Here is a 144,179-nt window from a genome sequence, read left to right as displayed (position 1 = left end):
AAATATTATATTATTTCTAGGTCTATTGTTATACAAGCTCCCATGCTTCTTACGCAAAAAAGATGAAGAGAAGTATTTATGATCATAAAGCCCCAAATACACCACATCACAGCATAAAACATCTCTTACTAGTAACAGGAATGGCGAAATTAAGGTTGGCTGTTTATTTCCAAATCTGGAACCGATTTTAGCCAGATTTAATACTCTTACTTTTAGGATAAAATCTTTTAAATATCGACTACAATTCCTTGAGAACAATCTTAGTCAATTGTTGTCATTCACTCTGCCAAGTGCGTATAAACATTTGTAAACACTTCATACTTGCACATCCCTCTTTCACCTAACTATCAGACTAATGTATTGCTTCTATAGAATGCCAAAAACATTTATTCTCATATTGAAAATCTAACCACATTTATGATACTTTTAAAGTGTAAAATGTAACCTCCATAACAATCCTTGTCCAATTTAATTGGGCAGTATAAACAAAGCAGCCAATAGAGTATCCATAACCATCTCAAAACAAACAATAGAAACACTGTTAATTAATATTAATACTTACAGGTAAAGTTTGAAGAACAGCTAGTCCATGTGCAAGAAAAATAGCATCCAAGCTTGATGGCCTGGATAAAGCAAATAAAGCATATGAATACGTCACCTGGGGGTGGAAGTTAATAAATTCTCTAAAATTGAAAAACAAACCAAAGTTTTTTCGAAAATGCTCTAACAAAAGACATGCTTACAACTTCGTGTACAACTCAACCAGAGGAAATCACCTGTTTTCAAGTAAGTAATTCTGTTCGCCTAAGTAAGTTGACAAGGCATCATATGCGGAGTTTGCTCTCTCGTAAATCTGTCCATCACTAATAACTAAGCATAGATGCCAAATTAAAGAGAAAATCACGCAAAAACAATAAAACTGCTTACTAACACACACACAAACGATGGGAAACCCTATACATTGGGTCAGACATGATCAAGATCCTTATACTGTCATATTGATGAATTACTTCCTCAAACTTAAAAAAAAAAAAAAATACATATGGATTTAGTCCCTCTTACATTTAAAATGTATTCTTGTCGAGGAGAGACCAAATCAACATTTTTTAAAGTTTAAGGACCAAATTCATTGATATGAAACAATAGGAACCTTGATCATGTTTGGTCGGAAGTATAGAGACCTCAAACACATGTTTCCCAAAATATGAAATCAACGAACATATAAACTGACCTCTTCTTTCTTTACTTCAGCGTTCTCAATAGTAATCCCATGTTTCAGCTTTACCCAATGAGCTTTCTTCCAATAGAGAATCTTCCCCAATGGCCACGGAAGATCAGAGTAATAGATGGTGTAAGCAGATGAACCTTCACCCCCTAACCAGAGCTCATAGGCAAGTGCATCAGCAAGCCAAGTCGTGAGAATTGCTTTCGTTGAAATCCACTCAGGGACCGTAGAAAACCCACTGTCCAAATCAGCAACACCAACATCTTTCTTCAAGCACTCAATGATACCCTCTTTCTCGTTGTTATAAGCCACGCAGTCACCAAACTCAAAGTAAGGAATTTGATCTAAACAAAACAAAAAATGCATACCCATAGGCAAACAAAGTAAAAAATAAAAAATTTATGAGATGGAAATGTGAACCCATAAGCCTGAAAGAAATTAAAAAGGGGGTTTACCGCTATGAGGGTTATTGAGGTGGAAATCCAAGTCGAAGGGAATTTGAGCGAATTTGAGATAGATGTATGCAGAGAGACATTCAGGGCAACCAGTTGGGAGACCAAAACATGGCTTACGCACCACCAGGGTGTTAATTTCCGCCATACATCAAAATCAAAGATTCCTCCGGGTTTAGCTTAGGGTTCATGTCCCTGTTTTTGTGTCTGATTTCTTGCTTTCTTTTCATTTTCTTTTACATGGGCCTGTTTGGGCAAAGATGGGGCCTGTTTTTAAAAATGGAATTTGATTTTGTTTTTGAAAAGTTGTAAAAATAAGAGACTTTACTTAAAGTTAAATTTAAAGATAATAAGAGTTTTTTTTATGTATGGTTCACATAAAAAGTAATATTAGTCCGCTTAAAAAAATAATAGCAATCACTTATAAAATATTTAAAATTAAAAAAAATCGTCATTCAATTCAATGTGTAATTAGATGATACTGTATTGGTAATGCATTTTTTTTCTAACATTCATGTCAAGTTATAATTAAATGATAATGTATTTTTCTTACACACTTTGAGTGAATACATTTTTTTTCCAAATATCTACTAAAATTGTTTAAATATGTTTTTTAATCTACCTGGTTTGACATATTTTATCTCAAATATTTGTCTAAAATGTTATTTAACATGAAAAAAAAAACATGGAGTTAAGAAAACAAGATGACCATATTCATTCATTAATAAAATTTAAAGACAAATTGAAACAAATTTTAATATGACATCAAAATTGATGAACTACAAACATATCTATCCGACTTAAGAGTCGGATAAATGTCGGTAAGAACAATATCTAATCCAAATTTAAAATTAAAATTATTTTATATTTTTTAATGAATTAACCAGTATTTTTAACCGTTTTTAAGAAGAAAAACATAAAATATTTTATGAAATAAATAAAATTTAATAACTCATTTAAATACAGAGGGGAGAACCCCAAATCATATCTACTTCTATTTCAGAAAGCCTTCACTTCTCTTCAACCCTCTTTCTCTCAAAAAATCCCCTCAGATTCACTACCACTAGAGATTCATCACCACCAGAGTAATCTACATGAAGAGTTCTACCAAAACCCCCATTCAATTTATCATAAGGGTGAGTTTAAAAATCTATTTTCTCTACATGTAACAATCTGTTTTCTCTTACATGCAAGTTCCTTTCAGCTTTGCATGTTGCTTCCATTTGTTCTTTATAAGATCTCCTTTGGTTGAGATCCTAATGATGTGTCTTGATCATCTTCTAGGCTTTTTTTCGTGTAGATAAAGTGATTTAATGTGTGAAGCTGTTTAGGAGAAAAAGAGTAAGTATTACAAGGTAAGAGAAGTTAATTTATATATAACAAATTGTTTTCTTTTACATGCAAACTCCTTTATGCTTTGCATGTTGCCTCCATTCATCTTCATGAAATTTCCTTTGGTTGAGGTTTATGTGTCTTGACATCATTTGGGCCTTTTCCGTGTAGATGAAGTGATTTAATGTGTGAAGCTGTTTAAAGAAAAAAAAAACATTGCTTGGTCAATAGGTAAGAGAAATTAATTTATTTTGAAATTTTGGGATCTAATTCTTGAATTTAAAAATAAAAATATGTGGTATGATTATTGTAGTTATTTGCTTTTTGTAATTTGAGAGTAGTTTTAAGAGAATGATGATTTTGATGAATGTTGTTGCTTGCAATAATAATTTGGGTACTGATATAATTAATTAATTTTGAGAAGAGTTATTTGCTTTGAACTATGAAAGTTTGATAAATGTTATGAGGATTATTTTGGTTGGTCATATTATTCAAAATGAGTGTGGTTTGAGATGGTATGGTGGATCTACTGGATTGGGAAAGTAAATGTGGTGGATAATGTATTAATATGAATTCTCTAAGTATGTATGGAAGAATTAGCCTATATGATTGGAAAGTAATGGGTGTGACATTGATGTTACAGTGCTAAAACTATCGTTTGAAGAGAAATATGGTTTGATGTTGTATGATAATTCTTTTTATAAGTCCCAAAGTACTCAGATACCTTGGTTTAAAGAGATTAAAATATGTGAACTTGGAAGGTGGATACAATAGAATGAATATGTTTGACTAGATGTTTGTATTACAATAATGTAGTGTTGAATGTATGATATTTGTATTTCTAGATTGTGGTATGCCTATATGATTGTTATATGTTAATTAGAAGAGGAGATTTTATGATGTTGAGAAAATACTCAAACTGTATAAAACATATTTGTTTGCTGCATTACTGGTGGGCAATAATGACTTCCATTGTATGCTATCTTTTACAATTACTTTTGTTTTCAAAAAACAATTAACCATGTATGAGTAAGTGTAAATGTTTTAGTCTTATGATAGTCAAATTAGTTATTTCTAGGATAAGTTTGACATGAAATGTTGTTTGATATAAACAAAATATATCGAGTTAAGATAACAAGAGGATCATATTCATTTATTTATAAAATTTAAAGACAGATAAAGACAAATTTTAATTTGTCATCAAAATTGATGAACTACAAACATATCTAATCTAAATTTAAAATTAAAATTATTTTATATTTTTTAAAGAATTAATCAATATTTTTAACTGTTCTTACGAAAAAAATATAAAATATTTTATGAAATAAATAAAATTTAATAACTCATTTAAATACAAATGGTAGGAATCCCATATCATATCTACTTCTATTTCAAAAAGCCTTCTCTTCTCTTCAACCCTATTGCTCTAAAAAAATTATCTCTTTTAAAGAATTACCATCACTAGAGTGATCTACATGAAGAGCTCTACCAAAACCTCCATTCAATTTATCTTAAGCGTGAGTTTAAAAATCTATTTTCTCTACATGTAACAATCTATTTTCTCTTACATGCAAGTTCCTTTTTTCTTTGCATGTTGCTTCCATTTATTCTTGATGAGATCTCCTTTGGTTTAGATCCTATTGATGTGTCTTGATTATTTTCTGGGATTTTTTTCGTGTAGATAAAGTGATTTAATGTGTGAAGCTGTTTAAAGGAAAAAGAGAACTCATAGGTAAGTACTACAAGATAAGAGAAGTTGATTTATTTTGAAATTTTGGGATCTAATTCTTGAATTTTAAAATGAAAATATGTTGTTTGATTGTTGTAGTTATTTGTTTTTTGTAATTTGAGAGTAGTTTTAAGAGAATGATGATTTTGATGAATGTTGTTGCTTGCAATAATAATCTGGTTACTAATATAATAAATTAATTTTGAGAAGATTTATTTGCTTTGAAATATGAAATTTTGATAAATGTTATGAGTATTGATTGTGGTTGGTACTATTATTCAAAATGAGTGTGGTTTGAGATGGTATGGTGGAACTACTGGATTGGGAAAGTAAATGTGGTGGATAATGTATTAATATGAAATCTCTAAGTATGTATGGAAGAATTAGCCTATATGATGGGAAAGTAATGAGTGTGACATTGATGTTATAGTGTTAAAACTATCGTTTGAAGAGAAATGTGGTTTGATGTTTGATGTTGTATGATAATTCTCTTTACAAGTCCCAAAGTACTCAAATACCTTAGTTAAAGAGATTAAAATATGTGAACTTGGAAGGTGGGTGCAAAAGAATGAATATGTTTAATTAGATGTTTGTATTACAATAATGTAATGTTAAATGTATGATATTTGTATTTCTAAATTGTGGTATGTCTATATGATTATTATATGTGAATTAGAATATGAGACTTTATGATGTTGAGAAAATACTCAAACTGTATAAAACATATTTGTTTGCTGCATTATTGGTGGGCAGTAATGACTTCCATTGTATGTTATCTTTTACAATTACGATTATTTTCAAACAAAATTTAACCATGTATGAGTAAGTGTAAATGTTTTGGTGTTGGGAAAGTCAAATTAGTTATTTCTAAGGGAAAATCCTAATCTAGGATAAGTTTGACATGAAATGTTGTTTAACATGAAAAAAAAAACATCGATTTAAGAGAACATGAGGACCATATTCATTCATTTATAAAATTTAAAGACAATAAAGACACATTTTAATTTGTCATCAATATGATGAACTACGAACATATCTAATCCAAATTTAAAATAAAAATTATTTTATATTTTTTAATGAATTAATCAGTATTTTTAACTGTTTTTACGAAGAAAAAAATAAAATATTTTACGAAATAATTCTTTTTATAATTCATTTAAATATAGACGGTAGGAACCACAAATCATATCTACTTCTATTTCAGAAAGCCTTCACTTCTCTTCAACCCTATTTCTCTACAAAAAAATACTCTCTTTTGAAGATTCACCACCACTAGAGTGATCTACACGAAGAGACCAAAACCCCCATTCAATTTATCTTAAGAGTGAGTTTAAAAATCTATTTTCTCTACATGTAACAATCTGTTTTCTCTTACATGCAAGTTCCTTTATGCTTTGCATGATGCTTCCATTTGTTCTTGATGAGATCTCCTTTGGTTGAGATCCTAATGATGTGTCTTGATCATCTTCTAGTCTTTTCTTTGTGTAGATAAAGTGATTTAATGTGTGAAGCTGTTTAGGGAAGAATAACACTACTAGTTAAGTACCACAAGGTAAGATAAGTTAATTTATACATAACAAATTGTTTTCTTTTACATGCAAACTCCTTTTTGCTTTGCATGTTGCCTCCATTCATCCTTCGTGAAATTTCCTTTGGTCGAGATACTAATGATGTGTCTTGACATCATTTGCACCTTTTTCCTGTAGATGAAGTGATTTAATGTGTGAAGCTGTTTAGGAAAAAAGCATTGCTAGATCAATACTATAAGGTAAGATAAGTTAATTTATTTTGAAATTTTGGGATCTAATTCTTGAATTTTAAAATAAAAATATGTGGTATGATTATTATAGTTATTTGTTTTTTGTAATTTGAGAGTAGTTTTAAGAGAATGATGATTTTGATGAATGTTGTTGCTTGCAATAATAATTTGGGTACTGATATAAGTAATTAATTTTGGGAAGTGTTATTTGCTTTGAACTATGAAATTTTGATAAATGTTATGTGGATTGATTGTGGTTGGCACTATTATTCAAAATGAGTGTGGTTTAAGATGGTATGGTGGAACTACTGGATTGGGAAAGTAAATGTGGTGGATAATGTATTAATACGAAATCTCTAAGTATGTATGGAAGAATTAGCCTATATGATGGGAAAGTAATGGGTGTGACATTGATGTTACAGTGCTAAAATTATCATTTGAAGAGAAATGTGGTTTGATGTTGTATGATAATTCTTTTTACAAGATGTTTGTATTACAATAATGTAGTGTTGAATGTATGATATTTGTATTTCTAGATTGTGGTATGCCTATATGGTTGTTATATGTGAATTAGAAGAGGAGACTTTATGATGTCGAGAAAATACTCAAACTGTATAAAACATATTTGTTTGCTGCATTATTGGTGGGCAGTAATGACTTCCATTGTATGTTATCTTTTACAATTACGATTGTTTTCAAAAAAAAAAAAAACCATTTATGAGTAAGTGTAAATGTTTTAGTCTTAGGATAGTCAAATTAGTTATTTCTAAGGGAAAATCTTAATCTAGGATAAGTTTAACATGAAATGTTGTTTAACATGAAAAAAATTTTATAAAGATAAAGACAAATTTTATTTTGTCATCAAAATTGATGAACTACGAACGTATCTAATCCAAATTTAAAATTAAAATTATTTTATATTTTTTTAATGAATTAATCAGTATTTTTAACTATTTTTACGAAGAAAAACATAAAATATTTCATGAAATAAATAAAATTTAATAACTCATTTAAATACAGACGGTAGGAACTCCATATCATATCTACTTCTATTTCAAAAACTCTTCTCTTCTCTTCAACCCTATTTCTCTCAAAAAATCCTCTCTTTTGAAGATTCACCACTACTAGAGTGATCTACACGAAGAGCTCTACCAAAATCCCCCATTCAATTTATCTTAAGGTTGAGTTTAAAAATCCATTTTCTCTACATGTAACAATCTGTTTTCTCTTACATGTAAGTTTCTTTCTGCTTTGCATGTTGCTTCCATTTGTTCTTGATGAGATCTCTTTTGGTTGAGATCCTAATGATGTGTCTTGATCAATTTTTTCGTGTAGATAAAGTGATTTAATGTGTGAAGTTGTTAAGAAAAAAAAAAAAACTGGCATAGGTAACTACTACATATAACAAATTGTTTTCTTTTACATGCAAACTCCTTTCTACTTTGTATGTTGTCTCCATTCATCCTTCACAAACTTTTCTTTGGTTGAGATCCTAATGATGTGTCTTGACATCATTTGGGCCTTTTCCCTGTAGATGAAGTGATTTAATGTGTGGAGCTATTTAGGGTGGAAAACATTGCTAGGTCAATACTATAAGGTAAGAGAAGTTAATTTATTTTGAAATTTTGGGATCTAATTCTTGAATTTTAAAATAAAAGTGATTTAATGTGTGGAGCTATTTAGGGGAAAAAAACATTGTTAGGTGAATACTATAAGGTAAGACAAGTTAATTTATTTTGAAATTTTGGGATCTAATTCTTGAATTTTAAAATAAAAATATGTGGTATGATTATTATAGTTATTTGCTTTTTGTAGTTTGAGAGTAGTTTTAAGAGAATGATGATTTTGACGAATGTTGTTTCATGCAATAATAATTTGGATACTGATATAATTAATTAATTTTGGGAAGAGTTATTTGCTTTGAACTATGAAATTTTGATAAATGTTACGAGCATTGATTGTGGTTGGTACTATTATTCAAAATGAGTGTAGTTTGAGATGGTATGGTGGAACTACTGGATTGGGATAGTAAATATGGTGGATAATGTATTAATATGAAATCTCTAAGTATGTATGGAAAAATTAGCCTATATGATAGGAAAGTAATGGGTGTGACATTGATGTTACAGTGCTAAAACTATAGTTTGAAGAGAGATGTGGTTTGATGTTTGATGTTGTATGATAATTCTTTTTACAAGCCCCAAAGTACTCAAATATCTTGGTTTAAAGAGATTAAAATATGTGAACTTGGAAGGTGGGTGCAAAAGAATGAATATGTTTGACTAGATGTTTGTATTACAATAATATAGTGTTGAATGTATGATATTTGTATTTCTAGATTGTGGTATGCCTATATGATCGTTATATGTGAATTAGAAGAGGAGACTTTATGATGTTGAGAAAATACTCAAACGGTATAAAATATATTTGTTTGCTGCATTACTGGTGGGTAGTAATGACTTCCATTGTATGTTATCTTTTACAATTACGATTGTTTTCAAAAAAAAAAATTAACCATGTATGAGTAAGTGTAAATGTTTTAGTCTTTAAATAATCAAATTAGTTATTTCTAAGGGAAAATCCTATTCTAGGATAAATTTAAGTGTACTAAATTTGATTTGTGACGTGAGACCATCATAACTCTAATGGCATCTGATTCATATAAGGATGATAACTAGGTAGTGAAATTAACCTGTTAGTACTGAATGACTAATATGATTGTTTCACCCGCAATTTTGTTGAGAAGGAGAAGAGGAACCATATGACAAGTGATAGTCTTTCGGAGTCCATTCATACACTAGTATTTTGAAAAAAAGAGTTGATGTGTTATGATAGTTTTATTATTGATCATTGATTTCTTCTTTGATATTTTATACATTTGAAATATATAATTATACAACTTTTGTAAAAGGATATAATATATAATATATTTATATTGAGATTTTATCCTTGTAAAAATTAGTTTACCATTATCTTTGTGTGTTGTCTTGTTTTCTTTTAGTTTGTGAGTATATATATATATATATATATATATATATATATATATATATATATATATATATATATATATATATATATATATATATATATATGAGTAGATGTAAATGTAATTTTTTTTAAAATACCTTTTTAATACTATGTAAAAATTTTGTGATGTTAAAACAATCACAACAAACATTCATAAAAATAAAATAAAAATGAAGGGAGCAATATAAATTAAAATTGCCTTGCATATAGACTCCCATTTAACTTTTTCTTTAATTTCTATGCAAGTATGTTTAAAACACTTAAATAAAAACAAAATTATACAAAAAATAAAATATATTTCTCTATAAGTTAAAGTTGTTTTTACGTAAGTTATATATATATATATATATATATATATATATATATATATATATATATATATATTGTTTCATATTAAATTTATTTTAAATATAACTCTTCATTATATGCATAAACTAATTATGATGAAGAAATTTATTTTATTTTCACATAAGTGTTCATGAAAAGTTTGTTAAACCGGTATTCGAGTAATAAAATTATATGAATGTTTAAATAGTAGTACAAACAATTATTCTCATTTTTTAAAAGTTAACTAAACTCATCAAGATTTGATCGGTGGATAATCAGGTTCAGATCATTTTCAAGTCGAGAATAAAGTTGAACAAGTATTTATTTTGATATAACTTAAAACTATAAAAAAAATATTTAAATGCATAAATTATATTGTAATTTATAATAAATAATTTAAATTACATTATGATATGATTTTAAATTACTTTTAGCTAAAAAATATATAAAATTTAATTCAAAAATAAGCAAATGAAGATGAAAAAAGTGTTAAAAGAAATAAATAACTTAAAAGATAAAATAAAAATAAGAAGATGATAGTTTAGAAGAAGGTTGAAAGATAAAACATTTTTGTCATATGTGAAATGTATATTAAGAAAAAAAGAAATTAAACCAGAATTCTGTTGGTTGTTTCTTTGTTTGTCCCACTCTGACGGGTCATAAAAAATCCCAAACTGAAAGGCGACAGCACAGTGAGAATAGCAAAACAGAGAGTGCAAGTAAACTTCTCTCTTCATGTACATACAAGGTACGAAACGCACTTTTAAAATCTTCGTCCCTTTCTCCACTGCACTGCATTCAACTTACTTGACCCATAACAGTACTCACTATCAATAATCAATAAATAAATAATAAACAAAAACATATCAATTCAGTCACACTCATCCTCATCCCTCTCTTTCCAATTTCCGCTTCGATAAGGAATCTAGGGTTTCATACGCACTCATTCTTCACCTCCTAGAGGGAAACTCCCAAACCAGCAACCTAAGGTTCCTTTTTCTTCATTCTCCAACTACTTATTCCTTTTTCTTCTCGTCTTTTATCTTATGCATTCTTTTTTCACTCTTTTACTCATATCTTTTCAATTTCACCGTTGTTTTTTTTCTTCTTATTCTTCATGTTATTATGAATTGGTAATTTATACGTGGTGATTGTACTTGATTGTTGTTGTGCTTGCTGGTGAGACTTGTTTTATGATCGTGGCTAACGTAGGTCTCTTCTTGTTTGGATACTGACAAAGTTGAAGAAGAAGACGTTCCGCTTGAAATAAACTTTTGAACAGTAAGCTTGCTATGACTTTAAGGAACACTACAATAGCATAATTTAACTCTCTGTATTTTGTATCGTAACTTGACTCTGAATTTGCATGAGTTTTTTTCGTTACACCTGTCCACTTTCACGTGAAGTAGTATATCGTGAGTTTTTTCGTCAGCTGTTCACTGTGATATTTCGCCCGTGTTCTTGTCTCTTGTTCTTTGCTTTCGTGCATTTCTAGTGTAAAGAATTTATTTTCTCGTTGGAAGTTTACGCTGACGCAACACTTTTTGGGTGCAATTCAGGAGGCAACGTGACATTTCTGGTTTCCATTACGAAAGATGGGATAAAGTAATCTTCCAGTAATATGGCAACTGAGAGTCCAATCAGGATCTCTGAAGCTGGGGGGAAATGGCCGACTCTTAAGGAAGCTGCAACGTTTGGTTCACCATCCCATCATATGGCAACAGAGGATCTGGGTATATTTTTGAATGGTCATAGGTTCCACGGCAGTGGAAAAGATGTGGTACCCAATCGTAGTGGCAGTGCACCTCCAAGCATGGAAGGCTCATTTCATGCCATAGAGAACTTATTATCCCAAAACACCACTAGAAATGCAAGCTTGGGATCTCTCAACAGAGCTGTGCAAAAATGTGAGTTTGATGACCAGTTACTAGCTGATTTTACTTATTTGACTGTTCCATTGTCAACTTAAACACTGGATTTCCTCACCCATTTATAGTATTAGTATGGAAAATGGAACCATATTTGTAATTTTTGGCTTTTAACAGCAATTTGTGATTGTCTTCTTCAGATGATAGCGGTAAAGGGTCCTTTCATTTGTCACGAGAAACTCTTGCAACACACAAGGAGGAAGCTGAGGATGATTCAACCCAACAACTGTATGATAATGAGTTAGATAAGGCTAGTGGAAAATGGCATCGGCAGGATGTGGCTTCAACATCATCTAAGCACAAAAAAATTGTACTGGTGATTATTGTGATATCAACTTCTTTCTTTTACTATTTTTTGTAAGTTTTTGAGTCTCAAGATTTGTCTGTAGCCAATTACTTGACCTTTTTCGTTTTTCGCCTCCATAATTTTTTGTATGAATGCATGATCTTTTATTTTCTCTATTAAAATTCAAACTTTCAGGAAGATCTTCCGCATGCCATGTCACCTGTACATAATAAGTCTCTTGGAGTGGTGGATGAACTAATTGATGTAGATACTGGTTCAAATTCTTCTTATGACCCTTCTATCTCTACAGTGGATGCTATAAAACCTACCATAGGTGGAGATGATACAAGGGTATCATCATTTGTTGATTACTCTGCCCCTGTCACAAGCTCATCATCTCTCAATTCCACTGGAAGCATGGGTTTTAATGATTTAGATGTTACAGTTGTAGAATCTCAATTGAGGGCTCTCACTGTATCTAATCTACCAAATTCAGAAAGTCAGAGTTATGAAGATAAATGGAAGAACAGCTTACAGAATAGTTTGACGCAGCAACGCCACCAACAAAGCTATCCATGTGAAACTCCTAGCAATTCTCAAAGTGAAAAATGTGCATATATTGGTATGGAGCAGCCTCTTCAGAGTTCAAGCAAGTTCTCATCTGATGTCCAGCCTGTATTATCTGTGCTGCAATCATCGGGGTATACACCTCCACTATATGCTACAGCAGCAGCTTATATGACCTCAACAAATCCTTTTTACACTAATTTTCAGGCTTCAGGTATATATTCTCCATCATATGTAGGTGCATATCCTTTTAGTCCCACAGCTGTTCCTCCATATATCGCTGCATACCCTCCTCATGGTTCTGTACCACTTGTTGATGGGGCTACTGGTTCTAGTTTTACTCCCCAAGCAGCAGGGGTTTCTTCCATTGTAGGAAGCATTTCACATAGTGCTGAAATGATACATGCAAACAAGGTTTTTGGACAATTTGGATTTCCTCCGCAGCCTTCTTTTGGTGAGCCTTTTTACATGCAATATCATCAACAACCTTTTATGGAAGGATACAATATACCTGGTCATCTGCTGGCACCTAGAGCCAGTGTTGGTGGCCAAATTGGTCCTTTTGATTCCCAAAAGAGGCCCAATAGTGGTTCTTACTTGGATGAGAAAAAATTACATAATCAGAGAAGTGGTGCTAATTTGAATTCTAATAGAGGTGGGATAATGCATCCTGGTTACTTTGGACACCATTCAAACATGGCTTTCGCAACTCAGTATCCAAGTTCTCCACTTTCTAGACCCGTCTTGTCTGGATACCCTGAAAGTAGTTCTGGCCTTCCAGGTGGAAGGAATGAAAGGAGACCCTCTCCAGCTTCTGGCAGAAACGGAGGTTTATTATCTGGATGGCAAAGTCAAAGAGCCTTAGACAGTGGTCACAACCCAAAAATTGCAATTTTTCTTGAAGAGTTAAAATCTGGCAAAGGTCGCAGATTTGAGCTATCTGACATTATTGGACACATAGTTGAATTTAGGCAAGTAATATTTTCGGTGATCGTTTTACCTATCACTTTATCAATTCTTTGGCTTTGGAAACTAAGTTCATTGTGGTTTTTAACTCCAGCACTGATCAACATGGGAGTCGTTTTATACAGCAGAAGTTGGAAAACTGTGGCGTTGAAGAGAAGGAGTTAGTGTTCAAAGAGGTTCTTCCACATACTTCTAAATTAATGACTGATGTATTTGGCAATTACGTAATTCAAAAGGTGTGTTTTAAAGTGATGTACATTGTTATTAACTACTTTATGGTTGTCAGCAATCTGTTATGCTCTAATTTGTCTGTTTCTCCTGTGCATAGTTTTTTGAGTACGGAAGCCCTGAGCAGAGGAAGGAACTTGCAAATTGTCTTCTTGGTCAGATACTGCCTTTAAGTCTTCAGATGTATGGCTGTCGTGTAATCCAAAAGGTGTGTAATTTGTATTGATTCTCATATAACAGTAAGACATTGATCTATATTTATATCAGTTGTTTTTCTTGAAAGCTATTGCATTCTGGTTACAAGATATACTCATGGATTTTGTTCAGCGTGACTTTATTTCTACTACCATTTTGGGGCTTAGGATCTCTTATTGAGATTTATTAATGATCTAAATAAATGAAGATCCTACTTAAGAATTTGCAAGAAGTCTGGCTTTTTGCAAATTACAATCTGAAAATGGGGCTGCTTATCTCTTTTATCTTTTCTTCTTGTAGCCAAGGTGTAGTTCCTGGTATAACTTACAAAATCAATTTGTTTGCAATAGACAAAGATTAAAACATACAGTCTGTTATTTGTTTTCCATGTCAAATACAATTTACATAATTTCCTATGGTTAGAAACTCTGGTTTTTGAAGGGCAATTTTTTCACTTCAGCAAAATTCTATTTGATGATCAATAATAATATCTGCTGGGGGGTCGGTGAATCAGTGTCAACATGAGTTTATCATGTGTATACAATGGATTGTAAAAGGAAGTAAGAAGTTTTAGAAGAAAAATACCATGATATGAGCATGTTCTTTGTGCTCCCTTTCTAGCACAGATATCCCTTGGAGAAGAGGAAAACTGAATATTTATTTATTTATTTTTTTCATTACAAGCTCTCCCCGTTCCCTAAGTTCAAAGGATTTTAGTTAGGTATAGTAAAAGTTTTAGTCGGGAATCATAACCTAATTCTGTTAATAACAGATAAACTAGATAAACTTCTTGCATTAGTAATAAAAGGGGATAGGGAGAGTTAGTTGGGAATTAGTTTAGAGTTTTGAGAAGAATTTGTTAGGGAGAGAACCAGGTCACTCAAGTTTAAACACCTGGGAGATAGAGAGGAGAGTTTCCACTGTGTCATTCTAATTCTCTAGTTTTCTATCACTCACACTAATACTGAGTGGAGTGGTTTAACCTGTAAAATTCATTTGTTCTTATTTCTTTCTAATATAATTTTCCAACAATCTTTAAACTCTGTCTTTTATCCTTTTTCTCTATTATTACATGAGTCTTAGATTGCTTGTACTTTGTGCTCAGTTAATGCTTCTTCTAATTTCTGAAGTTTTATTTGTGTTACGGAAGAATGTTGAAAATAGATAAAAGTTATAGATACAGATTAATACTTGAGTTGAGAACTTATACTAATAGGGATGTGGTCCAATTGGTTGACCATGTTAAGGAGCCTAGGATTTTACTGATTTACAGTAGAAGAAAGCATGGATCACATGGAGAAGAAAGTAGGGAGAAGAGTGGGGAAGGAGAAGTCCAGATGTGGAATCTGGTCATTGTGACTTAGGCTCTTAGTTCTTGGAGTAGTGAGATTTGTTTCTTTTCATTCATTTTCCCTGTATTTGGAAATACAAGTTTTTCCAATTTGTTCTGTGTGTCGTATTGAATTATTATTTCATATTTATCTCAATTTTGTGCCTGTGCAGGCACTTGAGGTTATCAATCTTGAACAGAAAGTTCAGCTTGTTCATGAACTAGATGGAAATGTCATGAGATGTGTCCGTGACCAAAATGGTAATCATGTAATACAGAAGTGCATTGAATCTATTCCAACTAAAAGCATTGACTTTATAATATCTGCGTTTCGTGGTCAAGTTGCTATTCTATCAATGCATCCTTATGGTTGCCGAGTCATACAGGTAAGGTTATTGCAGTTACCTTTCCCAAAAAGGAATTGATGCTTCTTTGATAGTCCATTTAGTCCCATGATATTATTTCTTGTAGAGAGTTTTAGAGCATTGTTCAGACGAGGTTCAATGTCAGTTCATTGTGGATGAAATCTTGCAGTCAGTTTTTACTCTTGCTCAGGACCAGTATGGTAATTATGTTGCTCAGGTTAGTTACTATCTGTCTCAAGCATTTAATTGTAATATTGTTTTTTAGCAGTGGGTGGTGTTTGCATGGTAGAAACTGAATAAAATTGGAGGTATAGACATTGCCTTTCTATCATTTATACAATTATAAATAGCAACATGTTTTTTCTATCTGAATTTTTTTTTTCTGTTGATTTCATATATTTCTATAATTTCTAGTTCATCCTATTTGTATTTCACCTCATTTAAGCAGTTATCCTATTTGGCTAATTCTATTTCGATATTTCTGTTAAATATGAATTGGGTTCTAAATGACAAACTCAAATGGTATTTTACAGGGTGGCCTTTGTTTTGTTATTCCAAAATATTGTCTTTCAAAATATTATTACAAAGTGGACTTAAACTTGCACAAGAAGTGGTAATGACTTGGGTCTTTTAACGAAGTGGTTTTTGGTACACTGGTGATGTCGCTTTAGGTATTAAATTAAACGGTTCTGCAATTTTTTATGTGTAAAAAAATATACTTACGCATGCTCACCATGTACAATGTACACCTGAGCTCTTAGATAAACATGTATGGGCCCACTCTGGCTCAAACTCCTTTTCCAGGATAGTTCATATTGTTTTCTTACATGATGGGCATGTGCAACTACTGTAGTATCAGTTTTGTAAATTTACAGACAAATAATTTTATATTGTTCAAACTGCAGAGGACATTACATTTATTAAGAAAAAAAATTGACTCATTTTTATGTGTGCTGGACATTATCAATTGGCAGTGATTGTCTATTATGAACTCACTACATTGTATGTTAGATAGGGAAGTACTGATGACTTGTTAGTAAAATTGTACGAAGGCTTTTTGGAGGTTTCGTGAGGGAACGACCCGAATTATTCGTTCTTCAAATTAAATTGTACAGATTTGCTCTGTGCACTTAAATTCTTGTGTTTTAGGCATGTTCTAGGTACTCTTCTGCTTTCTTTGGCCTTTAAATACTTGTTTTTTTGTAGTTGTGTTAATTAATAATGCCTTTTCAAATAGCTTTATCTATAAGCTTTTAATGATATGGATAAATTATGGGGTTTACTTACCTATTTGCATTTTGCACATGTTGTATCTTTATGATGCTATACTTATACCTTTACAGCATGTGTTGGAGAGAGGAAGGCCTCAGGAAAGGAGCCAAATTATTAGCAAGCTTTCAGGACATATTGTTCAATTAAGCCAACATAAATTTGCATCAAATGTTGTTGAGAAATGCTTGGAATATGGTGATTCCACTGAACGACAGCTGTTAATAACTGAGATTATTGGACATGACAAACAACATGATAATTTGTTGGTGAGCATTAAACTTTCAAGCTAGCATATTATTACGCATCTGATTATTAAATTTGTTGGACATGATACCTTTTTCATCTAGCTTGTTAAAATAGCATACACTTGTGCATATAACATTCTTAAATGACAAGAGTCACCTGCAGAATCAATGAAATGAGTGTTAATTGCTTGAAATGAGTGTTAATGGCTTGAAGTTAGTTTGAAATTTGGTGCTGGGGACTTGTTAACTGATGCTGATGGCAAGTTACAACTTACCAGGAATTGAAATAAACAAATGCAAAGAAACAGGGAAGGAAAAGAGACATTATTCTATTGTTTAACTGAATCTTACATCTGAGGTTTCAGTAATTTTTCTTTAGAGAATCATGTTATCAATTTATTATTCCTTGTGACTGCCACTGTTTTTCAGAAACAAAAATAACATTTAACATTGTGTTTGATATATAACATGCACCTCGATGTTCACGCCAAACTTTTGCTCACATGCTGTTATAAAGTTGAAATACTAAAATATAGTGACCAGGAACTAGGATTCCTCTACTTTTTGTTGGCTACTAGACTGTCTGACTGTTTATTATAATGTTTAGCTCATATATAATCAATGGGATCCTGATACCTACCCCAAACAAATATGCTTAAACTCTGTCTTCTGGTTAGTAATAGTTATGGTAAAAAGAGGGACTTATATTCCCATCACCAGTTTTTTAATGTTGTACCTATAACTGATACAATAACCATACCAGAGGTTTTAGGGCTGTTGTATTTTGCTGTTCTATTTGACTAATCTAGAATCTTTCAAGTTGCATTTTTAGTTGATTTCAAGCACTAAAACTACACGAAGATCCTTCCATATATGATTATTATGCTGGCATTTAGTATTCTTGAGCACTACATGTGATGTGAATTATGCTATAATTTTTTGGGGTTTGTACTCTTGCTTACTATCCCATGCTTGATTTAATTGTAGACAATGATGAAAGATCAATTTGCAAATTATGTGATCCAGAGGGTTCTTGAGATCTGTTCTGAAAGTCAAAGAGCAGTGTTACTTTCTCGCATAAGGCTTCATGCTCATGCTTTGAAGAAATACACTTATGGAAAACACATTGTGGCTCGGTGTGAACAGCTACTTGAGGAAGGTGTGTACACCTAGTACTTTGGTTTAGCTTGGTTGACAATACACGGATTGTGGTTAGTTTACACAAATTATTGTTACATTCTTTAGTATTATAAACAAATCCTGGTTTGTTTACACGAGACATGATTGCATTCTTCAAGTAATATGTAATGAGGTAGGTAGTACCTGAGAAAATGTGCTTGAGCTTTGCTAGGTGGTGCTGATTCATTTTTCGAATGTTGGACTAAATAGTGTAATAAAAAAATAATGTTTAATCTTTCTGGTTAGGGATAATATAATCCAGTAGAATTGATGAACTTTTGGATTGAACGCATTTAATAGTAATGGACTGCATCTCTTCAGAGCGTTTAGGATTATCTTCGGGGATGTTATTGTCTTGAACATTAGCATTTCTTCTTAACATGGAAATGTTATCTTCAACTGATGATGGTGACAGTATTTAACAAAACGTATTGCTACTTTAACATGCCAAAATTCTAATTAATATTCTAAAGAACCACAGGCACTTCTTGGTAGAAGTTGTGTGTCAGATATGTATCCTTGTCAGACACTACATGAATTCTTCAAATATTTAGTTGCACTTTTATAATTCTTTGACTTTTAGAACTTTTATACCAACGTTGATTGGAATACATAATTATTGGAATACATAATTATTGGAATACGAACGTCGAATAACGTTCAAGCTATATATATTGACTAACTTCTACTCCGATGTGATAAGTTGACGTGTCTTATCCCTTGAACTTGCGTGTACTTAGAAAGTTAATAAGTTGAATGCTTTATTTTTGTTCCATTCCATAAAATTATGATATTATATTTTAAATATTATTTAATAATTATTATTTATTTATTCCGATTTAACAAGAGTTTAGCAATTAAATCTTGAATGAGTACTTTAACTAGTTTGATAACAAATTTAGTTTTAAAAACATTAGGTTATATCACATAGGGAGGGAAGAAGGGTGGGACTCGCCTTACTCAACCAAAGGAGAGAAAATGCTTTTTTTTATTGCCTATTTTTGTTCTCTCTTCTTTCCTATGTACCAATCAATGTGTAATAGTACATCTTTTATGCTTTCTTATCCCTATACTTTACGTGCAGAGAACCAAAGTCCTGGACCTTGATGACAAGCGAGGGACTTGTACAATGTGTCTGTGGCCTGCAAACATAACAACTAACATGTATTTCTCTATCACAGGAGATAGATGAGATATTGATCGTTGGGCTTCCTATTGAATAAACGAATGCTACTGTGCCTTCGTATATGCTGCGCCTGGATAGTTCCGATATTCATGGCTTCCTTAAATGTTAGTGTATGCATATATGTTGTGCACTTAATATAATTACATCATTTAAGTGATTGCTTTGTATTATTGCTCGAGTATAATCAGTTGGAAGGAGAAATCCTTCGTGATGTAAATTTACTGGATCTTCTCTGCTTTACAGTTATTTTCTATAGGAAAGAACTGGGCTCAACCAAGGGTTTTTCTCCTTAATATCCGCTCCCTCTTCCTTAGGGTTTGAGTATTGATTTAATTGAGCACGGTTAAGCTAATGTGTGGCTGTTTTCATGCTACATTTGTCTGAACGAGGATGCTTGATATCAGGGTGTTGTTTTAAAGAAATGGCGTTATACCCAAAATTATTATTTATGCTTGAACACACTTCAAATAAAATCAAAAGTCAATGCTGGAATGATTTCATTTTCATCTAAAGATTTTGATTATCTTCTATAACCATTTTGCTCAGGTGAATATTGTTCAGGACTTAACCTGTGAATTTAATAGAGCTCGACATGAACTGTGAGCTTACATGAATTGCAAGCTTGACGTGTACTAAGCTTTCAGTTTTACTATTAAAACTTAGTTAAATTTGATCAAAATTTATTTATAGCAAATTGTTAAATGATCTAATCATGCAATAAAGTAACTGAAGTTCATGCGTGTCTACACATTTTACTCGTATGTATATGTAATGGGTGAATCAAAGACGTGAAAACTTTTCAAATTAAGCACGACATGAATACAAAATTCAAATTAAGCACGACATGAACACAAAATTCAAATTTTACTCGTCTTATTGATATTTCGGATTTTAGCTTTCAAATACTGTTTGCTGATGATATAATCAAAATATGAATGGTGCTTCTCATAATGTGATAAATATAATGAACCCATAAATATTAGTCAGACTCTATAAGTCAACTAAGAAAAAATAGATACAACTATAATTGATCCTCACTTGAAAAGATAATTGTCTGCGGAATCACAACTAAATTCGTTTGCCAAATAATACATACAAAATCATAACCCTAAATTGGTCAAGAACCCAAAAAAAATAAAACAAAATTGATATTGGGACATTCTTCATAAATATCCTTAAGGCTCCATCGAAAAGATTTGGTGACGACGGAGGCAAATGCAGGACAAGATCAAAATCGGTCCTTCCTTTTCCGACCTGTGTACTTGCTATCCTGAGGGACGGCATTTCCTCTTCTTCTCATCTGCTCCTTCTTCCTTAGTATCCATTCCTTTCCCTTCCCACTCTTATTGTTCTTTTTCTGTTTCTTCCGCGGCCTATGCCTATCTGAGATGCATACCTGATGTTTTGTTTTTTTATTAATAAGTAATAAACCACTCATGAGGTTATACTCAAGCAATAATAAATGTGGTAAGACTCACTGTCTGATTTTCTTCATCCTCACTGTCCTCTTCAGAGCAACTCTCCCCATCTTCATTTTTACCTTTGGACACGGATGAATTTACTGAACGTTGCCCACACGTGAGAACAAGGAACTCCTTTCTCCTCTTAGAACTATCATAAGTCAATTGTTCTCCAATTAGTAAAACACCATGCTCAAGAAGGCTAGGTAATGATTCTTTTTTAAAAAAAAAAACATAGCCAGAAAACAAATCAAACAAGACATTAGACCTCACAATTAAACATGACCGTTTTTCTCTAGGAGTGCGTATAATTGATAATAAATCTATAACTATATAAAGCAAGGAGAGAATCAACTATGCACTAATGTGTGTTCAGATATATTACTCATTTCTGTTCATCCTTCTCCCAACTTTATCTATAGCATATGATAGAGGCCAGAGTGGAGCTACATTATCCCTAGGGGAAACAATTTTTTTAATAAGCTTTTGCGAGTAGCTAAGATGAATGTGATTGACTAAAGAAATTTTAATTGATAGAATCTTCAGAAACATCTTATATTTGTCTACCATTTTGTTTTTTCTTTTTATTTACTTATTTCGTGAATGTGGAAACATTGACCAACTTAACCTTCCTCTTAGTATTTATTATTTTGGAGACTTGCATTGATCTTATAATTTGGCCACCTCAATAAATATTCCATGGCTCCAACCCCAATTAGGAATCGGATATATTTTAAAGTATACAACTTGAGATGGTTCATTTTAAATATATATAATAAATTCCAGCTGATTCTCACAAAATAATACTAAACCCTAAACACTAAAACAAGAAACAATAGAACAGGGGAAAGGAATATAAGTTGAGCTTCTACTTTTTCTCACTATGAGGTCAAATTTAGTACATGAATATTTTTCAACAGATTCGAGCGTAACATGACTACAATGACCAGAAACAATAATTACAGCACTTACCAAACACAAGAAAACAAGTTAAAAATTGTGCTGACTTGTAAAACACTATAATATATAGAATAATTTTCCAACACATTTTTTTTATGAAACAAATGAACACAGCAATATAATAAGATTCATTTCTTCGTACCTGTGTGGAAAATCGACCACTATACCACCAGCAAATCCAGCATGCATTGCAGCATTTAAAATCAATTCACGCTGGTCTATATTTTCAGGATATACTTGAAACACTGCTCTAGCTCCATTGGATAAGCATTTATATAAAGATGTAAAAAACGCCCTGCACAACAAAATGAGATTATATATTATTAGACCAGGGGAAAGGAGATAGGTTCCAGAATAATTGAATCTCTATGTAGTGTAATGAGATGAAAAAAAGGTGGAACTGCAATTCCCTATATTCTTAGCTTAAGAAGCCCAAAATATTAAAGATTAGAATAATGAAGAGCAACACAATGAACAGGTAAAGGTACATACTTCAATCTTAATCGAGGGTTGTGAGAGGACTTATCAGCATTGCATAACCACTGCATTATCATATCAAAGTTTGCCTTGTCAAATAAATATCCACAGCATTAAGAATGAAATAAAATGCTCCCCGCAATTCAACTTGTTAGAGAAGTAGCACCAATTCAAATAAAAGTACCCCTCACCCCCAAAAGATAAAAATGGAAGTGCATGATCCACCCATTCAAAATATGTAACTTTACACTTCATATATCATAAGTTATAACTGAGTATGATCTCCTTCACCCAGGAAAAGCTCGGTCCAATCTCAAAAGGTCTTGAATTTCCACAAGTAATTTCAGTTTGGATTATTATTCTTTTTTATTGAAAGCACACCTGAACAGCAGATATACTGATGGCCCCATCAATGACTCCAGGACGAACCCCTAAACCCTGAAACCAAATTCAACGCGAAGGAAAACATGTAAATTAAGAAGCATACATGCATCCTATTGCAACAAACAAACATCATGAAGGAACAAACACTGAGAAAATCTAAAAAGAAATAAAGAAAACAAGTAATTAGCATACCTGACCCATGTCACCAAGTAAAAGGTCACCTTCAACCTCTCGCTCCAACGCAACATCTACCAGTATAACAAAATTAATAAAATTAGCAAAAAGAAAATGCAAAATACATAGGACTAAAAGATAATATTTAGAGAAAAATTAAAGGAAGAACAAACATAACATACTAAGCATTGATGCTGAAATGTCAAGACCTATCCAATGGTGTCCATTCTCCGTGAGTGTCTCGCCGCTGAGTCCCGAACCACACCCTAGGTCAATCATTCACAAATCATAAAACTTTGAGGAAAACTCCAGAGAATAATTAAATTGAATTAAATTAAATAAGATTAAATTACCTATATCAAGGAGTAATTTTGGAATGTCATCCTCAGGTAAAGCAAGTAATTCGAGGGCTCTCTCTGACAACGTTGCCTTTTTGACACAGAGAAATTAACAAATAAATCTCATAAAAAGAGAAAATCAACTACAACTGAGAATGCGAAGAAGGAGAAGAAAGAAAAAAAACCTGAATTTGAACAATTCGGGAAGAAGAGGTATACTTTCGAGCTTCAGAATCATCATAGAAAATCTCAGGCGGCGCAATCACCTCTGGTCTTGACGCCATTCTTTCACAAGTTCAAAAACCCTAAAACCCACACACCACCACTACTCCATTATTATGATTTCACTTTCACACATATATATTGTATCACCATCTGCACTTTATTATTTATTTACTTCCCCGAACTAAAAGACATGCGTTTATGATGATAAAAAATATTTTTTATATTTTTATTATAAATATATGTAATTTTTATTAGTTTTATTATAAAATTTTTATTTATTTTATCAATAATTTTATAATTAGAAAATGATTAAATTTAAAAAATTAAAAAACAATTAAATTTTAAAAAATATATTTAATTAAAAAATAAAATTAAAAATGACAATTTTAATTTAAAAAAATTAAAAAGTAAAATTAGAAAATAAATACAAACATGAAAGGAAGAAATATGTATAGGTACAGATTAGATGAAAAATAAAAAATTAGGGTGATCCACGTTTTTTTATTAATTAAAATTTCAAATATTGTATTTTATTTTTTTATAATAGTCTTGATTTCAGAATTTTAAACTATATTTTAATTAATAATAACATATATGTAAAATGAATATGTTAACCGTGCTTCCTTATGCACACAATATACCACACTTTTTCCTTTTTTTATTATGTGAACTTTATTATTAAGTATTTCTACTTTTTTAAATCGATACATATAGAGCAGTAATATTAAAAAATTATCAAGCTATGAATTAAAGTATATAAGATTTTATTCATTCTTTTGAATTTGGTTGCCATTTGTAAATATTTTATCTTATTTCAATTTTCATCCTATCAAATTAAGTCATACTTAATTGTAAATATATGCATATTTATTTTTTAAGTTTTAAAGAGAATTAAAAATTTAAATGTATTACATCCTTGTTATGTAACTTTTATATTATATAATTAAAAGATAATTATATGAGTGGATTATATTTACAGTACACTTATAGTAATAATTTATGTGTAAAAGATTAAAAAAAAATGTACACGATTCTTATTCACAACTGAATCATTACTACCAGGCCACTAATTATCTAAGGCCTTGACTATTTATATTGTTTATTATTAATTCAAGCTATCAAATCATAATTTTGGTTATGATAAGATTATTAACATTTTGATTAAAAATACAAAATCTTAAAATATGTAATTTTATTGATGAAATTACTTTTACATTTATCTTGAATCCCATCTCTCACCTACAAAAATATGTTATTGAAATTAGTAATAAATCTTAATATATATATATATATATATATATATATATATATATATATATATATATATATATATTAAAGAAGATATTTTCGCGTATAATAATGATAAAAATATAGTACATTAAAATAAAATAAAAAATCGTTTATAAGTTCTGAAATTTATAATGTTTCCAAGATGATTTGTATGAAAAACATGCTACAAACAAATATGTAGTTATATATAATATATGAAATCATGCTTAATTTTTTATTTGAAGTTTAAAAAATAAATTATTTTAGATAAAGATAAATTGGAAAATGTGCTATTTTTTAAAATAAAGATACTCAAAAAATATATGTACAAGAAATTCATACCCTATTGAAAAATTACATTATATCAAAAATCATTTATAAAAAAAAAATGTTGTATGATTCCTAGATTACTATTCACAATGCATATAATATAACAGTTGTTATGGGAAGTACTTTTTAAAATAAAAAATATTTAATCTAATCTAAAATTATATATATCCAATAGTTGATGGAATGAATCTTTTATTTTCTATACTGAGAACAAAGGTCTAAATTCTTAACTGTACAATTTTGATAAATAATTTTATCATTTACAAAAATATATAAAATAAGATTTTTTTTTCTTCTAATCTCACTCTTTATATTTATTTTTCTTCTAATGTTATAATATTTAAATATTTTTTAGCAGTGAATATATATATATATATATATATATATATATATATATATATATATAAAGTAAATTTATAATAAATAAAATAACTGTTAATAAAATATTTAAAAAATATTAGAATAGTTTTATAAAAATTATGTAAAAAAAAATTAAAATTTAAATAATTATACTGTAAACGATAAATTAAAAATAAATGATTATAAACATAAAATAGAAAACACCAAACATTTCTTGTGTGCATTTGAACGCGTTTTTGTAAGCAGTATGTTTTGTTATCTCATGGCTTATACATATTAACATTGTATCATATTTAAATTGTCTTTCGTATTTTCTCCTTTCTTGTTAATTTTCTGCCATGACAAATACTATGTTATCCTATGATTCTCCCATAAATCTCATGCATCCTAACCCATGTTTTGATCATCTCACAAACCACACACATCCCATGTTTCTTCACCTTGGTGAGAATCCTGCTCTTGTCTTGGTGTTGCTTCTCCTTTCCGATAACAACTATTCGCAATGGCCAGTGACGAATCTTCACCAAAAAATTTGAAGGGATCAAAATAATGTATTCAAAATTTATATATTTAATTATTGTTATTAATTTCACAAATATATATCTATAATTGAGTATTGAATTTCTACTTAGAAAAATTACAGTTTTTAAGTCATATTTGATGTATAATCCATTTTAAATAAATTTTTCTAATTTCATCTATTTCACTTTTTTATTTATTGGATACTCTCATATTTTAGAAAAAAAAACATATATTATATAATTTTTCCTTCTATATTCATAAAAATATAAATATACAAAAAATTGATGAGGTTAAAAAAATATTGACTTTTAAACTAATATTTCAGTATCAAGAGATAAGAGAGAATTACATTTGTATCTTAAGAAATGCAAGAGAACACATGAAAAAAATGAGAATAGAAAGAATAAATTTGTGTATAACTTCTATTTAAAAAAAATAAGAAAACATACAAATGTGAAAGATGAGTAAAATATGGAAAAGACTTAAAAGACAACAAGAGAAAATATAAAAAATATGGAAAAGACTTATATTTTATTATTTATTAACATTAAATATTATACTTTATAAAATAATAAAATTATATCTAATTTAATTTTCATATTAATATAATATATATCATATATTTTTTTAGAATTTAAAATTATATATTTTTAAGAAAATTACAAAATTTTTTGGATATATTTTTTAAAAAATTTAAAAATTTTGGGGGGCCATGGCCCCCCTAACCATACACTATAATCTGCCAATAGCAATGGCGACATGATATTCTTGTTGCATTGGAAACCAAAAACAATCTTAAAACTTATCCTTGAGAATAAAACAGGCATCGATACTTAGATCAATACTATTGCGGTGTTGCTTCCACTTCATGCTTTACTTTTTCCATACCTTATCCAATGCATTCATTTGTTTTTTATGATAGTTGTTCTTCTGACCATACTGTTTTTTGTCATAATATTTATGCCCAAGTTGAACCTTTCTCCTTCAAAGAAATTGCTCAACATGACTGCTGAAAACAAACTATGATGCTGAGTTACATGCTCTTGACAGAAACCAGACTTGGACTTTAGTTCCTCCTCCTTCTAGCATCAAGTCAATTGGTTGTCACTAGGTTTACAAACTAAAACATAAACCAGATGGAACATTTGCTAGGTTTAAAACACTGTTGGTGGCTAAGGGTTTTACTTAAATCGAGGGACTTGATTATTTTAAAACTTTCTCTCCTGTTGTCAAACTTACTACTGTCCGCATCCTTTTAGCCTTGGCCACTGCTAGTGGTTGGTTTATTTATCAGTTGGATGTTGACAATGATTTCCTCCATGGAGACTTACATGAAGAGATCTATATAAAGCCTCCACCTGGTCTTTCTCCTCCCTAGTCAAATCTTGTTTGTAAGTTTAACAAGCCTCTATATAGTTTAAAATAAGTTAGTCGTAATTGGAATCAAAAATTAACTTCAGAGTTACTTCTTCTTGGTTACACACAAAGCTCTATTGACCACTCTCCCACTCTCTCTTTGTGAAGAAATCTACCTATGTTATTACTGTTTTATTGGTTTATGTTGATGAATGTGGTTCTCACTGGCAACAACATTGTTGAAATTAATGTTGTAAAAGCTCATCTTCATTCTAGATTTCATATTAAAGATCTTGGCCCTATCTAATATTTTTTGGGCCTTGAAGCTTCTCGTTCTTTACATGGATTAGTTTTGAATCAAAGGAAATATTGTTTGGACCTCATTTCAGAGGCAGTGATGCTTGGATGTAAACCTACACCAACTCCATCTGATCCTTCTATCAAACTTCATGCCGAGGGAGCTTTTCTACCAGATTCTTCTTCCTTCTTCCTTTCCTTTCGACGTTTGATTGCACGATTACTTTACTTGACTAACACCAAGCCTGATATTAGTTTTGTTGTCTAACAACTCAACCAATTTGTTTCTTCTCCGTGTGAACCACATATACAGCAGGCTGTAAGGATAATTCGATACTTAAAACATGCTCCTAGATATGACCTTTTGTATAAATCTAACACCTCTTAAAATTTTGGTGTTTTCTAATTCTGATTGGGCGACATGTGTTAGTACCTGACTCTCTGTTTCTGGATATTGTGTTTTCTTAGGCACCTCTTTAGTTGCTTGGAAGTCTAAGAAACAAACCACTATTTCACGGTCTTCTTTTGAGGCTGAGTATCGCGCCTTGACATCCCTAGCATGTGAACTACAATGGATTCAATACCTTCTTCAGGATTTGTATTTTTCTGTTCCCACTCCTTGCACTACCTTTTGTGACAACAATTCTACTATTCACATTGTCAAGAATCTCACTTTTCATGAGAGAACAAGCATATAAAACTTGATTGTCACATTATTCGACAAAAGCTTGTTGATGGCCTTATCCACCTTCTCCATGTTCCTTCTACAAGTTAACTTGTTGATATGTTTACTAAGTCATTACATCATTCTACTTTTTGGGTTGCTACTTCCAAGTTGGACCTTTACAATCTTCATGCTCACCTTGAGAGAGAGTGATAAAAATATTATATATCTTGTGTTTTTATTTATATTGATAGAGATATCATATATTTGATTCTCTTTCATTCTTATGAAATATATTGTATTCTATATATTGAACAATGTTTTAATAAGTTAGTAAGCAAGCTCTCTTTGAGTGATTTTTCACCAAACACTTCTTGTGTGTATTTGAACACGATTTTGTACGCATGCTTCCTTCTCTCATAACTTATACATAGTAACAGTTATCAAAGGACTTTTCCATCCTTTGTGTGTTGCATTCTTTGGAAAGAGTGATTCTTTCCTTCCACCTTTCATATTCACCTCTTGTTCTTTCTTCCTCACCCAAATTTCAGGAAAAAAAAACTCAATTCTATCCACATTTATCTCATGGCCATAACTCTCGTCCTACTTGCCCCAATTAAGCGTAAATTATAGTTCAAAAAGTGAACTTTCATCTTGTTTTGGAGTTACGTCAATTTTAAAGTTCTACTAATTAAGATATTGACGTTTCTATAATACTATTGTGCATACTAGAATTTCTACCTTTTCACTAATTTTTCAAGTTTCTCACAAGATTTTAATCCTAAAGATCCTAAGTCAGTCCTTGTGTAACTATAGTTCACATAAGTTGTTTTTATATTGTAGTGTTTGTTTGTTGATATTTTTATACGGTAGTGTTTGTTTGTTCATACTTGATGTTTTACATTAACATGTTCTATCTATGATTTATTAGTTCATATATGTTTATTATGGACAATATTTAGGTATACAAAACATTTTTGTTTTAGTTTTATCCTTTTATAAAGATTTTGTGAATACGACTTTAGGTTTTAGAATGAGTTAAGTTAGGAGTTTGTAGTGTTTGTAAGTATTATACTAGTGCAAAAAAAATCAATCGCATTTAACTATGCCTAATATGTTATGATTTCACAGAAAACAAAACCTTTAAAAACATTGTGCCATATTTAAAATCATTGACAAAGTATAGCACCAGTTGTCTAGCACCAGTTGTCGATTCAAAATGTTCATAAATATATAACAAAATTATAAGTAATATAACAAAATTAGTATAAACTAGTTCTAACTTTTAGTTCTTAATAACTCTAGATAGAAAATACTTCTTCCATTGGACTTGGTCATTGAATTTTTACAAAAATATAGGAGAAATTAATAGTACTAGTACATAAAAATTAAAAAATTAAAATTAGAACATGTAAATGTTAATAAATTATCTTATCTCAACCACTTTCATGTCTTGCACAATTATTATCATTCATTACATGAGGCAATAGTCATAGTCAAAACTCTCAGTTTATTACGCTAAATTCATAGTAAAATTATTTAGATATAAATGACTTTTAACCAAACAAGATTCTGGATAGTATGCTCAACTCTTTGATATAAATGAAAAGAGGTATGTTAACATGATATATACCGAAACAAAAACATTTATCAGCCTCGTAATGCATAATTTGTACTTTCAATATTTGGACCTTGTCTATCTAGTATTTGTTAAATGCAAGTTTATCCTGCAAAACAGAACATCTTTGTCGAATCAAAGAGAAACAAATGTTCTTTACAAATATAGAAATTTTGTTTCACTCGATACATGCCACAAACTAGTAACCAACCATCTCAATCAAGATGAAGCTTTCTGCTTAGAAAAGAGAGTGTATATTCAATTTGATCCAAATTAATGTTACAGATTGTTCCTTTGAACTCAAAGTGACAATATACGCCTATTTAAACTCAATGTTGCCTAGTTGCATTCGGAGGGAACAAATATATAATTTAATTTATATATATATATATATATATATATATATATATATATATATATATATATATATATATATATATATATATATATATATATATATAAATATAATATCTCTTTAGTGTTTTTTTTATTCTTTCAATTTTACCTTTTAAATAATTTTTTTTAAAATTTAAATAATTATTTATAATAAAAAATTTATTTTTGAGTTTTATTATTTTAGTAATTACTCTTTAAAATTTTAATAATGAATCATAATATTTTTTTTTTACATAATACTATTTCTGAGATTTTTTATTTCAGTAACTAAAATTTATTTTATTTTAAAAAAATATTTCCCCATTGTAACTAAAATTTATTTTATCTTTAATTATATCTATAATTATATATGTATGACTATATTTAAAATTATACAAACATCTTAACGCCTACTTTTCTGTTAGTATATATAAAGGAAATTTTCATTGTGGTTATCTTTTAACTGTTTTTTTTTATTTAATTTTTTTTTATAAAGCATACCCAATTTTGTTATTTACATTTCAATTATCAATTTTATCCTTTAATAAACAATTTTTTTTTAAAATCAAAACAATTATTTTACCTTTTAAGTAATAATTTTGTTACATTTAACTGTTTCATTCATTTAATTTTTCTTTTAAATATATCTTTAATAAAAAAAATTATCTACAAAATAAATAAATAAATATTTATAATAAAATTTATAAATTTATTTATATTTAATTTTAAAATTAAAAAGAGTGAACATATCCACACATGTATTTTCACTAGTATATATAAAGGATATTTCTATTCTAAATTTTATCCTTTAACAAATAATGATCTTTTTAAAGTTAAAACAACTAATATAAAGTAATCACTTTACTAGATTTAATTGTTTCTTTTATTTCATTTTTCAGTGTATAAAGACCATTTTGGTATATTTACACTTTTATTTTCAATCTTACACTTAATAAATAACATTTTTTAAGTTAAAATAATTATTTTATCAATTTTACCTTTTCAGTAATTCCTTTGTTGTCTTCAAATGTTTCTTTCATTTAATTTTTTTTTAAATAACTACTTTTAAACTAAAATTAATATCTTTAATAAAAAATTATCTACAAAATATATATAAAAAATATTTATAGTCAAATTTAAAAAATTATTTATATTTATTTTTAAAACTATAAAATCTCATGTTTATCTATATATATAATTCATTTTGTGGTATATTTTTTTAAGGTACAAACCGAATACGGGGTCTTGCAGTTTGACTTTGCAAAACAACTAAGTCGTTACTCTCCTATTCCTCTTAATTCAAGAGGTTAATTGTCTTTGTTATTTATTCATGTATTATCATACATAGTGACCGTTATCTATCAATTTCTTAGATTTCTTTACTCTCTCCATCTCCTTTTCGTTAATTTGCACAATATATATATATATATATATATATATATATATATATATATATATATATATATTTAATATTTAAATGTTGACAGTGATGATTTATCATCTTCCTTTTGGAAAGCAGTGTTCTCTTCGTGATATTTCAAAAGGATGATTTATCATCATCCTTCAAAATCATTGTTGACCTGTATATTTGATGATAAAAGCAAGCATCTAACTAACGAAATATCAACCAGAAAATTAAATACATTTTTTCTGATTGCTTTCGTTTTACAGGGGTGAGTATGACCAGATTGACTAGTATGGATATAGTTCACTTGTTTCAATGAAATTGATCTCTTAAAAAAATATCATGTGATCTATTTTCTGTTTTATGGTTATATTTGGTGATGATAAAAATATATTTAACCTTTGTTTAATTTCAAAACAAAATTAATTAGAATGTACAGAGGCGGTTAAAGCTATCTCTATACTCTACACTTAACTCAAGTTAAAATTATATATTTTAGCAATGTAAGAAAAAGAAAGAAATATAAGATGAAAATTTTTAAATTTGATTGATGTGATGGCGTACATTTGATTGTACATTCATATTTTAGAAAATTTAGCAAATAATTAAAAATAATAATTTAATATAAAAAATTTAAAAAATCTAAATTAAAGTTAAGATAAAATTAAAATTAAAATACAAAATGTCATACTTTATTGTCATATTTAGGCTAAGACTAGGACATGTATGCATAATGGTAATAAAGTGGTATGTCATAAAAATCGACTCAAATCTTAATCATTATGAAATGTAGTGATTAGTTAATTTATAATAAAAATCTTTAATTATCAATTATCATAACATATTGTTGTAAGAGAAAGCATTTCATTTATAATTAGTAATTAGGTTATACCAAAAACAGAACTTCAAAATAGATTTTAGTTTATGTAAGGAATATTATATACGTTTGCATTTGAGATTCTTACACGAATTCCATTACTTCTATGGTTTTCCACTATTGATTCCATGCCATTTTTCAGGTGCTGGTGATTGATGCACATGCATGTTACGACTAGATGGCTTCAATACTCATCGAGCCGAGTGCCCTGGTGAGGACAGGGTCCATATCATGGCCCTTAAAATCGTCAGTGGTTAATCATATATATATATATATATATATTATAATAACTTTTTGGAAATCTTTAAAAGCTGCGATGCTTATAAAGTAATGCAAAGAGGCAATGTGAGTAATTAAATATCCATCTGTATGGAGATATTTAGAGCTACAGCCTTGTGAATGTGGCCCACCTTTTCTATTTGGACCCTTAAAATGGCTTACAAAGTAATTAACCCCTGCAAATATAGTAATTATAAATTGATTTTAAAATTGATGAAGTTACCTTCTCAGTCTTTTTCTATACTGTAATCAAATGACAATAAATGGGGACGGTGTATGTGACTATCATGAATCAAATTTTAGCCAAGCCCTATCAAATTTCAACCTATGACCGTAAAACACTTCAAATGAACATCTGATTCACTATCGAAAACCTTTTATCTTGTCTGAGAGAAGTCAAAAATGTCGGTAACCGTGAAAGAAAGCTGCACTGTGAGGCCAATGGAGCCAACGTGGTGCGGACGCGTAGCTTTATCTGAATTTGATCAAACAGGCAAAGTAACCCACGTGCCCTTAATCTACTTCTACCGTCTTCCACAAAACGCCATTTTTCAATATAACACCATTGCTTCCACCTTGAAGGACTCATTAAGCCGAGTCCTGGTGCCGTTTTATCCACTTGCCGGTCGTTTGCATTGGACAAACAATGGACGTTTAGAACTTGATTGCAACGCCACCGGCATTCGATTCATTGAAGCTGAATCCTCATCAACTTTACAACATCTCACTGATTTTTCATCTTCTAATGAACACCACTACCTAGTCCCTGCTGTGGACTACTACTCCCTCCCAATTCATGAGTTGCCGTTGGTTGTGGTTCAGCTAACGAAGTTCAAGTGCGGTGGCATTTGTATTGGCATAACACTTTCGCACGCAGTTGTGGATGGACCAAGTGCGCTGCACTTCGTATCCGAGTGGGCAAGGCTTTCACGGGGCGAGCCTCTGCATACGGTGCCATTCCTTGATCGGAAAATTTTACGTGCTGGGGAGCCTCCTTTGGTGCCACTAACAAAATGTCACCTTCACAAGGAGTTCAATGATCCTCCTTTCTTGCTGGGCCGAACCGATAACAGGGAGGAAAGGGAGAAGGAAACCGCAATGGCTTTCGTTAAAATAAGCAAAACCGAAATTGAAACATTGAAAAAGAGAGCAAATGAGAGTTCGCCTAGGCCTAGAAATGATCGTGGTTATTCCCGTTATGAGAGTGTGACTGGTCACATATGGAGATGTGCAAGCAAGGCAAGGGAGCACAAAGAGAACCAACCAACCGTTCTTACTATTATCGTTGATTCGAGGGGTCGCTTGAAACCTCCTTTGCCAAATGGGTACTTCGGGAATGCAAATTTGGATAGTGTTGCATGTAGTCTTGCGGGTGATTTGGTGTCAGAGCCTTTGGGGTATACGGCGAGCAGAATAAGGGAGGCAATTGAGAGGGTGAGCGATGAGTACGTGAGGTCTGGGATTGAGTTCTTGAAGAATCAGAAGAATTTAAGAAGGTTTCATCAAGATCTTCACGAAGAAGGGAGAGAGAAGGAGCCTTTCTTTGGGAACCCTAATTTGTCTGTGGTGAGTTGGTTGAGGTTGCCTATCTATGGCATTGATTTTGGGTGGGGGAAGGAGGTTCGTATGAGTCCAGCAACACATGACTTCGATGGCGATTTCGTGCTTCTTCCTGATCCTAATGAGGATGGATCTGTGCTGGTTTGTATAGGTCTGCAGGTGGTGCATATTGATGCATTTAAGAAGCATTTTTACCAGGACCTTGCATAACAATCATGGAGTGCATGAAGCTACCACAACTTCTGAACTTAGTATAACCTATAAAGAACCACCATGTCACTTTCCCCTCTTCTTTTCTTTTCCTTTCTTTCTGATTATATATTCCTTGTCATGCTTCTCATTTTTCATTTTCTTAGTTTAATCTTGTGTTTCCTTTACTATCATTAATTACACTTTCTGATTACAAATGACTAAATATTGATTTGGTGAAGTTTAAGAGGGAGGGTATCGGAAATTTGTGAATTCAACTACTCCAATTATCAAAAATTAATAACTAATATTGCCGATAAAAAAAAAAAAAACTATCAAATGACTAAATATGGTAACAAAAATTATTGAGGTATTGCATTGACAACATGACTAATATTTGGGAAATATTTTTGACACTTTTCTAGAAGTAAAGTACCAGCAAAAATATATGTTTTACTCATTAAATGTTTTAAACGACTAAAGCAGTGACCTATGTATGTTTTTGGAGGACTAAATTGTGGGAAAAAGACACGTGATTATTTAGAAGTTTAAAATATATAAACAGTTTAATCACCATTTTAATTCTTAAAATTACAATAGCTATTCAATTGGTATCGGAACCACTACAATGACTTTTGGTGGCAATCAGTTAATTTAGTGATTTTGATACAATCCTCAGAGTTATTCAAAGTAAAAACAAAACTCTGGAAGGTCCTCAACGGAAAATTGACCTAATGGGAGTTGATAATAAATCTATATAATTTTTTTACTGGACAACAATATAAATTAGTCATCAAAATTTGTAATCAAAGAATACATTGCTATATACCAGCAAATAATTGTTGCTGTTTTTTTTCTGTTTATTGAACTAAAAACATTATAATTATTAATGATCAGTTATTTAGTCTTAAAATTGAAATAATAGGTCATGTTGATCTTTGAACCTTTAAATTATCCATACATCAATTTAGTTAATTCGTTATTAGTAAGTTAAAAAGGTTGGATTTATATATTAAGCGTTTGGTTGGCCTGCTTGGTTATCAGCTTCTCACGTACCTAAAAGGCATAGAATATTTTTATTCGTGTAAAAGGATATACACTTTAATTACTGACTTTGCCTCTATTATGAAATCCAAAGTCAGGTAATTTTGTTATTTGATAATATTATGTATGTATATTTTGTTGGTAGTGTTCTTTACATTGGTGCATTTTATTCAAAGAAAGTTATTATATAATAGAATCTCATGCAAATAATTTTAAAATTCATGTTATCTAAGTTGTGAAATATATCATAGGTCATGAAGAGAGTTGGAGAAGCCTGAAAATAAAACTAAAGGAAAAGATGTGTTCATTGAAGAACCTTCTGTTGATGAAGTTTTGGTTGTTTAAGATATTAGAAACTCATCTTCAACGTCACTTCCTATATATAATATGGTGAGTTATTTTTATTTGCCTTTAAAGTAGGACAAAGGGGCTGGATCTTCAAGCCTTAGTGTAATGGAATGATTAATTCCTATTCCTAAATATTTCTATTGCCTCCTAATGTAATGATTGAAAGGTATTAAATAGGAGCTATTATAGGTTGACAAAGGTTTTTTAACAAAGTTTTGACAAACTTTCTTATTTAGGTAAAAATATTATTTTATTACTTTATTTTAATTAAAAGATAAAAATTTAATGTACTTTAATTTTATTTTAGAAACTTTGTTAAGTTTGTTAAAAAAAATTGTCAAAAGATAATTTTTCATTAAATAACTCTTGATATATGATCATAGAAAGGTTGGTTCTATAATTGGTTCTATAATAGATTACTACAAGAGATCTTTCATACTCTACTATTATTCTATTTTATAAAAATCGTAAACGGTGTAACTCCCTATATAACGTGGAAGAATATGATAGTGTTTGTCCGCTAATTTTTTATGTTCTTCGAATGCATTTTACATTTACTACTAAAATAATTAATATTTCATACCTATTATTTTGTTTTGAAATTTTTTTTTAGAAAATACTTACAAATTTTGTTGTGAAAAAAAAATTACAAGAAATTGCTATCAATTTTTTTGTAAAATATTTTGTATAAAACACTTTTCACAACAAATTTTGTAGGAAATACTTGCAAATTTTATAATTTTGTAAAAAATAATTACTTACGAAGGAATTACCTGTCAATTAAAATTCTTAGAAAAAATGGCAGAAAAAAAGTTTTTAATTTCAATAGGAGTAAAGGTAGGAGTTTAAAATGTTTGTAAGTTTATATTATAGTTTGTATTTCAAAAGCTTATTCTATATAAGTTAATTTTATTTTACTACAAAATAGATTTTTAATATATTCCCTGTAAAGGCAAAAAAAATCCTAAATCCTAATCTCTAAATTCATTGTTCAGAAAACCACTTAAAGAACTTGGAGAACATATGACAAGGATTAGAGCAAGAAAAGCAAAGGAAGTTTTTCAATAAGTGTTGTCCATATTATTTGAATACAAACCCAATTTTCAAAGGAGAAAAGACCAAGGTTGTGAATTGCATCATGTCCTAAATAGAGAAGGACTAATATGCGCCACTTTGTTGTGTGTGTGTGTGTGTGTGTGTTTTTTTTTTTTTTTAAGATATTAGTTTGTTTAAATAATGGCCCAATCCTTTGTAAAATTGGTTGACCAAATTATGTTTGGGTTAATCAATTAATGGACTCTAGTTTGGTTTTATTTCAAGTTGTAATAAGGACCCAATTGATAACTTAGTTCATCAACCTTTGGGGGAGACCAAGAGGATGCATAATTTTTGGGTAACTTTTGAGTTGTCACAATTTCAGTTACAATCAACCATTAAGAAATGATATTATTATTAACTTAAGTGGGATGTAATTGCAATTCATTATTTCTTAATAAGATTTAAATTTAAAACTAGTTTTCCTTACTTGTGTAGGAGCAAGACCAAGGTCCTTCAATTTTAAGCACCCCTAAACACTAAGATGGACATAATCTATACAAGGAATATAGATTCTGATCACGTCCTACTGATCCTAATTAGACAAAGGTTTTTAGAACCTTATACCCCCACATCCAAAAGCAATTCATCCTACATGAACACAAAACCCCAAATTAACTCTAAAATTGATAAAAGGAAAACTCACTGTGTTCAACAATTGGATCAGATAAAATTGTAGCTCTTGCCGACAAACAATGCTTCTCGATCTCCAAATAAATGAGTAGGGTGTGAGAGAGAAGGTAGAGAACTCTAAAAAATTGGTATTTAGAGAAGTAATATATTTTAAAATAATGAAACTTATTTATAACAAAACTATTTATACTAAAATATTTTATTATTAAAATAATTAAATATCACTATTTTAAAATCATTACGGTCCTAAAATACCATTTTATAAAGGTTCTCACAAATATACTAGGAAATTTACTTTATTATCCATATTTCTTTTATTAACAAGTGTCTCAATATTATTTTTTTTGTCATTTGACACTGTTAATTTATTTTTATTTTTATTTATTTTGCTAGATGTGCATAGATGTAATTTTACAATTTTATTTTATTTTTAAACTTATTTTTCCTAAAAAAGGACTTATATTTTTATACTATTTTTTCATTTTTAATTTTATCTTTTTATAATTTTTAATTATTTGGTCATTTCATAAATTATTAAAGAATAACTTATATTTAAAGTATTAATTCTTTTATATACTATTTTTTTTCTTTTAATTTTCACTTTATGATTTCTGAATACATGTTCATTTAATAAAATTAAATTTAGAAAAACATATTTGTATTTTATTTCTTAAGATAATTATATATATATATATATATATATATAAATTTATTATAATATATTATCTTTTATAATATAGGAATAAAATATACTAAGAAATTTACTTCTTATCCATTTTTTTTTACATGTGTTGAAAAAGTTACTTTTTTAGTCATTTGACATTGTTAATGTATTTTTTATTTATATTTATTTTGTCACATATGCATAGTAATAGGAATGATAGTGAAACATCATAGGACGAGAACAAGTTTCATTATTCCATACATAACTTTAAAGAAAAGATTTATTATTATCTCCATATTCATATTCAACGGGTATAACACTTTTATTTCATCATCATTCCCACCGGATAATGGTACATACATGTACTCATGTTCATACATGCTTTCTTACTATTTTAATATCAATTATTTAGTTTTAAAAAAACAAATCATGACAAAAAAAAATATTATCAAATATTAACACCAAAAAGACATATTCTTGGTTTTTTAATATCAAATGTTTAGAAATAAACTATAATTATATACAATTCAAATTAGAGTACCAAATAAAATTTCATAAAAATAAAAACATTTATTAATTTTTTAAATGTTAATGAAACAAAGTTGATAAATTTTAAAAAAATATTTTAAATGTATATTTACTTCCTTTTTCTAAATTTTAATGAAATTTTTTTAATGCACTAATGAAAATTACAATACACTCTTTGAACAACATCCCACAATGAATAAATATTAATCTAATAACAATTGAAATCTAGTAAATAAAATATATTTATACAATTACAGTGATAAAATTACACTTATGATAATGACTTAGAAAATAAAAATAATTATATAAAAGAGAATAAAAAATAACATTCTAGATAATAAGAATAAACAACAATTACAAATAATAAAAATAATTAAAAATGATCAAATTTGTGTCTTATAAATAATTTTATACACCATTAAACAAAATCGTATAAAGAAAAATAAATGTATAATTAAGGGTGTGATATGATGAAATCTAGAAGATCTAAGGAAAAATCTCTTTTTATACCAAACTCATAGAAATGTGAAGAGATAATGAAAATTGTTTTAAATAAATCAAAAATTTTCAAATGAAACAAAAATTAAGATCAAAGAGAAAAAAAATTAAAACTTTTGTATATTACCTATTAAATGAATGATTTATTCCTTTAAACACTTAAAATTAAGAGTCAAATGTTTTTTTTTAAACAAGAAATACAGATATTAAAAGGAGTAGAATATTAAAATAGAAAACATAAAAACTATTTAATTAATTAATAATACACAATTTTAATATGACTTAAATAATGATTTGGTCATATTATTCGTTCGAATCTTTTAATTACTTTTTTTTTTAATTTGGTCATAATATTCATCAATTTTATTCAATTTTGTCATTTTTGCTAATATTGTTAAAATAGTTAACGGAGTATGAACAATAACTACCACATGTCATTTTGTCATTTATTTTATTTATTTTAATTTTTAAAAAATTATTTTTTTTATTTAAAACAATGTCCATATGTCAAGCTGATATCATGTCAGTGTTATTTTGTGGTTTTTTTAAATTTATTTTTTTATTTAAAAAATTCCACTTGTCAAGCCAATATCATGCCATGTTTTGTGGTCAATTTTTTATATTCAATTTGGTCATAATATTCATTATTTTTTTTTTCAATTTAGTCCTATTTTTTTTAATTTGGCATTTTTTTCCTCTCCAACTTGAGACAAAAATTAATTTGTATATAAATGTTATATGGATATTCTTATTAAAATGCATATTTTTATTAAATATTTTTAATTTAGAGTTAGAGTTGGTTTAAAATTAAAATGAAAATTTTCAAAATAGACAATAACACCATTAATTTAAATTTTTAAGAGGTTAAAATACTTAATATTATATTAAATTTGATTACTTTATATTATTTTAAACCTCTTAAAATTTAAAATTAATGGTGTTATTCCCTATATTAAGTATTTTTAACCTCTTAAGATTTTAAATTAATGATGTTATTCCTTATTTTTATTTTTTTTGTTTTAATTTTAAATCAATTCTAACTCTAAATTAAAAATATTTAATAAAAATATGAATTTTAATAAGAATATCAGTCTAACATTTATATAAAAATTAAATTTTGTTTCAAATTGAAGAGGGATAAAATTGCTCAATTTAAAAAAAAAATAGGACCAAATTGAACAAAAATAACAAATATTATGACCAAATTGAATATAAAACTGATTGACATGTGGTATGATATTGACTTGACATGTGAATATTTTTTAAAATAAAAAAATTAAGAAATCACAAAATGACATGTGACATGATATCAACTTGACATGTGACATTTCTTTTGAATAAAAAATTATTTTTTAAAAAAATAAAAAAATAAAAAAAATCACTACAAATCACAAAAATCACAAAATGACATGTGACCATTAGTGTTCACAATCCGTAAACTATTTTAACGGGTGTTAGTGAAAAGGATCAAATTGAATAAAATTAATGAATTTTAGAACCAAATTAAAAAAAAATATGACGAAATTGAAAAAATCAAACGAATACTAGGACTGAATCATTATTTAAACCTTTTAATATAACCTTAGGATAAGAGGAAAAGTAACTTAAAAGGACGTGAGTACAAAACAAGTAAAACAATTAAAAGAGATAAAACAAAATATGTAACAAAAAAAATGTGAAATTCAAAACTAAGAGAATAATATATATATATATATATATATATATATATATATATATATATATATATATGAAAAAAAATTTTGACTGTATATATGTTCTTTTTAGGTTTACTCTTTTAACAGTTATTTTTTTAATTTAAATAATTATTTATAATAAAAACTTAGTTTTCAATTTTATGTGACTAGTCTTTTAAATTTAAATACTTATTCATAATAAAAATATTTACACATTAATATTTATATTTTATATTTTATACTTTAATAATTAAAATTTATTTTATAGTTTATAAAAAAATTGTTTTCCATATTATTGTATACTCAACGGTGTAATTGAAAATACTTTAAAAAAAATGTAATTCAAAATGACTAAATTACTATGAAAAAGAAACGTACAGATAGGGGTATAAATGTCACTTACATATTAAAGACTATTAACGTACTGTATACTTAAATGTATAATGTGACTTTCTTCATGAAATAATAAGAGAAGAAAAAAAAAACTTTAACACAAATGTCAATTTTATATATATATATATATATATATATATATATATATATATATATATATTAAAGACTATTAATGTAAAGTATACTTAAACGTATAGTCTGACTTTCATCATGAATTATTAATTCTCAAATTTATTAATAAATAAACATGAATAGGACTCAAATATTGTATTTAGTAATTATAACATATTTAAATTGGATTAATAAAGAAAAAATTATAAAAAGGTAATATATATTAGAGCATGTACGAGAACAAGGTAGGTGACCAGTATATGCACACAGACAAATTTTCAATAAATATTATAGGGATGTCAAAATTTTTACAAAAATAAATTAAACATTTTGAAATATCAAATATAAATAATATATTAAAATTTTTAAGAAAAACTAGGGGCCAAAACTTTTTCAGTGAAAGTTTGTTCTTGTGTACATATTCACTACCATTCTCATGTTCAATTACAAAAATTGAATATTATTCGTACTTGTATTTATATTTAGTCAATACAAAAATATTTTATTAAAATAAAATAAGTTTGTACGGTAATCATAAATACATATTTATTTGTCATATATATATATATATATAAAAGTTATTTTACTTATTTATTTATTTATTTTAGTTTTAAATTATTTGTCCTAAAATCTATTATATAATATGCGAAAAGAAGATATTATCAAATATACTTTTTTTTATCCATGTTTATTTTATTCATACTCTCAAAATGTAGTATTTTAGTCATTTAATATTGGTGATTTATATTTTGTTTACATTTATTTTGTCAAATGTGCTTAGAAGTTATTTTTATCTATTTTTTTATTATTTTAAAACTTATTTTTCCTAAAAATGGAATTATATTTTTATACTATTTTTTTATTTTTAATTTTATCCTTTTATAATTTTCAATTACTTGATAATTTCGTAAATTATTATTGAATAACTAATATTTAAAGTATAAATTATATTTTTAAACTATTTTTTCGTTTTTTTATTCTATCACTTTATGATTTGTAAATACTTGTTTATTTAATAAAATAAAAAATAAAAAATATTTTTATTTCTTAAAATATTATTATTATTTTTAAAATATATTATTAATTTTGTAAACATTAATAAAAAAAGTTGATAAAATTTAAAATATAGTTTTGAAAAATTATAAAAAAAAGTACGTAGGTTTAAAATTATTTTAAATGTATATTTACTATCCTTTTTCTAAATTTTAGTAAACTTTATTTTATACAATATTAAAAATTACAATACACTTTGAACACAAAATTTCATAAAGAACAAAGATTAAATTAATAATAATTGAAATTTTGCATAGACCTTTCATCTTTTAAACTTCAATTTATGTAAGATGGTGATAAACAAAAGTATGATAATGATATTAAATTATTATATTATAGTAAGTAAAATGTCTTTATGTAATTATGGTGATAATATTAAAATTATGATAATGAGTTAGAAAACAAAAATAATTATATAAAAAATAATCAAAAACAATATTTTACATAATAAAAATAAATAACAAATAAAATTTTAGAAATAATTAAAAATTATCAATTGTGTGTCTTGCAAACAATTTGATACACTACTAAATGAAATCACTTAAAGAAAAATAAATATATAACTAAGAGTGTGGTAAGATAAAAAATACATTGAAATTCAAGAAAAACTCTTCATATACCAAACTCATTGAAATGTAAATCGATAATAAAAATTGTTTTAGCCAAAGTTCTTTAAATGAAATAAAAATTAAGGATGAAGGAAAAAATATATTTTTGTATATTACTTACTAAATGAAGAGTTTATGCGATTCAACACTTGAAATTAAGAGTGAACTATTTTTATTTTAGAGAAATAATAAATAAAAATATTGAAAAGAAGCAAAATATTCAAATAAAAAACATAGAAAATATTTAAATAAGTATAATGGGTTAACTATGTTTTTGGTCCCTAAAATATTATGCGATTTTGATTTTGGTTCCTCGTTTAAAGTTTACTCTATTTAACTCCTCATCTTTTTAAAATTTATTGAATTAGTCCTCAAAAATTAATACCGATAGCATTTCTTTAGACGTGGCAAATAGAATACCACGTCAACTGCTCACTTATAACACGTAACAAAATATTAAATTTAAAAAATTAAATTAAATTTTCACTTCATCATCTTTCTTCTTCTTTGTTTGTGAACTTCCTCATTTTCTAACTTCATGATCTTCTTTTTTATTAATGAACATCTTCATTATCCAAACAGAGAGCCACTACAACAATTAAAACCCCGTTTCCATTTCCACCTTTAACATTTATTCTCCATTATCAACCTCACAACTTTCTCGATCTAACCATTCAATTAGGTTCCACTCAACTTTAACTTCATCTTCCAAGTATAAAAATTCATAAAATCACAAATTACGGGATTTCAAACATCACATTCACAGAAAACATAAAATCACTTTAATTACTTTGTTTTTAACGTTTTGAACTCTTTTTAAGGGTTGGTGAAAAATGACATCGGGGAAAAGGATAAAAAACCCAATCATTCTATTATTTTTCGCTCAACTTTAACTTCATTTTTCAACTATCAAAAATCCCAACCTAAAATTTATTTGCAACTTAGAAATGTGAATATATATATATATATATATATATATATATATATATATTAGAGAAAAGTTATTTTTATTATAAATAATATCAACAATATTTCAATACACTATTGGCAAAATAAATATCTTTCAATCACAAATACTTTAAACATGAAAGGATTTTAAAAATATTACTAAATTTAAATATTTATTTAATCAAAGTTGACAATCTTTACTTTTATTTAAATATTTCTATTACAATAACCATAAACTATAAATATCATTAATCACATTATTATCAAATTTATAAAAATATAATATCATATTTTTATGAGATAATTTTATATCATATTTAAATAAATAAAAAATTGTACTATACTTGATACTAAAAAAATGTACATTTCTAATTAATTTTCTTTTGTAAATTTTTACTTTTACAATTTTTTCTACAAATAATAAATATAATATCAATTATATTATCTTAAAAAACACAAAAAAAAAAAACTCGTGCGTGTATGCACGGGTTACACACACTAATTTGTTATTAAATGGTCTAACTAAATTAAATAAATCAATACCCCATTAGGTACGCTGTCATGCCGACAGTATCTATGCAACATTTAATATTTTTATTAATAGCAAAAAAGTTTAGCGTTCATGAATAGAATAATGACAAGAAAAAGAGTTGAAATTGTGTACCTAAATTAAATAAATCAACTACCCCATTAACTGCCATTAATTAAATCACCTGCATTGTTATCGTGCCAACGGGCATATCTATTCAACGTTTAATATTTCTGGTGTATATATTAACAGCAAAAAAGTTTCGCAAGAATGATGAGAAAAAAGGTGAAATTGGTTATGAAATTGTTTAACTAAATTAAATATAGTTGATTGCCTCTGTTCTATTAATTGGTAGAACGTTACTTGAAAATTAAAATTTAGTGTCCCATGTTGATAAGCATTTGTAGTTTTAGACAGGAGATTAAGTGCATACCCCTTTCTACCCTATTTATGATGAAGTGCAGCGTTAAAAAAAAAAATGAGTTAAGTTTGTCAGAACTTAAATAAATTATTTTCTTTTTATTTATGAAAGATAACATAAAATTATTAAAAGTTATTTTCTTTTCATTTATAAAAGACAACATGAGATTATTAAGTTATTTTCTCTTTATTTGTGAAAGACAATATAAAATTATTAAAAGTTATTTTCTCTTCATTTATGAAAGAAAATATAAAATTATTAATTTGTTCCAGAGACTCAATTATTGGACAAAGTATTACTCCCTCAAAAAATCTTCAAAATATCATATTCACCACAAATTGAGAATATACAAATTGAAGATACATAAATTCAACCAATGATAATAGAGACGATTCGGTGTTTTCAATCAAATAATCTTTTAATATTTTAAAAATGTAGTTGACTATGGGATGAGATTTGCCATTTTTTTTTTATAATTTACTCGAGCGGTTTATTCCATTTTTTTAAAACTGAATATTTTTTTATGTTGTATGCTACATATTAAGCCTTATGGTAAAATAGGTATGTACCAAATTTGTAATAGAAACATATAAACAATTTTTTCAATTTTATTTTCAATTTTTTTATTGAAATTATTATTATTATTATTATTAAATACGTACTTATTATTTTAAATTTTATAAATTAATTACATTATCATTAACCATCTTTATATTTGAATTTATATTTTTTTATTAAATTTAAATGAAAATGAAAATAATGATTACAATTTATTGTATTAGTTAATTACTTTTTTTCCTTGGGAAATTTTCATTTACATTATAGTTTCATCCCAAAGTCAAATAATTAAAATCTATAACGGTAAATTACTAATTTACACTAACTATGTAGTATTAAATGAGTTACTAAACATTTTTATTTTATTGCTTAATTAATTCCTTTTGGTTGTAAATATTAACTGTATTTATTATTTTTTATTTTATTTTCTCATTAAAATATTAATTATTAATTAAAATTATTGTTATTAGTATAATTTATATTTAGTAATATATAAGTTAGTTTGAATCTATAACAACAAATTAGTTTTAATCCCGTTTTATTTTAATGAAATTATTACTAAAAAAATATATATTATTTACAATTTTATTATATTTTTTCTAAAATTAAATTAAAACTTTTATTACAATTTATTTTATTACTTAATTACTTTCTTTTGGTTGGAAATATTAACTACATTTACAATTTTTATTTTCACTTCCTGCTTAACTATTGATTGGGAACATGAGTGAAGGTCATGGGCAATTGTTTTCTTAAACTATTAATTGAAAATGCATTATATAATGTCATGTGTTGGTGTCAATTTATGTTTTTTTGTGTTTCCTCTTTTATAACATTTATAAATATAGATGAGTTGAGAGTTGCATATTTTACCTATATTTTATCGATATATACTCTTTTATAATATATGGAAATATTTTCTTAAGAATCAGAATGAATAATAAGAATAACATATATTAATATTATTGATTATATTAGTGCATATTGGTATTAGACCAACTTAGTTTTTTTAAGATGTTACATTTATAGATTTTGAAGTTTTTTTCTTGTATATATACTCTAGTTCTATAGTTTATAAATGATAGGTATTTATGTACAATTTTTCAACGTTTTGCAGAAAATGTTTTTATAGATATGTTTCAGGTTTTGCAATTAAATAGAAAAGGTTTAATTACTCGTATGGTACTAATTTTGGTAGAGATGTGTTAATCTGGTATCCGCTTTTAAAATATGCCAATTGTATTTCAACTTTTGAAAAAGTGTTTCAATTAGGTCCATTTTCAGACGGAGTTGACTAACGCTGTTAATGACGTGTTATGTGTCAGTTTGTGGTTTTTTTAATTTTTTTAATTATTTTTTAATTTTTTGAAAATAAAAATAAAAATGCCACGTGTCAGGTCCCTGTGTGACACATGACATTATTAGTGCCACGTGACATTGTAATGCCACATGTCAGTGTCATTATCATATGTCATTGGGTTGATTTTGATTTAGTCTCCATATATGTCTCAATGATTCAATTTAGTCCCTACTTATGTGTCTCTGATTCAATTTTGACCCAATTTTTTTAATAATTATAAAATTCATTTTTTATAAAATTAAAAGTAATTAAGTATAAAATTTTTACAAAAATTAAGTATTTGATATTTATATTAAAATTTAGTTGTAAAAGTCATTTTATTAAGGGTTAAATCATTCCAGAGGTCCCATTTTTGTAGCGAAATCTCAAGTAGGTCCTCCCATTTTTATTTGACTCAATTGAGTCCCTATTTTTTAAGATTGGTTGCAATCAGTTCCTTTCCGTTAGTTGTCCAGGTGCTAATTATGTGCCACGTGTCAACACGTGGTTTTTTTGACTTTTTTTTTTATTTTTTTTAATTTAAAAAAAATTGTCACGTGTCAATCTAACATTGTGCCATGTGGTAGAGACAGTGTGATGTGGCAGTGACAGTGTCACGTGTCACTATTGGATGTCAAAAGTCTCAATGTAGTCCCTGTTATTTTGTCTCAATTTGGTCCCTATTTTTTTAAAACTAAATCAATTTCATCCCAATATCAAATTTAATTTTTATATAAATTTACAATGGTATTTTTATTATAATTGATATTTGTAACAAAATTAAGTTTATTTAAATGTATATTTTGCATTGAACTTTATTTAAATATTGTTTCAAATATTTATATATCAATAATTTTTATACTTCTAATACTGACAAATGTTAGAATTGTTATATATTTTTTAAAAAATTTTATATTTGAATTTATAAAGTTTTTATTTTTAAAACAACTCTAACATTTATCTATAAATTATGGATATATAAATATTTAAATTAAAATTTAAATTAATATCAGTGCAAAATATACATTTAAATAAATTTAATTTTGTTAAAAATATCAACTATAATAAAAATACCATTGTAAAATTTATATAAAATTTAAATTTGATACAGGATGAAATTGATTCAGTTTTAACAAAATTGGGACCAAATTGAGACAAAATAACAAATATAGGGACTACATCGAGACTTTTCACATCCAATAGTGACATGTGGCACTGTCACTGCCACATCACACTTTCTATGCCATGTGGCACAATGTCAGATTGATACGTGGCGATTTTATTTTTATTTTTTAAAAATTAAAAAAATTAAAAAAAGTTAAAAAAACCACGTGCTGACACATGACCCATAATTAGCACCGTTACTGGACAACTAACGGAAAGGAACTGATTGCAACGAAATTTTCAAAAATAGGGACTCAATTGAATCAAATAAAAATGGGGGGACCTACGTGAGATTTTGCTACAAAAATGGGGACCTCTGAAATGATTTAACCTTTTATTAAGTCATTTTTAATAAAAAAAATTAGTATAACATTCATACAAATAAAAATTTTGGTTTAAAATTAGTAAGAGACAATATTGTTCTATTTTAGAAAAAAAATTAATAATTAACAAAACATGAGTACTTAATAAAAAGGTAATTAATAAAGTAATATGTTAAAAGGTCATTTTTAATAAAAAATATTAGTATAACATTTATACAAGTAATAAATTTGGTCTGAAATTCAGAGAAACAATATAAATACTAGTACTTAATTTTGTAAAAATATTTATACTTAATTAGTTTTAATCTTATAAAAAATGGATTACATAAATATTTTAATTATTAAAAAAAATTGGGATAAAATTGAATCAGATACACAGTAAGTACTAAATTGAATCAAAAGGACATATATGGAGACTAAATCGAAATCAACACAATGACATCTGTTAATGACACTGACACATGACATTACAATGTCACGTGACACTGATAATGCCACGTGTCACACACAAGGACCTGACACGTGGCATTTTTTTTATTTTTTTTCAACAAATTAAAAAAAATTAAAAAAAATCAAAAAAATCACATACTGACACGTGACACGTCGTTAACAGCATTAGTTAACTCCGCCTCAAATGGACCTAATTGAAGCACTTTTTTAAAAGTTGCATTCTTTTTTAAAAGCGGGGTACCTTGACACACCTCTACCAAAGTAGGTACCATACGAGTAATTAAACCAATAGAAAAACATAACATTAAAAGCTAAGATTAAGACGAATAACAACTTCCTAATATAATGCATCACAAAATTATGTACAAACTCCCACATCTTTTCATACATTCTTCTAAAATACTCTATTAATAATTATATTTTTGTTATGAAGTAATGGTCATCCATTGATTTGATACAGTTAATTGTATGATGATTGATATTGATATGGTTCATTACTCTTTATCTAAATATTTGTATTATCATTTGATTTGCATCCTTTATGGATTACAATGTTCTATTTATAAATAGAACTCTTTCTATTAATAATAAAACAACCATAAAAGTTGTTCTCTATTATCTCATTCTATATTCTTCCTTCTATTCTTCTATCTGTTATTAGCTTTATTTGATAATAATTTTAAAACTTAAATGATTATTTATAGTAAAATCTTTTATTGTGTTGCTGTTAAACTCTGATTGTCAAATGGTGTGATGTCATGTTATCTCTCATCTCTTGATTAATATTATTTTAAACTTTAAAAATAACAATTAAATAAAAAAAATAGGAAGCTTCAAAGATTTGTATCGTGATAACTAATTGAAATTGTTTGGATATAATTTTATAATTTTACAATTTGATTATTTTATGATTTTTAATTTTTTAAATTCATAATTTTATAACTTTATATTAGTCAATAATTTTATTTATTTCAAAATTGTATTAATTTTTAGCTTAAGTATGTTTTAAGTCTTTTAAAAATTTTAAATTATTATCTTCAAGTTACATTATTTTGTCACTCAAGAAACTATAGTAATTATAAAGGCTTAAATACCTTTTTGGTCCTCATTTTCATAGTGTTTGTTGCGGATAGTCCTCATTTTGACAGAATGTTTAAAATGGTCCTCATTTTTATCGAATGTTTAAAATGGTCCTCATTTTCGCAATTCATGTTTGATTTGATCCTTTTCTGTAACGCCGTTAAATCATTAACGGAGCATTGTACAGGTGGCACAGTTTGTATTAGGGTGTGTTACGTGTACTGTACAGGTGGCTAATTAACGTTAATTTTTCAATTTAGGGAAATTTTTGCAATTAGAGAAATTTCTTCATCTTCGTCTTTCTTGAGCTCGGATTTGCAGAGGAAGCAGCTAATACTTGCCATTTCATCATTGGATTGCAGTTGCACTCTTCATCTCAATTTTCCAATTAATCATCATCAACGAGGTAAGTGGGTTTAGGGTTTTCTGAGTTGTGTTTGCTCGTGGGTTAGGGTTTTCGTACTTCTATTTTGGGGTTTATTTGTCTTTCGATTCCAGATGCCCAAACTGCTGAGAATGCACCAACTGCTGAAACTGCTGAGAATGCACCAACGACTAAAACTCAAACAACTCAACCACCAAAGAATGAAGTGGAGAGTCAAGCAACACCACTACCAACACCAGAAAAATCATCTCAGTAGTTTAGGATGAAATTACAGATTAGGAGGAGGTCATGATAACAGCTACAAACGTCTTAGTTATTTTTTGGAATTTCTTATGTACAATTCATTATTGATGTACTGCATTTTGACTTTCTTTAAACTTCGTTCAATCTCACTTTTGCCAAACATTGATGTAGTGCATTTTGATCAGGATGAATTAACGTTATGAATTTAACTTCTTCCAGACTTAGATCAATTTAATTTTTCCCAAACTTAGATCAATATCACTTACATCAATGCTCAGATTAAGATGTCATTTTGAACATGTTGGGACTAATATCAACATAATCAAACTAATTCATTTCTTCATTTAACAATAGTACAAAATAGATTGTACCCAAAATTTTCTACCAATATTCTTTGGAGTTCTTGTCATCCTCAAAGTTGTCATCTCTCCGCAGCTACAACTTGGAGTTAATCCATTTCTCGTTGAACCACCAACAGTGCACGAAGATTGGGACCGTAACATACCTATATAATGGGATTGCAGGAAGAAGAAGATTGCAGCAACACCAATTGGGAATGGAGGAACAAGATTGCCAAAACTCACCAACTGCCCAAAATTTCTTACCAAAACCCTACCTCACTTATTTATCCCCAAATATCTAATTACCACACTTTTACAATACACGTAACACACCCTAATACAAACCGTGCCACATGTACAATGTTCCGTTAATGATTTAAACGACGTTACAGAAAAGGACCAAATAAAACACGAATTGCAAAAATGAGGACCATTTTAAACATTCTGTCAAAATGAGGACCATCCGCAACAAACACTACGAAAATGAGGACCAAAAAGGTATTTAAGCCTAATTATAAATTATAAAATTTTACATTACCTTCTCAACATTGTTTCAATGTGTAATCAAATGTCTATAAATGGGCATGGTGTATGTGAGCATCGTGCATTAAATCCCAGCCAAGCCCCATCCTCTCTTCTCCATTCTTGGTGTGCCGGTTTGAGATATAGAGAGAAAAAATACTTAGGGCTATGTGGATGCACTAATATATCAACATGCACTGTCAGAAATTCATTTTAACCTATGACTGTAAACCACATCAAATCAACCTATTCAATCGTTGATTCACTCTCAAAAACCTTCTATCTTGTTATCTTGTCCGAGAGAAGCCAAAAATGTCGGTAACCGTGAAAGCAAGCTGCACTGTGAGGCCAATGGAGGCAACATGGTGCGGACGCTTAGCTTTATCTGAATTGAATCAAACAGGCACTGTAGGTCACCAGGCCTTAGTCTACTTCTACAGTCTTCCACAAAACTGCCTCTCTCAATACAACACCATTGCTTCCACCTTGAAGGACTCATTGAGCAGAGTCCTGGTGCCGTTTTATCCACTTGTCGGTCGTTTGCATTGGACAAACAATGGACGTTTAGAACTTGATTGCAATGCCACCGGCGTTCCATTCATTGAAGCAGAGTCCTCATCAACTGTACAACATCTCTCTCATTTTTCATCTTCTTCGGAATACCACTACCTTGCCCCCACTGTGGACTACTACTCCCTCCCAATTCACGAGTTGCCGTTGCTTGTGGTTCAGCTGACCAAGTTCAAGTGCGGTGGCATTTCTGTTGGCATAACATTTTCGCACGCAGTTGTGGATGGATCAAGTGCATTCCACTTCATACGTGAGTGGGCAAGGTTTGCACGGGGCGAGTCTCTGCATACGGTTCCATTCCTTGACCGGAAAGTTTTACGTGCTGGAGAGCCTCCTTTGATGCCACTAACAAAATGTCACGTTCTTGAGAAACTCAATGATCCTCCCTTGTTGCTGGGCCGAACTGATAACAGGGAGGAAAAGGAGAAGAAAACCACAATGGTTTTCCTTAAAATAAGCAAAACTCAAATTGAAACATTGCAAAAGAGAGCAAATGAGAGTTCGCCTAAGCCTAGAAATGATGGTGGTTATTCCCGTTATGAGAGTGTGACTGGTCACATATGGAGATGTGCAAGCAAGGCAAGGAAGCACAAAGAAAACCAACCAACTGAGCTTAATGTTACCGTTGACTTGAGGGGTCGCATGAAACCTCCTTTGCCAAAAGCGTACTTCGGAAATGCCATTTTGGATAGTGTTACATGTTGTCTTGCGGGTGATTTGGTGTCAGAGCCTTTAGGGTATACGGCGAGTAGAATAAGGGAGGCGATTGAGAGGGTTAGCGATGAGTACGTGAGGTCGGAGATTGAGTTCTTGAAGAATCAGAAGAATTTGAGAAGGTTTCATCGAGATTTTCATGAAGAAGGAAGAGAGAGGGAGCCTTTCTATGGGAATCCCAATTTGTCTGTGGTGAGTTGGTTGAGGTTGCCTATCTATGGCATTGATTTTGGGTGGGGGAAGGAGGTTCGTATGAGCCGAGCTACACATGACTTCGATGGCGATTTCGTTCTTCTTCCTGATCCTGATGAGGATGGATCTGTGCTGGTTTGTATGGGTCTGCAAGTGCTGCATATTGACGCTTTTAAAAAGCATTTTTACCAGGACATTCAAGGTTATAAATCCAATTTATAACAAAGCAAACGGAAATAATGAATCTATTTTCTGGTATGTATCAAGTAATCAAGAGAAAATATTTTTAGAAAAAACATTTTAATTAGGGTTGATGGTACTAAAAATTATTTCTTTCAAATATGTGATGGTCTTGTATTTACATCAATAGTGAGATTTGTTATTTTTGAGTTAGTGAAGAAATTTATTATTTGTTGGACTTATTATATCACCGTTATCATGTTCCTTGTTGTTATATTTAAAATAAAATCTCTCAAGTTCACTTCTCTAGTTAGATTTCTCTTTTAAATCATATTTTAAAAAATATTTATTTTGTTAATAAATTTTATAAATTCTCAAATTTTATATTAATTATATTTTTTGCTTTAGAAAAAAAAATATTCAACTTAAAGAAAATATAATGATTATATAAAATTAAACTCTTTAATTTAATTAATAATATTTTTTCGTCTAACAAAGATTAAAACACTAACTAGTGTTTGGTAGGTTTATTATTAAAATTTATAATAAATTAACTCATTAATTTATTAATCATGGTTGACGTTTAACAACACTCCTTAGCGGCATAATATAATAATGCATCTCTTTCTTTAGAACCACTAGAAGCTTAATATTATTTTTTTCCATCTTTACAGCTCTATGTTAACTACATGATCTATAGTTGTCAAATTCTAATAAGTTAACACATGATGAAAAATTATAAACAATTTCTTCCTTCTTTCATTCATAATACCCTGAGTAAGATCTTGATTTATATAAAGCTCAAGCTTGTTGCTAAAAATTGATGAATTCTTTCTTGATTAATCATTAATTTAACAATAATTTAATGATATCCAATAATCATTCAAGTAACAAAACTTAAGATGTAAGATAATTTTAAGTATAAGGAAATTCTATATTTCTTCAAAAAAAAAAAAAAGAAATCTAATAACAATTCAAAGGTAATATTAACTATTAGTTCAATGGTCATATCTCTGTGTGTATCATTTATATGTGTAATTTAAAAATTAAGATATTTTATTCTGTATCTGATAAAGAATACTATACACACATATTGATATATTCATATCAATGATGTTTTATCCAAAATGATCCTATGATTAATAACAATTAAAGTAAAATTATATAAGACTTATTTCTCATCATTATAATATCTAATACACGGTCCAGCCAAGGATCACGACCGATATTAGACGGGTCGGGCCCATGATTGAGACCGGTCGGACCGAACTCACGACTGAGACGGTCGACACGAGCCCACGACTGAGATAGTACGGCGAGGGCCCACGATTGAGATGGTCCAACTTGGTCGGGCCGATGACCGGATGATCCAGTCCCACGGTCAACACAGTCTAACCTAGGCTTACGGTCAAGATGGGTCAGCCCAGACTCACGAACAAGACAGTCCGCTCTATACCCATGATCGAGATAGGCCGACATGACTGACGATCGAGACAGATCAATCCGAGCTCACGAATGAGACAGACCAACCTAACGCCATGTTGTTTTACTATTTTAACTTATATATATATATATATATATATATATATATATATATATATATATATATATATATATTCATAAGTATTTGATTAAATATCAAGAATAGAAGTGGGGACGGGATATTAGATAAATGAATTAGCTCGTTTTGACAAAGTATTTAATTAGAACATAATGATTTTAAAAAGTATAAATAAAAGATTTTTTATGCTTCCTAGGTTGTTGTCTTTGCTATAAAAAAATCCCACATGAGTTTCTGGTCAATCTGCATCATCTTTCAATACTGTTTTTTCTTTTTTTAAATAATAAGTGCTAAAGGCAAAGATTATTAATGAACTTTATAAGTAGTAGCAAGAGCCTTTATTGCATGGTACTCATAATATTGAATGAGTTTATTCCTATTTTTAGAGAATATATTTTTAGTACAAATACTATTTATTCCTAATAGTTGGTGTTTCCTTGAAGTGTTCCTGTTCCTAGATCATTGTCCAAATACTAATTTTAGCTTGTTGTTCTTCTAGCGTCCATATGTGATATTGTGCTGGTGGTGTGGTGTCAGAGGGAGTTGGTGATGATAGCTTGAGGCAATTGATGTTGACGGTATGTGTGTTATATTTGAAGATGCTTCAAGTCCTGTTCAATAACTCGATACCTATTTCGTGTTTATGCAAAATTAAGTAGTCATTTGAAGCATATAGTAGTTCAGTTCCCGTTGATTCCATCCGTTATTGTTACTAATGCGTGACTTTTTCTTAGCTCAGTTTTTTGCTATAAGAATTAGGCTGCTAGATCAATGGTTAATATTCATTGTCTGGCCTACACTAAATAAAATCAAGTTGCTTTATCATATCCATTATGTTTAAAATTATCATTCTAGTGATAGTTGCAACCCTATACAGTGTATATATTGTAAGTATTTTGTGTTGTGGAAGCAATTGCCATTATTTAATTCTAATCTTCTTACCAGACGACTTGAAAAACCTAAAACAAATTAAAAAATAAGCTTTTTATTTAAAATTTATTATTTTGAGTTTTTTTATACAAAAGTTATTTATTAAATATTATAATTAATTTCATCTAATATTTCTCGAGACATTATTGACATTAACATTATTCTATAAATTCTACAAGTTATATATTCATTACATTTGGAAAGGAATATAAATTGTTTATATAATTAAGAATGTGATTTATCATTTTTCAAACATATAATTTCTCTTACGATATTTAATTATGAAAATAAATCAAATTTATTACTATTCAACAAATTATCATATTTTAAAAAAATTTCAAGGTTTAAGTATTTTTTTTTCAAAAATACACAATCTAGTGATTTTAATTTTTTAACACTGCATAAAAAACAAAAAATATTTTCATATATTTTAAATTATTCAAATCTACTGTGAAGTGTGGTAATTTTTTTATCTACAATATACGAAAAGTAATTAATTTTGAAGAGATTTTATAATTTCGTTCTCAATGTTTTAATCAAATTGTTTTCTTTTGCGTCTAATACGTTTTTCACAAAAACTTAAGTTCTTCTCAATCGATAGTAAACCTTTTTTTTCCTAAACTTGAATTATCTTTTTACAGGAAATCCAATTCATTTATGCACCAAAAGACCAACCCCTAATCTAATTAATAGTTGTAGAAAAATTTCAGTTCCTCGTCAAAATATACACAAAAAATTCCTGAAACTTGTAAATCGAAAAGTACCAAAAAATAAAATTAGGCAAAAGAAACACATTTTTAATTTTAGTATAAATCCAAAATAGAATGAAAAGTACAACAACACAACTAGAGAGAAAGAAAAAAAAAAATATACTAACCATAAATGAGAATGAAAATTGGTACACACAAACAATATGAGATTAAAGAAATGTAGTATGTCAAGACCCTAAAAAAATGACTCTTGGAAGTGAAGAAAGTAAGGAAAGACAAGAGAAGTCACAAAGAGATAAAAAGATAAAAAAAGAAAATAGAATTATAAGAGAATAAAATAATTAATCATTCTCTTCGTAAACAAAATTATAATTGACTAAATAAAGGTTTTAACTCATTAATTATCATTTTTAATATCAATAAAAATTAACATACACAAATAATAATTTAATTAAATTTTATTCTCAAATATAAACTTATAATTAATGTAATAGAACTATATTAGTAATAAAATATTCTTTTGAGGTCTTTTTTATCTTAAACATAATTTTATAGATGTATATTAGTATAAAAATATTTTTTTGAGGCTTTTTTTTCTTAAAAATAATTTTATAATTAATTAATTAATAGGAAAATATTAATATAAAAATATTGTGTTTGAAGCCTTCCTGTAGACCGACTTTATTCATTTGACCCTTGAACCGGCACGGGGCACGGCCCTACTTTTTAATAAAAACTCTTCAATGCATTATGGTTTAAGAAAGCAAGACATCATTTAAGCTAATTTCAACATTTAGATTATAGCCTCTTATTGATTTGTGAATATTTATAACTTACTATCTTGTTGTTCTGCGACAAATAGTTTAATGATGACTTTTTGGTCTAGGTACAGGGGCATTATTACAAGGTATTCTTCATAAGATATTCTTCATAAGACCGAGGAGCGTGCAACTGGGTGGTATAGTTTGACCAGGGAAATTCTCAAGTTAGTAGATGCATCATCACAAGAAAGTTCTAAAGATAAATCTCAGAAGATGAAACGTACTCAGCTTCTTATAAAACTTGTAATGAGAAGGTTCAAAAACTCATTTGTGTATTGTTGATGCATGTTGATGTTCAAAAACAGATAGCTACAAAGGTTCTTGAATGTTAAATTGAATTGTCAAGAGATATAAAACCAATATTTGGTCTTCATAAAACCACTTAAGCTTTTTGGACAGTTGATTATTGACAATCATAATATTTTTGCTCAGTTTTATACGGTATTATCTTCATGTTGTTCCCCTTGTTTTTTTTTGTTGTTCCTTTTGTTATCCATGCTTTTCAGATGGTATTTTTAGATTTGTATTGATTATTTTATGGAGTTTTTGAAACCCATGCTATTCTTCGGAGATTTTGAAACTTGTGGTCTTTTATGAAAGTTTTAAAACCCACCCATAGTTAACAGAGAGTTTAAATCGACATAACTTAATAGAGGTTTTAAAACCTATGCTAAATACAAGAGGATAAAAAATTCCAGCTATTGATTGATGTTTCTTGGGATTCGGGCAAACATATTCCCCAATGATGGTTTAGCAAAAGAAATTGAAACTTCAAATAAATAACTTAGTGGAGGTTTTAACCCTGAGTAATATAAAAACAAACCTTCGTTAAAACCATTTTTTCTTGTAGTGTGTAGGGACAAATTTACTCCTATTTTCAATAACCCTATGATCAAGAACAATTTAATTAAAATTATTCGAGACTTAATTCTCATCATTATAACCTCTATTATAATAATAAGTCTTTAATTTTAACAAGGGACCTTATAATATGTAGAGGTGTCAATTTGGCCAATAAGCCCATGAGCCAGCCCTAACCCACTCCTTGTTAACCCCCCTTTGAGGGGGGAGCCCAAATAAGGGGGTCAAAAAAAAGCTTCAGACCCCCAAAGCCCCCTCTCAAATGGATTAGGGTTAGGGTTAACGTGGATTTGACCCACTAAAATTCTTTAACTAATTCTTAAAATAATATTTTGAGTCTGAGTCAAAGATGGAGTAAACCATCTTGGGCCAAACCAGACCAAAGGTCGAGACAGGACAACCGAGTCAAGTCATACCACTCGACCAAAGGCTGAAACAACCCATCTTGGGCCAATGGCCAAGACGAACTGGAACAGTTTGGACACACAACCGAGAAAGGCTCAATAAGGGTGATGAAAGAGACGGGCTAGCGCAGATCGATAAACAAAACAGTCCAGCCTAAGACCACAACGGGTCAGCCTGGGATGATGATCAAGACAAGATAGCTCGGGTCCATCAGTCAAGACAGACAAGCTCAGACCCACGATCGAGAAGGGCAGGCCTAGGCCCATGACCGACGACCGAACCGATCGGTCCAGGCCAATAGTCGAAACAAGTCAGTTCGAGCCCACGACTGACATGGGCCCATGGCCGAGACGAGTAGACCTGGGCTAACGACCGAGACAGGCCAACTCGAGCCCATGTTTGTGACAGGTCACCTGGAGCCACGCCTGAGACTAGGTAGCGTAAGCCAACATTGATCGACACGCCCCAAAACAAGCCCATGGTCAAGATAGGCTGACCTAGGTCAACCCGGGCCAACGATCGAGACGGGCTGGCCTGAGCCCACGATCGTGACAGGTTACCCCGACCCCACAACTGAGAAGAGCCAGCCTGAGCCGACAATCGAAACTGGCCGACGATCGATATTTATCAGGTCATAAAGATTAGCGAGATGGATGGTCCAATGTCGATTGTCAAGACTAGAGCCGTCAATTTGACCTAGTCCATAGGGCTTGACCTTGACCCACATGGGTTACAACCAAAAATACCCACAAGGCTAAAAAGTCTCCAACTAAAGAAGTGCACAAAGCCCAAAAGCCCCCAATTAAAAAGGCCCACATGACCAAAAAGCCCTATAGGTTAGGACCAGTCCATGAGCTTCCTTTTCACACATGAAAAATATATTATTTTTTAAAAATATATCATTAAACTTTCGATTTAGATCGACCTGTCTCAACAATCAATCTTAAACGATTTTTCTTGTCAATTGATTTGATAATAAATATGAAAATAAAATAAATAATAATAAATACAACTTTATTATTTCTAACATGATAGATTTTGTAGAACATACCTCAAATCTAATAGATCTTGCATAAGACACGACCATGTGACTTTCTCCTCCATCTCCCATTGCATTTTTTCTATATTTAGCTCTTTTTGCATTTATTTTCTTTTCCTTTCTTTCTGATACATATTCCATGCTTCTCATTTTTTCATTTTTTTTTACTTTAATCTTGTGTTTCCTTTCCTTACCGTTAATTATTGATTTCCACGTTAATTTTTATACAAATTTTGATCTGAAAATAGTTCATTAATGCTTTGCATCATCAACATATTAGCAAATCTTCTAAATATTTTATTTATTAAATTATTATTTTTCAAATGTATCAAATTATAATTACTTGTCTCAAAGGGGTTTCACTCGGGAGAACAAACACCAATGAGACCTGAGTCTAACTAGGTAAGGCACTTTCAACCCAAAACCTTAAGATAATGGGTCTTTATCCTTATATAATCAAATTTTGATCTCAAAATAGTTCATTAATGCTTTGCATCATCAACATATTAGCAAATATTCTAAATATTTTATTTATTAAATTATTATTTTTCAAATGTATCAAATTATAATTACCTGTCTCAAAGGGGGTTCACTGGGGAGAACAAACATCAATGAAACCTGAGTCTAACTAGGTAAGGCATTGACACCACTCTAAACCCAAAACTTTAAGATAATGGGTCTTTATTATTATATAATATTCTACTTTCTCATTTCTAACCAAGGTGGGACTTAGACTCACATTTGAATTTCTAACATAAATATTTAAACTAAGTTTAACCTCGATTTCTAACTGATATGAAACTTATTAAATGTATCGAAACAAGACTCCTAGTCAAGGACAAGAGAAATTAAAGAAGAATTGTCGGTCCCCGTAATGATAACATCAATATTTCGATTCCGAATCAAAACACAGAACAATGTTGCCACAACTTTTCATTTCATCAGTTTTTTTCTTAATTTATATTTGAACAAATTTCAATCGATTATTAAAAGAGATGCTAGAAGGAGTGTCGGCATTTGTCTTTTCAACAGAGAATGTAAGAAATAAAATTATTTCCATCAAAATCTAATTAATTAACAGTGGAAAGCACGTACAACTAATCCTTGTTCCGAAAAGAGGGGACAGGACAAAGCATTTAAGAAGAGTACAAATGAAACTAAACTTTTGAAAGGGGCCCTCAATGTGCATATAGATGGGATTCAGATCCACCGCAATTAATTTTTAAATTCCATGCAACTTCAATTTTTAATTATTAACTAATTTTATTAAATAAACAAATATTATCCGTAGACCATAGTTACAAATTTGAGATGAGTACGAGGTTGAATTTGTATGTATTTTTTTTAATAAATTTAAAAAATAAAATAAATGAATTTGAAGATAAATTTTATAAAAATTAGTGGATAATTTAAATGATACGATAAATTAAAAAAATATATTTTAATAAATAGAATTTAAACATTATCAAAATATTCTTGATGATAAAAATAAAATAAATTATTATGAGATAAGTTAAAAATATTAAGATTTAACAATATTTTAATTATTATACATATTTATATATTTTTTAATTATTATCAATTATTATATATATTATTAATAATAATTATTTTATATACATTATTAATCATTATATTTTAACCATACTTTAATTATCATACATAATTTTATATATATATATATATATATATATATATATATATATATATTAATTATTATATATAAAATATTAATAAAAATTATTAATATATATTATTATATATAATAAGTTTATAAAAGTCAAATTGTCAAGAATTCTTTAAAATCTCAGCTTATACAAAGAGATAAGATTTAGATGATTATATGCATATCTATCTTTAAAAATATGCAAATCCTCTAAAAGGAAGATAATTTCTTTTAACAAATCCTAGTGTGTTTGACGTGTAGTGTGTTTACGTCCGATTTACGTGTAATTGTATTATCAACACATGTTTTGTTTGATTTTAAAATTGATTTTAAATTAAAAAATTTACATTCGAACAGAAACTAATATCAGCGTCCAATAATTGATTCTTCCAAATCAATTTCAACTCTGGTATTCTTAATACATCATCGGCTTACGAAATTTAGTGTGGCTAAATAAGCTTAACCAGAATTATGAATTTAAGAAATTTTAAAGTTTTAATAAGGACATCTTAATTTTAAGTGTAAATTCAGCTGAAAAGAATAATGAAAGGGACATGGTCTCTAGTTGTTAGTTTTTAATTGGTAGCTTCTGGCTTTGGCTATTTCTTGTGAAGAGGATAGATGCAAGCAATTTCCAAATAGTCACACTCACTCAATCCCCTTCCTCTATGCGCCAATTCCTCTTTTATAACAACGATGGGATTTCTATTGATGGCTCTTGACGCTTTTAAAAAGCATTTTTACCAGGACATTCAAGGTTATAAATCCAATTTATAACAAAGCAAGCGGAAATAATGAATCTATTTTTGGTATGTATCAAGTAATTAAGAGAAAATATTTTTAGAAAAAACTTTTTAATTAGTGGTGATGGTACTTAAAAATTATTTCTTTCAAATATTTGAAGGTTTTGTATTGAGATCACTATCAAGTGAGATTTGTTGTTTGTTAGACTTATTATATCACCTACTGTCATTGTCATGTTCGTTGTTATATTTAAAATAATATCTACAGAAAACACAATTGTGCCTCCCACTAATTCTTCACCAGTGGTTTCCTTATGTCGTTCTCAACGATTTTATGGTCCTTCTACAACTTTACGAGATTATATTTGTAATTAGGTAGTGTCTCCTGGTCCATTGTCATCCTCCTTATCTTTTCCAAATAAAGATACATGATATCCTCTCTGCAATTTTATCTCTTATGATCGTTATACACCTTAACATCGGTTCTTTATTGCTACTATTACTAATGATATTGAACCTACATGTATGAACAAGTTGTTTCTCACACTCATTGACAAGAGGCAATGCAATCTGAATCGGCTGCTTTGGAGGCCAATAATACTTGGTCTATTACAACTCTTCCTCTTGAAAAGAAGGCTATTGGTTGTCGTTGGGTGTATAAAATCAAGCACAAATTCGATTGTTCTCTTGAACGGTATAAGGCACGTCTTGTTGTAAAAGGATATATACAACTAGACATGACACTTCTTCACCTATTGCTAAAATGATCGTAGTCCGTTGTTTATTAGCTTTGGCTGCTCAACGTTGGTCTTTTCATCAGCTTGATGTCCATAACCCTTTTTCTTAATTAGTTTTTCTTACATTTTTTTTTATTTTTTAAAAAATTGTGATATATTTTTAATTAAGTGATTTTATCCAACAAGCATTAATGAAATGTATTTATTTTTAAATGATTTTTTTTAAAATTAAACTATTATTTCACATAATAAAATAATTATTAACTCTTGAAATATGTTTTTTAATAAATTAAACTATATAAAAAATAAATACACCATACCACTAGGACAGGAAGGGTCTATCAACCGCCTCATTTGCAAGGCTAAGAAGAGCAAGAATCTATTATGCCTTTAATTCAATAAATTTTAAATTTATTAAAGTAATTAAATGTGTTTTTGATATTGAAATAAAGAAAAACAAAAATGAAATTTTTTTTTAACAATTTCTTAAATTAAACTACTATTTTATTAAGTTCTTTTATAGTAACTTTTTGGATATGTAGTTTTCAAATATTTATTAATTATTGAAATTAAATTAAATTTTTAATAAATTAAAATGTACGAGAATTAAACATAATGTAATAAATATTAAAAATATTATGGTAAATAATTGTGTTTTAAAATTTAAATAAACATTAAAAAATAAAATAAAACTGTAAAAAAATATATGAAAATACAAAACAGTAATAAAAAAAACTTATAATTAAAATATTAATGGGTAATAAATTAATTTATAAAATATATTTTACAACATGTATTTAAAAATGATATAAAGATAAAAACATATTTAATCTATTATATAGTTATTGATGAAATATATAATTCGAAACTTGGTGTATAATTATATTTTTTTTTTTGTGAAAAAAAATGCTCATAAGTATAACTTTTATGAACATAATATTTTGCTATTTTATTTTTTTTATAATGTTTTGGTATGTAATTTTCACATAATAAAAGTTATTAATTATTAAAATTAATTTTTTTTATATAATTTAGGAAATAAGAGAGTTTTTAATTTAGAAAATAAAAGAGTGTTTGTGTTACGTAAAGAAAATAATTATTTGAAAGAAAAATAAAATAAAATAATCATAATAAGATTAATAAAATTTTATTTTTTTATTTAAAAAAATAAATAATATAAAAAAATCAAACAATTATAATTTTGTATATATATCAATAAACAAATAATATAATAATTTTGCTAATATATTTTTTTAATGTAATAATTTTGCTAATATCTTTATTATATGATATACAATAGATGTTGAGTTTTGCCATAAATAGAAAAAACAAAACATTAAAAGCTAATATTAAGACGAATAACAACTCCCTAATATAAACTTTGAGGTGTGAACTTAGAAGACTGCAAAGAATATAAAGTAACGGAGCTATACATTTCAATTGTGTGGGAAAAATTCTTCTATGCATGTGCAATCAGATGGTACCATGGTATTGGAACTTTGATGGTGTTCCTGCTGAACTCTGATTGTCATGTTATCTTTCATCTCTTAATTAATATTATTTTTAACTTTAAAAATAATAATTAAATAAAAAAATGAAGCTTATAAAATTTTGTATCCTGATAACTAATTGAAAATCTTCGGATATCAAGTTTATTCTTTACCCTTAAATCAACTTACAATCGATTATAATCTTGAAAAACGTTATAAGGAAATTTGAAATTATGTAAGATATTAATCAACCTAAGGATTAGGTCTCTGAAAAAGAAAATTTCAATTTATTTGTAGTACTAATATTTTTTATTAAATTAATTATAACATTACGATTAAGAAAAAAAAACTTAAAATTTGTTTCTAGTATTAATATATCTCTATTAAATTAATTATAGAATTATGTGATAAAAATGTCTAAAAAATTTTTTTGTTATTATTATATTTTTATTAAATTAATTCTAAGTTTATGTTTGAAAATAAAATTTATTAAATTATTATAAGTGTATGTTAATTTTTATTGGTAATTAAGATGATATTTAATGAGTTAAAATATTTTTTAATAAATTATAATTTTGTTTATGGAAAAGAATAATTAGTTCTATTTATTCTATTATAATAAATTTTGATTATATTTTCTTCTTTATATATATATATATATATATATATATATATATATATATATATTTTTTTTTTCTATTTTTTTTATCTCTAGGTGAGTTTAATATTGATTTTATTTTTTTCTTCTATTGACATGTCATTTCTCATATATTGATTTCAGTTTACTTCTATTTCGAAGTTTTTTTTTTATGATTTTGACATATTTCATTTCTTGAATATCATAGTATCTTTGTATCAATCTTTTTATTCTCATTTTCTTTAGCCTGGTATTATTTAGGGTGCTAGCTAAAAAATATAATATTTTCTTAATTTTTTTTATTAATGATTAATTTCAAAATAAACATTATAGGTTATGAAAAAGTTGAGACTTGAGTAAAACAAAGAGACTTGAGACTTCAATATGCTACAAGTAGGGATGGCAACGGGGCGGGGCGGGTACGGGTTTCGCTATCCCATACTCATTCCCGTAAAAAAAATTCATCAACATCCCCATACCCAGACCCAACGGGTATGAAACTTTTGTCCCATCCCCATCCCTACCGGGTAACGGGTATAATCTTGTACCCATACCCATACCCATTTTCTTACTACTTCAATATTAATTTTTATAAAATAATAAAAAATTATGGTAAAGGAATCATAGTATTATCAAATATTCAATATTAGAAGGATGGTTATTTCTTCGATATCAAATACTTTGAAATAAATTATAATTGTTTACATTTTAGATTATAATACCAAATAAAATTTCATGAGAACCAAAACAATTATTATATTTGCAAATATTAATAAAACATAGTTGATAAAATTTAAAAAAAAATTTAAAACATATAAAAGGAAAACAATATTCAAATTAAAATATATTTTAAATGTTTGTTTACTTTAGTCTTTTAAATTCTAATGAATCTACTTTTTATATACTAATAAAAGTTATAAACATCATTTGATCAAAATGATACAAAGAACAGATAATAATCATAATAAAAGTTAAAAATAAATTATAATTGTTTACATTTTAGATTATAATACGAAATAAAATTTCATGAAAACTAACACATTTATTAAATTTGCAAACATTAATGAAACTAGTTTATAAAATTTAAAAATAGTTTTTTAAAAATATAAAAGGAAAACAAATATTCAAATTAAAATATAATTTAAATGTTTGTTTAATTCAATCTTTTAAATTATAATGAATCTCTTTTTTATACACTAATAAAGGTTATAATACATTATTTAATCAAAATGATACAAAGAACAAATAATAATCATAATAATAAAATTTTAACATATATCTTGTATCTTTTGAACTTCAATTGTGTTGGATGGTGATAAAAAAATATTAATAAAAATTACATTAAATATTTATATTGCAGTAAATAAAAGTTACTTATACAATTATGTTGAAAAAATTACAGTATGATTGATAATGAGTTAGAAAATAAAAAATAATTAGATAAAATATATCGAAATAGTATTGTACATAATTAAAATAAACAACAAATAAAAATATTTAAAAAATTAACAAATGTTTACAAACAATTTGAAAGACTATTAAAAAAAAATTGTACAAAGGAAAATAAATGTATAATTAAGGGTATGATAATTTGAAAAATATCTTAGAGATTTAAGAAAACTTTTCAAATATCAACATATATACTCAATGCTTGATAAATAACAAAAACTGTTTTAGGGAAACAAAAAAAGAGTTCTTCAAATGAAACAAAAACTAATAATAATAAGTAAAGTTTTTTTTTATATTACCTAGTAAACGAAAGGTTTATGCTATTAAATACTTAAATTTAGAGTATTAAACATTCTCATGAGAAAGGAAAATATATAATAAATAAAATATTAAAAAATAATAGAAATATTCAAATGTGAGATATAAAAAAATTTAATTGACATGCATCTTTTAAACATAATTACATAAAAGTTATGATAAGATGAAAAATTTGATTGAGATACGAATGAGTTTCATGACAAACCAAATTATTAGAAGAAACAAAAAAATAATATATATATATATATATATATATATAATTACTTAATTAATTGTGAAAATTTTAATAATTTAAACGGGGACGAGTATTATGGCGGGGATATATATATCCCTTACCCAATTAAAAAAGTTTGGGATTTTCAATACGGGGATTTCCCGTCAAAACGGGGACGAGTTCTGACAATACCCACGAGGACAAGTTTATTTGCCATCTCTAGCTACAAGTGTACGATTGATTTTACTTTCTTGACAACCAGAATTATATTTTATTTTATTAACTCATACTTTATATTTATTTTCAGTAGTATTTTGTATATTATAACTTTTATTATTTTATATAAAATATATAGATATTTTAGCTAGAAATTTGAATCAGACTATTAAAAAAATCCAGAAAAAGGGAAAAGTTTAAGATTTAATTGTATAACAAAAAGGAGTTATGAATAAATTTATAAAAAACATGTAAGAAAAATAAATTAAAAAATACAAATATTTTTTGAATGAACAAGATAATAACAATAAGTGAAAACAATAATAGATAAAGATAAATAGTTAGTGATGTTAGTGATAATGATATATAAAAAGAATAAATGAATTAACCTTATTATATATTAGAAAATAAATATTAAATAAAATTAATTTCAATAATTTAATAAACAAGTTTGCATAAAAAAATTCGAAAAATAAATTAAAAAAAAAAAACTTTCATTCTTAAATTTTCTTTAAATCTCTCAAACCCTTAAATCGCCCCTGATCCACCTTAATTAAATATATGAGATTAAACTTTTTGTTGGAAATATGGATATAGATATCAAAAAAAATAAAATGACATTGATTACTTTTAAAAAATTTCATATTTTAACATATAAATTGTTCAATCTACAATCTTATTATATATAATTAGAAAGAGTATATAATTTGGAGTGACCTAACTTCGAGTTAGAATAATTGCAGCCGCGGGTGTAGTCTCTAGATATTGGTTTTGACTTGGTCAAAGTGGCTAATTTTAATATTTTTGTTTAAAGCTTGATGTTGAGAATGTATAGCTCTTGCACACTGAGAGTTCAATTTTGAGTGTACAGACGGTTTATCAGGTAGTTGGGCATTTATCCAATCTCTATTTTTTAAATAAGAATGTTGTTAAGATGTTGTTTGAAGACTTCTTGTTATGGTATCACAGCATGCAGAAGCACAGGATCGTGACAATTGGAAATTAAAGAGAAGCAAATAAAAGAGTAAGAGAAATAACACACAAGGATTAACGTGGAAAACCTCTTTTGAATGTAAGAGGAAAAACCAAGGGACGATAATGAACAAAGTTCCACTATGAAAAGAAGAGTACAAAGCTTTTAAATGGAAACAAGAATCCTCACCAAAAACACTCAAGTGTCTATTACAAAGTGTGTCTCTGTAAATGTTTTTCTGTATTTTTTTCAAGTCATGGAGATGTTATTTATAGATTTCAAAGTTGAACCACTCAATAAGCCATATGAAGAGTCTTCAGAAACTGCACTAGTAAATAGGTCATATGAAGAGTCTTCAAAACTACACCAGTAAATAGGCCATATGAAGGGTCTTCAAAACTTAAGCAGAGTAATGATTAAAAATTAGTGCTTAAGTAACGTGTGGTATTAGGAATTGAATGAGAACCACATATTCTAACAATCTCCACCTTGGTTCGAATTCTACAAGTGTTCATCGTCCGATAAAGCCCCAAAGGGCATTCAAATGCTGTATAGACCAACCAAGTCCAAACAATGTTCAAACTTGGTAATTGGAAGCGGCTTGGTAAGCATGTCTGCTGGATTCTCAGAAGTGTGAATCTTTTCAACCATAATTTCTCCAATAACAACAACATCTCTAATAAAGTGATGTTTTATATTGATGTGTTTGGTCTTGTCGTGATAACGATTATTCTTGGTTAAATGAATAGCACTTTGGCTATCACAAAACACAGTAAGAACTTTCTGTGTTAGACCAAGTTCATTTACCAAACCTCGGAGCCAAATAGTCTCCTTCACTCCCTCTGTGGCTGAAATATACTCTGCTTCGGTTGTAGATAATGCAACAATAGATTGAAGTGTTGCTTTCCAACTGATAGCACTATTACAGAGGGTAAAGATGTAACCTGAGAGAGATCTTCTTCGATCAAGATCACCAGCATAATTTGAGTCAACATATCCTACAACATTATCAGTTGTAGCCATTTTTTTGTCAAATACCAAGCCAACATGAGAAGTACCTTTTAGATACCGAAAAATCCATTTTACAGCATTCCAGTGTTTCTTGCCGGGATTATGCATATACTGACTTACCATGCTAACAGCATATGCAAGGTCTGGCATGGTGCATATCATGGCATACATAAGACTGCCAATAGCATTAGCATAAGGAACATGTGACATGTATTCCATATCTTCCTTTGTATCTGGGCAAAGATCTGAGGATAACTTGAAATGTGCAGCAAGTGGAGTAGAAACAGGTTTACAATCATTCATATTAAACCTATCAAGTACTTTCTCAATATACCTTTGTTGAGATAAAAATAATTTACCAGCTTGACGGTCCCTGCGAATCTCCATACCAAGAATTTTCTTTGTTGCACCTAATTCTTTCATTTCAAACTCATTGCTTAGTTGAGTTTTTAATTTCCTGATAGAAAACTTGTCACGTGATGCAATTAACATATCATCAACATATAGTAACAAGTATATGAAAGATCCATCTTGGAATGTTTGAAAATAAATACAGTCATCAAATTGACTCCTGCAGTAACATTGCCCAATCATGAAAGAATCAAACCTCTTATACCATTGCCTAGGTGCTTGCTTGAGGCCATATAAGGATTTCTTCAAACGACAAACAAAATGCTCCTTTCCAGGAACAATAAATCCCTCTGGTTGTTCCATGTAAATTTCTTCTTCCAGCTCTCCATGTAAAAAAGCTGTCTTTACATCTAGTTGCTCTAACTCCAAATCAAACAAAGCAACAAAAGCAAGTAAAACACGAATAGAAGTATGACGAACAACAGGTGAGAATATCTCATTAAAGTCAATACCTTCCTTTTGATTAAAGCCTTTAACGACTAGTCGTGCTTTACATCTTGCATTTTCAACCCTGGGAATGCCATCTTTTTTCTTATAGATCCATTTACACTTTAATGGTCGTTTGTCTTTAGGAAGTTCTGTCAGAGTCCAAGTATTGTTTTTATAAAGACTCTGAATTTCTTCATTCATAGCCCCTAGCCATTGAGAATACTCAACACAAGAAACAGCTTCAGTGTAGCTGACAGGCTCAACACCATCATTTACCTCTTGTGCAATTGACAATGCATAGGCAGTTAAATAATCATTAGTGTATCTAGCTGGCTTTCTGATTTGTCTTCTTGGTCTGTCCCGAGCAATAGAATAATCATCTCCTTGTTGTTGAATAGGAGAAGTGGTTTTATCATCACATTCATCACCATCATCATGATCATTATTGGATTCATTTGTAGAGGAAGATGGGACATCAATACCAGGAACTTCAGATTTGAATTCAAACTCCACCTTCTCATTAGTACCCTGTATAGTACCTGTATTGGTAGAAGAAGGCACAAAAGACTGTTTTCCAGAAGATAATAATGCATCCTCATTAAAAATTACATCTCTGCTAAGAATTAGCTTTTGAGACTTTGACTCAGAGCACCATAAACGATACCCCTTTGATTCGGATGCATAACCTAGAAATATGCACTCAATAGCTCTTGGAGCTAATTTGCCATTATTAATATGTGCATATGCAGGACATCCGAAAATTCTTAAATTAGAATAATCAACAGGATTACCTGACCAGATCTCTTCTGGAACTTTGAAGTCAAGTGTTGAATGTGGAGAACGATTGACCAAGTAGCATGCAGTAGAAACTGCCTCGGTCCAAAGATCATGTCGATCCCATATCCCAGCATTTGAGAGCATACAACGAGCTCTCTCAAGTAGAGTCCTGTTCATTCGTTCTGCAACACCATTTTGTTGGGGATTCCTTGGAATGGTTTTGTGTCTAGCAATACCATGATTTGTGCAGAACTCATTAAAGTCACCATTACAAAACTCTAATCCATTATCTGTTCTTAGCTTCTTTACTTTATTCCCATTCTGGGTTTCAACAAGAGTTTTCCACTTCTTGAATGTGGGGAAAGTCTCATTTTTATGTCGCAAAAAATAAACCCAAACCTTACGGGAAAAATCATCAATGATAGTCATCATATAACGACGTCCTCCATGGGAAGGAACTTTAGAAGGCCCCCAAAGATCAGAGTGAATATAATCAAGAATACCTTTTGTATTGTGAGTTGCTGTAGAGAAACTAACCTTTTTTTGTTTTCCAAAAGCACAATGTTTGCAAAACTCAAACTTACCAATGACATGCTTACCAAGATATCCTTGCTTGCTTAGAAGATGCATGCCTTTTTCACTCATATGGCCTAGGCGCATGTGCCATAATTTAGTGACATCATTTTCAGCCATAGAAGATGATACAGCTGCTGAACCTGTCACAACAGTCCCTTGCAGGACATATAAGCTTCCAATTCGGTTAGCTTTCAAGAGAACAAGAGAACCTTTTGATACCTTTAGAACTCCACCTTCAGCTGAGTACTTGCACCCGAGAGATTCAAGAGTGCCAAGTGAAATTAAGTTTCGCTTTAATTCGGGTATATAGCGAACATCAGACAAAGTCCTGACGACACCATCATTAGTTTTGATCTGAATTGTACCTATTCCTGCAATCTTGCATTGGGCATCATTACCCATCAAGACAACACCACAATCAACAGATTCAAAAGTAGTGAATAAGTCCTTATAGGGACACATATGAAAAGTACATCCAGAATTAAGGATCCACTTTGTTTTACTCCTCTTATTAGAAGAGACAACAAACAAAGTAATGTCACCGTCAGAGTCAGCTTCAATATTGGCAGCTTCAGGGGATTGTGTGGCTTTTCCTTTTTCTTGTTTTTCTTGGTTTTTCTTCAAGATAAAACAATCAGAAATCTCGTGTCCAGGTTTCTTACAATAGCGACAAAATTTATTGGATTTGTGTCCCCTAGACTTGGATCTGAACTTTTTGTCACTTGTACTCCTTCTTTCTTGAGTTCTACCTCTGACACTTAAACCCTCACCCTTGTCCACAAAATGAACTTCAAGATCAAATTTTTCTTTGGACAATAAATTAGACTTAACATCTTCAAAGGATAAGGTATCATTATTTCCATACAACATAATTTCTTTGAAGTGTTTATAGGTAGAAGGTAGAGAGACAACCAACAAAACAGCTTTATCTTCATCATCAATTTTAATATCAATATTTTCCAGATCCAAGAGGATAGAATTAAACTCATTAAGATGAGATTGAATAGGGGTACCTTCAACCATTCGAATGGTATACAAGCGTTCTTTGAGACGAAGCTTGTTTGCAAGGCTCTTGGTCATGTATAAAGACTCTAACTTTAGCCATAATGCAGCAGTGGTTGTTTCATTTGCTACTTCACGGAGAACCTCCTTTGATAAAGAGTGTTGGATTGATGATAGCGCCTTTTCATCCAACTCCTCCCACTGCTCATCAGTCATGGAAGCTGGCTTATTTTCTATTCCATCTAAAGCCTTCTTTAATCCACTCTGGGTTAGAACAGCCCTCATTTGGACTCGCCAAATAGAAAAACTAATCTTGCCATCAAACTTCTCAATGTCAAATTTTGCAGACATTTTGGAATTTCCAACTAAGAGCTCTGATACCACTTGTTATGGTATCACAGCATGCGGAAGCACAGGATTGTGACAATTGGAAATTAAAGAGAAGCAAATAAAAGAGCAAGAGAAATAACACACAAGGATTAACGTGGAAAACCTCTTTTGAATGTAAGAGGAAAAACCAAGGGACGATAATGAACAAAGTTCCACTATGAAAAGAAGAGTACAAAGCTCTTAAATGGAAACAAAAATCCTCACCAAAAACACTCAAGTGTCTATTACAAAGTGTGTCTCTGTAAATGTTTTTCTGTATTTTTTTCAAGTCATGGAGATGTTATTTATAGGCTTCAAAGTTGAACCACTCAATAAGCCATATGAAGAGTCTTCAGAAACTGCACTAGTAAATAGGCCATATGAAGAGTCTTCAAAACTGCATCAGTAAATAGGCCATATGAAGGGTCTTCAAAACTTAAGCAGAGTAATGATTAAAAATTAGTGCTTAAGTAATGTGTGGTATTAGGAATTGAATGAGAACCACATATTCTAACACTTCTTATATATTTTTTTTTGTGTGTCCAATGTTTAAGAAAGTCTCAACTTTTGTACGTCAAATTTATATTGTTGTTTTTGACCGTTTTTGGAGATGTATTACATCTCTTTCTCATCTTTTTATAAATAAGTTAAATTATCTTTCACGTGCTCTATTATTAATTTAAATTAATTCTTTATCAATAAAAAAAATTTCAAACTCTCACTCTAACTATTTTTGTTTTTATTTAACACTATTTTAAACCAAGACAAAAATTAAATTAAATTTACATGGAATTATTTATTATTTAGATTGATGAAATGAACACGATAAATTAATTTATTTTTGCATAACTATATAATCGTTTAGAAAACAGTTACCGTATCTATTCATAAGAATTAAAAAGTGTTAGTAGAACTATGCAAAAAATCTTTGTACAATTATGTTTTATTTCCAAACACGAAAAGTATCTTTTCTTTGATTTCTTTTTTACCAAATGTAACATACAATTTCGTCCAGATAATAATAAAGAAAATGATAAAATAGGGATTAGTTGAAAAAAAAAATACAAAATAAATAAATAAAACATTTTTTTTAAATCACTTTTGGTACACTTTAATTCGATTTATTTAGAATCTCTTTTTTATTCATAATTTTGTTCTTACAAGATATTATTAAAATTAAAAAACCTTTTTTATCCACAAATATCATTTATAAAGTTTTCTACCGACAAATGTTTTTTCAAAGAATTATGTGATCTCTGATTTTTCATTCCGAATGGAGATACGTAGTATCAAGATCAATTCTTGTCGGATTCACTTCTCAATAATCCAAAATATTGTAAAATCATTTTTCAAACAATTTTTCCCTATAAGTATGTGGTTCCTGATATTTTTTATTGTGAATGAGAATATACGACCAATGTTAATCTTTGTTCGGTCAAAAAAATTAAAATATGTATTTTGTTTCTTTTATACATTTTTATTTTTATTTTTTGGGAAAAATAAATATTTATAAAAATCACATTTATTTTACATATTTAATTAAAGATACCGTTTTAGAACGGATGTTGTAAAATAATAATACATTCCCTACATATAATCGATTCTTAAACCCAAAATATGATATTCCTTGACCAACACTTGTTTTTTGATTTTTTTTTTTTTAACTTTTCAAAATAAACTATAATCACGACTTCAAATCGTGTTTCTCAACTATTTATCCTTTTATTGCAATTTCGTTATGAAACGACACCTAGGTAAATAGGAAAATACAAGATTATTAACTCTTATTTTGTGGTAAAATATATTTTTTGTAGCAATTCGGGGATCATGCCACAACACAACTAGGTAACTCTTACTTTGTGGTAAAAGAGATGTTTTTTTAGCAATTCAGGGATCATGCCACAACACAAATAGGTAACATCACTGTGTTTCTTCGGTACAGGAAAAGACTTTAGCATTAAAATGGATAGAAGAAAGTTGAGAAAAGGAATTGATTTTTTTTATGAAATTGTTTAACTAAATAAAATAAATCAACTACTCCATCAACTGCGCTGTCAAGCCGTCAGGCACATGTACAAATTAACAGCCAAAATGTTTAGCATTAATGGATAGAATAATGATTAGAAAGAAAAAAGTTGAAATTGGTTATGAAATTGTCTAACCAAATTAAATAAAGGTTTTAATTACGTTTTATATTCTCTGATAATAACTTTTGATTAAGTTTTTATTAGATTTGTGTAGTATATTTAGTCTTCAAAATTTTAAATTTTAAAACTTTTCATATGTCGTTAAATTTTTTTGTTATTTATATAACATGATAATTATCTTATATCATCATGCCGTTTATATATTGTCACATATCTACATTATCATAATGATGAGATTTTTCAAGAATATATGATATTGTATTTAACTAAAATTATTCTTAGATATAATAAAAATTATAAATTTATAAAATTAGCAAATATAAATAAAAAAATATAACTTTACGATTTTAAAAGTATATAATTTTATAAATTTATAATTTAACGATTTTATAATTTTATAATTTTACAGTTTAATAGTTTTTAATTTTTAAAATTTCGTAATTTATAATTATATCATTTTGTAATTTTATAATTTTTATTTATATAATTTTATAATAAAAATTATATTTTTGTAAAATTACATTTTTATAAAATTATATAGTTTTTATAAAATTATTAAATCGTAATTTTATAATTTTAAAACTATAATTATAAAATTATAAGTTATATTTTATAATTTTATGTAAAATATATAAAATTTATAAATTTATAAAATAATATAAATTTAAATCATGAAATTACATAATTATAAAATAAAAATTATAAAATTATAAAATCATTGAATTATAAATTGTTAAAATTATATATTTTATAAATTTGAAGACTTAATCATGTTGGTTTTCCTAGTTACTTAACTTTATCATTTTTATTTGGTTCATACTTGAATTCTCAATGATCATTTTCTCAAGTTTGAGTCCCTTCACGTGACACTTTTTTTTTTAAGTAATTATCAAGTACCCATCCTTTATAAAATTTAATCGAATAAAAATAACATATTGTTTTCAAAATATCCAAAAAAATAAGTGATAGTTAAAAAGGATAAAAATAAATTGTCTTAAAAAATATAATAATAAAATGGATTAAAACATATTTCTTTAATTTATGTTTTTAAAAGTTATAATAAAATAAGAATTTTGTATTTTAGATTAAAAATTAATTATTAAATATTTTTCGTTTTTTATTAATTTAATTCAAAAATTAAAAAAAATTGAAAAATAAATAAAGAACAGTTTTAAAAATTAGAGGAAGATTTCTCCTGGTTTCAACTTCCTCCAACCGCTCACGACATCTTCTCATTAACATTGGATATCAAATTTGCGAGATCACGGATTCATTCTCAGAGAAAGAGTCCACAACATTCAGAGAGCATATTCATCGCTCACATCTACAGAAAATTTTAAATTTTTTTTGGGATCCAGAGTTACATAATACACTAAGATTACAACACATCTCGAATCAAAAGGGCATACAAAGGAGATATTTACAAAGGAGATATTTGAACCAGAAGAGCAAAATAATAGGAGCACATTGAAATATAATCACGTTCATTATCATCAAGTTTGATATGTTGTTCTGTTCTTAGTGTGTTAATGTTAATTGTAATATGAAATCCATGTGAATAGAGCAAATTTCCTCATCTGTTATCACACGAGATTAATTAATCAACCAACTAAAATTAAAAATAACAGTAAAACAAATATGGGTCCAGAAGAAGGAGATTGAATTTGAGGAGAATTAGAGGGTATCGCCGTCGAACAAAATAGTGGTGGCGGCACTCATTCGAACTCTAGCGCAGTTGTGGTGGTGACTTTTAATCTCAGCGAAATAGGAGTGTCTCGCGCGAGAAACGTTGGAGGAGACCATTTGTGCGGGAAGGAAGAAGAAGAAGGTCGTCGCCGGCAGCCTTGCGGTGAACGAACGGTGGTGGCCCAAAAAAAACGCGAGCAACAGAGGCAGTGTTGCGGTGTTTCGCACGACTGTGAGTGGCGAGCAACGCCTGTGCCGGCATCGGCATGCTGCTGAGAGTGGCCACCGTCGCCGCTGGTGGCCTTACCGCAAACATAGGTCGCATTTTGGTTGGTGACCGCGCATGGTAATGGTTTGTCATGAGGTTGAAGATGAGCATGGAGAAGAAGTTGGCCTTTTAATTGATTTTGGATTTTGAGAGAGATTCAATATTTTCTTAGTGCACCTCATAGTCAATTCTTACACCACCATATTAATTGAGTTAATTTCAAATAGTTTAGTCTGCACACCCATAATTAATTCTTACGCCACCATTACTAATTCCAATAATTTGGCATGAACTCTCGCACCACTATATTAATTGGGTTACTGATTCTACTACTTTCTGCACTCCCGTGATTCATTTTTGCACCCTAATTCTGTTCTGGACTTTTCATTTTTGTTTCATCATAATCCCCTGCATTTGATTTTTATTTTACTCTCTATACATCTGCCGTCACTAAGCACACTCCCCACTGTTTCATTGTTATATTTTATTTATAATTTATGTTGCTTATACTTCCTGCACCGCGTGATCTATTATATACATTGTTACTTTATTTGCTAGTTTTTTCTTTTTTTTCATTGTACTCACATACTCATTTATGGATTTCCTTCCAATTTTATTGTTTTTTAATTATATCTTACATTTCAATCACATCACTTCCTAAAAAATAAAAATATTTTAAATTGAAATAAAAATTAAAATAGTTTTTAAAAATGATAAAAATAAGAATAAATGAAAAATTATTTTTTTTTTATTTTTCTTTTAGTGTCTAATTGACTGTTCGAGTCGTACAACACTTCTTTTTTAAAATACAAAAATTATAAAAATAGTTTTGGTGTCTAATCGATTTCTCGCATCGCACGACATTTTTTTTTCAAGATATAAAAAACATAGAAATGTTTTGGTGTCTAATCGATCTTTGACGTCGCACGACACTACTTTTCAAAAATACAAAATATAAAAAATGTTTTTGGTCCGGTCGCACGTCGCATGACACTCATTTTCAAAAATGTCAAAAGACAACTTTCAAAAATTAAATAAATTAATCAAAACTTTTTTTTATAAAGAACTACATAGTTTTGATTTCTTAATTTGAATGAGGATACGTATGACCAATGTTAATATTTGTCGGGTCCTTTTTACTCGAAAAAATAATTTTGTTCAATATTTTCTTATTTATAGAAAAAATAAGTATATAAAATAAACATATCTCTTCTGCAAATTTAATTAAAGGCACTACCTTTAGACGGATGTTATAGAGGTTAATACCTTACACCTAACTCGACTCTCAAATCCTAAATTTGATTTTCGCATACTTTATGTTATTTTCATGATTTTTAGTAGTTATTTAGAATAAATTATGGTAACAACTTTAAATCTCAATTTCAAATGAGTTTTTTTTTTTTTCGTCGTCCCATCATAATTTAATTGCGATAATTAATCAATCATTACTATCAATAAAATCATGTGCCAATAAGATCATGTGCATTGGTGTCATGTCCACCTGTATGTCCATGCAACATTTAATATTCATGTACATATTTACAGCAAAAAGTTTAGCATTAATGTAAATTAAACTTGGTTATGAAATTGTTTTAACTAAATTAAACATGATTGATTGCCTGTATTCCATTAACTGCCAGTGTGGAAGCTGACAATCACATATTGTTCCTTCATTATTGTCAGTTGTTTTGTTAATGATTTAGTGCGGTATATTCACCTAGTTTTAGGAATTAAATCAATTAGGTTATTTCCCACGATTTTAAAGATATGTCACATTGCGGTTTTTAATTTTTTTTCTATTTTTTTTCATGTGTTAGGTTCATGACATGTCATGAAACATTATCAACACCACGTGATAATAATAATGTTATACGGAAATGATAATGGCATGTGTCAATATCAATGTGAAGTATCACTTTTTTAATATTCAATTTAGGTTTTATATACATTTTCTTGATTCAATTTAGTTCTAATTTATTTTTAAAGGGAATAATATTATCGCTCTCCAAATTATCTAAATTGCGACCAACTTTACTGTTTGTATAAATATTATATTGATATTTTTATTAAAATTGACTTTTTAACATATGAAATTAAAATAATTAAAGTAATTACATATTAAATTACTTTATTTTTATAATAATAATAATAATAATTAAACTTTAATTTGTAGATATTAATTGTTTAAATCATTGTATTTATTTTTTAAAATTCTATAATAAAAATTGATTTTTTAAAATTTAAAATTTTAATGTTTTTAAGTGAGCCAAATATTTATTTTATATTTTATTTTATTTTATTTTAAATCACACAATACTTTGTTATTTATCATATAAATATTATTATATTTATTAAATAAATTTAAGTTTTATTTATAAAAAGAGTAAGTATTTAAAATTACTAAATTATTAATCCATATTATTTTATAAGATTAAGAATAATTAATTTAAATGGAATCCAATAGTCGTTAGAGTTATTTTAAAAATAATTTCAGAAATATTTATTAAAAAAAATTAATATAAATATCAGTATAATAACTATACAAACAATAAATTTGGTCTCAATTTGAAGATGAAGAACATCGTTTCACCCTTTTAAAATATGAGACTGAATTGATTACAAGACACTCACATGCTTCACCAACATTAACACATTAACACCTAACACTACCTTACCATGTGGCACTGCTTTGTCATGTGGCACTAACAGTGTCACGTGACACACCACGGGACCTAACACGTGGATAACAAAAGTTTGCAAAAAAAAATTAAAAATAAATAAAGAAAAATCAAGAAAAGTACGAAGCAAAGACCATAATTGGGTTAACTTACGAAAAAAGGTTAATTTCTTTTTGATATTACCGATGTGAGTTTGTTTTTCAAAAAAATTACGGTTAGGGTTAAGTTGTGTTTCATATGCACGATTTCATTATATTGAAGTTGCCAATACTAAATACGAATTTGTGTTTTTAAAAATGAAGTCTCATGTGGTATTGGCGACTTCAATATGAAGTCGTATATTCCATATACGACTTCTTCAAAATATTTCAAATGAAGTCGTACTTCGTGTACACGACTTAACACTATTCGTGTTTTCTTAAAAGCGAACCTAGTTATAAAAAAGAAATTAACTCATTCTCATAAATTAACCACTAATTGAGTCAATTCTTACAAAATTACAATTTGATTGATAAAATATGAATATGAATTTAACTTCTATTCATATTACTTTGTATTGAGATTGAATTAAATTTAATTCTAATTAGTTAGACTTAGATGTGATTTTTAAAAATCAAGATCATGCATCTTTATTAAATACTAAATGATAAAATTTTAGAGGATATTATTTCATTATTAACCTACATTTAAAATGAAATTAATAATCTATTTATATCATAATGACTTAATATTTGATAAATTTATCTTTAGAATTGAAATAAGTACTAAATCAATTAATTTGAAATTGTTTCTACCACGTCCAATAGTTTCATATCGCTTAACAATTAAGGTCTAAGGCAGTTTAAATATTCTTTCCTTTTTTTACCTTCTGAGATGCCTTTTAACAACAAAATCGTGACAAAACTTTATGCTCTAAAGTAGACAATATCTCTTATGCATGGTGATTGACCCTAACAATGACATTTGATGGACTTGAAATCAGAATATTGGCACCCACCATGGGGTCAATAACGAGGTTTTTAGACCAACCATGAGGGGTCCTCAAGTCCTTCATTGGAATGATCTGTCATTTCCCCTTAGACCTTGATTAGGGGCTTACGGTCCTACCAGGCCTAATCAGTGGCAGAGCTTAGAAGGCTTGTAGGGAGCCATTGCCCCCCAACATTTTTTAAATTTAAAAAAAAAAATATTTTTAAACTATTTTTTTTGTAATTTTTTAGATTAATTTTCATTCCTTTTATTAAATATAATATTTAATGTTAATAAATAATAAAATTAAAAATTAAATATAATAAAGAATAATAACATTTATTGAGATATTTTTCTTGTTCTCTCCCATTTTCAGTTTGTCGCATATTGTATTCATTTACTACTTTTGCATATCTTCCTTTGTATTAAAAAAGAAATAGAAAGTTAGATACAAATTCATTCTTCTCACTCTCATTTCTCATCTGATTTCTTCTAAGATAAAAAAGGTAACTCTCTCTTGTCTCTTAATAGGAAAATATTAGTTTGATATCTAGTTCTTTTTTTCCATCTTATTTGTTTGTTGTATATTTATTTTTTTATGAATATAAAAACAAATGTTATGTACTATATGTTTTTTCATAACCATATTTTAATTTTAACTTGATTATCATATTTTTTTAGTAATTACGTCTCTCAATCTTTGATTAGATTTTGATAAATTATTTGTTAGTCTTGATTTTTTTTAAATAGGTACGTTGATGAAGAATACACATATCTAAAGGAATGTCTATCGTTTTTTCATATTTTTGAACTCATGGTAATTGAATTATAATTAAATTTTTCAATTAACTTTTTTCGATGTAAATAATCATATTATCTGCAAAATATTCATATTCCATTTTACTAAGATGCATTTGGTTCAAAAAATATTCACAAGCTTTCATTTCATTGTTATGCGATAAACAATTATATTATCGTATTTTTACCTTCACCAGTAGTTTCTCTATCAATTTTAAAAAATAAATTTATTCTTTTATTTTTCATTAATATACTTATTTAAAAAATAAGTTTAAGACTAAAAAATAATTCATCATAATCTAATTAAAAGTTGAGAGACATAATTACTAAAAAATTATGATAATCAAGTTACAATTCAAAATCGACTATGAAAAATCACATAGTACATTGTTTCTTCTTCTATATTAATAAAAAATGAATATACAAAAAGGTCATGAGATAAAAAATGATGTTAAATGTTAAAAACAAATAGTTCACTATCAAGTGAGACAAGAGAAAATTGCCTTATTTATTTATTTAATAATGAAAGAGAAAATATGAAAAAATGAGGATAGAAATAATGAGTTTATGTCTAACTTTTTTTAGCAACAAAAGAAAATAAATAAGCATGAGAGAAGAATACAACATATGAAAAACTAAAAAGATAATGAGAGAGAAAATAAAAAACGTCTTAATAATTTTGTTTCTTTATATATTTATATTATATTTTATTATTTATTATTGTACTTTATAAAACAAATAAAAAATACTTAATTTAATTTTTATTATTTTTGAATATAATATTATTTAATTTAAAAAATACAAATAATTTAAAAAGATTTAAAAATTTATATAATTTTAAAAAAAATTAATATAAAATAATGAAAAACAAAATTGGGGGAGGGGGGGGGGGGGGTCGTGGCCTGGCCTGCTCCTTCCATCCTTGGCCGCTATTCAATACTAATTTATATATACTTTTGTTATATTAGTGACAATAATTAAATATATAAAATTTGAACATCCCCTTCAAAAATTTTGATCAAGATCCATCACTGTCTATTAATCTCTCACCGCGTAGAAGTTGAGATCTAAGACATTTTAATATTCATTTCTTCTCGTTCCAAAATGAACATTACCTCAAATGCATGGTAATTAATCATAAGGATAACACTTGACAAACTTGAGATAAGAAACAAATATGTGAAATATTAACTTTCAACTTAATCTATTATTGTGTTTTCAAACAACTATATTGATATTTTAAATATTCATATTTATCTATTCAAAATGATATTAAAGTTATATTTGTAAACTATAATACACGTTTAATACGTTATTATTAAATGACACATAAAAAAGTAAATAAAGAAATATACTATAATGAATAGATATACCAAATCACATTAAGAAGTTCACATAATTTTAACCAAAATATCATTATAATTTCAAAACTACTATTAATTTCAACATACAACATAATCATGATTTTAAAAATTGATATACTTCTAAAACACTTAATACATAATCATCCCAAAATATTAATATATTATGATATTATTATCACTAGGATAAAAATAAAAATAAAAATTTATTAAAAAAATGAAATATATAAACTAATTAGAAATTTATAAATATATGATATAACTATTCTCTTTAAATACTTCAAAAACAATATTTAAAATTCTTTAATCAAAATTTTATTTATTTTTTAAATACAAGACAAAAAATTAAATATTATTTTTTAACTTTTAATCACAACAAATATTCATTTATGTAAACTACGTTTTTATACTCATAACCATACAGAAATTTAATTTTTATTATGTATTTTAATGTACAAAAATCTCTATATATATATATTATAATAATGTTACTATTTAATATATTTTACATTACTCAAATTTTCATTTCAATATATTATATTAAATATGTTTTTGTCTTCTACTCTAAGTGAAAGTTCGAATTAGTCTTTCTTTAAAACTTTGACCCAATTTAGTCCATAAATGTTAGAGATGCGTGAATTTAGTTCATTAAATGAACTTTTATTAAGTTAATTTGATTTTTCAAACACATCTTATAATAACATTTTAGTTGTTTATTCTGTTTAACACATTACACTTTATTATTAGCCAAAAAATGCGATTGAATTTCAAATAAACTTAATAAAATATTATTAAAAAGACTAAACAAACGTTTAGTAGCTACAATAACATTTACTTAGCTACATTTATTAAAAATGTTACTATAGGTATAATATAGGTACATTTTCTTAAAATTGTTACTACAAAAAATATTAATATTAATATTGTGACATTTTTAGAAATGTCACTTAATTACACTTTTTCTATTTTTAGTAACATTTTTATTATCATAACTATTAATAATGTTACTGTACATCAATTTTCTAAATTATAATAATGTTTTTTAAATAAATATTATTATAAGTTATATTTTAAATAAAAGTTATTATAAATTATTAATTTATATTAATAATTATATAATAACATTTTTAAATAAACACTACAAAGAATTAAATTTTACTAGCGAATTCTGTGTTAGATTTTTTTTTTTCGTTTTGTCAAATTCTGTGTAACCGTTAAAAATATTTTAATTGTATAATTGATTTTAATCTAAGAAAAAATTAATTTAGATTACCATCTTCTCTCCCTTTCGTTTTATCTCCCATGCTTTGAAGCTATTCTACACCAGGATGAAATCTTCTTGTTCTAGGGTTCGACACAGAACTTCGTGTGAATATGGGCGTCAGTGTTCTCACTGGTTCCGGTATTGTTGCCTAGCGTCACGCTCCATCAACCCTCCACTATGCCCGACACCAACGTTACGGTCACCAACGATTCTCAATGGGTTCGTCATCTCGCTCTCTGGACAACAAGGGCAGATCGTCGGAGGAATGGTAGCTAGCGGGTTGATTGCTGCGAGAACGATGTTCGTGATCGTTGCATCGTTCAACAACCCAAACCTCTGTGTGCGAGAACAATTTAAGCAATTTCTAGCTGCATACGAGGTTTGTGGAGGCAAATAAATGATTTGTATGGGTGATTTTATTCCTGATCCCAATTTCAATCTCCCACATACAATTATTCCCTTCTCCAATATCAATCTCGCACACACACAACCATTGCGTCCTAGACATTAGGCAAAGTCATTTCTCCTAACTTGAAATTTCAATCTCACGCACAACCCTTCCATCTGCTCTATCTAGTGGTAAGGGATCGAAATCCTCCTCTGTTTTGTGCGTGCTCTTTGAAATGGGGATTTTAGAAATATAATTATTTTTGTGTAGAGTGAATGGTGCATGACTGATTCATTTCTCTATTTAGGGATAGTTATGCTCGAATATTTGTAAATCAAAATTAGAAAGTAATGTGCATTACTTCTGGAAAAAATACGGTTGTAGTTTTTATTATTTAAATTTTAGCTGCAGATCTTTTCAAGTTGGGATGGAAAAGATTTTAATCCCATGGATCATTTTTGTTAACTGTAAATGTACATAGCTTCCAATGCTTGAAGTCAATATGGTATTTTTGTGTTCAAGAATGGCCATCGATATGATCTTGTTTAGTTATTCAACTTTTGTTTTTAGCACATCCATTGATTGGAATTTTAATGTGACGCAAAGGTATTGAGGCAATGATATAATTTGCTTGCATTCAAGGGATTGAGTTATGATGTTCAGATTCATTGTTTTTGAAATCTAATTACGCTAGTAGCGTTATATGGTAGGACTTTTATTAGTTTTACTATTTGACCTATAATATCAATCTAAACAGGAGTGTGAGTTAACATTTTGCACTCATTGTATGATGATTTCAATCTTTTTAAGTATTTTGCACTCATTGTATTGATGTTCTGCTGCAGGATTCACGTGTGTTGTATGCAAGGATATAGTTGAGTTTAATGAGAGTTGCTATTGATAGGGTGTTTATTGGTAGGAAAACTTTTGGATGTGATTTGTAAGGATCGTGATCAAGGTAGCATGTCCGGTACTTCCATGTTGCGGTATGTGCTACTATTTTTTATGTCTTGTTTGAGAGGTTTCAACAAAAACAAGGAAGCCAAAATCTTAAGGGTGTGCTACATTTGTTTACTTTTGTTTTGATTTAGTATAACTATTTGAGGCTTACTAATTCCTCTTTATAAGTGTTATAATTTATATAAGCAATTATCATTTGATATTTTCACATTTTGTCATGTGTTTCGGGCTGCATCATAGGTTGTTAAGAAAAATGAATTACCTTAATACAACCAGATCCTCTTTAAATGAAAAACAGGTTAAGAGGGAGCTTGCTATTGTGTTCTTGCGGGAGGCACTCATGAAAGGCAAATGGTTATGGTAATTTATAAGCTAATTTGAGGTTATACTGCCTAGCACATTTTGTAGTATGCCATACTGGCACAAACAATTCATTTTGTATCACTGAATTTGTCTACTTATATACCCACCTAGTTTCTTTTACATAACGATGTACTTATCAATTCAATTGCTAAATGAACTGAAATTATGCATTGCTATTCTAAATAGTTGAAGTTGGATTTGCATTGTTGTCTTATTTTTTATTTGAAATGGAGTAATGGGATGATGTAAGCTTTGTTTCTTTTTTATTATTCAATAGGTCCTAGATGTGTTCTTTCTTGTGCCAAAGGTGGAAGGCCTTTGCCTAAACAAGGCTTCACTTGTTGCGTTGCCATAGGAGATTAAGGACTTGTTTGTTCTTTCCAGGTTATCCTCCCCTCTCTTTTAGATATGATAGTCCTTCAGCATATTTTAAAATTTTGGATTTTTTCCTTGAAATGCTAATACTTCCAAGTGATCAATATATTTGTTTGTGTGAACGTGTATCTAGCTTCATGTGTGTATATATTCATTTATCTTGTTATCTGGTCCAGCAGGTATTATGGTGGAATTTAACCCTTTTCTGCTAAATTTTCTTTTTTAATTTCAGTTTGGTTTGACTAACGCTATTTATTTATAAATTTTGAAGAATCTTACCCGCAGGCCCTTGATGGCGATGGGGCTGTGGATTTTGTCCTGCTCAATCACGTGTGAACTTTTCTGTTATTTTTAGTAACATTTTTAACATGCACCCTTTTTTATTAAGAAAAAGTTACTAAAACTTTCTAGTAACATTTTTATAATGTCACTTTTCTATAAAAAAAATGTTATTATAAACTTTTAGTAACATTTCAAAAATGTTACACTTTTATTAAAAAAATGTTACTTAAAATCTTTAGTAACATTTATGTAAATGTCTCTGTTAATAAGTATAAATGTTACAAAAAATAAAAAAAATCAATAGTAACATGGGGAATATGTAACATGTGATAAAATGTTACTAAATTCTATTAATAACATTTTTCATAATTTAGTAACATTTTTTTAGTGTTACTGTATATTATATATCTAGTAGTGAAATGTCATGCATTTTTATAGATAAAGAACTAAATTGGTCCAAAATTTCAAGGAGAAACTAATTTTAATTTTAACCGAAAGTTAAGGAATAAAACCATATTTAACCATATATATATATATATATATATATATATATATATATATATATATATATATATATATATCTTAAAATTATTTATACAAGTTACTACATTATTTTCTTAAAAGAGATAAAAAAACATTTAAAAAAGAAGTGTGTGTTTGGTTGTGTATCAAATTGATGTAGAATTGATTTTTTAACGCAGAATTAGTACGTGTTTGGTTTCCATAATCAATTAAAGGGTAAAAAAATTCACGTTGAATCCCATAATCAATTAAAGAGTAAAAAATTCACGTTGAATGAGAAACAATTAATTCTTCTGAGTGGAGAATTAATTTTGTTGAATTCAATTCTCAACACACCCGAAGAAGAAAGCCATGCATACGCACGAGTCTCACGTGATGGTTGAAACTGAAACACCTCTGAAGCATATTTACAGAATTTTTGTGTCATCAAGCAGAGCTGACACTTTTAATTATGATTTTAATTTTTTCTATCTAAAAATATTAAGTTGATTTTCTAATATTTTTTAATTTAATTTTTACTTTTAAAAAATTAATGTAATTTAAATTTTTTATCAATTTTTTTTATTAAATTTAAAATTATTAATAAGATAATTAAAATCCTTAATTACCAACTATAATAACATACTAATTGTAAGAAAATATTTCATTTATTATAATTAACGATTAGGATATCAAAAATATAACTTCAAAATAGATTTTGATTCATATAAGGAATATTATATTTGCATTGGCGATTCTTACACAAATTCCATTACTTCTGTACGCACGAGGTAAAACACACTTTGATGTAAAAAATTGTAAAGTATGTAAACGGTGATTAGGTAGTTTTTTTTGCTTACCTCTTTATTAGAAATCTGAATAAGGTGGAAATATCTTTCTGGTTGATCTGTTTTGTGTTTGGTTTTCCACGTTTTATTTCATGTGACAGGTGCTTGTAAGGTCCATAACTAATAAATCCGAATAAGATGAAAATATATTTTTGGTTGATTTGTTTTGTGTTTGGTTTTCCACGTTTGATTTCACGTGCTTGTAAGTTCCTATCGTGCTCTGATGAGGATAAGGTCCAAATAGTACCCTGATGAGGATGAGGTCCATATTGACCCTGATGAGGATAAGGTTCATATCGTGCTCTTACATATTTGAAATTATTATCTTCAAGTTACATTATTTTGTCACTCAAGAAACTGTAGTAATTATAAATTATATAATTTTATATTTGAAAATGATTTTTTGATTATTAAATTTTAACAATTTTTTTCTACAATTTTATGTGGTATCTTTTAAATGATTCACTAATTTTTTATTTTTTTATTTTCAATATTTCAAAATTATTTAAAAGATTTTAGAAGATTGTATTATATGAAAAAGTTTTTAAAATTTAGTAGTTAAAATATATATATTTTTTTACATTACCTTCTCAAGTTTGGTTTCGGTGTGTAATCAAATTTCTATAAATCGGCACGGTGTATGTGACACCATCGTGCATCAAATCCCAGTCAAGCCCCATCTTCTCTTCTTCTCTTTTCCGCTCTATGTGGATGCACTGATATATCAACGTGCACTGTCAGAAATTCATTTCAACCTATGACTGTAAACCACGTCAAAACAACATTCAATCGTTGATTCATTCTCAAAAACCTTCTATCTTGTTATCTTGTCCGTGAGAAGCCAAAAATGTCGGTAACCGTGAAAGCAAGCTGCACTGTGAGGCCAATGGAGGCAACATGGTGCGGACGCATAGCTTTATCTGAATTGGATCAAACAGGCACTGTAGGTCACCAGGCCTTAGTCTACTTCTACAGTCTTCCACAAAACTGCCTCTCTCAATACAACACCATTGCTTCCACCTTGAAGGACTCATTGAGCAGAGCCCTGGTGCCGTTTTATCCAATTGCCGGTCGTTTGTATTGGATAAACAATGGACGTTTAGAACTTGATTGCAATGCCACCGGCGTTCAATTCATTGAAGCAGAGTCCTCATCAACTGTACAACATCTCTCTCATTTTTCATCTTCTTCGGAATACCACTACCTTGTCCCCACTGTGGACTACTACTCCCTCCCAATTCACGAGTTGCCGTTGTTTGCGGTTCAGCTGACCAAGTTCAAGTGCGGTGGAATTTGTGTTGGCATAACATTTTCGCACGCAATTATGGATGGATCAAGTGCATTCCACTTCATACGTCAGTGGGCAAAGTTTGCACGGGGCGGGCCTCTGCATACGGTGCCATTCCTTGATCGGAAAATTTTACGTGCTGGAGAGCCTCCTTTGGTGCCACTAACAAAATGTCACGTTCTTGCGAAACTCAATGATCCTCCCTTGTTGCTGGGCCGAACTGATGACAGGGAGGAAAAGGAGAAGAAAACCACAATAACTTTCCTTAAAATAAGCAAAACTCAAATTGAAACATTGCAAAAGAGAGCAAATGAGAGTTCTCCTAAGCCTATAAATGATGGTGGTTATTCCCGTTATGAGAGTGTGACTGGTCACATATGGAGATGTGCAAGCAAGGCAAGGAAGCACAAAGAAAACCAACCAACTGAGCTTACTGTTACTGTTGACTTGAGGGGTCGCATGAAACCTCCATTGCCAAATGGGTACTTCGGGAATGCCATTTGGGATAGTGTTGCATGTTGTCTTGCGGGTGATTTGGTGTCAGAGCCTTTGGGGTATACGGCGAGCAGAATAAGGGAGGCAATTGAGAGGGTGAGCGATGAGTACGTGAGGTCTGGGATTGAGTTCTTGAAGAATCAGAAGAATTTAAGAAGGTTTCATCAAGATCTTCACGAAGAAGGGAGAGAGAAGGAGCCTTTCCCTGGGAACCCTAATTTATCTGTGGTGAGTTGGTTTAGGTTACCTATCAATGGCATTAATTTTGGGTGGGGGAAGGAGGTTCGTATGAGTCCAGCAACACATGGCTTCGATGGCGATTTCGTGCTTCTTCCTGATCCTGATGAGAATGGATCTGTGCTGGTTTATATACGTCTACAATTGCTGCATATTGACGCTTTTAAAAAGCATTTTTACCAGGACATTCAAGGTTATAAATCCAATTTATAACAAAGCAAGCGGAAATAATGAATCTACTTTCTGGTATGTATCAAGTAATCAAGAGAAAATATTTTTAGAAAAAACATTTTAATTAGTGTTGATGGTACTAAAAATTATTTCTTTCAAATATTTGATGGTCTTATATTTACATAATTAGTGAGATTTGTTGTTTTTGAGTTTGTGGAGAGATTTATTATTTGTTGGACTTATTATATCACCGATATTATGTTTCTTGTTATTTATAAAATAAAATCTCTCTCAAGTTTACTTCTCTGGTTAGATTTCTCTTTTAAATCATATTTTTAAAAATATTTATTTTGTTAATAAATTTTATAAATTCTCAAATTTTATATTAATTATATTTTTCGTTTTAGAAAAAAAAATAATATTCAACTTAAAGAAAATATAATGATTATATAAAATTAAACTCTTTAAATTAATTAATAATATTTTTTTCGTTTAACAAATATCAAAACACAAAACACTAGTTAGTGTTTCGTAGGTTCATTATTAAAATTGATAATAAATTAACTCATTAATTTATTAATCAAGGTTGACGTTTATGATACTCCTAAGTGGCAAATATAATAATGCATCTCTTTCTTTATAACCACATAAAACTTTTTAATTTGGGAAAAATTTTGTAATTTGGGCTTGAGTTGGATTATAGGTGCGTTTTTCATCGTAATTCTATTTTGGGTTTTGTTTGTGTTTGGATTGGTGTGATGTTCTGCATGGTTTCTAACTTACCATACATGTACAATACACATAACACATCTCAATACAACGTAATACAAAGTGCTCCGTTAATGATTTAAACGACGTCACAAAAAAGAACCAAATAAATATCGAATTGTGAAAATGCGGATCATTTTAAAAATTTGGTGAAAATGAGGATCATTTTAAACATTCTGTCAAAATAGGACCATCAATAATAAACACTAAAAAATGAGAATGAAAAAGGTATTTAAACCATTTATATTTAAACAAATTTTAATCAATTATTAAAAGAGATGCTAGAATGAGTGTCAGCATTTTTCTTTCCAACAAAACAAAGAATGTAAGAAATAAAATTATTTCTATCAAAATCTCATTAATTATTTCCACCGACACGAGGGAATAACAAGAGTCCACAATATTAATTGTGGAAAGCACGTACAACTTCATTTCATCAGTTTTTTTCTTGATTTATATTTGAACAAATTTCAATCAATTATTAAAAGAGATGCCAGGAGTGTCGGCATTTGTCTTTCTAACAAAGAATGTAAGAAATAAAATTATTTCCATCAAAATCTAATTAATTAATAGTGGAAAGCACGTACTACTAATCCTTGTTCCAAAAAGAGGGACAAGACAAAGCATTTAAGAAGAGTACAAATGAAATTAAACTTTTGAAAGGGGCCTCAATGTGCATATAGATTGGATTCAAAGCCACCGCACATTAATTTTTGAATTCCATGCAACTTCAACTTTTAATTATTAACTAACTTTATCAAATAAACAAATATCGTCGGTGGACCCATTATTATAAATTTAAGAACGTGAAAATGAATTTATGTGAATTTAAGGAGATAAATATGTGTGTTTTTTTAGTAAATTTAAAAAATAAAGTAAGTTAATTTGAAGATAAATTTTATGAAAATTTTTGAATGATTTGAGTGATATGATAGATCAAATAAAATGTTTTAATAGACAAAATTTGAACATTATCAAAGTACTTTTATGATAAAAATAAAATAAAATAATTATGGGATAAGTTAAAATATTAAAATTTAACAATATTTTAATTATTATATGTATTTATATATTTTTTTATTATTATCAATTATATATATATATATATATATATATTATTAATCATTATATTTTAACCATATTTTAATTATCATACATAATTATATATATATATATATATATATATATATTAATTAATTATTATATACAAAATATTAATAATTTTTAGAAAAAAACATTTTAATTAGTGCTGATGGTACTAAAAATTATTTCTTTCAAATATTTGAAGGTCTTGTATTAACATCACTATCAAGTGAGATTTGTTGTTTGTTAGACTCATTATATCACCTATTGTCATCGTCATGTTCGTTGTTATATTTAAAATAATACCTACAGAAAACACAATTGTGCCTCTCACTAATTCTTCACTTGTGGTTCCCTTATGTCGTTCTCAACGATCTCATGGTCTTCCTACAACTTTACAAGATTATATTTGCAATCAGGTAGTGTCCCCTTGGTCCATTGTCATCCGCCTCATCTTTTCCAGATGAAGGTACATGATATCCTTTCTGCAATTTTATCTCTTATAATCGTTATACACCTCAATATCGGTTCTTTATTGCTACTATTACTAATGATATTGAACCTACATGTATGAACAAGTTGTTTCTCACAAAGACAATGCAATCTGAATTGGCTGCTTTGGAGGCCAATAATACTTGGTCTATTACAACTCTTTCTCTTGGAAGGAAGGTTATTTGTTGTCGTTGGGTGTATAAAATAAAACTACACAAATAATAAAAAAAAATATGAAAATACAAAACAATAATAAAAAAACTTATAATTAAAATATTAATGGGTAAAAAATTAATTTATAAAGTATATTTTATAACATGTATTTAAAAATCATATAAAGATAAAAACATATTTAATCTATTATATAATTATTGATGAAATATAGTAATTCGAAACGTGGTGTATAATTATATTTTTTATGTGAAAAAAAATGCTCATAAGTATAACTTTTATGAACATAATATTTTTCTATTTTATTATTATTTTTTTATAATTTTTGGGTATGTAATTTTCACATAATAAAAGTTATTAATTATTAAAATTAATTTTTTTTATATAATTTAGGAAATAAGAGAGTTTTTAATTTAGAAAATAAAAGAGTGTTTGTGGTACGTAAAGAAAATAATTATTGGAAAGAAAAAATAAAATAAAAAATAACAATAAGATTAATAAATTTTTATTTTATTTTTAAAAAATAAATAATATAAAAATAATCAAACAATTATAATTTTGTATATATGTCAATAAACAAATAATGTAATAATTTTGCTAATATCTTTATTATATATACAATAGATGTTGAATTTTGCCATAAATAGAAAAAACAAAACATTAAAAGCTAATATTAAGACGAATAACAACTCCCAAATATAAACTTTGAGGTGTGAACTTAGAAGACTGCCTGCAAAGAATATAAAGTAATGGAGCTACCATTTCAATTGTGTGGGAGAAATTTTAGGCATGTGCAATCAAACGTACCATGGTATTGGAACTTTGATTGTGTTCCTGCTAAACTCTGATTGTCATGTTATCTTTCATTTCTTAATTAATATTATTTTTAACTTTAAAAATAATAATTAAATAAAAAAAGGAAGCTTATAAAATTTTGTATCCTGATAACTAATTGAAAATCTTGGGATATCAAGTTTATTCTTTACCCTTAAATCAACTTACAATCGATTATAATCTTGAAAAACGTTATAAGGGAATTTGAAATTATGTAAGATATTAATCAACCTAAGGATTAGGTCTCTGAAAAAGAAAATTTCAATTTATTTGTAGTACTAATATTTTTTATTAAATTAATTATAACATTACGATTATAAAAAAAACTTAATTTTTTTTTTCTAGTACTAATATATCTCTATTAAATTAATTATAAAATTATGTGATAAAAATATCTATTTTTTTTGTTATTATTACATTTTTATTAAATTAATTATAAGTTTATGTTTAAAAATAAAATATAATTAAATTATTATTAGTGTATGCTAATTTCTATTGGTAATTAAGATGATATTTAATGAGTTAAAATATTCTTTTTAATTAATTATAATTTTGTTTATGAAAAAGAGAATGATTAGTTTTATTTATTCTATTATAATTAATTTTGATTATATTTTCTTCTTATATATATTGATTTTATTTTCTTTTTTTCTATTGATTTGTGACTTCTCATATATTGATTTCAGTTTTTTTCTATTTAGAAGTTCTTCTTTTTATGTTTTTGACATATTTCATTTTTGAATTTTATAGTATCTGTGTGTATCAATCTTTTTATTCCCATCTTCTTTAGTCTGGTTTTATTTAGGGTGCTAGTTGAAAAATACAATATTTATTAATTTTTTATTAATGATTAATTTCAAAATAAACATTGTAGGTTATGAAAAAGTTGAGACTTGAGTGAGAGAAAGAGACTTGAGACTTCAATATGCTATAAGTGTACGATTGAGTTTACTTTCTTGACAACCAGAACTATATTTTATTTTATTAACTCATACTTTTATATAATTATTTTCAGTAGTGTTTTATATATTATAATTTTTTTATATAAAAATATATAGATATTTTAGCTAGAAATTTGAATCAAACTATTCAAAAATCCAGAAAAAGGGAAAAATTCAAGTTTTAATTGTATAACAAAAATAAGCTATGAATAAATTTATAAAAACATGTAAGAAAAATGAATTAGAAAATACAAGTAAGTGTTTTTTGAATGAACAAGATAATAACAATATAACTGAAAACAACAATAAAGAAAGATAAGTAGTTAGTGATGAGGATAAATATGATTCTCAAATTCATGATAATGATTATATATATATATAAAGAATAAATGAATTAACCTTATTATCTATTAAAAAAGAAATATTAAATGAAATTAATTTCAATAATTTAATAAACAAGTTTACATAAAAAAACTCTAAAAATTAATTAGAAAAAAAGCTTCATTCTTAAATTTTCTTTCTTAAATTTTCTTTAAGTCCCTCAAACCCTTTTGTCGGCCCTTATCCACCTTAATTAAATATATGAGATTAAAATTTTTGTTGGAAATATGGATATAGATATCATAAAAAAAGGATGACATGGATTATTTTTCAAACATTTCACATTTTAACATATAAATTGTTTCGATCTACAATCTTATTATATATAATTAGAAAGGGTATGTATAATTTGGAGTGACCTAACTTCGAGTTAGAATAATTGCAGCCGCTGGTGTAGTCTCTGGATATTGGCTTTGACTTGTTCAAGGTGGTTAATCTTAATATTTTTGCTCAACACTCTGACGTTGGAAAGGTAAGGTATAGTTCTTGCACCGAGAATCCAATTTTTATTGTACTGTCGGTTTATTATAGTAGCACAGTAGGTTATTGGCGTCTATCCAAGCTCTATTTTCTAACCTAAGAATATTATTAAGATGTTTTTTGAAGGCTCTTGTGATATATTTTTTGTGTGTCCAATATCTAGAAAAGTCTCAGTTTTTGTACGTCAAAGTTATATTGTTGTCTTTGACCGTTTTTGGAGATGCATTGCATCTCTTTTTCATCTTTTTGTAAATGGATTAAAATATCCTTCAAATGTTCTATTATTAATTTAAATTAATTCTTTACCGATAAATAAATTTCAAACTCTCACTCTAACTATTTTTGTTTTTATTTAACATTATTTTAAACCAAGACAAAAATTAAATTAAATTTACATGGAATTATTTATTATTTAGATTGATGAAATGAACACGATAAAGTAATTTATTTTTGCATAACTATATAGTCATTTAGAAAACAGTAAACGTATCTATTCATAAGAATTAAAGTGTTAGTAGAACTATGCAAAAAATGTTTGTACAATTATGTTTTATTTCCAAACACGAAAAGTATCTTATCTTTGATTTCTTTTTTACCAAATGTAAACATATAATTTTGTCCAGATAATAATAAAGAAAATGATAAAATAGGGATTAGTTGAAAAATTAAAAAAAATACAAAATAAATAAAAAATATGTTTTTTAAATCACTTTTGACTTTTGGTACACTTTAATTCGATTTAGAATTCCTTTTTATATTCATAATTTTGTTCTTACAAAATATTATTAAAATTAAAAACCCTTTTCTATCCACAAATATTATTTATAAAGTTTTTTACCGACAAATGTTTTATCAAAAAATTACATTATCTTTGATTTTTTATTCCGAATGAAAATGCGTAAGAGCAAAGCCATTCTTGTTGGATTTATTTCTCAAGAATCCAAAATATTGTAAAACTATTTTCCAAATAATTTTTCCTTATAACTGCGTGGTTCCTAATATTTTCTATTGTGAATGAGAATATATATGACCGAGGTTAATACTTGTCCAGCCAACAAAATTAAAATGTGTATTTTGTTTCTTTTATACACTTTTATTTTTATTTTTTGGGGAAAATAAACATTTATAAAAATCACATCCATTTTGCGTATTTAATTAAAGGTACGCTATTAAGACAGACCTTTTAAGATGATAATACTTTCTCTACATATAACCGACTCATAAATCCAAAATATGATTTTTGCTGACCAACACTTGTTTTCTGAATTTTCTGTAACTTCCCAGAATAAACTATGATCGCGACTCCAAATTGTGTTTTTCAACTATTTATCCTTTTATTGCAATTCCATCATGATTTAGGTTACGAATCAACACGACACCTAGGTAAATAGACAATACAAGATTAATTAACTCTTATTTTGTGGTAAAATATATATTTTTTTTTAGCAATTCAGGGATCATGCCACAACACAACTAGGTAACATTTGATTAGTCTTCGAAATTTTTAATTTGAAAATTTTTCAATCTAGTTACGCCGTTAAATTTTTTTGCTATTTATATAACATGATAATTATCTTATATTATTGCACCATTTAAATATTGTCACACATCTATACCATTATAATGATGAGATCTTTCGCAAGGATATGATTATAGATGTCAATGGAGCGGGTAGGGTACGAGTAGTAGCTCTCTCGTACCTTATCCGCTGGATAAATATCCGTCTCGTACACGTACCCATATGGGTACGTGTACCCATATGGATATTCATCGAGTATCCGTTATATGAGTAATCGTCTATTTTTTTCATATTCGCGGGTATCCACGGGTACCCGCGAGTATTTAATAAATTATTTAAAAAAAATATTTAATCATAAATTCAAATAAAATAAAATAAAAAACATCAATGTCATCAATTTTAAATAAAGTTCAAATAAAATCAAGTTCATACAAGTCAAAATAATTATAAAAATAAATATAAAATGACGTTCTTTAATCAGTGCTTTGATCAACAAACTCATTTTCTCTGATTGATTTCTGAAAAATAAATAAAATAAACAAATAATAAACCTCAACTGTCAAGTGCCAAGTATTCTTATATTGATTCCATCATTTGACAACAAGCATACCATAAAATGTCATTGTCTATATAGGGGAGTTTGATGTATATGTCCAATTTCAAAGAAAGAAAAGTGAAGAATGTCAAGGGATATACTTGGAAGAACACAACGTACCAATACTTGAAGTTGGAAGAATGAAGACAGAAGACTAGATGTGCAGCTTAGAAAAAATTAGGTTAGAATGTTTTTTACTAATATATATATATATATATATATATATATATAAGGGTATTTTTGTGAATTAAAGTTTAGCGAGTACGTGTATCCACGGGTATGGATACTATGATACCCGTACCCGACCCGTTAACATGCAGGTATCAAAAATACTCGTACCCACGGGTAACAGATATCCATTTTTAATATTTGTTTCCTACCCATTGCGGGTTTTATCTCCGGATACTCGAGGGTACGAACTTTTTTGACATTCCTATATATGATGTTGTATTTAACTAAAATTATTCTTAGAGATAATAAAAATTATAAATTTATAAAAAATAAATTTTAAAAAATAAATTATAAAATTATAAAATTAGAAAATATAAATAAAATATATAACTTTACGATTTTAAAAATATATAATTTAACGATTTTATAATTTTATAATTTTATAGTTTAATAGTTTTTAATTTTTAAAATTTCGTAATTTATAATTATATCATTTTGTAATTTTATAATTTTTATTTATATAATTTTATAATTTTTATAAAATTATATTTTTGTAAAATTACATATTTTTGTAAAATTACATATTTTTATAAAATTATATATTTTTTATAAAATTATTAAATCATATTTTTATAATTTTAAAACTATAATTATAAAATATAAGTTATATTTTATATTTTTATGTAAAATATATAAAATTATAAAATAATATAAATTTAAATCATGAAATTACATAATTATAAAATAAAAACTATAAAATTATAAAATCATTGAATTATAAATTTTTAAAATTATACATTTTATAAATTTGAGGACTTAATCATGTTGGGTCTTCCTCGTTACGGAAAATGATATTTTAACTCACTTTGTTTGAGCCACTTTTAACCTACTACTTCAATCACCATTAAATCATTTATTTTGATTTTTTCTAGTGATGTGATGTTATGATTTAATGGTGATTAAAGTGATGGGTTAAAAGTAGGTAAAAAAATGGGTTAAAGTATCATTCTCCTCCTCGATATATATTGTTCAACTTTATCATTTTTACTTGACTCTTGAATGCTCAATGATCTTCTCCTCAAGTTTGAGTCCCTTGACGTTGACACTTTTTTCTTTAACTAGCTATAAAGTACCCATCTTTTATAAAATTTAATCCGATAAAAATAACAAATTGTTTCCAAAATATCCAAAAATTAAGTGGTAGTTAAAAAGGATAAAAATAAATTGTCTTAAACAAAATAATAATAAAATGGATTAAAACATATTTCTTTAATTTGTAGTAAAATAAGAATTTTGTATTTTAGATTAAAAATTAAAAAATTAATTATTAAATATTTTTCATTTTTTATTAATTAAATTCAAAAAAAAAATAAATAAATAAAGAACAGTTTTAAAAATTAGAGGAAGAAGCCTTGTAGGGGCCATTGTCCCCCAAAAGTTTTTAGATTTAAAAAAAAAATATTTTTAAACTATTTTTTTTAAAAAAAAAATAGATTAATTTTTATTTCTTTTATTAAATATAATATTTAAATGCTAATAAATAAAAATATAAAAAAATAAATATAATAAAGAATAATAACATTTATTGAGATATTTTTCTTGTTCTCTCCCATTTTCAGTTTGTCACATATTGTATTCATTTACTACTTTTGCATATCTTCCTTTGTATTAAGAAAGAAATAGAAAGTTAGACACAAATTCATTCTTCTCAGTCTCATTTCTCATTCGTTTTCTTCTAAGATAAAGAAGATAACTCTATCTTGTCTCTTAATAGGAAAATATAAGTTTGATATCTAGTTCTTTTTTTCATCTTATTTGTTTGTTGTATATTTAATTTTTTTATGAATATAGAAATAAAAGTTATGTACTATATGTTTTTTCATAATCATATTTTAATTTTGACATGATTATCATATTTTTTTTAGTAATTATGTCTCTCAATCTTTGATTAAATTTTGATAAATTATTTGTTAGTCTTAATTTTTTTTAAATAGGTACATTGATGAAGAATAAAACAATAGATTCATTTTTTTTGAAGTGATAAAAGAAAAGTTTACCGTGAAGACGAAAAGAATACAAATCTATTTCTTCACATATTTTCAAGCATAATACTAAGGATTGGATTGTTAAATTAGAGGAATTTAATTCTTTGTAACCTATGATAAGGAAACGTTTTCAAATATGAGAATATCTAATGAAAGAGATGGACTTAAAAGAACTTATTTAAAATTGTTTCATATCAAATACAATTTCAAAACTATCATTTTTCTAAGGAGAAACATAGAAGGAGATTTCAATACTAAATTATATATACTTTTGTTATATTAGTGACAATAAATAAATATATAAAATTTGAGCATATTATTTTGACCCCTTACAAAATTTTGATCAAGATCCATTACTATCTATTAATCCCTCATCACATAGAAGTTGAAATCTAAGACATTTTAATATTCATTCCTCCCCGTTCCAAAACGGACACGACACTACCTTGAATGCATGACAATTAACTATGAGGACAACACTCGACAAACTTGAGATGAGATAAGGAATAAATATGTGAAATATGAACTTTCAACTTAATCAATTATTGTTTTTTCAAACAACTATATCTATATTGATCATTTTAAATATTCATATTTATCTATTCAAAATGATATTAAAGTTATATTTGTAAACTATAATACACGCTTAATACGCTATTATTAAATTACACATAAAAAAGTAAATAAAGAAATATACTATAATGAATAGATATACCAAATCACATTAAGAAGTTTACATAATTTTAAACAAAATATCATTATAATTTCAAAACTTCTATTAATTCAACATACAACATAATCATGATTTTAAAAATTGATATACATCTAAAACACTTAATATATAATCATCCAAAAATATTAATATATTATGATATTATTATCACTAAAAAAATAAAAATAAATATTTATTAAAAAAATGAAATATAGAAACTAATTAGAAATTTATAAATATATGATATATCTATTCTCTTTAAATAATTCAAAAACAATATTTAAAATTCTTTAATCAAAATTTTATTTATTTTTTAAATACAAGACAAAAACTAAAATATTATTTAACTTTTAATCACAACAAATATTCATTTATGTAAACACTACGTTTTTGTACTCATAACCATACAGAAATTTAATTTTTATTATGTATTTTAATGTACAAAAATCTATATTTTTTTATAATAATATTACTATTTAATATCTTTTACATTACTCAACTTTTCATTTCAATATATTATATTAAATATGTTTTTAGTCTTTTACTTTAAGTGGAAGTTCGAATTAGTCTCTCTTTGAAACTTTGACTTAATTTAGTCCATAAAATGTAGGGATGCGTGAATTTAGTCCATTAAATCAAATTTTGTTAAGTTTATTTGATGTTTGAAACACATTTTATAATAACATTTTAGTTGTTTACTATGTTTAACACATTTACGCTTCGTTATTAGTTGAAGAATGCAATGAATGTGAAATAAACTAAATAAAATATCATTATAAAGACTAAATCTCATGCATTGTTAGAGATAAGAAACTAAATTGGTCCAAAGTTTTAAGGAAAAACTAATTTTAATTTTAACCGAAAGTTAAAGAAATGAAACCATATTTAACCATATATATATATATATATATATATATATCTTAAAATTATTTATACAAGTTATTACATTATTTTCTTAAAAGAGATACAGAAAAATAAAAACATTTAAAAAAGAAGTGTGTGTTTGGTTTTGCGTCAAATTGACGTAGAATTGATTTTCTAACGCAAAATTAGTATATTTGGTTTCCAAAATCGATTAAAGGGTAAAAAATTCACGTTAAATAAGAAACAATTAATTATTACTTCTGTATTGGAGAATTAATTCGGTTAAAATCAATTTTTAATATTGAATCAAACACACCTGAAAAAGAAAGTCATGGATAAGCACGAGTCTCATGTGGTAGTTGAAACTGAAACACCTCTAAAGCATATTTACAGAACTTTTGTGACATCAAGTAGAGCAGACACTTTTAATTATGATTTTAATTTTTTCTATCTAAAAATATTAAGTTGATTTCCTAATATTTTTTAATTTAATTTTTACTTTTAAAAAATTAATGTAATTTAAATTTTTTTATCAAATTTTTTTATTAAATTTAAAATGATTAATAAGATAATTTGTTTTATCTGTGTAATTAACGTACTTCTAATAATAATTAAATCTTACTGTGTTATAATAAACTGACTACGTACGCAGCACAATATAAAACGGGAGTAAGAAAAATAAGGACGTGATTGTGACCGTAGCTGTAGTCTTATGAAAATAGGCCTAATGTCATTCATACTTTAATGTCTTATTTAGGCTCAAGTTTTGGAGATTTATGCATAATGGGTAATAAAGTGGTATCTCATAAAAAACGACTCAAATCTTAATCATTATAAACTGTAATGATTAATTATTTTATAATTAAAATCCTTAATTACCAACTATAATAACATCTAGTTGTAAGAAATATTTCATTTATTATAATTAACGATTAGGATACCAAAAATATAACTTCAAAATAGATTTCGATTCATATAAGGAATATTATGTTTGCATTGGCGATTCTTACACAATTTCCATTACTTCTATACGCACAAGGTAAAACACAATTTGATGTAAAAAATTGTAAAGTATGTAAACGGTGATTAGGTAGTTTTTGCTTACCTCTTTATTAGAAATCTGAATAAGGTGGAAATATCTTTCTGGTTGATTTGTTTTGTGTTTGGTTTTCCACGTGTTATTTTATGTGACAGGTGCTTGTAAGGTCCATAACTAATAAATCCGAATAAGATGAAAATATCTTTTTGTTTGATTTGTTTTGTGTTTGGTTTTCCACGTTTGATTTCACGCGCTTGTAAGTCCCTATCGTGCTCTGATGAGGATAAGGTCCATATTGTACCCCGATGAGGATGAGGTCCATATTGTACCCTGATGAGGATAAGGTTCTTATCGTGACCTTAAAATTGTGAGTGGGTAATCGAATTTTTGGACCGAGAGAGGTTGGATTTGATTGAGCTCAATCTTTGTTCTAGGCTAGTTTGACTCAACTTTTGATCCATATGATCTTATTCGATCTTTGGTGTGAGTTAGCTTAGTCCGGCTCGACCTTCGACTCGGGTCGATTCGACTCGATCTTTGGTTTGGGCTGCCAGACTCGATATTTGATCCAAGTGGACTTGACTCGAATTTCGTCGCGGGTCGACTTAGATCGACTTTCGATGCAGGTCGACTCGAATCAACCTTTAGCGTGGATCGACTCGACTTGATCTTCTACGTAGGTTGGTCTAGTTAGACCTTTGGCTCAGGTCGGGCTAGCTTGACCTTCACCATAGGCCACGTGAGCTCAACCTTTGACTAGGGGTGACTCGACTTGACTGTAATTTAAAGCATGAAGTATGTGAATATGCATGTATTATGAGATTTTATGAACTGTAATTGATGAGCTTGGTATGAATTGAATCATGAATCATGGCTGGTTGGTTGAGTATTGACATGCGATATGGATGTTATGAGATAACATGTGGAATATGGTGTGAGAACATGTATGTGGCATGAGATAGACATAATTCCATGAAATCTTGGTGAGACTTCATAGTGGTGTTGTAGTGTATATAATTAGAAAAGGATTCAAATAAGGATTGCATCTCGAAACTTTAAAGAATCAGTTAGTCTCACGTAAAGCAGACTGATTCAAGTGGTGAGAGTAGCGAGAGACCTTAGTCTTTGGAAGGATAATGACCTTAGATGATTGAAGGCTAACCTTGTGTGTGGTAGGGTGAAACCCATTGGCAATGGCTCTGCAGAGCAGTAGAGGTCACCACAAGTGCAAACATCCAGTGAATCAGATCTTATTATATGTATCCGGATAATTGAGTCATAGTGTCTGTTTGTTTGTTATCACATGCTTGTATGCCTACTATTTTGCATGTTTATGATCGATTTTAAGTATCTGCTTGCTATAACATGTTCAAATTACTTTACTCTAGCTTACCTTTTTGCTTGTGTTTGTCTTGTGTGTGATTTTTCTTTTTGAGATGATCGTTAATTTATTAGTGTGAGCAGATGTGGAAACCCCAAGTGATTGTCAAGGGGTTTTGTTGTTTTGTAATCTCTTGCTCTATGAGCAAGCTTTTTGGACATCTGTTGAACTTTTATATTCTGTTCATGACGTTTTACTGTGCCTTAGTCTTTCCTTTCAAGTATATTTATGGATAACTGTAATGGTTGATATATATATATACTCCATGTCGTATGCTCTTTAAATATTATAAATTATACGATGTTTTATTAGATTTATCGATGTCAAAATGATTCGAATTATAACACTATATAAAAATATTTGCAACATAATATCTTAAATTGGGATGACTAAAACCACATCAAAATACTTAGGGCTATGTGGATGCACTGATATATCAACACGCACTGTCAGAAATTCATTTCAACCTATGACTGTAAACCACATCAAATCAACATATTCAATCGTTGATTCACTCTCAAAAACCTTCTATCTTGTTATCTTGTCCGAGAGAAGCCAAAAATGTCGGTAACCGTGAAAGCAAGCTGCACTGTGAGGCCAATGGAGGCAACATGGTGCGGACGCTTAGCTTTATCTGAATTGGATCAAACAGGCAATATAGGCCAAGTGTCCTTCGTCTACTTCTACCATCTTCCACAAAACTGCCTCTCTCAATACAACACCATTGCTTCCACCTTGAAGGACTCATTGAGCAGAGTCCTGGTGCCGTTTTATCCACTTGCCGGTCGTTTGCATTGGACAAACAATGGACGTTTAGAACTTGATTGCAATGACACCGGCGTTCCATTCATTGAAGCAGAGTCCTCATCAACTGTACAACATCTCTCTCATTTTTCATCTTCTTCGGAATACCACTACCTTGTCCCCATTGTGGACTACTACTCCCTCCCAATTCACGAGTTGCCGTTGCTTGTGGTTCAGCTGACCAAGTTCAAGTGCGGTGGCATTTGTGTTGGCATAACAGTTTCGCACGCAGTTGTGGATGGATCAAGTACATTCCACTTCATACGTGAGTGGGCAAGGTTTGCACGGGGCGAGTCTCTGCATACGGTGCCATTCCTTGACCGGAAAGTTTTACGTGCTGGAGAGCCTCCTTTGGTGCCACTAACAAAATGTCACGTTCTTGAGAAACTCAATGATCCTCCCTTGTTGCTGGGCCGAACTGATAACAGGGAGGAAAAGGAGAAGAAAACCACAATGGCTTTCCTTAAAATAAGCAAAACTCAAATTGAAACATTGCAAAAGAGAGCAAATGAGAGTTCGCCTAAGCCTATAAATGATGGTGGTTATTCCCGTTATGAGAGTGTGACTGGCCACATATGGAGATGTGCAAGCAAGGCAAGGAAGCACAAAGAAAACCAACCAACTGAGCTTAATGTTACCGTTGACTCGAGGGGTCGCATGAAACCTCCTTTGCCAAAAGCGTACTTCGGAAATGCCATTTTGGATAGTGTTACATGTTGTCTTGCGGGTGATTTGGTGTCAGAGCCTTTAGGGTATACGGCGAGTAGAATAAGGGAGGCGATTGAGAGGGTTAGCGATGAGTATGTGAGGTCGGAGATTGAGTTCTTGAAGAATCAGAAGAATTTGAGAAGGTTTCATCGAGATTTTCATGAAGAAGGAAGAGAGAGGGAGCCTTTCTATGGGAATCCCAATTTGTCTGTGGTGAGTTGGTTGAGGTTGCCTATCTATGGCATTGATTTTGGGTGGGGGAAGGAGGTTCGTATGAGTTCAGCAACACATGACTTCGATGGCGATTTCGTGCTTCTTCCTGATCCTGATGAGGATGGATCTGTGCTGGTTTGTATGGGTCTGCAAGTGCTGCATATTGACGCTTTTAAAAAGCATTTTTACCAGGACATTCAAGGTTATAAATCCAATTTATAACAAAGCAAGCGAAAATAATGAATCTATTTTTGGTATGTATCAATTAATTAAGAGAACATATTTTTAGAAAAAAATTTAAATCAGTGGTGATGGTTTGAAGGTCTTCTATCTACGTAGCTATCAAGTGAGATTTATTGTTTTTGGGTATATGTGAAAGATTTATTGCTTGTTTGGTAGACTTATTATATCACTACCATGTTCATTGTTATATTTAAAATAATATCCCTCTCAAGTTTATTTCTCTAGTCAGATTTAAAAAAATTATTTTGTTATTAAATTTTATAAATTCTCAAAATTTATATTAATTATATTTTTTGTTTTAGAAAAAAATAATAATATTCCCGTTAAAGAAAATATATTAATTATATAATATTAAACTCTTAAATTTAATTAATAACATTTTTCATCTAAAAAAATCTAAACACTAGGTAGTATTCCGTAGTTCTTGATAATAAATTAATTCCAACTTTTGAGACGGATCGGTCCGGATTCACGACCTACCGTACCGAAACTTCTTTTATATATATATATATATATATATATATATATATATATATATATATATATATATATATATATATATATATATATATATATATATATTTGATTAAATTAATGGGACAGGAAATTAGATAAATTAATTATCTTGTTTTAAACATTGAATGATTTTAAACCTCTCATGACAAAGTATTTAGTTAAGAGATGACAATGATTTTTAAACAGTATAAATGAGAGATTTTTTATTCTCTTTATTTGGGAAATTTGTAATTCTGGGTCAAAAATTTTGACCGCATATTTGTAAAAAGGGGTCGGTTGAAAGTTTAATTGTAAAAGTGGGTCGTGTCGTCAGAGGAAAGGACGACATTAAAGGTGAAGTCGTCCTCCCAGAGTCCGGTTTTCCCTTTTTTTTTTTTTAAATGAAGTCGTCCGGCCTCCTGCCAATTTTTGCATAAACAGTGATGAAGTCGTCCGGCAAGAGGCCGGTTTCAGTTTTTGATTTCAGTTATTTTTCAGCTTGGCACGTTGCCGCACCTAAGATACCCTTCATCGGAAATCTTCATCAGCTTGGCGTGTTGTCGCACCGTTCCTTCCAAGCCCTCTCTCACAAGCATGGCCCTCTCATGTTGCTGCAGCTGGAGCAGGTCCCCACGCTCATCGTTTCATCTGCTGACGTCGCCGAAGAAATATTCAAAACCCACAACCTCGTGTTCATGAACCGCCCAAAAACCACCGCCGCGGGTATCTTTCTCTACGGCTACAAGGACGTGGCTTTCACCCCCTACGGCGACGAGTGGAGACATTGAAAATTGAAAATTTATAACACATAAAATAAAACTGCAACGAAAAAAATATAAAAAATTAAAACCGGCCTCCTGCCGGACGATTTCGTCACTGTATATGCAAAAACCGGCCGGAGGCCGGACGACTTCATTAAAAAAATAAAATAAAAGGAAAACCGGTCTCTGGGAGGACGACTTCACCTCTAATGTCGTCCTCCGCCCTAACAACACAACCCACTTTTACAATAAAATTTTCAACCGACCTCTTTTTACAAATACGCGAAAAAAGTGACCTAGAATTACAAATTTCCCTCTTCATTTTGTTGTCTTCGCTATAAAAAAATCCCACATAACGTTTTTGTCAATCTGCATCATCTTTCAATATATATTTTTTTAATAATATTTGCTAAAGACAAAGATTATTAATGAACTTTATTAGTAGTTCGGCCTAGGCCCACAATGGGTAGATCTAAAACAATGACCAAGACGAGATGGTCCGGGCCATCAGTCAAGACAAACAGGCTCAGACCCACGATCGAGAAGGATAGGTCCAAGCCCATGACTAATATGGGTCAACGATTGAGACATCCAGTTTGAGCTGACAGTCGAGACAAGTTGGTCCGGACCCACGATCGACACAAGCCAACTTGGGTCAATGTTTGAGACAAGCCAGCTCAAGCCCACGTACGTGACGGGTCACCCGAAGCCCACAATTGAGACTAGCCCGTCCGAGTTGACATTGACCGACACGCTTCGGCACGGGCCCACGGTCGAGAGGGGCTGACCCAGGTCGAATGGGCCAACGATTGAGACGGGTTGGCCTGAGCCCACGATCATGACAGGTCACCCTAAGCCCACAATTGAGAAGAGCCAACTCGGGCTGACGACACTGACCAACGGTAAATATTTGTTAGGTCATAACTATTAACGGGATGGATGGTCCAATATTGATTGTCAAGTCAAGATTAAAACTGTCAATTTGATCCGTCCATAGGGCTTGGCCTTGACACACATGGGTTATGCCCAAAAAAATCCACAAGGCCAAAAATTCCCCAATTAAAAAAGCGCACAAGGAAGAAAAGTTCTCGCATGGGCAAAAAGTCATGTGGGTTAGAGCCGGTCCATGAGCTTCCTTTTCAAAAAATAAAAGATATATTATTTAACTTTCAATTTAGATTGATATGTCTCGACAATCGACCTTGAACCGTCCATCTCGTCAATCGATTTCACAATAAACATAACAATAAAATAAATAATAATAATAATAATAATAATAATAATAATAATAATAATAAATACAACTTTACTATTACTAACATGATAGATTTAATCTAGAACATACCTCAAATCTAATAGATCTTCATATGTGACTTTCTCCTCCATCTCCCATTGCATTTTTTCTATATTTAGCTCTTTTTGCATTTATTTTCTTTTCCTTTAATTCTGATTACATATTCCATGCTTCTCATTTTTCATTTTTTTTACTTTAATCTTGTGTTTCCTTTCCTTACCGTTAATTACATTTTCTGATTTCCACGTTAATTTTTATACAAATTTTGATCTCAAAATAGTTCATTAATGCTTTGCATCATCAACATATTAGCAAATCTTCTAAATATTTTATTTATTAAATTATTATTTTTCAAATGTTACAAATGTATCAAATTATAATTATAATTATAATTATAATTACCTGGTATCCTGCAAATAACAACATTCAACAGAAAATTAATCCACCAAAACAATGTTGACACTTTTCATAATACTCTTTCAACTTTTCATTTCATCAGTCTTTTTTCTTGATTTATATTTGAACAAATTTCAATCAATTAATTTTTAAATTCCATGCAACTTCAACTTTTAATTATTAACTAACTTTATTAAATAAACAAATATCATCGGTGGAAGGCATTGTTATAAATTTGAGAACAGTGTGAATATGAATTTGTGTGAATTTAAGTGGATGAATACGTGTATTTTTTTAGTAAATTTAAAAAACAAAGTGAGTGAATTTAAAAATAAATTTTAGGTTAAATTACTCTTTTGATCCCTCTATTTGTCATGAAATTTCAGTTTGATCCTCAAGTTGTTCGTTGTCTCAATTTGGTCCTCATTTTCTTAAAAATAACTCAATTTGGTCTTCACCGTTAACTTTGACTAGACGGTGTTAAAGTCAACGCCACGTGTCAATTTCTGTTTTTTTTTTTTTTTTGAATTTTTTTGAATTTTTATTGAATTTTTTATTTTTTATTTTTTTTTACACGTGTCACTTCACAGTTGTGTCACGTGTCAAAATGACTCAATTTGGTTCCTATATTTGTTTTTAGTTTCAATTTAGTCCTAATTTTTGTAAAAATGAAGCAATATTGTCCTTCCTTAAATGACACTCAATTTAATCTTTGTATACAACTTATGATGATATTCTTAATAAAATTGACGTTTTTATTAAATATTTATAGAAATATTTTTAAATAAGTCTTTTGTTTTGTTTTATTATTAAACAAAGTTAAACCCAAACTTAATTTTAAAAATTAACAATTTTGTCATCATATATAAAGGCATCAAGTGTATCATATTATACAAACTTAGTGAAGATTAAAAATCAAATAACTTGTCACACATAAGTTTAGGAACTAAATTTCAAGTTTAAAACAAAACCAAAGTCTAATGTTTTGTATATAGAATTTAAAGTTAATTTAAAATATTTATAGAAATATTTAATAAAAACGTTAATTGTAGTAAGAATATCACCATAAAAATTATAAAAAAATAAATTTAGTATCAATTTAAGGAAGGACAATATTGTTTCATTTTTACAAAAAAATTGGATTAAATTGAAACTAAAAACAAATATAGGGACCAAATTGAGTTACTTTGACACGTGACACAACTATGAAGTGACAAGTGTAAAAAATTAAAACAAAATCAAAAAATCAAAAAATTCAAAAAACCAGAAATTGACACGTAGCGTTGACTTTAACACTATCTGGTCAAACTAACGGTAATGACCAAATTGAGTCATTTTTAAGAAAATGATGACCAAATTGAGACAACGAAAAACTTGAGGACCAAACTGAAATTTCATAACAAATAGAGGGACCAAAAGAGTAATTTAACCTAAATTTTATAAAAGTTAGTGGATGATTTGAGTGATACGATAGATTAAGAAAATGTTTTAATAGATAGAATTTGAACATTATCAAAATACTCTTGATGATAAAAATAAAAAAATAAAATAACTATGGGATAAGTTAAAAATATTAAAATTTAACAATATTTTAATTATTATACATATTTATATATATATATTTTATTATTATCAATTATTATATATATATATATTATTAACAATAATTATTTTATATACATTATTAATTATTATATATTAATATATTAATCATTATATTCTAACCATATTTTAATTATCATACATAATTATATATATTTTAATTATTATATATAAAATATTAATAATAATAATTATATATAATAAGTTTATAAAAGTCAAATTGTCAAGTATTCTTTCGAATCTCAGCTTTTACAAAGAGAGAAGATTTTGATGGTTATTTCCAAATATATCTTTAAAAATATGCAAATCATCTGAAAGGAAGACAATTTTTTTAACAATTCTAGTGTGTTTGATTTTACGTCCAATTGACGTGTAATTATATTTTCAACATAAAATCATTTTATTTGATTTTAAAATTGATTTTAAATTAAAAAAATTCACATTAAAAAAAATAATATTATCAACGTTCAATAATTGATTCTTCCAAAATCTATTTCTAACTCCGCTATTTTTAATACATCATCGACTTACGAAATTTAGTGTGGCTAAATAAGCTTAACCAGAATTATGAATTTAAGAAATTTTAAAGTTTTAATAAGGACATCTTAATTTTAAGTGTAAATCCAGCTGAAAAGAATAATGAAAGGGATTGGTAGCTTCTGGCTTTGGCTATTTCTTGTGAAGAGGATAGATGCAAGCAATTTCCAAATAGTCACACTCACTCAATCCCCTTCCTCTATGCGCCAATTCCTCTTTTATAACAACAATTGCATTCTATATATGGTTCTGTGCTTATTACTACCATAAAGTGTTAGTCAATTACTTAAATTACTACCAAGTGACTAGATATGGTAATAAGAAATTGACAATGCTTCTGTGCTCCTTAGAACAACTTAGAGTAACTGTTTGGTAACTCTCTATGTGAATTCAGTGAGATTATAATAATTGCAAAGTCTCTTTTATCGATATGTTCATAATTTTCAACTGTTTCTGTATCTGGGTCTTCTAGTTTTCTGTTGTGAGCAGAGGCTCTAGCCACACAGCCACTATTTTTAGTTTCTCAAGCTCTCAGCTTATCCAAAACCACCTATATTGCCATCCAACAACATCTCTTTTGGGGATTGTTACGTCAACTTATAAAGAAAGTTCTTCTATTAATGATGAATTGGACTTAAGATTTTGAATATCAAATAATTTATATGTGTAATACAAATGTTATATATATATATATATATATATATATATATATATATATATATATATATATATAAAATCACAATCTTTCAATCTATAACTCCATATGAAATATAACCCAACTAAGTTCAAATGCAACTTCAATAATATTGGATGGTAGGTGATTTTGACTTAAATCTAAAGCAATGTATATCATATGGTAATATTTAAAAGGAAAATTATTTTTAGCAAAGTTTTATTGACAAACGTTTGACAGTATATATGCGGCAACACTTCAATGGATAAAAAAAATGTTTGATGTGATTTGGAAAGAAAAAAAGTTCGATGTGTGTTGAAAAATAAACTTTATAAAAAAAAAAGGTTTGTCAGAGTATCATATGTAACTCACTTTTAATAATGGATGCTAAAACAAATTCCCTTTAAAGGATATTGAAACATTTGTAAAAAAAAATATCGAGGTATTGTATTGGCAACATGCACTGACGAATCTCAATTAATATTTTTGAGTGAGCCAAAATAATACACTAAAAAATTATATATTTAATTATTGTCACTCAAGTAAAGACACTTAATACATAATTTAGTATAACCCTAACTATAAAAGAAATCATACATATATAAATGATTGTCATTTATTCTTTCATATTCTTCAATTCATTAATAATTGAATCAGAACTACAATTTTCAACTATTTCTTTTGCAATGTAAATAACTATATTGTCGACAAAAAATTCATCTCCCATTTTTATTCTGCAATCTTGTTTTGATAATCTTCATCGTAGAAAATGATTTTTCTATTATAGTTGTAGAAACAATATAAATGGCTCACCTATAATTCTTTGAACCTTAAGAAAGAAGAAAGAGCTTGTATTACACAGTTGAGTCATTAGTATCAATGATTTAGAATATATGTAAATGAGTTGAATTTGTCTTGTTCTCATTTTCACGGATAATTTTCCTTTTATCATTTTTAAAATATAAATATATTCTTTTATTCTTCATCAATATACTTTTATCTTAAAACTAAAAAATAATTTATCATAATCTAATAAAAAAAATTAATACATGAATACTAAAAGAAAAATGTATACTAATCAAGCCATAATTTAAAATTGGTTATGAAAAAACACATAGTATAATTTTTTTTCTATATTTATAAAAAATAATATACAAAAGACTCATGAGATGAAAAATAATATTAATTATTAAATTAATATTTCACCATTAAATGAGACAAAAGATATGTACTTTTTTTTTCAAAAATGAAAAAAAAAATGAAAATATAAAAAATGATTCTTTCTCTATTTAGAAATAAAAGAAAATAGATCAGAGCAAGCGAAGAGAATAATATGTTAGAAACTCAAAAATAAAATATGAAAGAAAAAATAAAATACATCTTAGTAATTTTTTATTTTTTATAATATTTGATTTCAAAATTTAGTATTAACTTACATTAAATACTATGCTTTATAAGATAAATAAAAATATTTGATTTAATTTTTATTGATTTCTCATATACTACATATAATTTAAAAATATTCAAAATACATAATTTCAAAAATTTAAAAACTTTTAGTTACCCATAATTAAAAAAATTCAAAATTTTGGGGGTGACCATGGACCCTTCTAATCCCTCTTATGCTTTGTCTCTGGCAACATGATGTTTGAAAAATATTTTTGATAACTTTCTAAGATTAAAGTACACAAAAGAGTAAATGTTTAATTAGTCGAACACTTTTGTTCGAATGTGTCATATTGGTCTCCATTTTTAAAATCGTGTCAATTATGTCCCAACTTTTCAAAAAGTGTTTCAATTAGGTCATTTTCAAGAAAACAAAAATTAACGGTGTGCGATGTGTCAATCTGTTTTTTTTTTTTGAAAAAAAAAATGTCATGTGTCAGGTTCTTGTTGTGACATTTGGCACTATTAGAGTGTCATATGGCAAGGTACTGCCATGTGTCAGTGTCACTACGAGTGCATTGTCTTGATTTTAATTTAGTCCCCACATATGATTTTTTGATTCAATTTTGTCCCCATTATTATTTTTTCAAAATAAAACAATATTGTCTCTCTTATATTTGAGACCAAATTTATTATTTATATACATGTTATACTCATATTTTTTTATTGTATAACATTTTATATTTTTCTTAATTGTTAACCCATGTTTTGTTAGTTATGACTTCTAGTACCCGGTTGAAAAACATTCAAAACATAAATAAATTTAATAAAATTTGGTTAAAATGACTAAATTTACATTGTTCTAGATTGGACTGAAGATTCAAAAGGGACTTATTTCAATTCTCACTAAAGTTAAGAAACCAAATATGAGTACTTAATTTTGTAAGTCATTTTTAATAACAAATATCAATATAACATTTATATAAATAATAAATTTCATATTTAATTTAAGAGAGAGAGAGACAATATTTCTCTATTTTAAAAAAAATGAACTAAATTGAATTAAGGAGACATACGTGGGGACTAAATTGAGATGAAGACAATGTCACTTAGTAGTGACACTGACACATGACAGTACCTTGCCCTTGTCATGTGGCACTGACAGTGTCATGTGTCACACAAGGGACAAGACCTGACACGTGACAATTTTATTTTATTTTTTGAAAAAATAAACATATTGACACGTGACATGCCATTAATGCCGTTACTTTTTTTAAAAGACCTAACTGAAACATTTTTTCAAGTTGGGACGTAATTGACATATTTTTAAAAGCAGGATCAAACTGACTCATCAAAACAAAAGTGGGTACCATCCGACTAATTAAACAAAAAATAAATATTTTAATCATTGAATGTCTTAAACGAATAAAGCAGTGTCATATGGTTGTTTTTAGAGGACTAGTTTGTGGTCATGAATATGGATGTCAAAAAAATCTATACCCACGAGCATCAGCAGATAAAACCCACAACGAGTATGAAATGGATATATAAATGTATATTCGCGGGTAACAGATACGGGTATTTTTTATACTCGCATGTTGAAGGGACGGGTACGAGTATTATAGTATCCATACTCATGGATACCCGTGCGCGCTATACTCTAATTTAAATTAAAAATATTATAAATAAACATGATTAGAATTTTAACATATTGATCTTGAATGAGTTATTTTTTATTAATTGGTTTTAAAATACAATTTATCTTTCTTTGTAAATTGTCATTTAAACACTACTTAAAGGAGTTATTTTGATTTTGTTTGAAATTTATGAATGCTAAGTATTGTATTTTATTTGAACTTAGTTAAAATAGGTGGTTAAATATTAATTTTTCTTTTATACCGGTGGATACCCGCGGATATCTGTTTATATTAAAAAAATATGTGGGTACCCGCATAATGGATACTCGCACGCACAGATATGGGAACGGGTATGGGACAGATAGAATACAAGGAAGCTACTACTTTGTCCCTTTGACATGCCTAATCAGAAACACATGATATATTTAGAATTTAAAATATATAAACAAGTGAATCACTAATTTAATTGTTAAAATTGTTGTAGCTAGTTAAATTGGTATCTAAAAGTAGTAAAATAACCACTACTAAGGATGTCAACAAAATCGTACCTATAGATATCTGCGAATAAAATCCACGACGGGTTGTGGGTAGAAAATGGATATTATAAATGGATACCCGCTAATAACGGGTACGAATATTTTTAATATCTGCGTGCTAACAGGGTAGGTACAAGTATCATAGTATCCGTACTCGTGGATACCCATACCCGCTATACTCTAATTTAAATTAAAAAAATTTAAAAAAAACATTGTTAAAATATTAACATATTGATTTTGAATGAGTTATTTTTTTTATCAATTAGTTTTAAAAAAAATTCATTTCTTTGTAAAATATCATTCAACACTATTTAAATAAGTTATTTGAACTTTGTTTAAAATTGATGAATGTTATGTATTGTATTTTATTTGAATTTACGATTAAAATATGTTGTTAAATATTTTTTTTAAAATTTTTTTGTAAATACCCGCGGGTACTCGTGAATATTAAAAAATTATGTGGGCATCCGCATAACGGATACTCGACGAATATGTGTAAGGGTACGTGACAAATATTTATCCGGCAGGTAGGGTACGAGGGAGTTACTACCCGTACCCTACCCGTCCCATTAACATCCCTAATCACTACAATGACTTTTGCCAGCACTCGATCAAATGATTTTAAGATAATTTAGAAGGATAATTTATTTATTTAAAGAGTTTAAATTTTTTTACATTAAAATGAATCTTTTAGATAAAGTAATTAAAAAAAATTAATTTAAATTTTTTTAAAATATATTTCAAATCAATAAAATAAGAGAATTTTAAATACCCTCACAACCATAAAAGCCTTATAATTTTACTCATTTACACTATAATATCACTCCATTAAAAAAAATTAAGTCGTGACAGCCCTCAAAGTAAAAACGAAAACTCTGAAAAGTCATCAAAGGAGAATTGACCAACTAAATATCGACGGTTGATAATATATAGATATAAATTTTTTTACAGCCCAATAATATAACTTAGTTATTAAAATTCCAATCAAAGAAATAATTTTATGGAAAAGAAATGGCCAGCAAATGATTGTCAGCAAAAAATTATTTGTACTGAACTAAAAACATACTATAATTATTAATTATCAGTTATTTAATCTTAATTGAGATAATAGGTCAAATTAATCTTTAAATTAAGAAAATATCAAATAGTTTCTGAATCTTTAAATTATCGGTACATCAATTTAGTTAACTCGTTATTAGTAGTTCAAAAGACCAGATTTATAGTGTTTAGTTCGCATACTTGGTTATCAGCTTCTCACATACCTAAAAGTAATTGGAATATTTATTTATTTTTTTCATTAGTTTTTTTATCTACCAATGAGAAAATGTTACTGTAGTGATCCTCTAAAATCATCAAAAATGCATAATTAAATAGAGACTAAACCCTTTTGATTATACAAACGTGCTTAGGAATCTAGTCTGTTCAATATTGTTGAATGATACCGACAAATAATGAAGTACTTCGATTGACTACTTAACTTTTTAGAGATTTTTTTTTTTTATTTAATTAGGAAATACTATGACCAATCATCCTAATTCAAAGACTAATTTATTAATAGCTTACAACTCTGGTAACTATTTACCTCGCTAATTTAATTCATCGCTATACCTTTAAGAGTAAAGCATCGGAGAATTTAATGAGTACTTATAGGTAAATAAAATAAAAAATTAACTTATGAGCTACTATGTAGACTATTAATTTTTCTTAATAAATTTCTCCATAAATTACTTTTAATTTATAAACAAGTTAATTTTATTTTATTTTTCTTTTTTTTACTGCAAATATTGCTGAAAAAATTTCTCTCATACTATACTTACTCATATATTATAAATTAAAGTCCCCAATAATATTGAGAGTAAAATATTGGGAATATGGGCCAATATAGAGAGTAAAATAATTAAACTCCTTATTCATATTGAAAGCATAGAAATATAAGGCCTGACTTTCCAACTTCATTAATTCACTTTTTCTGCATCGAGATTCTTCATATATTTTCCTTATCCGTAAATCCTTCTCCTATATCAATAACATATACTTTGAATTTTTTTTAACTATAATTATAAATCTAAGATCGTTATTCTTTATATATAAATGATAGTTATATAAAAATAAATATTAGTATTTTGCAATGCATGCTAAAATAGTATTATTATATTACACACTGTAGCATAGCGCAAAGGGACTTGCATTGCATTGCATGAATGAATAACACAGTAATATGATTTGCATTGGAATTGGGTGATGATAACTCAAGTTTTCCAGGTTTGTCTCTTTTTCCGCGTGCAACCCTCACAAAGCGGAGGTCAAGGTTGCTGCATCACCAGCCATTCACCAGTCTTTCTCGCACCATCCCTTTTCTTTCTTTTTTTTACCCTATTCTCTCTTCTCCTTAAAATTAAAATTAAATAAAAAATAAATAACAAAATTAAACTTCACTATCCTCATTTTTTTAAAAAAAAAATAGATCTAGAATCGACGCATAGAAACAGAACATGGAAAATAAACAAACTAGTTTACATGCATGCTCGCTGTTTACCCACTGAAACCAGAGAAGAAGAAGAAAGAGAGAATGAACTTTCTCGCCTAGGTGATTGCTTGCTAACAACAAGGTACTTCTGTTAATCGTTTCACCTTCGCCTCGCCCCCGCATTTGGAATTCCATTTCGTGCTCTCATTAATATATTTTGAAACCGTGTTTCATTTACGACTGCGCAATTTACAATTTGCATCCATTCAATTTCTCAATTCTCGCCTCGCATTTAATTTAATTAAATGTTGATGACATTTGACGGCATTGACATTTTGAGTGAACAATAATTGAAGGCCAGAAAATGGTTACTTGAAAGAGGCCAAGGACAAGGGACTTTTTGTGTCAATGAAATTGAATTGAACTGATAATTTTTTCTAGTATTATTGGTTCCCTTCACATCGGGTTTTGAATTTTTTTTTTCTCCCACTTAGTTTCATGAAATTTTGAAATTCCAGGCATAAGGCCTGGAAATCGGAATGCGATTCATTGTTTGTTTCACTGCTTTCAGTGTATATTAGTTTTTTTTTTCCCTGGATTTTACTTTTTTTTATTGTTATTCATATAGAGGATTTCGAAGAGTTTGAAAATTTTAAGGATATCTGTTTTAGAGAATATGCAGTTTTGATTCCTATAAATTTTAATGGCAGAGTTAGACTTAAGTTTTCTAAAATTAAATCATTTGGGCCTGCTGTCAATATATCATTTGATAGTGAACAAAAATTGCTTTATTTTAAAAAGTTGGAGGATGAAATCTGCGATACAAATTTTGTAAGAACTAACATTGCACATTGGCGAAGCTTTATGGATAAAACAGGTGAATTTAAGTAAAAAGATATTTTATATATTTGTAGATTTTAGCTTGTTGTGACTTCTTTTCTTGCATTCATGCTGAACTCGTAGGATGAATTTATGTATTTTCAGACATTTTTCCTCTTTCATTTGCGCTGAGTACTAGCTGACAGATTTCTTTAAACCACTCTTCCTTTGAGTGACATTCTCTCTCAATATTTTCTGTCAGGGTTTGGTGTTTTAGGCAATTTCTGTACATTGTCTTTACTGCATGTGCCCTGAAGATTTGTGCCTGTGTTCTCTTTTGAATAAAAGTGATACTAAATATTTTAAGCCAGTCAGCGTTAACGAGGAATTATTTTGTGATCACTCAAAATGCAATTTCTAAAGTTAAAGGCATTCCCTTGAAAAAAATGAGGTAAGATAATGGACAAGGAAATGGGATTGGAACACTTGGGCATTTAACGAGGTTATACCAGCGAGATATTAGGATATGTCTGTTTTTACCAGCAACAAGCATAAGACATTTGATTATTTATTTGTATACTCATTTTTTCATTTTAAACAGCTATGGGTGAGTAAGTAGTTGCTGACACGCTTAATAATGTGTTCCCACACATGCCAAATTTGTGGAGCATGAATACATTTAAGTTAATTCTTTGAGTTTTGTGAATGAATGGTTAATCTTGCGCTGAGCACATTAAATGTAACCACTTGTATCATCAGTAAATCAATCTGTCTTCATAAAGTTATATTCTGAGCCAGATTTTCCTAGTTGAAAAAAGTCAGTGGAAGCCTTTTCATGTGCTTTTCTTACATCCCACAATAGATCAATTAGATCTTTCCTTTCTACAGGGCTTTCTTTCAGGGTAATTGTTTTGTACATTCAAGCTAGGTTGTGGAAGACCAAATAGTATAAGAACAGTATGTCTGTTTCTATGAGAGATTTGGATCCAGCTTTCAAGGGAGCTGGCCAAAAGGAGTATCCTGCACTAGCTAACAATAATATATCATGCTGTTTAACAATTATCATATTTTTATCCTGGCAATGCGTTCAAGGTTGCCGCTGCTTAATTAGATTTCCGTGCTTCTGCATTGTTCTCCTTAATCATATACAGTGGACTTGAAATATGGCGTATTGAGAATTTTAATCCAGTTCCTATCCCTCAGTCATCTTATGGAAAGTTCTTCACTGGGGATTCCTATATGATCTTGAAGGTAAGTAACATTTTCCAAATGATTACTCATTCATAGAATGCTAGCCTCTAAACCTTGTTGCAAGAAGCTCTAGTATTTCTTTTTGTTTCTGTATTATATGGACTTACCTATGGTTCCCATGATACAAATTGTATTGAGATGTCTTTGAATTTTGGGTAGGTTTTAATACCACATTAGAATTTGTGCTTGAAGCATAACTAGATTTTAAAAGATATGATTATAATACTAGGACTGCCAAAGTCTTATAAGGACTACATTGATTAAATATCTAGTCAACGTTAGATATCAACGATACACAATACTATATGAGGTTGATTTTGGTGTTTTTATTTATTTTTTCTTTGTAGAACATGCATCATGTAAACTCTATGCTTTAAGAGACATAAGGTTGTCTTGGTGGTAAAATTGAACGAGACTCGATTATTCTGCTAACAAAAGCTAGCATTAATTACTAACATTTACGGATATAAAAATGTAAACTCTATGCTTTAAATACCTGCAGATGTAAAAATGGTGTGAGGATTCATGTGAATAATCAGGTCCTGTGCATGAGACTCCCACTATTATTGGGTCTAGGCAGGGTTATGTATCTTATCAATATTCTGTATTTATTACAACTGTGTGTGTAGCTCTCTTGCTTATGGTAAATGTAAATAATTTAAATTGTATTATTATTTTACCATTTCACATTGTAACACCTTAGTTTATAGTTCTGCATGGCTAGAAGAATTAGACAAAGTTTATCATGAGCTTAGTCAGACTCAAGATGATTGTTGCCTTGTATAAGACATAAAGTGATCGAGAACACTCATCCATCTAATGCTAAATAAAAATGCTAACTGATGCTGCCTTTTTGTTGTTAAAGTTCTGGTTATGAAGTTTTTTCTAAGTAGGAACACACAAATGTTAGTTTACATGAACCATGCTGCACTAAAATGTGAGCAGGAATATTTGATATCTTTTTCTTCTTTTTGTTGGGATAGTCAGCAATTCCAATTTTAGCTAGAGATACTAGATTCATGCATAGGATGGGAATACTGGAAGCTTAGAGATTCAGAAGCTCACAAGTGCATAAGAACTAGTTTTTAGTCCCGTGCACGGATAACTTATAAGCAAGATCATTGAAAAAATAATGCTATATTTCAATAAGAAAAATATACAATCATCTTTCATACTATATGTTGAAAGTAAAGTATGCATAAGAGTGTCAAATGTATAAGAATGTGGTTTTCTCTAAAGAGAGATTGTTGAATTTACCATATAAGATTCGTTTCCCTCCCGCCAAAATATAAATTTAAGATGTTTGTTCGAGTCTCAATATCTACCTCGGTATAACTATTGTGTTGGATTTATGTTATTCTTCATTATTTTATTTTTTGTACATAAATATTAGTCCGGTAAATTTTATTTTTCTTCCTGCATCAGCTGTGCATTAATGTCTTTCCATGAATATCTTAATTTTCTTTTTGCTTATCCTCTCCATGTAGACAACTGCTTCAAAAAGTGGTGCTCTGCGTTATGATATCCATTATTGGCTTGGTAAAGGGACCAGTCAGGTAAGTGTTGCTGTTTATATATTGCCACCCCCTCCAATTGTTTTGGTTTAATATTTGATGTTGTCTCCCTCGGTTGATTTGCTCACTGATGATTACAACTTTAAAATAGGATGAAGCTGGTGCTGCAGCCATCAAGACAGTCGAGTTGGATGCAGCTCTAGGAGGACGGGCTGTTCAGTATCGTGAAGTCCAAGGCCATGAAACAGAAAAGTTCCTTTCTTATTTCAAACCATGCATCATACCTCAAGAAGGTGGAGCTGCCTCTGGTTTTAAACATGTGGAGGCCGAAAAACATACGACACGGTTGTTTATATGCAAAGGGAAACATGTGGTACATGTCAAAGAGGCAAGTTTGACCATATTCCTCTGCCTTCGGCTCGTTGATGTTTGAGTCTTGTATATTGTTATTGTGCATACTGTATGCGACACCACATATGTAAACAATATTTTCTACTTGTTGATTAGCTATTTGTGTTGGTTATAGGTTCCATTTGCTCGATCTTCGCTAAACCATGATGATGTTTTTATTCTGGATACTGAGTCCAAAATTTTCCAATTTAACGGTTCCAACTCATGTATTCAAGAAAGGGCTAAAGCATTGGAGGTTGTACAGTTTATTAAGGATACCTATCATGATGGGAAGTGTGAGATAGCTTCCGTTGGTAAGTGTAAGTATATTTTACAGATTCAAACATGATTGCTTAGTATCACTAATTGGATATAAATGCTCGAGTTTCTTGCAGAGGATGGAAAGTTGATGTCTGATTCTGAAAGTGGAGAATTCTGGGGTTGCTTCGGGGGCTTTGCTCCTCTTCCACGGAAAACAGTCAGTGATGATGATAAGTTTGCTGATTCTCATCCTCCAGAACTACTTTGGTAATATGTTTTTCCAGTTTTCCCCTGGTTTTTTCATTTATGTTCGCGGTCAGTATATTCCTTTCACTTCTTTTACCAAACGATACCTGGATGCAGTTTGCTTATGTTAAATTTTATTTTTTTATTTTTTACCAATTGTTTTTATTCCCCTTCTGAAAACTTATGGTGTTTATCAATGTAAGACTGTTATAAATTTATTATTCTTTCAACCAAAGTTGTATGTGATTCTGAATAGATGAAATTCATTTATTATACTGAAATGTCAAACTCTGTGCTGCTCTAGTTATCGTGAAATTATAACTTTTCCAGTGTTGACAAGGGGAAGACAGAACCTGTTGAAACTGATTCCTTGACAAAGGAATTGCTGGAGACAAACAAATGCTATATTTTAGATTGTGGGTTGGAGGTGTATGTATGGATGGGAAGAAACACATCTCTTGATGTAAGAAAAAGTGCAAGTGGAGCTGCAGATGTAACATCTCTTGTTTCTTTCTTTGTATTGTTGAGCCTACTCTGTGATTTTAAATGACTTTTGAATCTTTGTGGACCCAAAAACAGAAGTTAGTCAGTGGCACTGGTCGACCAAAGTCCCACGTAGTTCGTGTAATTGAAGGATTTGAAACAGTAATGTTCAAGTCCAAGTTTGATTCTTGGCCTCAGGCATCTCAAGTGATGTCTGAAGATGGTCGTGGCAAGGTAGCAGGTAGTTTTAATTAAATTTTTATGCTTGTCATTGGACTGAATATTTTTCATCAACTTTAGAATGATTTTGTCAGCTCCATTACCCGGGCCTTCATTATGTTCTTGTAATTCTCTACCTTTTTTTTGTCACTTTCTAGCACTTCTAAAACGTCAAGGATTGGATGTCAAGGGTCTCTTAAAATCTGAACCAGTAAAAGAAGAACCTCAAGCCTATATAGATTGCACAGGACATTTGCAGGTACTCTCTACTAGTTTGTATACAATAAAAAATTATCAAAAATTGAAATTTCTAGATGTAACTTTTGTTGGTATTAATTTCAAATTTTTTGTGGTCTTATATCCCTTATCTAATTGATTTCTTATATTGAAAGAATCTTTTTGAATCACAATCACTGTATCCATAATACTCCACCGGTCTCACAATTAGAGGCATACAATGCAGCTGAATGCACTGTTAGGTTTTAGAGAGGGGGTTTCACTGGGGAGAACAACACCAATGAGATCTGCTCACAACTCCTACTGCATGTGCTATATCAGGTCTGGTGCAAACCATAGCATACATCAAGCTCCCTACTGCAGATGCATATGGCACTTTAGACATGTGATTTTCTTCTTCCTCTGTCTGAGAAGATTGCCTTTTTGAGAACTTTAAGTGAGTTCCCAAAGGTGTATTCTTGGTTTTAGCATTTCCAACATTGAACCTGCTAAGCAACTTTTCTATATATTTTTCCTGAGATAAATTTAGAATACCTTTAGATCTATCCCTGGAAATTCTCATACCAAGAATTTGCTTGGCTGGACCAAGATCCTTCATTTCAAAATTTTCTGACAATTGTTTCTTCAACCTGTCAATTTCTGCCATATTAGCACCAGCAATCAACATGTCATCAACATACAAGGCAAGAATGATATAACTATCAATATATTTCTTCACATAACAACAATGATCTTCTTCACATCTGTGAAATCCTGAGTTTCTCATAAACTCATTAAACTTCTTATACCATTGTCGCGGTGCTTGTTTCAACCCATACAAACTTTTATGAAGCTTGCATACAAGATTCTCTTTGCCTTGTACTTCAAAACCTTTTGGTTGTGCCATAAAGATTTCTTCCTCAAGATCTCCATGTAGGAATGCAGTTTTCACATCTAACTGCTCCAGATGAAGATTTTCTGCAGCTACTATACTCAAGATAACTCTGATGGTAGTCATCTTGACAACAGGAGAGAAAATTTCTGTGAAGTCAATTCCTTGTCTCTGTTGGAACCCTTTCACTACGAGTCTGGCCTTATATCGTTTGCTGCCATCTGGTTCTTCTTTTAACCGATAGACCCACCTGTTTTGCAAAACCTTCTTTCCTTCTGGAAGCTTGGTTAAAGACCATGTCTTATTCTTCTGAAGAGACTTTATCTCATCTTCCATTGCTAGCTCCCACTTAATAGATTCACCTCCCTGCATAGCCTCAGCAAAATGCTCTGGCTCACCAGCATCAGTCAACAACAAGTAATGACACTTGTATTCCTAACATGCACAAGAGGCTAAGATCTGTGTTCTATCTTATGATAGGAATATGTGAAACCTGGAGTGTTAGACTACTTTATTAGATTTGATTTAGAACAAAATGAGTAGATGCTTAACATTTTCTGAGAGAAATGAATATAGAATAGGAAAGGTTTTTAATGTAGAATAAGCAGCATGACATTTCCTCTACAAATTAGACGTATAAATATAAAATTTGTGATCCTTTGTGATTTATGTGCTATCTTAATACTTAATCAGATTATTATCATATTTTTTTTTATTTATCTTCAATTTTTTTTCTTCCTAAATTTTATATTCATTTGTTTTCTGTCCTACAATCTTTTGGTATCCCTGCATTTTCTTTACTTTGTATCAAGCTTGCATGGATGCCTCTCATCATATGCACTTAGCTTGTTACAAATATAATCAATTCTAAGATCCTGTAATGTTTCAGTAAAATATATATGCTAGTTGATCATTAGAATTAACAAACTCAGTTTTGATATCTCCAAATACAATTTTTTCTCGAATAAAATGATAATCAATCTCAATATGTTTGATCCTTTCATGGAAGACTGGATTTGAGCTAATATGAAAAGCAACTTCATTGTCACATATAAGTGTCATTTGAGTGACGTCTCCAAATTACAATTCTTTAAGCCATATAAGCTCACAAGTAGCTAGATTTTGCTACAACATTTTTGTTTCTTGCTCTTCCAAGAGATCAAATTATCATCAATGGAGACACAATAGTCAGGAGTGGATCTCATATTAGAAGGAGAGCTTGCCCAATTGACATACAACTTAGGTGTGATTATTGCGTCCATATATCAAACCTATTCCAAGAGAACCTTTAATGTACTTCAATATACGAATCACAACATTCCAATGATCTGCACATGGAGAATTAGGAAATTAACTCACCACATTAACTCCAAAAGAACAATTTTGGAAATATTAGGGTGAGTAACTATAAGATAGTTCAATTTTCGAGCTAATCTTCTATACTTCTCAAGATTTGAGAGGGGCTCCCTTTGATTAGGTAGGAGTTTGGTATTGAGAATGCATGATTGTGTCAACAAACTTTGAATTCATTAGCCTAGTTTCCTTCAAATATCCAATGCATATTTTCTTTCAGAAATAACAATTTCATTGTTAGATTGTGCTACCTCAATCGCCTAGAAATATGAGTTTGCCAAGGTCTTCAGTTTGAAAGTGGTGACATAGGTGTTGCTTTACCCATGAGATGCCATGGTCATACACCTAGCAATCGAGTGACAATAAAATACTGAATGATCTGTCTCACGGCGAGTTATGCCAAATTGTTGAGCAACAATGTTAAATTTGTCAAACCAAGCCTTAGGAGACTGCTTGAGGCCATATAAAGATTTGCGGAAATAACGTACCAATTCGAAAGACTCTCATTGAGCAACAAAACTTGGAGGTTGCCTAATACATAACTAATGTATAACAATTCAAATTTGTCAATTAATGAAAAAGAACAAGTAATTTAGCTGTTCAAATCTATTCAAGTATATATTGTAGAGAAATTATGGAAGAATCAGTAAGGAAGAAATAAATCAGGGATTTTGCTCATCTTGTTGATGTTTTGGGTTTTTATCCCTGCCATGAAAGTCAAGTTTCTTATATTTTCCTCCCATTTGAGGTTTTTGTCCTATATTTTCTACTCCTTAGGTTAGTCCCTATTTCCCATGAAGGATTGGTCCTCCTATAGTTTCTTTTTACTGAGGTATTGATCCTTGATGGACCAAAACTCAAATAGATAGAAACTATATGGACAAAAATCTTATTTAGACCATTTTCTTAACAATTTAATTAGAAGATGATCAACTGTAAAATGATTTCTTCTTTCTTTTTTGTATTTGGTGTAACCTTATTAAAGTATTGGCAAAAGCATTTCACCATAATACATTTTTGTGTTAACGAGTACAAGGAATTTCCCACATTCCACTGTTAAGATGTAGGGTTTAATGGAAAAGAATACAAACTAGTAAAGTCCCATTGAGTGAAATATGAGCTATTATCTACTAAAACTAATGTAAAAAATTACAACTATATCAGAAACAATGATTGTATAGAAAAATATGGAAAAATAAAGGTTATGTTAAAAATTGGGTACCTATACTCAACATCATGTTTCGTTTTAGTGCCTATATGAAAAATTCTAAATTCTGAGTCCTACATGAAAAAAGTTTTTATGAATAGTTTCCTACAATATTCTGAAGCCATAATGGTGTTGGATGTTTGCTGACTTGTCAAACTTTTGTCTTATATGGTATTAGGAATCGATACAACAAAAGGTTTGACAACTTTATAATCATTTAGTCTTGTTATGAATTTTGCAAATGGTAAGGACCGATTTGTAAATATTTTTCCATGTAGGGACCAAAATGTACAGTTTCTCAATTAATAACATGAAAACAATTTCATGAGGAAATGTTTTTTAAATATAACCAAAGATAAGAGGAAAGCAAAGAGAAATAGCTGCGGAATACAACTTCCATCCATTCCTTCTCAAAAATTGTCCGAGCTCCCAATTCCCTCTCTCTTGTAATAGCCTCCTTATGGATCACATTCACGCTTTTTCTTAGCGTAATGACCTCTCCCACTTTCTGTTCTCCATGGTCCATGTGTCTCTCTTTTTCAAATTTTGGAATATAGGTTCCATATCTTAGGACCGTGGCCTAACTACAGCAGTACTAATCTTTTTACAGAGTTTATGAAATTTACGTCAAAACTATGGTTGAGACTTGAGGTAACAAGCGAAAGTATTTTCCGAAGTTTATGAACGATTGTAATATGCTGCCCAATATTTTCTTTTGTTTCTTAAACATTTGGTAGATGGTGTCCTATGAGAGTTTCAAACGATATGTTTTTACTTCTCCCTATTTGGTTGGACTAATTGTAATTTCAGTGTCCTAGATTTGTCTTGCTTATTTGTTTGTGTTGTTGAGAAGAGCTTTATCATAATCACACAGGTTTGGCGTGTTAATAGCAAGGAAAAGATTCTTCTTCCAGCCACTGATCAGTCAAAATTTTATAGTGGAGATTGCTACATCTTTCAATATTCATATCCTGGAGAAGATAAGGAAGAGTATCTTATAGGAACATGGGTTGGAAAGAACAGTATTGAGGTGAAAAATTTAAAGAGCTTTATTCTACTTCTTTTTTCACATGTGTGTTTATAATGTTATCTTTCATGTAAGCAAATCAGAAAATTTGACTGCAAAATATTCTACTGGAATTGAAACTGTCTTAGTGAATCACTACTTATACATTTCATTACACTGTACCCAACATTGGTAACTTTTGGGACCAGAAAGCCATGCATAAGTGTGTTTGCCTCCATTCCTTACAGAAGCTTTCTTTGTTGAAATTAGGAAGAGAGGGCTTCAGCTCTTTCACTGGCAAGCAAAATGGTTGAGTCAATGAAGTTTATTCCTTGCCAGGTAATTTTTCTATGAGTGTGTTATGTTCAATTTGTTAATAGATGTTTGTGTTTGTTGCTTGTATCCCTATTGATAGTATCCGTGTGTAATTAATTGAAGGTTCGTATCTATGAAGGCAGTGAACCAATTCAATTCCATGCCATCCTCCAAAGCTGTATTGTCTTCAAGGTTTGTGGGATTCTGGTATTGGGTTAACTAAGAAAAAAAATCTTATTTTTTATGAATATATTTGTTTTGTTTAATACTGGTCATGTACCTATCAGGGTGGACTTAGTGATGGATACAAGAATTACATTGCAGAGAAGGAAATTCCAGATGAGACATACAGTGAGGATGGTCTTGCATTATTCCGCATCCAGGGTTTTGGACCAGACAATATGCAAGCTATACAAGTTGAACCAGTATGTCATTTTGTCTGTTCATAGCAGCTATCTCTATCCACTCTACACTTACGGGCATTTCAAACATTTTAAAAAAAAATTATATCTATTTTATTTAAAGTTAAAATTACTGATTTGAACCCTATAAACAAATTTATCTTTTGGTCCCTGTACTTAAAACTCATACCTTTTCTTATGTATGCTACTTTTTAATCTCTTTTAATTCCTATAACTTTAAGTGAAAGGAGGAAGACTAAAAATAGTATGTATATAGACTTAAAAGGATTAAAATAATATTTATAGGGACTATAATAAATGATTTTTTATTATTGGGATCGAAAGATAAATTTTGTAGAACTACACAGACTAAATGAGTTGTAAAAATGCCATTCTCTTTAAAATAATTCTTTTCGTATTCCTTTTGTCAACCAGGTTGCTTCCTCCTTGAATTCCACTTACTGCTACATACTTCATAGCGATTCAACTGTTTTTACTTGGTCTGGAGGTTTAGCAACTTCAGATGATCAAGAGCTTGTTGACAGAATGCTGGATTTGATTAAGGTCCGTTATGTTCTGAAATATGTTTAATGCGTAAAATTTGATTCGTCCAAATCAAAGACCAAAAGGTTCTTTTGGTAAACATATTCATGTTGGACTAGCAGTTAAATATGGGATATTTTTTGCATATTGAAAATTGTTAACTATTAAGGTTATTTATAAACTTGGCGTTGGGCTACCTATAATTCCTCTTAGTTCAGGTCCTGGGTTTTGATCCAGGCAGGTGTTATCGTCCAAGCCACATTATCCCATCTTGCGAACTATGTCTATATAAAAAATAAATATCACTGTTTATTAATTAAAGCATGTGCTTGGCAATTAACTGTAGCCGGATTTACCATGCAAATCACATAAGGAAGGCGTAGAATCGGAATTGTTTTGGGATTTGTTGGGCGGAAAATCAGAATATACCAGTCAAAAGATCGATAGGGATGAAGAAAGTGACCCTCACCTATTTTCTTGCGACTTCTCGAAAGGTAAGAACTAAATTTTTTGTTGACGAAAGAGATTTATCTAATCTCCATCCTCAGTTCCTTCTCTTCTTAAAGGCAAATGACTGACTTGTTTGTGATGGCTTCTTTCTCTTCCTGACTGACAAATATGCAGGAAATTTAAAGGTGTGTACACCCGCTGATCTGTTGATATCATGATTTTGCAATATTCCGAGTTATGGTGTGAAGGCATGTTAAAGAAGTTTTTGCCTATGTCAATATTTTATTTACAACGTTTTAACTTTTAAGTTGTCCTATTATTTAAAAAGTCAATGACAGGGTCCAATTTCAACAGTGATTCAACAGGATTGAAAAACAAGCTAGGTAAACCAGAAAGAATGATGGCCCATGAAAGGTTACAAAACTGGGATAATATACAGTTTTTGAAGACACTTTTTAACAACCACATTGCTGTTACTCAAATCTTGGGCTAGAAAGATGATTTCTTTGGTTTTCATTAATCTGAGCGCATAATTAGATGTCACGGTTAACACTTGAATGATAAACAGCAGACAGCAAACTGGTCAAACTTATATAACGAGTAGTTGACATAATAATTGGCAAAAAAGAACGAAATAATCTGATCCATATAAAAGCATCATGTTAGGACCTAGGACATAATCTTTCCACAAAGTGGTTATGACCATCTTGGCTTCTTTGAAAGACAAACTGTGGATGTGGAATGTTTACAGAAAGACTGGTCAGTGTGCTATTGATCACTTTTCTAGTAAGTAAAGGTGCATTTAAGATAGATCTATATGGTGAATTAAACTGGGGTGTGATTTCATCCCCAATAAAATCTCATTGCTATGCCGTATGCTTTACTTGTGAAGATGCAAATATTTGGATTTGTTCTGCAGTGCATTAATCTGAAGCACTGTTTGCAGGTGAAAGAGATTTACAACTTTTCCCAGGATGATTTGATGACAGAAGACATTTACATATTGGATTGTCACTCTGAAATCTTCGTCTGGGTTGGCCAGCAGGTTGACCCAAAGAGTAAAATGCAGGCTCTAACAATTGGTGAGGTATAACTGGTTTTGTTTTTCCTGGAAGCTCAAAACATTTTAGATTAATTTAGTGACTAGTTGTCTAATATTTGAGTTACATTATAAATCAAACTTCTCACCACTAGGTTAATGTTCTTCTAGGTTTTTCATTTTTAATATGGATTTAACTATGACCACTCCTTCTATTGTTATTAGAATAACATAAAGCAGTTTCAAAGTATTTTACGTTCTAGTATTTCTGAAACCAGGTGTGCAATTTTTAACTTATTCTTTGGAATTATACAGAAATTTCTTGAGCATGACTTTCTTCTAGAAAAATTATCTCGTGAAACTCCAATATATATTGTCATGGAAGGCAGTGAGCCACCTTTCTTCACTCGCTTCTTTAAATGGGAGTCTGCAAAATCTGCAGTAAGTTTCTCGATGTATACGTATAGCCTCAAAAAGTCCTATACTTTTGACTACTATAATAATTCCTTGTTTATGGTAGATGCTGGGAAACTCGTTTCAAAGAAAGCTTGCAATCCTCAAAAATGGGGGAGCGGCACTCGTACTTGTAAGTAATCTTTTATTTGCTTCCTTAATTACTGAATAACATTTTTCTGAAGAGTGAGGAATGATCACATTAATCTTTGATATATGTCACGAGTGAGATAATTTTATCCAAGGAAGAATACTGTCTGTTTATCCCATTGCTCCTTGTTAGCAGGTCTCCCCCCTCCCTCTTTTGATATGCTAAGACGGTGTCTAAGTTTGAACCAAAACTTTTTGCACATCCATCTAAATCTCACACCACTAATAGACTCTAGTAGGAAAGAACTAGTGCTTCAGTTGAATAATTGTTATCAAAATTTCAATTTTATATAAATTTATCTCATTGATATAACTTTTCTTGACTAGTTATATTTTCTTAACCATTTATCACTAAACTTTCTTAGTCCGTGCTTGTTTTAGCTTAAGATTTGAAAAATAATATATTTTTTTCAAAAGCTCTCTAGAATGAAGGGTAAAAGAATTATTACTTTTTCACAATAAGTTGAACTAAGCACACACTTAACTGTATATTATTCTAATGTTTCTATTTTTGGATTAGGTTTCTTTTTGAATCACAGAAATTTAAAACTTTGGATGAACATGAATTAAAAAAGTTATTAATATGGCAAAGTTTTTAAAGATTTGGTGATATTGGTGATCTTGATTTATTGCCATGAATTAAGGTATTTAAAAGAAAATAAAATAAATTACTACTTGATTAAAAAAATGAAACTTAGTCAAAGTTGAGCAGGTTGGCAAGCTAGTCTGATAGTTAATTTTTTTTTAATGTTATTTTCTTATTAAAACATAGTTCATTATATAAATGTTTTGTAAGTCGTTAATTAGATGCATTAAAAAAATTATTATCTTTATATATTAAATTATTTTATCATAATTAGTAATTAAAATTTAAATTATAAAGGCTAATAATGAGTTATAATATTATTACATATTTTTATTCTTCAAATAATACAATACAAAAAGTTAATTTTTAAAATTGTTATTTTTATTTTTATTTTTAATAATCAAAAGAGTTGTCGGACCAAAATGAGTTAGCTACCTCAAATTAACAACTGGACCTACCAAATTAGTGGCGGGCTGGTGAACTACTTTACCACGTAATGTTTAATGTTTGAAGATAAATTGAATAGACTAGTTACTTTATTTATGGATTGAAATGTTAGATTTACTAGCTTATAAATATTATCCATTACTTTATTGTTGAGAAAACTAGAAGAACAGAGTAAAGATTGGTGAATGACATTTAGATTAGATTAGACATAAGGTTTGTCTAAGGTCCCATAATTTCTGAATCCAGTTCTACTCCCAAGGAGAGGGCTAAAGTTCAGACTTGGAGAAGACAAATGTTTGAAGGACCTCCTGTCGTAAAACTAAAATAATGATAAAGAATTGCAAAAGAGTGGTATAAGCTTTTGAAATGAGTCTACCAAGAGCCATTGTTGGAAACTAATGGTACTACTTTTGGTTCTTTACAAAAAGAAATAACTACTTTACACCATAAATTAATTAATTTTCATTAATAATGTCATAAACTTAAATTTTATTTTAAAAGTACTAATTATATGAAGTAGTTGTTATTTAATGATATTCTCTGTAATTCAATAAAGCAATTTTTTCATCAATGAATGTGATTTATGCTGCTAATAGACTTTACAAAAAATTAAGGATATAAAAAAAAATAACTATTGCATCTATAAATGAGGTTAGATTTCTTATAATTGAAAAAGGAACATAATCCGTTTCTGTTTTCTACAACTGTGGTCAAACATCATTTTATGGCTTCAAAACCTTCAAGAAACTTGTAAACACGAGATCTTTTGTAGCTACATTCAATAAAATTAAGTTATGAAGTAAACTGGACCTGGTTAACTGAACTATATATTGAATTTTTACTGCTGAATTCAACAATTCAAGGATGTGAAATTGGTGCTGATCCTTCATTGGGGTAGGGGTGTTAGTTGGTAATAGATTATGACATGAGTCATAGATATAACAGAGTATATCGGTATGGTTATTGAATATTTAATACATTATCAGAAACATAAGCGAAGAGCATCAGTATCTTATGGGGGAAGGTCTGGTGGTGTGCCAGATAAATCTCAGCGTTCTCGTAGCATGTCTGTCAGTCCTGATCGTGTTCGTGTGAGGGGCAGATCTCCAGCCTTTAATGCTCTAGCAGCTAATTTTGAGAACACAAATACTAGGAACCTTTCAACTCCACCTCCAATGGTTAGAAAACTGTACCCGAAATCTGGGGCACAGGATACAGTGAAACCGGCATCTAAATTTTCAGCCATATCTCATCTTACTTCTAGTTTTGAACTACCATCAGCTCGAGAAAATTTGATTCCTCGGTCCCAAAAAGGTATGCAGTAGATGAGTGCATTGATATTTGACGTTTGTGTTAGAATATTTCTGATACAAAATGCCCTTTCACTTTTTGGTTCGTTATTATTTGAAGTGGGTTCAGGTACCAGCATATCAAACCCCGAGACAACTACCGAGGGGGTTTCTATGAGCAAGAGAATAGAATCTCTTACCATAAAGGAGGATGTGCAAGAGGGTGAAGCTGAAGATGATGAAAGTGTCCCAGTTTACCCATATGATCGCATTAACACAGATGCTACAGATCCTATAACAGATATTGACGTTACTAAACGAGAGGTAAATGAAAACAACTGGATTTAGTGTTGCATGATCTAGCGTTTTTTCTCATCTCTTTTCCCCCTCTTTCATTCTTTGGAAATTTCATCATATAACCAAGCTTTCTTTCATTTTAGTTCTGACTTGTTCGAGCTTCATGAACAGGCTTATTTGTCACCTGCCGAGTTCCAAGAGAAATTAGGGATGGCTAAGAATGAATTTTCCAAGTTACCAAAATGGAAACAGAACAAACTCAAGATGGCAGCTCGCTTGTTCTGATTCTTAAAGTGCACTTCACATTGTGTCTGCTCCGTGCATTTGACTTTCTTATCGGTGTTTTATATGTCAGGGAGTTTGGTATCTGTTTTTTGCAGTAAGAAATTGAAAATATGGAAGTAAAAGGACAGCATGAGTTTTCTTTTATCTAGCGAAAGGAAGAAATTAAATAAAGATATTTAGGTTCTTTCTTTGTTAAAGAGTTGCTTGGTGTTAATTATGTAGGGGTTAATTGCTTGTGTTTCTTATTACTCATTTTTCATTCAAAATTGTTCTGGGGGAAGAAATTACTTAGGTTGTTTTGATGTACAGTACAGTGTAAAAGCCACCCAACAAGTTATTTATTTTGGAAATAAAAGTGCGATTCCCCCCTCCCTTATTACTCAATTTTTTTTCATGTTAACATTTTTCTTGGTTGTATATCTCGAACGTTCAAGCAATTTTCTTGCCAACTTGCTTCTTTCTTTTGCTTCACTTCAATCTGCTATTTGTTGTGCTCCCTAAGCATTGGCACATAGATTGTCCAGACACAGTAGTGAATCTGACAGAATGCATCCTTACAACTTGTGCATATGGAAAAGGAAAAGGAGGCTCAGTTTAATCTAATGCAATGATTTGAAATTACAAAATTCTGATTGGTTGGACTTCCTTGTGAAATTTAACAGATTGTAGTTACAAAAATATATTCGATCATGGCTAACGATAACTGATTATCCCCTCTCGGGATGTAAGACCAAAGAAAGTATATTTCTAAGATAGATGGTGTTTCGGGTTTAGGGACCAAGCACCTATTAAGAACTACTTCAATTTTACTCCTTTCCTCTTTAAGTCTCTTTACAATCTGCGATAGCTTCTTCACCAAGAAATCTTTCTCCTTGCTCGATCGGTTGAACAAACGATTGGGGTACTTGTTTAAAAGGCTCTGATGCTTAAGTCAGTTGATGGACCGATCGGTGTATAGGTATAACAGCGGTAATAAATGCGAATTAAAGATCTTCACCAACCTACCTTTGGGCCCTATTTATAGTTTTCGGTGTGGGCCTGTGATTAGGGTTCCTTAATCACGGCCCAATGATCCTCTAATCAAAATTACTGACTTGTTTAATGTTAATTAATCCAGCTGATTGGCCTTGTTTGACCGATCAACTGATGGTCACTTGACTAGGTTGGTTATCTTCTGATTTTAACAACCTTAAGTCTTAAGTAAATAGTTAATCTATACGGTCGATCGACCGATGGTCATACGTAAGGCGCTACACGAATCACCTATAAGACTGATCGACCGATGGATCTCCATGGGTTGATGCGTGATCGACCTGGGGACTGATCAACCGATTGTCCTTTACAAGTTAATGCGTGGTTCGTCTATAGGACCGATCGACCGATGGTTCTTTACGAGGTAACGAGCGCTTCATCTTGGGACCGATCGACCGATGGTCCCTTAAAGGCTAACGCGTGATTCATACTTAGGGCCGATCGACCGATGGTCCCTTAAAGGTTAACGCATGATTCATACGTAGAGCCGATCGACCGATGGTCCCTTGTGAGGAAACATGTGATTCATCTGCGGGACCGATCGACCGATGGATCCTTTTTGGGGTAGCGTGTGATTTGTTTGCGGGGCCGATCGACCGATGGTCTTGTTTTATATGCAGGTCCTCCCAGCCTTGTTCGATGGACCGGAGAACTGCGCATTGCCGATGGCCCGATGGGACATACAGTACAGATGGTTTTCATTTCATAGGATGAAACGACAATGCGATTATTATATCATAAAATAACAATTATTATATCTTTTCTCTTCTTTTAAACTAATCACATATACGTTTTTTTCATTACTCCATCAAAGAAAGGCTAACCGTATGTTAGAATATAAATTATATAATTTGGTTTTTCAACATTGTAGGCTAAGTTTTTTTTTTTCTTTTTTTACTAACTTTCTTGATAATGTTGACTTAACAAATTCCTCACCTGACAATCAATGTCAAAATTTTCTCATTCAACATTAAGAAAGTAATATTTACCGCTAGTAACATCGATTGAAAAACAACATTACAATTTATACATCTAGAAATAACCACAAAATAAATCAATTATAAACTAGTTGATATTTGTTGAAAAAAAAACCCTATTGATCTGAGTCGTGTAAACCTTGATTAACATTGAAAAAAACAACTTTAATTTACATTAGCGAAAAAAGTAATCTTCATATCTAGAAGAAAAATAAATGTTATGTATTAATTTTTTTTAATTAAATTGGTAAAATAAAAAATTATTATCAATATTGATTGAAAATAGTTTAATCATTGTTAAATAAGAAAACTCTCATCGAGAAAAAATTTCAACCAACATAGACCAATAAATAACACTGTAGTCGACATTGGTAAAAATACAAACTTAGTCTACCATTACAATAGAAAAAACTTTATAACATTGTTGATATTCAAAATAGAAACTATAGATCACATTGACTAAAAAAATAACAATAATCTACAATAACAAAAAGTTAACCTTTGACAATGTTCGTTAAAAATAGTTATAATAAATTTTCAAATAAGATCATATTAAATATTATCATAAACTTTGACATTTGAGTTAAGTTGGCACTTCAAAATTTATTTTTCATTAAATTTATTAAAAAAATAAAATAAACAGATAAAAGGCATGGAGAACCACACCAAACTCATAATAAAAATTATAGTTCGTCAAATATAAACAAAATATACCTATTTTGAAGAAAAAAAAATCTAAATAAATACATGAGAGTAAAACATTAAACCACTTATAATGTTCTCTATAAATGAAAGCTAAATTAGCTAATTTAACAACACAATGATTTCCTTCACAAAAAACATGTGAAACTTTGACTTGCATATACATACAAAAATACAAGCACTGACGTCATCTCGTTCTAAGATTCTAAGGAATCACTTATTAATCAAAAAAGTATGACAAACTAAAGAAGAATCACTTTCCAACCAAAGTCTCTAAAAGCCCTCCATTCAAACATGTTTCAAAGCATAAATAACCCATATAAACTCAACATAAATAAAAATTTATATCGCTACAAAAGTTGAAAAACTACTCACATATTCACTCCGACTTCCTCTAAAAATATCAATACATGAAGTCAAATTAGGACAATACCTAACTGCACCATCAATATTCACCTTAGATGAAACTTGTCATATTACATTCATAATTAAAACTACCCAAACCTCCCTAGTTTGAATATTGAAAAATTTTAACACCAACAAAATGAGACATAATAATAATAGAACAATGAAAGAGTAAATGAGAGAAAGATTCAACATTATTATCACACAAATAACACATGGAGAGTAAGACCACTCATTTTTTTTTCTTTTAACCTCCAAATCAATAGGTAAACAACCATACAACAACTTTTAAATAACCAAAGTTTTAGGTAGTGGCATCTCGTCCAACAAACTCAACCCTCTTAAATCCACAATTTTCATACCAAAAGAGTAAAACTTTTTTACAATTTTTTGAGAAAGCACATCATATCATTTATAGTCCAATTAGACACATCTTCATCCTCATTAACCATTAAAAAAAAAGATTACATAAACTAGTAACAAAAAAAAGAGAAAATTCCAGTGAATACATATCAACTATCATTCCAAAAATTACAATAAATTTTAAGTTAAAATAAATCTATGTAATCATGAATAAAACAATATATTAAATTAACTATGTTTTAACTTTAGCCAAATTGATATGGTTTCGGTTTCAGCTAACTCTAACATGTTTCAACCAAAATTGAAGTTACGAAACACAAAAGACTTAATATAATAATACAAGAAAAATATAAAAAAGAACAACCAAATAATATGAAAATTTAATTATTCTTTATTGGGTAAAATTTGAAATAACCAAATTATTTTTATTAATTTTTAGAATTTTACTTTTAAATGTTAATTTCTTTTAAAATCCAATAATCTAACAAATCTATTTTATCATAAAATTACGAATTTTGTATAGAGATATTTTGAATTTTCTATGGAGATACTTACTCCAACAACGTATTTTATGATAAACTATTTCAAATATTCAAGAAATATAATTACTTTAAAGATTTCTGATTAGTATCGCATTCCAAAAATAACACCGTCCATACGAATAGTATATCGTAGAAAAATGTTAGGATACCACACTCACCTTAAGAAACACCTGTTACGTCATTGGGATTCGGGATATCTTCAATTATATTTCCCTACTTATATCACTGATCTTTCTTACAATAGTATTTACGCATTGTCAATAAGGAAAATTTCGGAAAAGCTGTTATAGATTAATGCAAAGAAAGAATATTATATGAATCTATCATCAGTGTCAGAACTACACGATTGTTGAACACGTTTGCAGTTAACTTCGCTTCAAAAAATGCCGAAATTAAGAATAAATTGTTAAAAAAAATGGTAAACAGAAAGTCATTGAAGAAAGAGAGAGGGAGAGAGAGAGTAAGACAAATAGAAGAGGTTGAAATTGCAGAGACGCGTTTGTCTAAGAAAGAATTGGAAGGTTGCGAGTGATGAGATATATATAAAAAATTGTGGCGGTAGTGAAACAGAGAAGAAAGAGATAGCAATATCGAGTTGCAATGAGTACCGAAAAGATTCCTTCGGCAGCTTCTGTTTCTTCGTCTTCTTCTTCCACTACTTCCAGTAACTACGAGGTGAGCAAGGGATTCAATGGCCTCGACAAGGTTATTCTTCGCGATGCTCGTGGAAGCTCTGCCGAGGTTGTTTTCCTCCTACTTCTTTCATGCATCTCTATATTTTTCTCTGTTTCAGTAATGTCTGTAATTGTTTGTCTTCCTATGTGATTCGAAGCAGATACTGCTCGATCCGCTTCTCGATTTCACGATTTAGCTTGTATTCGTATTCACCTTTAGATTCTGAAGCTGTTTAGTTTTGTTAGCGTCGTTTTGGTTTTGCCACGTCGATTTTTGTCGCCATTGTCGGTTGGGGAGTGCTGATCTCGTTAGCTTTTACTGGATCGCCTGCTTCTGCTTCTTCGTCTTCTTCTTCCACTACTTCCAGTAACTACGAGGTGAGCAAGGGATTCAATGGCCTCGACAAGGTCATTCTTCGCGATGCTCGTGGAAGCTCTGCCGAGGTTGCTTTCCTCCTACTTCTTCCATGCATCTCTATATCTTCCTCTGTTCTGTTTCAGTAATGTCTTTAATTGTTTGTCTTCCTATGTGATTCGAAGCAGATACTACTTGATCCGCTTCTCGATTTCACTATTTAGCTTGGATTCGTATTCACCTTTAGATTCTGAAGCTTTTTAGTTTTGTTAGTTTTGGTTTTGCCACGTCGATTTTTGTCGCCATTGTCGGTTGGAGAGTGCTGATCTCGTTAGCTTTTACTGGATCGAGATTTGTTGTCAGCTGGAGAATTTGATTTGGAAAGACTATTCCTAAGCAGTTTGATTTACCTTGTAGGGTAATTTCCGGTTAAATGTAGTCTTCGAGAAGAGGGACTGCGTTTGGTGTTTGACTTTACTGCTTTTGCATCGGTTTTGAAGTAGCAAATCGCTTGTGCAGTTTGTGGTGGAGTTGGCTCTGATTAGGTTTCATTTCTGGGTTTGTGATTTTCAGGTGTACTTGTACGGTGGTCAAGTGACTTCTTGGAAGAATGACCAAGCCGAGGAATTGCTTTTTCTCAGCAGCAAGGTACAATGTGAAACATAATCGAATTAAGTTCTCAGTGTTTCTCAGTTGGGTGACGACCGGGGAAACCTGATTAACTTCAGACCTTAATGAGGTTGTCAATATCAGTTCCCTCTGAAAACATTCATATGTTAAATGCTAGATTTAACTGAACAATTCCATGGAAAGAAAATGGTTTAACTGAAGTATATTTTTCAATCTTAATGAGCCAGCTGTTTTGAGAATTTTTTTTGAAAAGTGACACATTTTTATTTTGGAATCACTTATTAATTTAATACTTATTCATTCTTGGTTTATATGTTGGAGTGGATCTACTACCTAAAGGATTTGTGTTCCTAGGTTGGCTTGAAATTCATATTTCCTGCTTTGTATTTTGCTTACAATTTCAAATAAATGTTTGAGTTCTTCTTATTAGTCTTCGCTCAATAGCAGTTAGTCTTTGCCGCTCAAAAGGGAGATTCTTTCTCTGGGATAACTGGAGTTAGTGAAAATTATTTTAATATGCTCTAATCAATGTAATTATACTTTTTGAAAATTTTAAACTCCAGTTAGGAGAGCTCTGATTCGTCTTGGTTTATTAACACCGTGCACTTTTGCAGGCTATATTTAAGCCTCCAAAGGCAATTCGTGGAGGGATTCCATTATGTTTTCCTCAAGTATGTACTTCTAATGTTAATATTTCTGTTTTCAATAGTTGCTTTCATTGTGATAATATTGCTCTGGAAGGAAAATAGGTAGAAATTGGAGAAGGAAGTGGAGAGGAAAGCATATGGTCATAAACAAAAGCTCTAGCCTTCATTAAATTAGAATTTTGTGAAGATGAACCTTATATTATATTTCTGTTAGAGCAATACAAGCCTAGTATCATAACTCATGAACTTTCATTTCCAATTGAAGAATAAAATTATGCAAGGCCGTACAAAACTGAATACTAGATTATGAAAAACTCTGATATTAGTCATAACCCAAAGTGACCATGATGTTGGACACCTAAAGTGTTACAAGTTCATATATTGGGGTAAGGATGTCAAATCAAAGATAACATGAGGAGGGGGTACTTTTAATGATGATTATTTGCCCCAGCTGTATGATGTGGTTTTGAATTTGATGAGTTTTAGGACATATTCAAGCAGGTATTCCAACTAAACAATTTTCTTGTGATAGGATAATTTTTTAAAGCTGATTGCCAAGAAAAGTTGATCACGGCAAAGTGGAACTAAAATAAACCAAAAACATAGTAGAGTTTGAGATGGCAAAGGGAAGAAACCTAATCAGCCTTACATTTGATTGCATTGCACTACTAAGAAGAGATAAATTTTTAGCCATAACATAAAATCCATGTCTTTTTTTATATATGGATACTAGACACTGCAATTAAGGCCCAAACTAAATTACTTGTCTCTAAATAGACAGCAGGACAAAACAACATACAGAAGTATACCCCATGCAGCAAAATAGTTTTGGTCTTGGACTGTTGGCATCAGTGGCATAATTAAAGGTGATCCCAAAACGAGGAGATTCTTTGTTTGAGGCTTGTAGATTTACTGCCCTCAATCACACAGAATATACAGTCAGAGATACTAATGAGAATAAGAAAATTATAAGTTGTTTTGAATGTCATTGCAATTTCTGAATTCCTCCTTCCCAAATGTTACTCTAATCAGATCCCAGGTTACTTATACAAGTATACTAACTCTCTATTTGTAGTTTTCAAACCTTGGTCCTCTTGACTCACATGGATTTGCTAGAAACCGGTTCTGGACCATTGATCACAATCCTCCACCTTTTCCATCAAATACTTTGAGCAAAGCCTTTGTAGATTTGATTCTTAAACCCTCCGAGGACGATATGAAGATTTGGCCTCACAGGTATGTGTAGTAACTCTCAAAGCTTTTAGCCTCTATTTAGGGAACATTACTACTTGTTATTTAATTGCTTGAATTGTTCATATTATATTTCTTTCTAATATCATATACTGTTCCTTGTGCATTAGTTTCGAGTTTCGTCTTAGAGTAGCTCTTGGACCTGGAGGAGAGCTAATGTTGACATCTCGGATCAGGAACACTAACAATGATGGGAAGCCATTTTCATTCACATTTGCTTATCATACATATTTCTCTGTGTCAGACATAAGGCAAGTGCTTGAAAATTGAAACATGTTTTATCTCACACTTCAATGTGAAATTTTGTATTATTGTGCATATCTTTAGTTATAAGTTGACTCTTATCAAATTTAGCTTGTAACTTTTGGATTTGGTTGAGTACCTATTCAAGATCAACACATTTAACAAATGAGTAGGACTGTGCAGTCTTATTGTATGGATATAAGCTTGTTTTCCTGACTCAATTTGTGAAATCTATTGCTTGTTATGATTTGCAAATTGTTTTTCATCTGTTTTAGAATATGGAGTTGGCTTTTGGACTTATAAAGTCAATTGTGGATTTTTTGTATTTTATATCTAAAGGTGCAAAGTGAGGATTCAAATTTTCCTACTCTTCCAACAGAAATAGAATTAACTGCAATCGTATTTTCTTGAGTGAAAATGGCATGCAGATTCTGTTACATTATCCACATACATTTTTAGATGCATGTCAATAGATAAAATGTTCCTTTGATAAAATATTCAGGTTTTGGTTAAATTAATATTTTTTTGTTTTATTTTCTTCATTTTATGTACTGATTTAACTCTTTTATTTTTATATTTTGGCTTAGTTCAGTTCTTATTTATTATTTTATTTTTTCGTTGGGGATATAGTTTTAGGCTGCAGTTTTAATTGCATTTAACTAGTTTGTTTTCTTGTATTCAGTGAAGTGCGGGTAGAGGGGTTAGAGACATTGGATTATCTTGACAACTTGCAGAAAAGGAAACGCTTTACTGAACAAGGGGATGCTTTGACATTTGAATCAGAAGTAAGATCATTTACCCTTTCAACTGTGCTTTAGAACACACGTCGTAATTACAGTAACTATGCAGTAAGCAATGAAATATGTCAGTTTCTGTGAAATGGAGCCTGTTTAAATAGACTATCAGACCAATTTAATAGATCTTGAATTTTTTTTTCTTGTGACTCATTTCAAGTAAGGCGTAATGTAATAAGCACCAATGCCAAAAGAACATTTTCCATTTGATTGTTGCTTTTTCTGTGTGTGTGGATGAAGAGGCAGTTGCCAGTATCTAACATTTTGGAAGTTGTATACTATTCTTTATTGACAAACTATTGAACAGTTGCTTCCCACTTTTTCTCTTTTTTTACCTTTCCTGTAGCAGGGGTGGGTGGCAACTGCTAACATGTGTATCCATTTTCGTATATTGGTGTAGATTTGACTACTGCACTTAGCCTTACAGGAAACATATCTGCACCAGAAATATAATAAAAAGGAAACATCCACGTAGTTTTGTAATCGTTGTTCCCAATTTGTAGTGATACGTGACAACAGCCTGATGTATGTTACCTATCCTGATGTACTGACTTTCACATGCTTTGATTTGAAACTGACACTTCACCCTTTCTTTGTATTATAGGTTGACAGGATATATCTCAGCACTCCTACAAAGATTGCAATTCTTGATCATGAGAAGAAGAGAACATTTGTATTACGTAAAGATGGTCTTCCTGATTCTGGTGATCATTATCAAACTCATCATCTTGTTTACTTGATGTTACATTGATGAAGTTTACTGGTGGCAGTGGGACTATATTATTCAAAGCTACTTAACTTAAGAATAAAAAATTGTTCTTTGTAATTTAAGAATGCAATGAAATAGGGTTAAAAACCAATTTTCTCACCTGTCTTAATTTTAATGTCTTAATTCTTCCTTTTAAATAAACCTTTTTCTTACGGGTATAGTAACATTCCATTCCCTATATAAGAAACCTTCCGTAGTTGGTATATTAATGTGCGTGTTGCTTTTGAATTGAACTAGAATCATTTTCAATGTCCTTTGGTATAAAAATGTTGCTTTCTTCTCATTTATCTATGCAGTGGTGTGGAATCCTTGGGATAAGAAAGCAAAGTCTATGTCTGATTTCGGTGATGATGAGTATAAGCATATGCTTTGTGTAGAGGCTGCTGCTATTGAAAAGCCTATTACTTTGAAACCTGGCGAGGAATGGAAGGGAAGACTCGAACTTTCAACTGTTCCTTCTAGTTATCGTAGTGGACAGCTTGATCCCCGAAAAGTTATTCATGGAAGCTGAAAGGTCATTATTGCGTTTTATGTCCTGCACAGGTAATAAAATGTACGTGGACATATCTGACTTTCCATTGTCTATATTATCCTACAAAATGAATCTCATAATCACTTGTTACATTCTTCTCCTCTACCTTAGAACTCTGAATATATTAGAAAGTAGAAAGGGCCGCACAGCACTGTGCTGCGTGCATGGCTTCTACCAGGGTTTGAGGAGAAACAATTCTGCATTTTTTTCATGTGAAATTATTCTTTCTATCCCTTTTTTTTGGAACCATGAAACTACGGAGGTTTAAGAAATAAAATTTTATAGCTCATGTATTCTTATTTATGTTAGGAATTGATTAGTTATCTGTACATGATGGTGTCATAATTCTTCACCTTAATGAATCAAATTCGGCTTTCATATAGACCAAATTTTTTCCTGTGGTTGAAAATCGAGATTGATCAGATATAGATTAGCCTACTATTAGTTATTGTTTTTGTCAGTTTGCTTTGGTTTCATACATGTAACATGTTGATCCAGTACAATGTTTCACTGACTATTTAGAAAACACATCTGCAGGTAACTTATTGCCACAGCGATGAACGACGAAAGGAAAGTTTCTCCGAGCAATTTTTCCCCTTCTTGTTGGAAGAATGAACTCTCCTGTATAGAGTTATGTTAAATAATATTTCCCTGTTTAACGGAAGACTAGTTCTGTCATAAGTAGAGAGTCCATAGTTTATCGAAAATAAAAATTCCAACCCCCAATTTAATGGATTTTCATGTTGGGTTGAATGGCCCAGACCAGAGAAATTACTTTTAACGGGGTCATTTTACGACGCTACAAGTTGAACTGTATGTCATACATTGCCGCAATCTACATATTCAAGTAATAAAGTAAGATGTTCATTAAATATAGAATTGTTTTTTTAATTATGTAATATATCATATCAACTTGTTTTTATGTGCTTGCAACTTGTAGCAATGTAAACATATGCTATCATGTATAATTATATAGGTTTGAGAACTGTGCTTCCGTTTAGTTATGTGAAATATGTATAGCTTATTGTGTCAAACGTCATATTTTGCTGCTCTCTTTTTTTCAGATTTCTGGTATTGATGTATTTTGCCAGCTCTGACCATTCATTTTTGTTGATGGAGAGATTAGTTGATGTATCTGATAAAATAGACTGGAT

General features: G+C 29.2%; 6 protein-coding genes and 3 pseudogenes across 19 annotated transcripts in view; 7 read left to right on the top strand and 2 right to left on the bottom strand.

The window, feature by feature from the left end:
• LOC114175188 (metaxin-like protein) overlaps positions 1-1,937 on the bottom strand; it is a 3,551-nt gene extending 1,614 nt beyond the window's left edge. The window contains exons 1-4 of the mRNA XM_028059952.2: positions 1,681-1,937; positions 1,232-1,569; positions 777-853; positions 563-623 (exon numbers count right to left, since the gene is read on the bottom strand). Of these exons, the coding sequence (XP_027915753.1) occupies positions 563-623; positions 777-853; positions 1,232-1,569; positions 1,681-1,825 (621 nt within the window). The 5' untranslated portion in view covers positions 1,826-1,937. The remainder of the gene's footprint in view (positions 1-562; positions 624-776; positions 854-1,231; positions 1,570-1,680) is intronic.
• An 8,695-nt stretch (positions 1,938-10,632) lies between these two features.
• LOC114175021 (pumilio homolog 6, chloroplastic-like) lies at positions 10,633-19,891 on the top strand. Of its 5 annotated transcripts, none has more exons than XM_028059779.2 (12): positions 10,633-10,840; positions 11,064-11,132; positions 11,411-11,758; positions 11,920-12,095; positions 12,261-13,603; positions 13,693-13,834; positions 13,927-14,034; positions 15,525-15,737; positions 15,823-15,933; positions 17,060-17,254; positions 18,221-18,392; positions 19,594-19,891. In XM_028059779.2, the coding sequence occupies exons 3-12, from the start codon at positions 11,473-11,475 to the stop codon at positions 19,602-19,604; spliced, it is 2,757 nt and encodes a 918-aa protein (XP_027915580.1). In that variant the 5' UTR covers positions 10,633-10,840; positions 11,064-11,132; positions 11,411-11,472; the 3' UTR covers positions 19,605-19,891. The 5 variants fall into 5 exon arrangements, with proteins under 5 accessions (XP_027915580.1, XP_027915579.1, XP_027915576.1 ...); XM_028059778.2 differs by having other exon boundaries at positions 10,634-10,840; positions 11,920-12,089; positions 19,497-19,891; XM_028059775.2 differs by having other exon boundaries at positions 10,635-10,840; positions 19,497-19,891.
• Positions 19,892-20,551: 660 nt separating this feature from the next.
• Positions 20,552-23,756, bottom strand: RID2 (S-adenosyl-L-methionine-dependent methyltransferases superfamily protein). Its single transcript, XM_028061259.2, has 9 exons — positions 23,577-23,756; positions 23,407-23,482; positions 23,236-23,319; positions 23,072-23,127; positions 22,877-22,933; positions 22,511-22,560; positions 22,161-22,313; positions 21,077-21,209; positions 20,552-20,994 (listed from the first exon to the last, which is right to left on the bottom strand). Exons 1-9 carry the CDS (start codon positions 23,673-23,675, stop codon positions 20,827-20,829), a joined length of 876 nt encoding a protein of 291 aa, XP_027917060.1. The 5' UTR covers positions 23,676-23,756; the 3' UTR covers positions 20,552-20,826.
• Positions 23,757-33,370: 9,614 nt separating this feature from the next.
• LOC114179972 (spermidine hydroxycinnamoyl transferase-like) lies at positions 33,371-34,850 on the top strand. The gene has a single exon (XM_028066489.2). The coding sequence runs from the start codon at positions 33,371-33,373 to the stop codon at positions 34,736-34,738; it is 1,368 nt and encodes a 455-aa protein (XP_027922290.1). The 3' UTR covers positions 34,739-34,850.
• A 16,939-nt stretch (positions 34,851-51,789) lies between these two features.
• LOC114177503 (spermidine hydroxycinnamoyl transferase pseudogene) lies at positions 51,790-53,607 on the top strand (annotated as a pseudogene).
• A 30,261-nt stretch (positions 53,608-83,868) lies between these two features.
• On the top strand, positions 83,869-105,437 carry LOC114176334 (spermidine hydroxycinnamoyl transferase pseudogene; annotated as a pseudogene). 3 transcript variants are annotated; one of them, XR_014993428.1, is made up of 4 exons: positions 83,869-84,240; positions 85,095-85,235; positions 85,850-85,956; positions 103,659-105,437. The product of XR_014993428.1 is annotated as a spermidine hydroxycinnamoyl transferase pseudogene, transcript variant X3 (transcript). The 3 variants fall into 3 exon arrangements; XR_003602990.2 differs by having other exon boundaries at positions 85,095-85,569; XR_014993427.1 differs by having other exon boundaries at positions 85,095-85,956.
• Positions 88,088-90,073, top strand: LOC114178886 (spermidine hydroxycinnamoyl transferase pseudogene; annotated as a pseudogene).
• Positions 105,438-116,773: 11,336 nt separating the features above from the next.
• On the top strand, positions 116,774-133,493 carry VLN5 (actin filament bundling protein P-115-ABP protein). Of its 4 annotated transcripts, none has more exons than XM_085671194.1 (23): positions 116,774-116,792; positions 118,705-118,831; positions 118,968-119,067; positions 120,555-120,623; positions 120,733-120,969; positions 121,108-121,285; positions 121,367-121,499; positions 121,809-121,971; positions 122,058-122,202; positions 122,339-122,439; positions 126,723-126,878; positions 127,125-127,193; positions 127,293-127,361; positions 127,457-127,594; positions 128,006-128,134; positions 128,460-128,607; positions 128,738-128,748; positions 129,510-129,650; positions 129,918-130,043; positions 130,123-130,188; positions 132,225-132,552; positions 132,649-132,851; positions 132,996-133,493. In XM_085671194.1, the coding sequence occupies exons 2-23, from the start codon at positions 118,776-118,778 to the stop codon at positions 133,107-133,109; spliced, it is 2,880 nt and encodes a 959-aa protein (XP_085527320.1). In that variant the 5' UTR covers positions 116,774-116,792; positions 118,705-118,775; the 3' UTR covers positions 133,110-133,493. The 4 variants fall into 4 exon arrangements, with proteins under 4 accessions (XP_085527320.1, XP_027922178.1, XP_027922177.1 ...); XM_028066377.2 differs by lacking the exon at positions 116,774-116,792 and adding an exon at positions 116,820-117,139 and having other exon boundaries at positions 132,658-132,851; XM_028066376.2 differs by lacking the exon at positions 116,774-116,792 and adding an exon at positions 116,822-117,139.
• A 3,916-nt stretch (positions 133,494-137,409) lies between these two features.
• LOC114177416 (Galactose mutarotase-like superfamily protein) lies at positions 137,410-143,897 on the top strand. 4 transcript variants are annotated; one of them, XM_085671038.1, is made up of 10 exons: positions 137,410-137,805; positions 138,051-138,248; positions 138,733-138,807; positions 139,404-139,460; positions 140,512-140,672; positions 140,798-140,938; positions 141,613-141,715; positions 142,329-142,428; positions 142,790-143,046; positions 143,563-143,897. In XM_085671038.1, exons 1-9 carry the CDS (start codon positions 137,731-137,733, stop codon positions 143,002-143,004), a joined length of 1,125 nt encoding a protein of 374 aa, XP_085527164.1. In that variant the 5' UTR covers positions 137,410-137,730; the 3' UTR covers positions 143,005-143,046; positions 143,563-143,897. The 4 variants fall into 4 exon arrangements, with proteins under 4 accessions (XP_085527164.1, XP_027918547.1, XP_027918546.1 ...); XM_028062746.2 differs by having other exon boundaries at positions 137,410-137,871; XM_028062745.2 differs by having other exon boundaries at positions 137,411-137,871; positions 142,790-143,036.
• The last annotated feature ends 282 nt before the right edge of the window (positions 143,898-144,179 follow it).

The sequence above is a fragment of the Vigna unguiculata genome, chromosome 3 (assembly GCF_037176805.1).
Source record: "Vigna unguiculata cultivar grain cowpea cultivar isolate G323 ecotype 2 chromosome 3, ASM3717680v1, whole genome shotgun sequence".
In the NCBI taxonomy this organism is placed as follows: domain Eukaryota; kingdom Viridiplantae; phylum Streptophyta; class Magnoliopsida; order Fabales; family Fabaceae; genus Vigna; species Vigna unguiculata.
This window is presented reverse-complemented; position numbering and strand designations above follow the sequence as displayed.

Excerpts from the sequence above, each read along its gene's own strand:
- VLN5 (XM_085671194.1), top strand. The coding sequence starts at position 118,776 with ATGTCTGTTTCTATGAGAGATTTGGATCCAGCTTTCAAGGGAGCTGGC. Across the intron at positions 122,203-122,338 it reads TGGTCGTGGCAAGGTAGCAG|CACTTCTAAAACGTCAAGGA; the intron begins GTAGTTTTAATT and ends GTCACTTTCTAG. Across the intron at positions 132,852-132,995 it reads TTGACGTTACTAAACGAGAG|GCTTATTTGTCACCTGCCGA; the intron begins GTAAATGAAAAC and ends CTTCATGAACAG.
- RID2 (XM_028061259.2), bottom strand. The coding sequence starts at position 23,675 with ATGGCGTCAAGACCAGAGGTGATTGCGCCGCCTGAGATTTTCTATGAT. Across the intron at positions 23,320-23,406 it reads AAAATTACTCCTTGATATAG|GGTGTGGTTCGGGACTCAGC; the intron begins GTAATTTAATCT and ends TGATTGACCTAG. Across the intron at positions 22,934-23,071 it reads TACTTGGTGACATGGGTCAG|GGTTTAGGGGTTCGTCCTGG; the intron begins GTATGCTAATTA and ends ATTTGGTTTCAG.
- LOC114177416 (XM_028062746.2), top strand. The coding sequence starts at position 137,731 with ATGAGTACCGAAAAGATTCCTTCGGCAGCTTCTGTTTCTTCGTCTTCT. Across the intron at positions 138,249-138,732 it reads CTCGTGGAAGCTCTGCCGAG|GTGTACTTGTACGGTGGTCA; the intron begins GTTGCTTTCCTC and ends TGTGATTTTCAG. Across the intron at positions 141,716-142,328 it reads CTTTGACATTTGAATCAGAA|GTTGACAGGATATATCTCAG; the intron begins GTAAGATCATTT and ends TTTGTATTATAG.
- LOC114179972 (XM_028066489.2), top strand. The coding sequence starts at position 33,371 with ATGTCGGTAACCGTGAAAGAAAGCTGCACTGTGAGGCCAATGGAGCCA.
- LOC114175021 (XM_028059775.2), top strand. The coding sequence starts at position 11,473 with ATGGCAACTGAGAGTCCAATCAGGATCTCTGAAGCTGGGGGGAAATGG. Across the intron at positions 11,759-11,919 it reads CAACAGAGCTGTGCAAAAAT|ATGATAGCGGTAAAGGGTCC; the intron begins GTGAGTTTGATG and ends TGTCTTCTTCAG. Across the intron at positions 15,934-17,059 it reads ATGGTAATTATGTTGCTCAG|CATGTGTTGGAGAGAGGAAG; the intron begins GTTAGTTACTAT and ends ATACCTTTACAG.